Source organism: Lissotriton helveticus, chromosome 3_1 (genome assembly GCF_964261635.1).
Source record: "Lissotriton helveticus chromosome 3_1, aLisHel1.1, whole genome shotgun sequence".
Lineage (NCBI taxonomy): Eukaryota > Metazoa > Chordata > Amphibia > Caudata > Salamandridae > Lissotriton > Lissotriton helveticus.
In genome coordinates, this window is record NC_136061.1 from 672,981,402 (window position 1) to 673,125,580 (window position 144,179).

The 144,179-nt window shown below is 45.8% G+C and overlaps 1 protein-coding gene across 2 annotated transcripts; it reads left to right on the forward strand.

Annotated features, from left to right (window-relative positions):
* Positions 1–12,949: 12,949 nt before the first annotated feature.
* LYPLA2 (lysophospholipase 2) lies at positions 12,950–118,367 on the forward strand. 2 transcript variants are annotated; one of them, XM_078680811.1, is made up of 10 exons: positions 12,950–13,098; positions 30,793–30,896; positions 31,793–31,824; positions 35,056–35,121; positions 44,602–44,649; positions 45,788–45,858; positions 71,751–71,824; positions 72,154–72,255; positions 72,914–73,090; positions 110,520–118,367. In XM_078680811.1, the coding sequence occupies exons 2-10, from the start codon at positions 30,819–30,821 to the stop codon at positions 110,571–110,573; spliced, it is 702 nt and encodes a 233-aa protein (XP_078536937.1). In that variant the 5' UTR covers positions 12,950–13,098; positions 30,793–30,818; the 3' UTR covers positions 110,574–118,367. The 2 variants fall into 2 exon arrangements, with proteins under 2 accessions (XP_078536937.1, XP_078536936.1); XM_078680810.1 differs by having other exon boundaries at positions 12,982–13,139.
* The last annotated feature ends 25,812 nt before the right edge of the window (positions 118,368–144,179 follow it).

Here is a 144,179-nt window from a genome sequence, read left to right on the forward strand (position 1 = left end):
CTGTAGGTCAAGGCGTCCCTCAAGGTTCTATCCTGGCACCCACCTTGTTTAATCTCTAACTGGAACCACTGGGGAACCTCCTAAGCAAATCTGGGATCCATTACCATCTTTATTACCATTTTTATGCGGATGACACTCAAATCTACCTCAAGGTGTCTCCATTCACAACTGGTTGTTAGCCTACCAACTCATTCTAAATCCTGCCAAAACTGAATTCCTCCTCCTTTCTACTTCTCTCTCACCTCATCCCATTCAATCGTGGATGGATCAGCTGAACTTATTCAACAACAAACCCATCATTGTCGACAGCGCAAAATCCCTAGGTGTCATACTTGACAAAAGACTCAACCTAATCTCCCACATCAACTCTATTGCCAAGAACGCACTATACCAGTTGCGCCTTCTGTGGGGGATCCGTCGTTTTTTCCAGGAGAAAGACTTAAAAACGTTGGTACAATCGCTGGTTCTCTCAAGACTGGATTATTGCAATTCTCTTCTGACGGGCATACCTAAATCTCACCTCTCCACTCTCAAATCCATCATCCATTCAGCAGGTCACTTCATTACAGGGTCTAAACGAAGTGACCACATCACTCCTATCCTGTGCTCTCTTCGATGGCTTCCGAACGAGGCAAGATCTATCTACAAAACTGCCTGCATCACGCATAAAGCCTTGCACACGTCCTCCCCTCGTAACCTGGCAAACAAACTGAAATTGTTTGGAGGCTTGCGACCCTCGCGCAATGCAGGAAAGCTTCTGCTTGACCCCCCCCCCCCCGTCTTCAAAAGGGAAAGATCGATGGCACAATCCTTCTCAGGCAATGCGGTGAGAATCTGGAACTCACTTCCCCCATTTCTCGGTGCCACCTCCTCTACCCGGATCTTCAAAGCTGATCTCAAATCGCTCCTCTTTCAAAGACACTTTCAGAACTAATACTTTCATGCTCAGGCCCCTCTTTTTTTCCTGTACTTTCCTCACTCTTGCACGCTTTGTTGGTTTTTGTGTCTATGTAACCTTCATTTTTAGTCTTCTGTTTTTCTTTGTAATGTTTTATTGTGTTTCCACTGTTCTCTTGTAACGTAACTGACTCTATTGTACAGTGCTCTGACACCTTTGGGTAATGTCCGCGCTTTATAAAAATGCACTAAGTAAATAAATAAAAACATATGGATTGTGTGGAAGAAAAGAACCGTATAATTATATTGGTGTAGGTGAAAGGTCAGGGGAGAGTTTAAAATTTGCTAACATTCGTGCCAAGAATTTTCAATTCTATTAAGGACAGGAGGCGAGGATTATGCTTATCTCAATTTCTTTACTGAACACAGCAGCCAATCAAAACACAGTAAAGAAAGCAAACCACTACATTACCCATAAACCCTGGGTAACCATAGAGTACATAGATAGTATATAAAGAGTCATAGAGGTCCCAACTTCCTCTTTCTTTGTCCAGAACCATATATGAAGAACAACGGAAGTCCAACAATCCATTAAGAACGTCCCACGGAGAAGTCATCATCCGGATGAAGGGACAAAGGAACCTCCCATAGCCACAGGAACAACAGTAGACCAACGAAAAGTAGAAACTCGCAACACATCTCATTTAAGGTCGGAGCCTGGAGGAAATAAAAAACAGAGCCGTAAAGGCCATTCCAAAAGGAAGGAGTGCAAAGTTCAAAGCAGGGCGGGAAAAAAGTCATAGAATTATTAACATAACAGTATAGCAAAAATGCATACATCAATACAAAAAGACTGTAAATAAGGGTGGGATAATCCTCGCGTCCTGTCCTTAATAGAATTGAAAATTCTTGGCACGAAAGTTAGCAAATTTTAAATTCTATGTCAGGACGGAGGCTTGTTCAAAGCTTATCCACCACAACAGAAGCAACATCAACAATAGGTTTGAAATAAAACGTTTTAAATACAGATTCCAAAGACCAATCAGCGGCCTTCATGATATCCTGGAGGCCAACACCCAAGGAAAAAGCCTTAGAAGCCATGGCTCCCCGAGCAGAATGGGCAGAATGGGCCCCAAATACGGAAACGTCAATGCCCGCTTCTAACATGAGCCAGCGCACCCAACGTGCCAAGGTAGCGGGAGAGACAGGCTTAAAAGGCTTTTGCAAAGCTATAAGCAGTTGATCCTGCAAATCATTTCGAAAAGGTGCAGTACTCGCCTCGTAATCCTTAATGCATTGTACCACACACAGCTTCGGATTGTGTGGAAAAGAAGGATAAGACACAGAAGACGTGTTACATTTAGTACGCGAGAAATGGAAATGAAACACCTTCCGGCGAGAAAGTGCGTCCGGCAAGATCCAGTGCACGAAAATCTGACACGCGCTTGCATGACAAGAGGCGTAGCAACATCGTCAATTTGGCCGACAATTGCTTACGAGACAGCAATGAATTAGCAGGACAGGAATTCAAGAAACGTAAAACCACAGAAACATCCCATAATGTGACATACTTAGGGCAAGGAGGTTTTACCATCCGAATGCCTCTGAGTAATTTGGAAACCAAAGGATGCTCCCCAATGGGTTTACTATCCACAGGAACGTGACCAGCAGAAATAGCAGAACGAAAGTTATTTACTGTTCTGTATGCCAAACCAGAAGAAGCAAGAGAAGCAAGAACTAAAGTGACATCTGCAGAAGAGAGATCCACTGACCGTTGAGTACACCAATCACACCACCGTTTCCAAGCTGACGCATAACGTTTGTATGTGTTGGGGGTCCAAGCTTCACCGATAAATCGGGCAGCGTCTGAAGAAAGGCCTGAGACTTGCCAGCGTCCCCCGAAATCCGCCACGCCACAAGACGGAGATGTCCCGAAAGAATGAGAGGGTGGGGCTGCAGAAGAGGATCCAGCAACAGGTTCCACCTGTTGGGGAGAAGGAGCAGCGGAGAGCAACTCATCTCCAGAAGAACTGGAAACCACGCCTGAGCCCTCCAAAGAGGAGTGATGAAAATGACGTCCGAGAGAAAACGCCTCGTGCGGGCCAGAACCCTGGGAATCATCATGAAGGGAGGAAACGCATAGCACAGGAGAGGCGGCCAAGACTGGAGAAAGGCATCCGTGGCGAGAGCCTCCGGATCCGGACGCCAGCTGTAAAACAGGGGAATCTGTCTGTTCAGGCGAGAGGCAAAGAGATCCAAGTGGCATTGGCCCCAAGTCCGGGCCAATGTCCGAAACACCCGAGGGTGAAGACGCCAGTCGCTGTAATCCCGCAGATGGCGAGAGTTCCAATCCGCAATACGATTGTCGCGACCAGGAAGATACTCGGCAATATTCGTGTTCTGGCGTTGCAAGCATAGATGCCAAAAGTCCTTCGCGATCTCCGACAGGAGTTTGGATTTTGTGCCCCCGAGCTTGTTGACATACCTCACCGCTGAGATGTTGTCCATGCGGAGGAAAATGCAACAGTTTGTCGCCTGAGGGGAAAGACACCGGATCGCGAAAGAGCCCGCAAGAAGCTCTAGACAATTGATGTGGAGGGATAATTCCTCCTGGGACCAACGGCCCCCCGTCGTCAGAGAACCGCACCGGGCTCCCCATCCCCAAAGACTCGCATCTGACTCGATAACCACGTCTGGAGTCTTCCCGAACAGCGCACGACCGTTCCAAGACTCCATGTGGTCCAGCCACCATAACATCTCCCAGCGAGCATCCTCAGAAAGAGGGATGAGATCGGAGTAACGAAGGCCCTTTTGAAGATGCCTGATCTTGAGGCATTGAAGAGCGCGATAATGCAAGGGACCCGGAAATATGGCTTGGATTGAAGAGGACAAGAGACCCACGATCCGAGCCACTGACCGCAAAGAGACCACCTGTTTGGACAAGACCATGCGCAACTCTCGTTTGATCGCTCTGATCTTCTGACCGGGAAGAAGGAGCTGACAGGCTACCGAATCGATGCGGAACCCGAGAAAGTCCATCTTCTGCAAGGGTTGAAAGTCTGACTTCAGAGGATTGACAAGAAACCCCAGAGATTGTAAGAGTTCTATGGACCATTGTAAATAAAGTTGCAGAAGAAGAGGGCAATGAGCCATCAAAAGAATGTCATTGAGATAGACAATCAAACGGACTCCACGGGCCCGCAAAGATTCCATTACTGGCCGCATGAGCTTCGTAAAGCACCATGGAGCGGAAGAAAGACCGAAAGGGAGGACAGTGTACTCAAACCATTTCCCTAACCACTGAAACTGAAGGAAGCGACGGTGAGGAACATAGATCGGCACAGACAGGTAGGCGTCCTTCAGGTCCAATCGGACCATCCAGTCCCCTTCTTGAAGTAGATCGCGAAGAAGATGGATAGCCTCCATCTTGAAATGACGGTAAACAACTCCGCCGTTGAAATCTTTGAGGTTGAGGACCAGATGGGAACCTCCCCCTTTTTTCTCCACTAGAAAAATGTTGCTGACGAAGCCGTCGGGATGACGGGAAGAAGGAATGATGGCTCCTTTCGCCAGAAGAGATTCGACTTCCTCGGAGATGAAGTCCTGATCTAGTTGGGAAAAAACAAGGGGTAACGGAAGGCGGTGTTGGAGAGGGCGTTCGTAGAACTCTAGTTTGAAACCTTGCACCGTCTCCAACACCCAGGCATCGCTGGAGATTAGCCGCCAATGTGGGGAAAATATTTCAGTCTGCCCCCCAAAACAACCTCGGAAGCCAGAATCAAGCTCACCTGAGTTGGAGGAATCTTGACGTCCTCCTTGGGCACCTCCGTAGCCTCCCTTGCTGTAGTTGTTTCTGCCTTTGCGAGAAGGATAGAATCTGGTTTTGCCAGAGCCATAGTTGTCCTGCCCGCCTCCACTCTGGGACTGACCACCTCGTTTGGTAGGCTGATTACCTCCACGGCCGGACGAACGTCCCCTTCGTCTGGCCCGTCCGAAAACCGGACGGAAGGCACGACGCAGATTGGACTGCGCCTTGTCAAGGGCACTGAACGTTGCAACAAAGTTAGTTAATTCTTTCAGAAAGGGAGGACCAAAGAGAAACCCTTGCGCCAAGGGACCCGATTCGGAAGGGGTGAGATCCGTCAACTTAGGGTCCAACTTCATCAGAATGGAGCGGCGTCGCTCGCAGGACAGGGCACAATTTGCATTGCCCAGAATGCAGATGGCCCTCTGAGACCATCCCACTAATTCATCGGGATCAATCATTGAGCTAGAATTTTTTGCACAATACGCCAAGTCCAAAATCTTGGTCAAAGGACCCAAAATATCCAATAACTTGTCCTGGCAGGACCTCCATGATCTGTCCAGACCTTTTTTCGGGTCTTTGGCATACTTGCGCATGTAGGTAACCATAGTTGGATCAACTTCGGGAGTATCCGCTAACTTGTCTGCAAGATCCGGTCGGGGACACTCAGAGCGCAACCGTGCACGAATATCCTTATCAAAAGGTCGACGAATGTGTGATTGCACATATTCTGCTACCTCAGGAGAGGGAAGCCAGGCTGAAGAATTTGGATGAATAATGTCACCTGGGTCAAAGGTCAACACCTGAGGAATTGAAGGGGCATCTACGAAATGTTCCTTGCGAGCCTTCTTCTTGGGAGGCGGAACCACAGGATCTGAAGAAGTGTCAGTGGAAGAAGAATCATCAGTCATGGGGGAAACTTGGTGCGTCTGAAAAGACGAAGAAGATCTTTTAGAAGTCTTGGAAGTGGACAGATTCTTGGCCAATTTTACAAAATCCGCCTTATGAGGATTCTTAGGTGACTTTTTGGAACGTCCTGATGTAGGTAGCCAGCCCTGCTGAGTGGCATATTCAGCCAAATGCCGTTTTAGAGGGGCTATAGCCTGGTACAAGGCTTGATGCATATATTCAGCACCCTCCGAGCCTGCGGGCTCAACCTCAGCGTAATAATAAGCCTCTTCATCCTCCTAGTATTCAGTAATTTTGACCTTTAATAAAGGTAGTATGCCCAAAGAGGAGAAGGAAAATATTGACACCCAAAGGGCAATGCAGGGGGAGTGTACACCCCAAAGCAAGCCAAAAGTAACAGGAACAAACCTGTCAAAACTGTTTAAAATGTGGAGGGAGGGCTTGCTGTCACACTCTAGGCAGAGCCTATTCCACAATTTTACAACCCCAGTTCTATTTTAAACTAGGGCGTGAGGGGCCTAACGACAGGCAGGAGAGCAAACGCTGAAAGCCCATTAACTTATCTGCCAGACGGAGATTTTCTCGAGCGCTCAAAAGTCCTGTCAAAATTTCTCACAGGGACTAAAAGCGCAGTACCACCGTCGGCTGCTAAGGCAAAACAACCGGTGTACTGCGCATGCGCCGAGCGAGCCTGCCGAAAATGGGAGAAGGACGCGCGTCTCTCAGCCCCGCTCCCCCTCCACAGGAAGAACCACAGGCGCAGCAAGCAAGCCTGCAACTGGGGAGTGAGCACACGCCCCCGAGCCACGCCGAGAAGCGGCGAAGTTTAATACGGTAATTGAAGCAAAGCGCAGATAGCAACAGCGCGAACACGGGAACCGGAAAGGTTCTAATTTGCATATAACGACAGCGCAACAGGCAAATAACAAAGCACGCTTAATATTAACAATAGTAAAAGCACAAATAGCAATAGTTAAGAAAAGAGCCCTTAACTGGCTGCGGAGCAGCAAAGAAAGAGGAAGTTGGGACCTCTGACTCTTTATATACTATCTATGTACTCTATGGTTACCCAGGGTTTATGGGTAATGTAGTTTTTTGCTTTCTTTACTGCGTTTTGATTGGCTGCTGTGTTCAGTAAAGAAATTGAGATAAGCATAATCGGAGCCTCCGTCCTGACATAGAATTACACTGTCAGCACAGACGTTAAACTCCACCTAGGTTAATGACGGCCCTCCTCTCACCTGTGCTGTTGCTGCGAAAAACACCATAAATTACCTAGTTATCTAAGATGCTTTAATAACATTACAATTCCCTGGAATTCAATCTCAGCCTGCTGGGTAAATAAGGAAAATGATCACAGCCGTGTGGAAGGTTAGCACTTTTTTTGTGGGAGAACACTACTTCTGCTCAATTCAAAATTTGCAAACATACGTGACAAGAATTTTCAATTCTATTAAGGACAAGGAGGCGAGGATTATGCTTTCTCATTTCTTTAATGAAATGCTCAGCAGCCAATAAAAAATAACCAAAAACTACATTTCCCATGAACATTAGGGAATGACCATAGAGATTACAGTATAAAGGGCCCCAACATTAGTCCTTCTTCTTTCTTTGTTGTGGAAACAGGTCAAGGTCAAAATACAATCCAATGTAGAGTAATAATAACAACTCCAAACACGCCGCAGAAATCCAAAGGATCCGGAAGTAGGCAGTAGAGGAACTCTGGATCCGTGAACCAGGAGAATGATGAACTTCAGGAGGAAGTCGGCAAACTCTACTTCGGGTCTGAACCTGAAAAGAGATATAGAGCCGTAACATCCAGACAATGCAAAAGAGTCAAAAGTAATCCAGGGGGGGGGAAAGAACAAGGAACAAAAGATTTGCAATAACATCAAAATAGATTGCAGAATATAACAATGCAAATACAATGGGTGGGATAATCCTCGCCTCCTTGTCCTTAATAGAATTGAAAATTCTTGTCACGTATGTTTGCAAATTTTGAATTCTATGTCAGGACAGGAGGCTCCGATTATGCTTGTTTAAAGCTGTTCCACCACCACAGAAGCAACACTATCAATTGGCTTGTAATAAAACGTTTTGAAAACGGAATCAGAAGACCAATCTGCGGCCTTCATAATGTCAAAAAGAGTAACCCCCATGGAAAAAGCTTTAGAAGCCATTGCTCCACGGGCAGAATGTGCACCAAACACAGATACATCAATGCCCGCTTCGGACATAAGCCAACGCACCCAGCGCGCCAGAGTAGCTGGAGTGACAGGGCGAAATGGTTTCTGTAGGGCAATTAACAATTGACCTTGCATGTCTGAACGTAAAGAAGCAGTACTCACCTCATAATCTTTCAGGCACTGCACAACACAAAGATTGGGATGTGCGGGAAAAAACGGATAAGTAATGAGAGTAGTATTACACTTAGTCCGTCTGGAAAGGCGAAAAGAAACACCTCCAGGCGTGAAACTGTGACCCGCAAGATCTAAAGCGCGGACATCCGATACACGTTTACAAGATAGAAGACATAGCAACATGGTCAACTTAGCGGACAATTGTTTACGGGACAAGAACGAATTGGAGGGCCAGGCTTCCAAGAACCGCAGGACAATGGAAACGTCCCATAGAGAGACATACTTAGAAGTGGGAGGTTTCGAGATACGAATACCTTTAAGCAATTTAGAAATGAAGGGGTGTTCCCCAGCCGGTTTGCCATCAATTTGGACGTGGCCAGCTGAAATTGCGGAACGAAAATTATTGACCGTCCTATAAGCCAGACCTGAAGAAGGCAGAGACGCCAGAAAATTAATGATCATACAGACATCCGCTGAAACGGGATCAACTTCCCGTTGAGCACACCAATCGCACCACCGCTTCCAAGCACCTTTGTATCGCTTGTGAGTATTGGGAGACCATGCTTCACTAATGAATTTGGAAGCGTCGCTAGAAATGCCCGAGATCGTCCAGCGATCCCCGAGATTCGCCACGCCAGCAACTGGAGAGAGCCTGACAGAATCAGGGGATGCGGATCTTCTAGAGGATCCAACAAAAGATTCCACTTCTGGGGAAGAAGGAGAGGTGGCTCGCAACACATTTCCAGGAGAACCGGGAACCACGCTTGAGCCCTCCAGAACGGAGCAATCAGAATCAGATCCGCTCGAAACCGTTTGGTGTAAGCCAGAACCCTGGGAAGCATCATGGATGGGGGAAACGCATAGCACAGAGTCGACGGCCAATGCTGAAGAAAAGCATCCGTGGCTAGAGCTAGCGGATCCGGTCTCCAACTGTAAAACATCGGTAGTTGGGTGTTGAGGCGAGAGGCAAACAGGTCTATGCGACACTGACCCCAACGCCGAAGAAGGGAACGGAACACTCGAGGATGAAGTCTCCAGTCGCTGAAATCCCGAAGATGTCTGGAGTCCCAATCCGCAACTTGATTGTTGCAACCCGGAAGATACTCTGCAATAACAGTGATCCTCTGCTGCAGACAAAAATGCCAAAAATCCTTGGCTATCTCCGCGAACACCTTGGACCGAGTCCCACCCAGCTTGTTGACATATCGGACTGCGGACACGTTGTCCATCCGGAGAAGAATGCAGCAACTGGTCTGACGTGGAGAGAAAAACTTGATCACAAATGAACCCGCTAGGAGTTCCAGACAATTTATGTGGAGTGACAACTCCTGAGGGGACCAACGACCTCCCGTCGAGACAGGTCCGCAACGGGCTCCCCAACCCCATTGACTCGCATCGGATTCTATCACCAGTTCCGGCGACGCCCCAAATATGGCTCGACCATTCCAGGCCTCCATGTGGTCCAGCCACCACTGCATCTCCCACTTCACTTCCTCCGACAGAGGAATTTGATCGGAGTACCCGAGACCTTTCCGGAGATGCTGAATCTTCAGACGCTGCATTGCTCGGTAATGGAGGGGACCTGGAAAGATCGCCTGAATTGAAGATGCTAACAGACCGACCACACGTGCCAACGATCTCAGTGACACAGTCTGTCTGGAAATAATAGACGTCAATTCCCTCTTGATGTAACAAATCTTTTGTCTGGGCAAGAGGAGCTGGCAAGAGACGGAGTCTATCTGAAAACCCAGGAAATCTATAGACTGAGTGGGAGTCAAAACTGATTTCGGAATATTGATCAGAAACCCGAGAGATTGCAAAAGACCGATGGACCACTGCAGATGTAGCAGAAGCCGTTTCGGACAATCCGCCATAAGGAGAATATCGTCCAAATAAATAATCAGTCTGACACCCCGAGCTCGCAGATGTTCCACAACTGGTCTCAGTAGTTTCGTGAAGCACCATGGTGCCGACGAAAGGCCGAACGGGAGAACTTGATATTCGTACCAAACTCCTCGCCATTGAAACTGAAGAAACCGCCGATGAGGCTTGAAGATCGGTATCGACAGATACGCGTCTTTGAGATCCAGGCGAACCATCCAGTCCCCCTCGCGCAGGAGATCCCGCAAGAGATGGATGCCCTCCATTTTGAAGTGCCGGTAAACCACCCCACCGTTGAAGTCTTTCAGGTTGAGAACTAGACGAGATCCGCCTCCTTTCTTCTCGACCAGAAAGACTGAGCTGGCAAACCCCGTCGGATGACGGACGGTTGGAAGAATTGCCCCTTTTTGGAGAAGTACATTTATTTCCTCGGAGAGGCAAGCTTGATCTTGAAGGGAAAAACTTAAACAAGGGGGAGGACGGATCTGATGCACAGGGTGATAGAACTCGATCTTGAAACCTTGTACCGTTTCTAGCACCCATGCATCGTTGGAGATCATGCACCAGTTTTCGAGAAAAAACTGTATCCGACCCCCCAACATCACATCGCAAGCATGAATCAGGCTCACCTGCTGAGTTTGAGTCCTGGTAGTGTCCTTGTTGTCCTCCGGATCGACCTTTTCCATATTGGCCCTTCCCCTTGCGGGAAGGATAGAAGTTTGCTCTGGTGGAGTATCCTGAGTCATGTGCTCCACCACGATGAGAGGGGTTACCTCGGTTGGACTGTTGAGCGGAGCCACGGCCGAACGAGCGTCCACGACCTCGTCCGGCCTTGGCAAAAACCGGACGCATAGCCCGGCGCAAGGACGCTTGCGCTTTGTCAATGCCACTGAACGTTGAAACAAACTTAGTGAGTTCCTTCAGGAAAGGCTGCCCAAATAAGAGACCCTGTGCGTCAGGACCAGACTCCGATGTTGCCAGCTCGGACAGCTTCAGATCCAATTTCAAAAGAATCGACCTGCGTCGTTCAGCAGACACAGCGCAATTGGCATTACCCAACTGGCAGAGTGCTCTTTGCGCCCATTCGATCAACTCGTCCGGGTCCACAAGAGCTGAGGCTTCCTTTGCGCGAAAGCCTAGATCAAGGATTTTAGTAAGAGGCCCAAGCATGTCCAACATCTTGTCCTGACAAGACCGCCACGAACGGTCAAGGCCCTTTTTCGGGTCCTTAGCATATTTCTTCAAATATGTGACCATCATAGGGTCGACCTCCGGTGTCTCAGCCAAATGGTCAGCGAGGTCGGGCCTCGGACATTCCGAGCGGAGGCGCGCACGGATCGAAGCCTCAAAAGGATGCCGAATATGAGCCTGAATGTAGGCAGCTACAGCAGGCGAAGGCAACCATGAAGACGAATTTGGATGTAAAATGTCCGCCGGCTCAAATGTGAGCACCGAAGGACGGTCTGGAGCGTCCACAAAATGCTCTTTACGGACACGCTTTTTTGGCGGGGGAGATGCATGGTCCAAAGACGTGGAAGAGTGAACATTGTCCGAATCAGTATCGGGAGGAGCTGAAGCACTGGAAGGCGCAGCCGCCAATGTCTTGGCCAGTCTCTGGAAGTCTGATTTATGGGGATTAACTGGTGACTTCGTGGATTTTTTAGAAGGAGGCAGCCAACCCTGTTGTTGCGCATACATGGTTAAATGACGCTTTAGAGGATTAATTGCACGTACCAGTGCTTTATTAACCGACTGCTGGACGCCTTTGTCCAATTCCTCAACCAAATGGTGCTCCATAGAGCCTTCTTCCTCATCCCCATAATAGTAGTCATCATCTACGTCATAATAATCTGCCATTGTACACAAATACAAAATTCAGAGCCCACTAGATGACCACAAGAATATGGAGTGTGAAAACACAAGTCAAGGGGGGAGTGTGAAACCCCACAGCAGGCTTAGAAAAAAGAGCAGGCCTAAACCTGTACTCAAACCAATTCAAATGTGGAGGGAGCAAAAGCCTGCGCAGACCAAAAAACACTCTAGGCAGAGCCTATGCATAAAATGTTACAACCGGTGGCCTTTCCTGAGCACCGGCGTCAATAGGGTTGAAAGTTCAGAAGCTGTGGGCGTGAGCGCGCAAAGAACGTCCCTTCACTCAACCGGCGTGTGGAGAAACCCCAATGCCGGAAATAATGCAGCGCGCATGCGCGAACTGCCGCTCGTGAACTCCGGCTCGAGAGCGCTCGCGCTCCCCTCGCGAGCCGGCAACCCAACTCCCGCTCCACCAAAGTCAACCGGGCACAAACGGCCAGGCGCAGGGAGGCGAACACACGCTCCCAAGGGACACGCCGCAACGGACGAAGAACCGCCCCAATAAGTAACCGGCAAAGCCGAAAACGGAGCGGCAAGCATGCACAAAACACCGCGCGTCAGAAAGACAAAGCAGCGGAATACAAAGGCAAGTGCAAGTCACAACAATATCACATAAAAGTCAGCAATATGTACTAGAGAAAAGATAAATAGACTTAACTGGCTGCGGAGCAGCAAAGAAAGAGGAAGAAGGACTAATGTTGGGGCCCTTTATACTGTAATCTCTATGGTCATTCCCTAATGTTCATGGGAAATGTAGTTTTTGGTTATTTTTTATTGGCTGCTGAGCATTTCAGAAATGAGAAAGCATAATCCGAGCCTCCTGTCCTGACATAGAATTCATACATGTACTACACATTTTCAACATGTGTGCGAACAGCCAAAGCCTCTCTCCTGGTGGTTCTCACATATTTGTCTTCCGACAGCTGCGCTGTCAAGTTAGACCATGAACCTAGAAACAAGACAACCACTTTTGATAGTGAACCAAAATAAACTTTCTCTACTGTAAATTGCTACCATGAATATCAGTGCTTGTTGCTCGTTTAAAATTGAATCTTCGCCCAACACGAAAAATGTGAGGACTATCTGGGTAATATATTTTTTATCGCTTACACTGTGGGACATGAAATAAATTCGGAAGTAAACACAGAAGGCGGACTAGAAGCATCCCCTGTAGAACTTCAGCAGTTGACATAGAAGAAGGACAGCGGAGTCCCCCTTCTATGTCCATTGTTCTTTCCCGTCTTTGGGCTCTCGTTCATAGACGTGAGCTCCGAGACCCATACCCATGACGTTACTATAGGAACCGGCGCAACCTCCGCGTGACCCAGACGTAAGCGGAAGTTCCGCTGCGTTAGAGGGCTGTGGAGAGAGGAGGTGAGAGAAAGGAGAGAAGAGGAGATAGAAGGCGAGAGGAGGTAAGAGAAAGGGATTTTCAGAAAGGGTGGGCAGCTGTGTCTGAAAGCGGAAGATGGGGGGTGGGGTCTGAGAGAAGGGGAGTATAGGGTGCAAGAACAGAGGAAATGAAAGAAGAGGAAGAATAATGGGTTAGGGACCGAAAAAGAGAAGGTTGGTGAAAGACACATAGAGGAGACGAGGGTCTGCGAGAAGGGAGAGATTGGACTATATTTAGAAAGTCCAAAAGTAAAAAAAAGGTTTCGGGCGGGGGTGGGGGGTTACCTATGAAAGGAGACGAAAGAACGGAGAGGAATAGTAGGGGTGGGAGAGAAATGGGGAGCATGAGGTCCTGTGTGGGGTGGAGTGAAATAGATGAATTACAAAGTACGGCTGGAAATTAAAACTCAAAGAGGGGGAGAGAAGAAAATCAGGAGACGTAATAGGGGATAAAGGAGCTGGTGGGGAAGAGCACATAGTAAGGGTTTGATAAAGTTAAATGGCTTCTCTTGGGGATTGTAGCGACACATGCTTCCGGTTAGTCCCTAATATTTTGTAAGAAGCTTGGTGTTGCTTCGTCTCCTCTTTTGGTAACTATGAAGAATAGAACTCCCAGCATGTCAAGCTCGTTTTAATCCTGCAAAGGGAGCAATAGCCACCTCCATGTTTAGTCTAATGCGGGGGTAATTGTTGTATCTTGTTGCTGTTCTCCCTCTGTCACGTGGTAGCCGTTTCCCTCATTTTTTTTACTTATAGATTGAATGCATTAGACAAGTAATTCTCTTTCTTAACTACTACAATAAAATAATTTATTATGGTGCATTGGTTACTTGTAAAGTGCTTAATGCTGCCACCACAAAGCAAATGGAGGGGGCAAGCAAATGTGGGCCAAGAAGAGAGCAAATGAAGGGAGAGTCTTATGAATAGGAAAAGCAGTCCCAGAATGCTTACACAACAGCAGCTGACCGAGCAATAGCTCATGTTCGAAAGTCAACCTTTGGAGTCTGGTTGCTGACAGGATGGAAGCAGCAGAATAGGTAAGCCATGGATCGGTGTTTAGAAAGAGAGAGTGAAGGCAGCCCAGATGCATATCTCTCTGTCGGAACATGAGCACCAGAGAATTACAAATCAGAGATAGTCTGTTTGATTGAAGATGGGCACAAAAGATCCAAAGGGCTTAGAAGGGTTTCTTTGACTGCACTGTGACACTCGGAATGATCACCCAAGTGGCTGAGAGCAATTCAGGCATCCCATTACCACTTTTATTGGTTTCTTAGTCGGTCCATAAACAGTAGGTATAAGCCCTAATTAGGATCCCCGAGCTTACCGTGCCGAAGGACTGAAGCCTCGCTGATGCGGCCCAACATTGCCAAAAGTTACCTGGGTTGCTTGGGTTTTTTGCTCAAAGAGGATTTCACCTAAAAAGGTAGACTAGACCTTCCATTTTATTGTAATTTGCATATAGTTGGCCCCGGTTTGTAATCAATACCTTGTAGACATCCCTTAATGCACACAACCAATTTATATTCCATAATTCATTCATCAGATTTCAGACAGCACCCTGCACCCCACCCCCCTAAGCATAGCACAACATTGTTCCTATCTCCCCTCCCAATAGTCATACAGCACATATGAAACAGAAACCTCTCACCATCACCTGTACAGTACCACTCTAGAGACTTGTTGTTGGTAAGGCACTGCAAAATAACAATACTGACGGGCACCACACCAGCATACACCATAGAAACGCAGAGATAGCACAAACCTAATACACCCTTACATAAGCAGCATTTTATAACAATACATTGCAGTAGATGTTGCTGCATATGCAGCGAACACCATTTTTGAGCCAATCAGCAGCAATCAAAACCCAATAAAGAGAAAGTGCTTTGAAACCCACACACAGCTAAAACACCATTCCATTAATATACTTTATTTCGGTCGAATAGACTGTAAAAGTGCATGTGCAATAAACTTAGAAACATTAAAACAATCCTAGGAATATGGACTGAACAATTGGTAAGTATACAAAGTTAAAGTGTATCACAAAGTTCACAGTGCGTTGGCCCTTAGCAGTCCATAGCTTGTTGCATCGTTAACCCCCCATACGCGACATCACCAGCCCTCTGTTTCCCACCAGCAACCAGCTAAATAAATGTTTGCCCCCTTTTTAATACCAAATATAAGCAAAGTCACTACACACATCAACATTTAAAAGTCAATTGTAGACTAGATTAGCTTTGAAAGATTTAAAAAGAATAACATTTAAAACCACTTGGAGGAGAAAAAGGAAAAGCAATGCATCAGCATAGGGCTGTTGGGTGGACTACAAAAACAACCTGCACGCCCACCACATAGAGGTTAAAAATCTCTACACTGCATATACAATTGGCATGTAAGTGTCATATTTCAGGATCCTAAATACATCTTCACAGTTCTCGGACCCTATATTTTTGCACAATTGGATTAGCCAACGCTGCCTGGCTATCTTGTATCCCAGGCAAAAGAAAAAGACATATATCTGACTCTACCTCACAATTACAGGCAGGACACCCTAAAGGGGTGGCGCCAGACCATTTATTTTGGAAAATGCGCGCAGCGAGAGGGTCCCAAGTCTAAATTGGATATATAATTTCCTAGCAAGAGCTGGTTGGATATCATCTAAGAAAGCCTCTAATGTGTACTGGTCTTTAATTCTCATAATGTTAGCTGTTAATTATCCAGTTAATGAGCTCTCCTGTAATTCAGCAAGTTAGCCCACCCTAAAGCACTGTAGTAATTCAGATCTTGAGATTAAAGGGTACATTTACTCAGTATTACTCCATACGTTCGATTGACCCAACATACATAATGTATCCTTAACATAAACAAACCATGCTATTTTACCTGCACCTGGAAGTCTCAGAACCTCCTTTAACTCTGACCTATAAGCAGCCAGTTCTGGGGTAGCCCACAGACAATGCCAAAAAGTTAGAGATCTCAGATCAATCTCGTCTGCGATTGGTCTGAATCCTAGGTCCAGGCGTAGGGGAGTGAGTGGAGTGCTGGGGAGGAAGGCCAAGTATTTGCCTCATGAAGTTGTTATCCATCTTATTCAAATTTCTTAGAAAGCAGTGCCCCCAAGTTCTGCCCTATACATTGCAGCACACCTTGCTTGCACTTTATAGATCTCAACTATTGGCCCAGCTGGTTTGTGGAAGGAGTTCTATATAACTTTGCCAGCCCTACGTTGTCCGTGCTAGCTTAAGACTTGCTTTAGCCATTTGTGGACCCCATTCCAGATTTTCTATTAAGGTAACACCTAAGTGGTCAAACCTCTCAAGCATGATGCGATTCAAACAGGGATTAGATCGTGTCATACTGGCTGGATTGAATACCCGGAGGTCAATCAATATGAAGTGCATAAACTGTCCAAAAAATACAGTGTTTTATTGGGGAGCAATCACAAAGTCCATATGGAAATGATACAACGTGACCATCAATTGATTCCCATCAGATACCCATCCTGTGCCGCCCTACATCATTTGGGATCCTTCAACCAAGGGTTGTGAGATGTAACCACAATCAAACTGAGTGATATGCCACCCAATCAAACAGACAGGATCTACAATTGAGGGATTACTGTAAATTGCATCAGGAAGGTAAATGACTAGCAGTGCAACAGAAAATAAGTGAAATAATGGTGCTTAGAACGTGAGTGATATAAAATGGGTTATGAAAGTGGAAAAATATGATTTAATAGTATCCTATCCATACCCAATGCTAAAAGAACAGTGCAAGGTAGTGTTATACAAATAGCTACCCAGATGGTAAAAAGGTCAACATGTTTCTGCGGTAACGTGGAGTCTCGAGATCTCCGCCTGCTTCATCAGGACCTATATTTATTGCTACTGCTTCAGTGTTTAAGAATTGGAATATATGAAAAAAGTGTCACCTGAAATTCGCCAGTACAGAAGATCCAGATCATCACAGTGGCAAAGCAGGGCAAAAAATAAAATAAAATAAAATGCAATGAAACACCTTAACATTTGCGACAGTTTGCAAACCACATAGTTTATGTGTAAAATTATAAATAGCTAATAATTTTATTAGTCAATGGGTCTCAAGTTAGTAGACCTAATCGATTGAGTGCCATTTTTATAGCAAAAAATGTTTAAACAGAATTGTATTTTGAAACGAACAAAATAGCTTCACTCACCCAAATTATGGGTAATGTATACCCCACCTCACCTGGCTACAGCGCAGGTATAGACGGAGCACCGCTCTGGGGAGAGGAGGGGAGAGAGGAAACAAATAGAGGAAAGATATAAAACTGTTATCAGTGCATCAATTTCATGTAAAGAAAGCCGATCGTACTTTATGGGGTAATGTGTTTAATCTCATTTATCCATTAGCTACAGCAGTAGCCTATTCATCACTCCTGAAACATCGTCGTTAATGAGATAATCCACTAGCTACACACCATGACTAGTCAGCGAAGAAATGGAGGCTCTGGAATTGACTAGTCATTTCATTCGTCACAAGTATATGATTGCCCCGGTGTAACTCGTGTTGTATTGTAAGCTACACTGATCATGTCGGGCAGACCGCCAACAGAGTTAGAGCTGATAATAGTCATGCAAGGTCTAAAACGGAATGAAAAGCGGAACGCATTTCACGCGTTCTAAGTTTAGCAACAATTTGCCAAGGCCCCACCATCCTGCTTACCTGTCCGTCGGTACTCCGGACATCCGTTTTTTCAGCTATTATCAGCTCTAACTCTGTTGGCGGTCTGCCAACATATACTTGTGACGAATGAAATGACTAGTCAATTCCAGAGCCTCCATTTCTTCGCTGACTAGTCATGGTTTGTAGCTAGTGGATTATCTCATTAACGACGATGTTTCAGGAGTGATGAATAGGCTACTGCTGTAGCTAATGGATAAATGAGATTAAACACATTACCCCTGAAAGTACGATCGGCTTTCTTTACATGAAATTGATGCACTGATAACAGTTTTATATCTTTCCTCTATTTGTTTCCTCTCTCCCCTCCTCTCCCCAGAGCGGTGCTCCGTCTATACCTGCGCTGTAGCCAGGTGAGGTGGGGTATACATTCCCCATAATTTGGGTGAGTGAAGCTATTTTGTTCGTTTCAAAATACAATTCTGTTTAAACATTTTTTGCTATAAAAATGGTACTCAATCTATTAGGTCTACTAACTTGAGACCCATTGACTAATAAAATTATTAGCTATTTATAATTTTACACATAAAGTATGTGGTTTGCAAACTGTCGCAAATGTTAAGGTGTTTCATTGCATTTTATTTTATTTTTTGCCCTGCTTTGCCACTGTGATCTGGATCTTCTGTACTGGCGAATTTCAGGTGACACTTTTTTCATATATTCCAATTCTTAAACACTGAAGCAGTAGCAATAAATATAGGTCCTGATGAAGCAGGCGGAGATCTCGAGACTCCACGTTACCGCAGAAACATGTTGACCTTTTTACCATCTGGGTAGCTATTTGTATAACACTACCTTGCACTGTTCTTTTAGCATTGGGTATGGATAGGATACTATTAAATCATATTTTTCCACTTTCATAACCCATTTTATATCACTCACGTTCTAAGCACCATTATTTCACTTATTTTCTGTTGCACTGCTAGTCATTTACCTTCCTGATGCAATTTACAGTAATCCCTCAATTGTAGATCCTGTCTGTTTGATTGGGTGGCATATCACTCAGTTTGATTGTGGTTACATCTCACAACCCTTGGTTGAAGGATCCCAAATGATGTAGGGCGGCACAGGATGGGTATCTGATGGGAATCAATTGATGGTCACGTTGTATCATTTCCATATGGACTTTGTGATTGCTCCCCAATAAAACACTGTATTTTTTGGACAGTTTATGCACTTCATATTGATTGACCTCCTGATATCTTTTGTTCTTTCATTGCTCTAGGGGATAATATCAGTGGATGGTCATAAAATATTTCCCCTTGACCTTCTTTGTTGTTTACTTGGATTGAATACCCTACATTTTGTCTTCTGTATGTTGATCTCCAGCCCCCTGTTATTACAGAAGGAATTGAAACTATTGAGGATCCTCTGGATACCCATGGGTGGCTTCGAAAGCAAAAGGGTGTCATCAGCAAACATCATTGCGGGCACTTTTCTATCTGCTAGCTTCGGGGCATCATTATCCTTCACCACTATAAGTTGATCGACCAATGAATTGATAAATAAGCAAACAGGGTAGGTGCAAGCACGCACCCCTGCTGTACTCCTTCATTAACTGGGAGGGGAGAGGTAAGTGCACCATGTTTTCCATACCTAATTTGCTCATAGTTGCCTTCATGCAGTCTCATAAGCATGCACAAAAGATCGGTAGGGACCCCCAGATAACTAAGTACAGCCAATAATTTGTCCCTGGGTACCAGGTCGAACGCCGTTTTTAGGTCCACAAATATTAGATAGAGACTGCCAACATCTAATGTCACTGTTTTCCAATATAAGAGTTGAAGTCTATATATTTGGTCGATGGTGGAGATGTTTTTTTTTTCTAAATCCGGCTTGATACGGGCTCAAGATTTCATGATCATCCATCCATACCTGAAGACAATCCAGTAGTACCCGTGCAAATTATTTCTGGGTTACATCGATCAAACTGATGGGTCTGTAGTTTGTGGGCAAAAGTGGATAACCCTTTTTAAATACAGGGAACATTTCTGCACCAGCCCAGGTTTCAAAGATGGCCGTCCCATGCAAAATAGCATTAAATAGTACCCATAGATAGGGTCCCCGTAATTTCGGGTTCCCCTGGAAAAGGTCCCTTAGGATCTTATCAAGCCCTGGTGCTTTACCGGGGGATAACTTGCGTATGGCAATTGCTATTTCGATCAAGGTCATCTCGGGTGCCTCTTCATAAGCATCTCTACGGTGGTTGTTGCTGTTTCATCGTTGAAGCCCATTGTTTCCATGGTGGTATATAAAGCCTGAAAATGTATCTTCCATGCGTCTGCAGCTATATTTGGCTCTGTGGCTGGTTCCCTTCACTACCGCCTATACTGACTATACTCCAGAACGTCTTCATATCATTATTTGATAGGGCAGTTTTTAGTGCATCCAATCTATCCAATTCCCAGGTCATTTTTGCTTGGTAGATGCTATCTCTATACAGTACACTACTTTGCTTGATTTGGCACCTATCCTTGGATTTGATGGCATAGAGGAGGCAGACCCGGACGCTGAGATCAGACCCGGGACCAGGGTTCAATTCCCGACGCGGCAGAGTCTTGAGCCCAAAATGTCCACGGACTCGGTAATTCTCGCTTCGGTGCCTACTCGAATCACAGGTTCACACTCTGCAACTCTGGGCAATAGCTTGCTTAATCTCCACTACGGCCCCCTGCGGCGGGATGCCTGGCTTTCACCTTGGGGATACCCAGTAGGGGCTATCTCACAGGGAAAAACCAGGACGGGTTCCCAATGCAAAGCGCTTTGAGACCTGGCGGTGATATTGCGCTATATAAAAACCTATCCATCCATCCATCCATGGCATCTATCGGGGCCTGCTTAGCCAATCGACAACTGCCATCAAACCAGGATCGATTGGAAATAATGTTTTACCCAGTTTAGATGTCAATACTACATGGAGCTCTGCAACTCTATTTGGAGTGAATAGAATGCCATCTAAAATTATGATGTTTCCCATTTCCATTAGGGTCAAGGTAGTGGAGTATAGGGAGGCCAGCTTATCAGGGACCTGTTGGATTACCGCCCACCTTATTCTGCTCCTATTATTGGAAAGTATTAGTCTGATCATCTAGCGGAGTGCTGGGAGCCAAAGGGTTCCCCATGTCCGGCAACTCCAGGTCCATGGTCATAGCATTGTGATCGCAGTCGAGTCGAGGCAAGTCAGCGAAATCAACAACCCTATGCCATGAGTAGACCTTAATGAAAGTAATCCAGATCTTAGAAGAAAAGCTGAGTGACATGCACTGGAAATCATTAGAGATTTCAACTGCTCAACCGTGCAACCCAAGTGTGTACCCACCCATATACAAAGGCCCCCAGGTGGTCTGCCCCTTCCTTCCGAAGTGGCAGGTACATTGAATGACACAAACCCCATCTGCAATGCATCTTCCCATGCCCATGTTTCCTGGAACATACATACATCATATTGGTCCACAAAAAGCTCCCAATTGGGGCAGTTAAGCTTGTTTTTCAGGCCAGCAACATTCCAGGATAGAACCCTCGGCTTTCTTGTTCAGCTTCATGGGTATGGGTTTTGAGAGGTTGAATTTCTCTCATATGGGCACATGGGTGCTTCTCTGCAAGTCTTAGTGGGGCTCCTTCCCACAATGTGGTGTTACTTGAGGGTATGGAGCTTGAGTCTACTGTTATTCCTAGTACGTTAGTCAAGACTCGTGTTGCAGGGGAGCGTGCAAAAGGGACCGGTGTGTTACCAGCTTGGGGCAGTCACGTAACTAGTGACTCTTCCTATAGACCTTCGATAAACTTAATCTTCTGGTTTGATTCTAATTGTTGCTTCTCTGTTTCTACCCCTGGCCCATAATGGGTAATCTGACTACACTGGCCACCTCTGTTCTCATCTATCTCCCTAGGGACCCACGGGCTGTTAATCACCTGGGCTGGATTTTGTATCATTGTTTGCAAATCTACTTCTTCCAGAACCCCAAATCTATTTGCTACAGGGATATTAAATAGCAAAGGTCTGGGAGGTTGATGCCATTGGCCCTGAATCCGTTGGTAAAGACCACATGCCTAGCTCGGAGTTGTTATGGGCCCTAGATAACATTTACCGGGAGTATAAAAATGGTCCAGCGAAAAGGATCTGTTCACTGTGGCTAATTCCTGGCTGCAATGGTTCTTGCTTAGTAGCCTACAGACGGTCAGTGTGGCTTTAAAATTGATAACTACACAGTCCCCTTGCATGTCTTTTTGTCTGATGCCCACCCAGCTGACTCTGCGGACCATGAGGATTTCCCCTGCCCTATCATAGGCGAGCTGTCTGTGCCTCGCCATCCAGAACAAACATTTGTTCCTTAGATCAAGTTGGGTTTCCCTCTGGCCACTTTTAATTTCAGGTACACCTGTCAGTATAATTACATATGGAGATGGAGTGTGAGGTAGGTTTATGGTAGATAGACGTTCCCTTTCATCCCTACACTCTGTGCCTCCCTCACCCGACACCCTTCTCTGCTCAGCATCGCCCATATGTGGATAAGCTGTTTTTGTTTATACCCCTCTTGTGTTGGACTGGTTCTTTACTCCTAGCCTCACAATTAGTACACTTATAGCCCGGTATGGTGGTGGAGTCTTGGGCATACATTGAAGCTGGCCTTTATATAGATGTCATACTAGAATTATCTGTCTTGCAACTGAAATAGTTTCTCACTATGGCCTGGGTGTGGCTTTAACTGTTATTTCCTGCTCTGCTTTCCCACAGTGTCGCCAGTTTATCTATGCGTTTAACCAGAGGGGCAAGCTCTTCCCTCAAGATGGATCTAAGTTGGCCCTGTAGGTCCATCAGGTTCATCACCCAGACTGGGTATTCCATGTCCGTTCATGTGCTTGCAATATTTCCTGAGTTCAAGTCCGGATCGTCCAAGTTCTCTGTGCTTATGGGAGACCCATCATTGATTTTCTTTCTTTTTGACCCTACCCTGGTTACTTGTTTACGATTTCTGTTCTTGGGTATGTTGGTTGCCTCATCCCCTTCTGTGATTACTTTGGGTACAGCTCCTTCCTCGTTACATACAACTTGTGGAGATAACAGGGGAGTGGTTACCCTAACTGTGGTAGCTGATGCAGTTGGGGGGGGGAGGGGGTTAGTGACAAGCATCTTTCAGTGAGCTCTATTTCTGTGGCTACTCCACATATAGCCCTTTGTAACATCCTGTTAATTGAGGTTGGTGGTATGGAGGATGAGGAAGGTACCTGGGACAGAGCTTGTGGTTTACCAGGGCAGGTCTGTTTTCCCATTGTTGTTGCTTAGATGGTAAATGTAAATGTAATTTGTACTTGTAAAGCGCACTAATACCCATGGGTGTCCTGGCGCTGTAACGCATACCGCTGTGGAACCCTTCCTGGCTTTTCCCTGTGAAATGTCCACTCCTGGGCACCCCCAAGGTGCCCAGGCATCCCAGCGCTGTTGGGGCCGTTGTGGAGATTAAGCAAGCTATTGCCCAGAGTTGCAGAGTGGAACCCATGATTAGAATAGGCACAGAGGCGAGAATTATCAGGTCCGAGGAAATTGAGCCCAAGACCCGCCGAGGCGGGAATTGAACCCTGGTCCCGCGCCAGACCTCTGCATCAGGGTCTGCCGCTCTAACCATTGAGCCACAATTCTCCACAATGCAGACCCCCGCCACCCCCAAAAAGCTAACCCACTAACACTCCAGCTACTTAGAGAGGGAAATAGAAGAACAGAGGCAAGGCACACTGCTGGATGCGAATGGTTGAATACAAAATAAGACATTTTAGGACCAGTGGTCGTGCTTTACTAATCGGGATCGAGGACCTCTGCTTCAATTTCTACCCGCCACAGTCCTTGATGGTTTAGATCTTTAAGCTGGATGGGATTAAAAGCTGAAATGAGGACTGTACAGCATGCTTCACCAAGACAAAAGCCAAGAGGGGGGGGCCTGTGCTCTGACGAGGGCAGACCGGCCTGCCCTGGGCCCAGGTGCATCCTGCGCAGCAGGACCACGCATCCGCTTTTATGCGCCTCCTGGCGCGTTGAAGTGGTGGAGCCTGGGGGCTGTGGTCTCCTGCTTCAAGCGGTGAGAGGAGCTAGAGCTGCAAAGGTTCTTGTCACAACTCTTTCTTCTCAAGCTCACCCGCAGACATTCCTTTCCAACGAACCCACTCCAAACAGTAGGACACCAGAGAGTACTGTAGTAGATGAACGACTTGAGCACCACATAGATCCTGTAAAATAGTGCTTGCTTTATTTTCACAATAACACACAATTTTGAAACGTAACTCTTAACAAATTTATACAAGCCTTAAACAACAAAACGCCAATAAACTATCAAGCAGTTTCCTCCTGCTCAATCGATTCCTAGATCCGCACAAAAGGATTCCCAGGTTGGAAATGTGCTGAGATTCCATAACAGTGGTGATTGTCCCTTTTACAAGTAAAATAACATTACGTAACTTAATCTCACAAACAGGCTAAATAATGATGAAATAAATTGCGGCCCAAAGTGATTACAAGTAACTGACATGAATTCAAGAAATCAGTCCATCACTTTAGTTTGCTAAGTCCTGTGTAGGAGGCGCTAAGCCCAAATGTGGGTCCCACGCTTACTGTGGTGAATGAGTCGTGCTGCACCTTGCTGGTGAGGTTCAAAAAGTCTGAAAACAGTGTGAGTTGCTTGTGTATCCGTTCAGAGGTGCATGGCCTAACAGTTTGTGGTGGACTGTTGCTTTTGGAGAAGGGCCAAGATTCATTTGCATATGGTTGGTCCTTCTCCGTAATGGCACCAACAAGCTATGTGATGCTGTCCAGGGTGACTTCCAGTTTCTGACGTTAATTCAAGTGTTTCAACCATCACCGTTTTATATGCTAAGTGAATAAACCTAAGTAGGAGGGTTTATGCCCATAAATGACTCAAATGTATTGTTCTATGTATCTCACTCACGAGGCTGAACAAGCCAAAATGAGTCATAGGTGCTTGTGTTCCCAGTTAGAATGGACACACATTTGTAATTTGAACTCGAATGTCCCTTCTTGGGTTGGGCCAAGCCTTAATTGCATATGGGTGATCCATGTGCGCATAGCCACGAATGAGCGGGGGGGTGGGGGGGGAGAAGATAGTCTAGGAAGCGACCCAGGGTGATTATCGATGGCTGAGATTAATTCAAGCACTTCTTCCTCACTTTTTGTGCACAAGACCTTAGCCAGCCTCCTCTTCATTTACCAAGGTTAAGGGGTATGTGCCAGGAGTTACAACTCTGGCTGATAGGTACTTCTCTTCTTCATTTTTATTAAGCCCTTTGAATTCTGGGTGTTTGTCAGGATGCAGAAGTCCAAGCTTTGACACAAACAGTTGAAGGTGACTTGGATTAGGCCACCAAAGTAGAGGACCCCACTGTACTTTAACTGAACAGTTGCTGTGGTGAAGTTCTATTCTCTTGGCCTTACTAGAGCATGGCCTGGCATTTGGGCATGTGGTAGGTAACGGCTTGCAACCCTGTGTCTGTTTTGCCATGGAATTTTTTAGGACTCAGTGAGACTGGACCCAAAAAAGAGCAAAAAAAGTAAGTGTTGGTAAAGGAAATAGGCCTCACCTTCAGCAGAGGTATTAGCTTTACTAATGATGTTTGCCACTTTCTTGCAGCATTGGCCAAAAAAAGAGGGGAACAACTGTCATGTGTGCGTTCCATGAAGCTATGCTGGCCGAGACGAATGCTGTATAGTTGCTTATGTGGACGTTCATACAATACCGTATGACCTCAGTTTATTTTAAACATACTATTCCGAGATGGTGGGTACCAATCTTGACACAGTAAATTGATTACAGTTCCATCATGGCTGATTCTAATCTTGGATCTGTAAAAATGCATATTTAAAAAGAGCGGTCTAGCAGCAAATTGCAGCTCCTGGGCCTCCAAAGAATTAAAAACTATACTAAAAAAAAAATGAATGTGATTGAGGGACGGGAGCCACAGAGGAGCGACTGACGATGAAATGTCAAGGGTCATGGAAGACTGGGTGGGGCGGGCAAGCAATGGAAGATTTTGAGGCGAGGGAATTAAAAATGAAGCAAAAAGCCAGGACGGAAAGCAACAGACGAGAGATGGGAAGTGAGTTGGGGTGGGTGGAGGGAGGAGGTTAAGAGGGAGCCACATGGAGTGCGCATGGGTGGGTATTTGGAAGGGAAGCAGCAAATAAGATGTGCTCAAAGAGAGGGGCAAAACAAGAAAGGAAACTGAAGCCATCGAATAATAATCCAGCAAATGAAATTGCCAAGAAGGTCAACCAGTTTTAAGCCATGTTCTTACCCAAAGCCAAGTCTAAATATTGGTATTATTCAAAATATTTATTTTCAACAACACAAAGCTTGAAGGAAGGCACGGTTTAAAAAATCGAGGGAAAATTCCCTCTCCGTTTATCCACCTAGGAGCTGGGGGCAAAAAATCATATGTATATATTTCCAATTCAGGAAAGAGCTGAGGAGACACTTCTTTTAAGAACTCTAAATCACATTGAAGTAATCCTATTTCGCTACTTATAACCTAGTTACACCTTCAATCACTCATTGAGTGTATATTTTTTGCCATTGGCCATGTACAATGCTCTGCTGCTTTCCAGTTTTATTAGCGCTATACAAATGTTATTTGTAAGATTGCCCGTTTTTCACTGTCAATGGAAAGTTTCAGTGGAGACTCCAAACATTATACTAATTGCATCACAGTTTGATTTGTGATGTTAAGTGTACAGTTAAATTAATTACAGTGTATAATATACCCATCTTTGCTTTGCCATAAAATTCAGAAGCATTCACGTTGGTAATTGTCTGGTTTAATACGACCCAATATGGTTTAATTGCTGTGCAAATTGGTGTCAAATATTGAAATCTGGCTGAGAGATTCATAGGGCTCAAATTAGAACTCTTTCAAAGGCAGCCAAGGTTAACCTGTTTTTTGTTTCGACAATTAGTTGCTATCTAGCAAAATGTTCATTTTGGCGCTTAGACTTTTCAGAAATCTTACTGCATTCCTAAATAAGCTAAAACCGTTATTTTGGGGCTTTTAAAACCTCACCTTCCTGATCGTGCAAGCTGGAATACAACCCGCCCATTTCTTACCATTGGTTGGCTTTATTATTAATCTCAATTGCAATACTTATTCCTCGTCGGCTTCTCTTATCAGTTTCCCGCCTCCAAAATACTGTTAACATTCGCTTTGCTTGAACTATATTTTCCTAAAGTTTTGCCTTTTACTCTTGCATATTTATATAACAGTTTATCACTAGGAGAGATTAAGTGATTTGCATAGAAACACAGGATGTTGTGTGGTGCCAAGACTCAAGTAGGGATCCTCAGCTCTCGAATCAACAGCTCTGTCTCCTGCGCCACATCCTCTTCACTCCCGTTTTATCTGTCAGAGAGCTCCTTCCGTCTCCTGGATGATGATTGATGAAACGGCTCTTTATTCATTACATAGGCTAAACCGGTGCATTACCTATGTTGGTTATCCCCCCCCCACCTCACCCATCTCACATAAAGGGATTGGTTAAAAGAAAAAAGGGTTTCCGACTCCATGAGTGTGCATGTGTTTTCCAGCTCCCTCCCTTGTGTGCTTCCAACCTAAATGCCGGTGTACTGTGTTCCTCTTTCATCTTTGCTGCTTGTGCTCTCTCGTGTACTTCTCCCCCACCCCTGTGCTCTTTGATATTCTCTCACTCGCATACTAATCCTCCTGTTCCCCATGTTACTCTCACGCTTGTGTTCTTCTCCTTCCGTGCCCATGTTGTGTTTTCTCCATCATGTGCTTCTCTCACCATCTCCACTTTGCTGTATCTCTTGTGTGCCACTTTTCCTCTCCTCTTCCCCACCTTCTCCCCCAACCACTTCTTATGTTCGTCCACCCAGCGGTCCCTGTTATTAATTTTGCGCATTCATGCAAGCCTTTTTAAACATTTTGATTTTATTTTTCGATCCAAGTGGCGTCCAACTTCCATGCAGACTAATCAAACTTATTTTCACTTTATTTTTTTTCTTGAATAGTCAAAAGCCTTTCACCGCCTGCTTAAAAATGAAGTAAACCAGTTTGCCAAATTTAGACATGGTTACCGTTGCACCCCTTTCCAAATGCATAACCTATATGCATTTTTTAACCATTGTGAGACAGTTAGCCAGCATGTAATTAATAATAGAGGCCCTAATCTATATACAATTTTGTATATTGTAGTAAATAATTAGTCCAATTTATGTAAGGATACGGTTTCTGTAGGTAAATTAGGAAAATGTACAAACTGTATCCATGTTTGGAATGTGGTACATTCCTGCCCTAAGCATTTTTGTACAGGACAGCCATGGCTTTGCAAATTTCACTGCTCTTCCTGAATATGAGGCAACAATAAACTTGTATTCTAAAATTGTTACTGCATTTCCCAAATCATAAAGTAATTTCCTTTAGTCACCTAAAGGACAAATGCTAAAGCAAGACTTCTTTTACACTTGTCAGGGCATCTTCTTAGACTCGGGTCTCACTTAGGCTAATCATGTGTCTTAGTTGGTTTACAAGAAGTCCGCCGCTTAAATATCTAAAAGAGAATAGAATGATTGACCAGGGGAATGTGAAATAATGCAACGAGGAAGGGTGGAACTATCACGCGGAGTAATGTAATGTTGCATGGTGAAGGGCAGTAGTGATGTTTGACTGGGTGGGTAGTGGTTATGGTGTATATTTCTGTAGGTAGTGTCTATTTTAACCAGCCTATGTCCATTTCTGCAATAGGTTTATAACTCAACATTGAGATTTTGTCCTGCTACACCGATTGAATGCAGATTGCTAGTTCTTGTCAAACAAATTACCAAATTAGAGGAAGGTCAACAATGGGTGGCATAAATATACAACGCATAGCTGTGTTGGGGCAGATTTTGGTTAGTTTGTAGACACTGTGATGATACAGGGTGGTGGAATTATGGATAACGGTGATGGTGTGGACAGTGATAGGTTGCAGACTGGTGGTTGAGTAACTGGTGGATGTATGGACTCTGGTGGTACATGGGCAGTTGTTGGTTTATTGGATATAAGGAGCCGTGCTTTGTTACAGATGTGGTGGGGTTTGTGGGGGAGTTCTGGTAAAGTGTGATGTTCTTATAGATCATTCTGCTTGGTGATGGCCTGTGCGTATTTTGGGTATTGGCAGGAACGGGGGTACCATGTGGTGGTCTTTTGAGTATTGTTGTTTTATAAAATTATAATACTGCTTTGTTAGTCACAGAAATTGTTACATTCTACATTTTCTCTTAATCCGCCCATGGACCATCAACAAGAATTAAATTGCAATATATACGTGATGCACCAGGGTTTACTCACCCAATCCTTACTTATGCTCACAGTCCGCGTGCAGTAATAACAGTATAAAGAATCATACAGAATGAGGAAACAAAAGCCCTATAACATTGCACAGCAGTGACTGGTGACGGATTTCGCTCTAAACATTGAGGTTACCAAACCATTAATTATCCATTTTGCAGGACCGGGTGACCGCCCATCATTCAGGGGTTATTTGAACGGTGTAGGAGGGGGCCCCACTGCTTAGCAATATCTGACTCTCCTGAGCAGGGGTGTCTGGACTATCCCACATCTCTGCATGTGGCAAAGAGGTGTTTGGTTGTGTTCTTTGTGTATTATCATTTCCGGCTCTAGTTGCGAGTCTGGCATTCTCAGCATGTATTGTACTGTAGTGTAATTGCATTTAGACAGCGCTTACTTCCTCTGACGAGGCGTTGAAGCGCTTTTTTGGCGAGTAGCATGCTACTCTGGAACCCATAAAGGATTAGTGGTGAATTAGCATAGTGAAATATGAAATTTGAGACGTGGACATGTTAGTTTATTTTGATTGAAAAGGATAGTGGAGGGATAGAAGAGTGAAGGATTTAGACTTTTTTTGTGTTTTGTTTTGGAGGTCATAGCAGTAGTTCGGAGGAGGCTTGGGATGAGTAAAAAGGGATGTGGAGGGGAAGATTTTAGAAAGGCTTGTATTGGGGGATCGGTATAGTAAAAGAGGTGTCAGATGATGCAAGGAGGGGTAGAGTAGGTGAGTCTAGAAAGGGGTATTTTGGGGATCATAGTAGTGGTGTGGGGTTTGGGATAAATGAGAGAGTGGGTGTAGAGGATATATTGATAGAGGTATAGTATGAGAAATAGGGTAGTGCAAGAGTAGTAGAAAGAAGATTGAGATGAGTCAGAAAGTAGTAGTAGAAGATATTTTGAGAGCGGTCTAGGGTGAGAAATAGGGTAGGGCATTGGATATGCTGAATTAAAAGAAAGTAATACATATATAGATCCATAAGTACATGGAAAGTATGTAGATGCATAAAGGAGGCAAGTATATGTAGATTAGAGATATTGATAGAAGTATAGGATGAGAAATATGGTAGTGCATTGAATGTGCTATTTTAGGAGAAAAGTAATTTATAGATCCAAGTACATGGAAGGTATATATATGCATAAAGGAAGTAATAGGTCTATAGATTAAAGATGAGATAAACTCTGGTTTTCAAGTGTTGTAGCTAAAAATGTATTTTATTTATTTTTTGGCAACATATTTATTCAACACGTTTATACAAGCAAGTTTGCGTATGGTGCTTATGTGTCCCCAGTACTCTAAATTATTTTCATACAACTTTCTTCCGCCACTCCCACATGTTTGAAAGCCATGTATTGAATTCTTTTGAGCATTGTTAGAAGTGCGGGTGTTCATGTTCAGGGCAGTTACGGGTGTACAGGGGTAAAAGTCTTTAGTTTTTGGGCAATTAGTAGAGTTTGGTAATAGTTTGTAACCTTTCCAGTGATGGTGTTGTGGGCAGATGTGGAGGGGTAGGATGGTGATGTTGAGAGCGGAAGTGGAAGTCTAGCAAGGTGTTGCTCATAAATCGCAGCTCAAAGTTCTGCTGAATGTATATACATTTTTTTTGGCAGGTACCACGTGTCAACCCCCTCATTGTATGTGCGGTAACAACATGTCTGTGCCTCTCCTCGCCGATGCGGTCACTGTCTCTGGCACAGAGCGGGAAACAGCAGCAGTAAGTTTGGCTCTTAGCTTCTGTAGATGTTCATGACTGTCAGAACTTCAGCAAACCGTTCTACAGACTGGTGGGGTGGGTTGGGGGGGGGGAGTATTCAGATATGCATTGAATGTTTTTGATGTATGCTGATCTGGGAAGACCGATGGACTGTAGCCTAAAACAGATAAACAATTTAAGTGGCTTCAAAATGGTGGCAGCCTTGTCACTGTACTGGCCTGCAAGTCCAATGGGAAGTTTCATTTTGGACATAGTACCACAGCTTTGTTTACCTCGTCTCCCAGTGTGATACAGCGAAGAGGCAGCCTAAATGGGGAAAAACTTTGCTGCACGTATGATTAAACAAGTGGAACTGCAGACCATTGGGTGAAATATTATATTGAATATACTGCGAGGTGAAGTACAGTGGACATCCAGTCTTGTTGACAGTAGCCTAGATGTGTATATTGGGTGACATTGGTTCTCACGTGCTGCACAACCTCTCTATAATGTGATTCTTGCTCATTTCCTTTTAAGTAGACTGTATAAAGGTGGCATTTGTTCTCCTTCTGTATGACTACTGGATTTATTGAGTACTATGTTATGCATTTCTGAACCCTCTACTGTGACAGGTCTATCCAGTTTAGTTGGAAATCTACTACTGGTCCAAACCTGAAAGTAATACAACTATGTTTCATTGGGGCAAGAACACTTCTTGTAACTCTGATTGGGGGAAGGCTGGCTGCCATTCACTAGGTGGGACAACAAATTTTGTCTGTGTACAGAATGTTTGCCTCATGGAAGCAATGCATCTTAAACAAAATTAGTGATTATGCACACCTGTATCATCCCCACCAACTTTGGCTTTGAATACTTCACTCTTCTCAGTATATTTGTTTTGCTTCTTTAATCACCAGGTAATATTCTTACATGGATTGGGCGACACCGGGTAAGTGTTTGATATATATATTTTTATATGTTCTCTAAACAATGAGACTTTTTCAATCTTCTGTGCTGAGAACACTGGATGCATTCACAAGACTTCTCCTTAACCCATTGGATAGAGTTATGCTCTATATGTTTAAACAAAATACTGTTAAAATAATTTGGTCTACTGTGCTGTGTATCTTTGTACCCTATGCTTCTTTTTCAGTCACCTTTGTGACTTTCATAGAGCTGCCACTGTGTTAAGCACCTGTTGTCAAAATTTCTGCATTGAAATGAAGGGTATTTAATCTGAATGTATTCCATCAACAGTGGCAGTTGAATTCCTTTTTCAATGTTGCTTATTGTGATTTATAGTTGTTTTCCTGGTTCTTCAAAGTTCTGAATGAGTGTCTAGAACCTCATTTGTACTGAGGACATGTGGAAGTCTTTTGAATATTGAGAAAAGTACAGTCATGAGCAATCGAAACAAAGCATCGTCCACTGACATAATACATCATCTCCTAAAATCAAGAATCACATGGTGCGCTGTCATCTAAAACTAAGGAGTGATATGCAGCACTGTTTGAAACTAAGAAGTGTTGTCATGGATATAAGTTATATAATCACGAAACTGACATCTGTGCATCAGATTTGTGAATATGGGCTAAGCTGGGCTAACACAAGCATATTAGGACACTCTGCAGCTTTTAGTGTTTGGGCACTGACAATAGTTTAGCCAGCAGATGATCTCCGTAGCTCTGTCGATGTTATACAGGGGTGTAGAATTTTATAACAAATTTACATGACTAACAGAAGGCATGTTTCAGAAATCTATTTGTCTCCTAAAAAAGAAATCCTATAGTTTCTTTTAGTGCCATGCAGTGACAAATTATGGCAGTGCCCTCATTATACCAGAGGTTTGATTATCTCTGATGAAAACTGGGATCATATTATATATAACAGGGTTCGGATTCTAGTAAGGCTTTGAATTTGTCATCTTTCTGCATATCTACATATAGTGACTGGAAGTAGGCGAGAAACTGTTGTTTCATGGTTGAATGCAGCAGATAATTGATATGGAGGGCTTTGTTACATTTTAAGACAACCCCCCCTTTCTATTCATCAGGTGGAGAGCAGGCACCTTGAATGGGCAGTAACTTCCCAAGTAGAGGAAATTGTCCATGCCATGGGATGTAATTGCCTTTAATAGAAGGCCCACTGTGCTTGTTGGAAAGAGGTTGAGCCTAACTTGATAGGTAGAAAGCTGCCATCTCAAGAAATCTCTTTCGTGGGTGCTTAGAGAAGAACACTTGATACTTGAAGGCGCTAACCATCTGGAATTGAATATCTTTAGCATCTTCAGATGTAAAGATGGTGCTTTGTTACTGTGTGAACAGGGCCATGATTTGTAGAGGCACATTCTGCCCTTTTGTGATTGTGGTATAAGAGGAAGTACAGTCAAGGTATTTTTAGAAGGATTGTGTTTTACATTCGGTTTGAAGACCAGGAATGTCTACCAAGCAGAGTAATAGTACATTCTATAAGGGATAAATTACTACTTCAGCACCCATCAGTAACACAGCTCTCAAAGCTAACTATAAAGTACTATTTGTAACTTCCTCTGTATGATTCGCAGGTATGTTGGCTAAGAGAAGTCCAAAAGGAGTTGACTATTCTAAATAATAATACCATAGACAAGTTGTTTCTCTTCTGTCCCAGTCTAATCCCTGCTTTGTATTATGTTCTAAAAGTATGTCAATCTAGAATATATGAAAAATAGAGAATTAGTAACTCACCTGCTGTCATTCACATTTTCCATAGCATATGATTCAACACTCCTAAAATCTGTTAAAGTGTCACTGGGAAAACAGTGTCAATTTGTGATTCATGGAATTTTAAGTGGCCCCTGAAGACTGAATGTAGAGTACTCGTCCTTCATGGACTGTACAAATGTTAGTCGAGTGTCGGAATGACTACATAAGTAAAACCTCTAAAGTGAAAAAATAAATCAGGTGGTCATCAGGTAGGTGCTGGGGAATAATTAACCATTATTTACAAAATGAAAAGCACCAAATGTATTAAAAAACTTAAATTAAGCACCTTGACTAACCAGCGCATCCCATGAACTAAAGCAAAACCATGTCCTATCCAGGAAACTTCTACAATATACAAATCTGCAAGGGTCGGGGGTGGACACCGTCGTGCCAGCAGTATGCAAAGAATGAGCAGTATGCATAGTAGAAGCTCCAGTATCCCATGGCATTGGAGACACAGATTGCCATGGATGCCTATCATAGGCTAGTGGTAAGGTTCTTTAAGAAAGGAACACGGTCAGGAAGAGGTAACGCACGCGAGGCACATTCACGTTCTCTCTTACATAACAGAAAAACATACACACTCCACACACAACATCTTTTGCTGTAGATTTCACTGAAGCACACCTGGGGCTGTATTACAGAAGTGCCCGGGAGTGCAACAGGTGTTCGCACCCATTTTGTGCGTCACCATGGCACTTTGATATTACAGAAGTGGCTGCAGCTGCTTATGTGGCCCTTTCTGTAATACAGATAGTGCTGGTGCACATAAAGCGACAGCGCTATTACTATGCCGTGTTCCCTCATTTGCATGGGGGCGTGGCCCCAAGCAAATGGGGTCATCCCCTTGCCTCCGCCTTATTATAGACACAACACAGGCACAGAGGCAACTGAGCATCAGAAGGCACACTGACAGTTCACCAACTTAAAAGTGGCACACTGTCAGTGTGCACCCTGATGGCAGCTCTCTTGAAGGGGGTTTGATGGGACCCCTCCCCCCGAGGCATCCCATTGCATCCAGTTGTAGTCACTCTGCACCCGCCTGCAAAGTAATCTCTCTCCCTTCTTTAAAGTGCATGTTGATGCCGCCCGCACAGTGAAACATGGAGTGACTGCTTCAAATTTGCTCCATTTTTCATTTAAATGAGAATTTGGGTACTTCTGTGATGATATGGCTGGAGAACCAGTAAAGTGGTCTTCTTCTTTGCCTTCATCAAGCTCCTGGATCTTTTAAAGCCATTTTTAAAGGAGAGAGGAGCATCACATGATATAACTTGGCATCAATGGGCAGGCATGAGTACTTTGTACGGCTCTTATTTTTAAGGTCTTATGCTTCTCTCTTTTCTGTCAAGTCCCTGGTCTTCTGTCCTTCACTGATTTTAGGATTTTCTATGTCAATGTTACCAGACAGTGTTGTGAATTGATCTTTTTCTCCTCAGGCACGGCTGGGCTGAAGCAATGTCTGCAATTCGACTGCCCTATGTGAAGTATATATGTCCTCATGCGTAAGTATGTCTCTGACACCAAATATGAGCTTGAGTGCTGCCCATAAACAAAGTGGAATCCACTCAAGGTGGTGGTGATCCTCAAAGTGATGGGGAGACACACAGTGTTGTTTAAATGCCCCTCACACACCAACAGGCCCCTTGGTGTCATGCTTCATCATCGGGGCCTTCGCACCCCTCTACGGGATGCGGCGTGCTACGACTCGCGGATACGCAGGAGCACTTTGAAGTGAACTATGTGTGGGGGTGTGTGTATATAGATGTGAGTGAGGTGAGGTGAAAAAAGTGAAAGGTTAAAAAATACCTGGCACGTGGGAAGAAAAATTATTTAATTTAATCCCCGGCTGGTATTACTAAAAGAAGTGCAGGGCGTGGTTAGATAGATACGAGTTAAGGTATCAAAAACCACTAGTAGAGTGTCAACATGTTTCGGAGGTCACAGCCTCCTTCTTCAGGACAAGGGTTGTGCACTTACCCTCCCCTTACTCACATGCAAAATGTAAAAGTGTATTAAAAAATTAACAAAATTACCACAATGTGTAATATTCCTAACAGTGTTTTATAGTGTTAGCGAATGCAGTTGCGCCCAGTTGGCGAAGAACCTGTGGAAAGAAATGCATAGATAAATACATGCATATGTCACAGACAGGTCACTGGAGAAGAAGAAACCTTCTCTGAGTGTCACCAGGTCAACCAAAAATAATGGGACCCTGTGAGGAAAAGAAAAAACACACAAGTGGACATACCAGTACTGAAACACACACATATATACAAAACACAGAATTACTCTCTGCTCTGATGGAAAGAGAGCACTTGATAAAAAGGAGAAAGTCTTACTTAGAGTTCTACAGTATAAGACCTCATGAGCCTAAGCGTGTATTGGGGATCACTCCTTCCTGCTCAGGAAAAACCTAGAAATAAACTAGGTTCAGTTGGAAAAAAAGGCAAAATATTCAATCTACCAGACTACAGGGAAATGCTACTCCTTTGTCACCCATAGACTCACGGTTACTGCATTGGCAAATCGCCTGCCTTCCCTCAACGCGGCTCCGATGAAGTGAGCCTGTGTAGCGTCAGGGCCCTTATATATACTGTCCCTCATAGTAATTGGCGATGGTAAATTGGTTAATTGGAATCGGTGTATGCCCAAATTCGGAACAAGGAATCACAGCAGGTCCGGTGTTGCGCTCACGGTGAACGCTATTGGCGCGCATGCGCACAACACCCTGTCTCATGCGCATGCGCGGCACAGCTGTGGGAGCCCCTTCCCATCTTTATTTTCACTTTTGGGCGTACCTAGACACACATACAAAAACACGTGAGTTCCATAAAACCTTCCTGCTCTCCTCACCTCACCTAAGTAAGACTTTCTCCTTTTTATCAAGTGCTCTCTTTCCATCAGAGCAGAGAGTAATTCTGTGTTTTGTATATATGTGTGTGTTTCAGTACTGGTATGTCCACTTGTGTGTTTTTTCTTTTCCTCACAGGGTCCCATTATTTTTGGTTGACCTGGTGACACTCAGAGAAGGTTTCTTCTTCTCCAGTGACCTGTCTGTGACATATGCATGTATTTATCTATGCATTTCTTTCCACAGGTTCTTCGCCAACTGGGCGCAACTGCATTCGCTAACACTATAAAACACTGTTAGGAATATTACACATTGTGGTAATTTTGTTAATTTTTTAATACACTTTTACATTTTGCATGTGAGTAAGGGGAGGGTAAGTGCACAACCCTTGTCCTGAAGAAGGAGGCTGTGACCTCCGAAACATGTTGACACTCTACTAGTGGTTTTTGATACCTTAACTCGTATCTATCTAACCACGCCCTGCACTTCTTTTAGTAATACCAGCCGGGGATTAAATTAAATAATTTTTCTTCCCACGTGCCAGGTATTTTTTAACCTTTCACTTTTTTCACCTCACCTCACTCACATCTATATACACACACCCCCACACATAGTTCACTTCAAAGTGCTCCTGCGTATCCGCGAGTCGTAGCACGCCGCATCCCGTAGAGGGGTGCGAAGGCCCCGATGATGAAGCATGACACCAAGGGGCCTGTTGGTGTGTGAGGGGCATTTAAACAACACTGTGTGTCTCCCCATCACTTTGAGGATCACCACCACCTTGAGTGGATTCCACTTTGTTTATGTATACGTTCAGGGAGACTGAATCCACTGACTCTCTCTCTCCCCCCTTCTGTTATATTTCGTGTATTGACAGCGCACAGCTGTATATATAAGGGCCCTGACGCTACACAGGCTCACTTCATCGGAGCCGCGTTGAGGGAAGGCAGGCGATTTGCCAATGCAGTAACCGTGAGTCTATGGGTGACAAAGGAGTAGCATTTCCCTGTAGTCTGGTAGATTGAATATTTTGCCTTTTTTTCCAACTGAACCTAGTTTATTTCTAGGTTTTTCCTGAGCAGGAAGGAGTGATCCCCAATACACGCTTAGGCTCATGAGGTCTTATACTGTAGAACTCTAAGTAAGACTTTCTCCTTTTTATCAAGTGCTCTCTTTCCATCAGAGCAGAGAGTAATTCTGTGTTTTGTATATATGTGTGTGTTTCAGTACTGGTATGTCCACTTGTGTGTTTTTTCTTTTCCTCACAGGGTCCCATTATTTTTGGTTGACCTGGTGACACTCAGAGAAGGTTTCTTCTTCTCCAGTGACCTGTCTGTGACATATGCATGTATTTATCTATGCATTTCTTTCCACAGGTTCTTCGCCAACTGGGCGCAACTGCATTCGCTAACACTATAAAACACTGTTAGGAATATTACACATTGTGGTAATTTTGTTAATTTTTTAATACACTTTTACATTTTGCATGTGAGTAAGGGGAGGGTAAGTGCACAACCCTTGTCCTGAAGAAGGAGGCTGTGACCTCCGAAACATGTTGACACTCTACTAGTGGTTTTTGATACCTTAACTCGTATCTATCTAACCACGCCCTGCACTTCTTTTAGTAATACCAGCCGGGGATTAAATTAAATAATTTTTCTTCCCACGTGCCAGGTATTTTTTAACCTTTCACTTTTTTCACCTCACCTCACTCACATCTATATACACACACCCCCACACATAGTTCACTTCAAAGTGCTCCTGCGTATCCGCGAGTCGTAGCACGCCGCATCCCGTAGAGGGGTGCGAAGGCCCCGATGATGAAGCATGACACCAAGGGGCCTGTTGGTGTGTGAGGGGCATTTAAACAACACTGTGTGTCTCCCCATCACTTTGAGGATCACCACCACCTTGAGTGGATTCCACTTTGTTTATGTATACGTTCAGGGAGACTGAATCCACTGACTCTCTCTCTCCCCCCTTCTGTTATATTTCTTGAGTGCTGCCCTCCATTTCAATTTACTGAGCCATATCCTTTCTTAGCAACAGTTTTGTTTTTTTACATACTGCATCCACAAGTTCTCCGTCTGCTGCCTATTCATAGATACTGCACTTTTGATCAACTATATGTTGTTTTACTCACTGTGGCAGGTGGATCTGCAGCTGCTGCCCCTAGCAATGATTACTTTGCACACTGATTCTAGTTTTCTAGCAGCTGGCCTCTCGGAGATGCTCTGCTCTCAGTATCTGTTAGGACAGTGAAAGACATTCCCAAGGCACAATGTGCATGATCCTATCAAAAACTATTTCAGTGTTGCAGGGCTCGACAAATCTAAAAAATCTTACTTGACCTGCAGGTCGAGTGAGTAGACTTTTCTACTCGACCTAACAGCAATGCACTCGACCCACAAATTGATCGCATATGAATTTATTTCAAAAAATGTGGGCCTAAACTTACTTTTTTGGGGGAAACAGGGGGTGAATCAGCAGTTACACAATCTGCACAATCCGCACCTTAGAGGTGATGGTGACACTTTCTCACGAGCAAAATCAAGCAATGAAGGTGAGGGAAACATACAAATATTCACAAATTACAGCATAGTACATTCCCACAATGTTCTAATGCAACTTGCATAAATTAAGCAGTATTATTATAAACTCTGGGAAGACATTTAATTTCCTTTGTACCTTCAGATAACTGACAAAAGTACAGACGTTTAAGTGCAAGTATATAAACCCTACGCTGCAACACAAACAGCCAAACCAACCTCTCCACATGCGCTTCATCCAGGAAAAGCGAACCTTTTTTAAACAGTTTGTATGGGCACAGCATGCACTGTAAACAAATTGCACAGACTAATGCAACAACCCAAAAAGGAAAATCCTTAATAATTAAGCATGCCCTGTGAACGATGCAGAATGATGTGCATCAGAGAAAAAGCGTCCCTCATTGGCATTGGACATGACCACATGCAAAATAAGGCAAGAGTCACCCTGGGTAGAATGTGCCAGAGGAGGAACCATCTAAAGAAATCAGCAGGACTCCAAGTTATCTATATTATTTTTGGGGAAAAAATTAAGTCTCTAGTAAGTCAAGAGCAAGGGTCTCAAACATTTTCTATAATAAGAGCTGCTGAAATATTATCCCACGCACTAATATTTCTTGTGATGTAACAGTTACTATATCAGTCAAGATTACATAATAGTGGCCCCCTCATGCAAGATTTTGTTAGCAGTGATCAACTCAGTGAATCGGGCAGGGTAGCCAGCACAATTGTAAATAAAAAAGGCTTAACAAATTTGGAACATCTGCAACGCCACTGGCCCCAGGGTAATGAGTAATAAATCGCCACAAAGCTGTATTATTTCACTCGTTAGATATAAATATAGCTGGAAAATATCTATCCCATGAGTTCAGAAAATGCACACATTTGTATCTTCACTACATGCTTTCCAGTTCTAGATATTAATTCAACCTAGCAAAACCTTTAATTGACACAATGATTACAATCAATTTGTGATTGATGTACAACTGAAAAGAAATGAATTCTTGGTCTGACTAACTACTTGCACAGCAGGTACCCACAAATCTAAGAGGAGTCTACCAGGGCACCGGAATTCGCTTACATATTAAATAACACAGATCGTATGTGTAAAATCAACTGAAACATATTACAGCAAACAGATATTGGGTCTTAACCAACTGGGTAAATATTCAGAGGTCTTTATTGTGCACTCTTGGAAGAAAGATAATGTTGATTATGGTAATAAACCTGTCGCACAAAGGTTTAGATGGTAAACATTTGTGGATAGAGCCTCTGCTGCTGGAAAAAGCGCTTTGCCATAATTACTGTGCAGCCCAAGCATCGTGAAGAGATTAGGAAATAGTAAAAACGCACAGGCAAAATGCAGCATGAGAAACCAAAACGCTTTCAAGAAGAACAAATAAAAAGTCGGTCAAAATGCACGACGTTCCGTTAAACAGAGGGGGGTTCTTATCGGGTTGAGGGAGATGAATATGTAAGAGCGCCTAGTCTGCATTAGTTCCAACTCTCGTGCCTTTCAATGTCACAGTGTTCAGACAGAGGATCATTATTAAATGGCAGTGTTCCGAAGGACTCTATCTGTGTCGCATTAGTCAGAGAAACATTACTCCTAGGTATTATGAGTCAGCGGTCTGATCTGATTCCACAGCACAGCGTTTCGATGGACATTACTCCATAGCACTATATTATTTCTTTATGGCGCAATCTTTGTATTTGTATTTTCTGAGAAGTGTTCGTTACAGCAGCATTCCACCTCGGATTGTATTCTCTTCGAGTAGTATGCCTAGCGCAGCCCCTTTATACTGTACCTTAATTAAGGATACCGAATGGTAACGATTGAGCGCGTAACCACTAGGGAGAACACAATAGGTCCCCATCACTATCACATAGCACCCTTGCCCCTCGAATTGAGTCACTTAGCCGAATAGAGCACATTCTAGTTACATGAGTATATGATGCACGTGAATCAAAACAATGTACGTTTAATCTCAGTTCCCCACACTATTTACATGAGTATATCAATTCATGAGCGTATTCAACTGCCCTAAGTTCTCAAAATCAGATAAATATATGAACCTCGTGGCATTCGCTATTCAATAGCTGTTGTGGTGCATGCTGGACCTAATAATTAAGGAGCAACAGGCGGAAAATAAACTATGCGCAAATGGGTAACATTTCAGTGTGTTTTAGTCTGCTGTTAATGGGCTTCAAAATGTGAAGTAGAGTTACGGGGGAGGAAAGTAAGGTATGGGGGGAAGTTGTGGTGGCGAAGGAAACCGAGAAATGTATAACGGAGCAGCGTGGACTTTCATGATTCAAGAAGGCATTAGGGAGAGGTTGGGTTACAGGTATAGAAAGTTTTGGTGCACCTCTGCAAGTCAAGTCAAATCGCCCTGCACTCCGTCCCGACTCAGGACTCCACCGAAGAGAGCACGTGGTGGCGTGCTACGTCACTGCTGCTCTTTAAGCAGCACAGAGCTGGGGCAGGCCAGGGCCGTCATTGGTTGCTCTTTCGCGCGCTACCAGATTGACGGCCCTGGGACCCACAGAAACAATAGGCAGCGCACCACACCACCACCACTAAGTTAGGTGGTGCATGCATGCTGCCCCCTAAAGCCTTCACCGCGCACCGCACCACCACCACTATGCTAGGTGGTGCGTGCACTCGTTGCCGTCGTCGTATCATGCTGCCCCCTAGAGCCTTCACATGCTACTGCACCACTGCCAGATAGCACTCGCCAGGCCGGTCAAGTAGGCCTTGAAACCGACTCGCCCTTCGGGAAAATCACTCGAATTTGCGAGCGGTCGAGTACATTTGTCGACCCCTGTGGTGGTGACTATTTTGATAAGTGCAGCTATCGGGAAGAGTCTCCCTTTCAGGTGGCAGTTGGTGATCGGGTTACATGGTTGTAATATAGTTACCAGTTGTAATGTGTCAAAGAGCATTGAAGTACAAGGGAGGCCACGTAGTGATAACACATTTTGCGAAAAAAAGGTTGTGCACCTCAGGAGGTACAATGTTCTCCTGAACTCTCTTGAGATCTCACTCATGTTTTCACAAATTAATCGGATAATGGTGTCATCATTTGTTAGTACAAGATGGAGAATTGCATGTTTGATGGTAATTCCACATGTATTATTTTCTGCTACTATTGGAAGTTATTCAAAAGGGGGTGGTGATGGACAGAGTATCTGAATTAAGCAGAACACTCCTACCCAGTCAAAAGATCAGGGCTTGATCCATCACCGTTTTTTAGCTCACTGCACCATCCCAGTTCTGAACCTGGCTATATGCAAATTAGTCTGACCCTGGCCCAGTGCATCATGGGAACAGGGCAGACCAAACTACCAAGCCAATTCTTTACTGGAAAGGAAACAAGCTTCCAGGGACCGGTTTCTGGCATTACAGCCGTCTTCGGCCCGGCTTGCTTGAATCCTGATGGTGCAGTGAGCAAGGGACTCACATCTGAGCATACCCTTCCACACTTGTGGTGGCCAAAACGATTCAAAAGGGGGTGGTGATGGACAGAGTATCTGAATTAAGCAGAACACTCCTACCCAGTCAAAAGATCAGGGCTTGATCCATCACCGTTTTTTAGCTCACTGCACCATCCCAGTTCAGAACCTGGCAATATGCAAATTAGTCTGACCCTGGCTTGAGCTAAATAACAGTGATGGATCAAGCCCTGATCTTTGGACTGGGTAAGAGTGGTCTGCTTAATTCAGACACTCTGTTCATCACCACCCCCTTTTCTGAATCGTTTTTGGCCACTATAGGTGTAGCAGGGTATACTCAGACATGAGTCCCTTGCTCACTGCTCCATCAGGATTCAAGCAAGCCGGGCCGATGAGGCTGAAATGCCAGAAACCGGTCCCCGGTAGCTTGTATCCTTTCTGGTGAAGAATTGGCTTGGTAGTTTGGTCTGCCCTGTTCCCATGATGCACTGGGCCAGGTACAGACTAATTTGCATATAGCCAGGTTCTGAGCTGGGATGGGGCAGTGAGCTAAATAACAGTGATGGATCAAGCCCTGATCTTTGGACTGGGTAAGAGTGGTCTGCTTAATTCAGACACTCTGTTCATCACCACCCCCTTTTCTGAATCACTATTGGAAGTTAGCATTTCCATTATTGGATTTAGCCTGAAGTTTACGTTCTTTGCTGCTTTTAAATCTGCCCTTCGTATTTTGTTTGGGGGCTGACTGGAGTGCTGTTTTGGGGAAAGTCCGAGGTTCCTGGGGCAGGACACCAACTTTCCTCTTTTCAAGAAAAATCTAAACACCTAGCTCTTCCAATAGACCCTTTTTCATTTTCTTTTCATGGCATGTTCTGATAAATTGGATCTTTGCCAGGACACCTGTCTCTGGGATGCCATGCACTTTACAAATATTTTAACATAACACTTGGAGAGTGGCATCATGAGGAAGAGGTAACGAGTACATGTGATAATCTTCCAAGTCTGGAGTTTCCCTTTTATTTTTTACATGCATTACTCTGACTTTATATGTTCTCTTGGTGCACTGAAGGACCCCATAGACTGTGGTGTTTGTTTGTTCTTTGGGTAGGGCCTTTATGCTCCTATGCAATATCCACACATATATCCTTTAATGCTGTATCTTAAGTGAACGCCATCTAGTATCCCCCTTATGGCTTAATGGTGCCTTCATGTGTGTGTTCCTGTGTGGACTCTATTAAATTTTCTTTTGGCTTAACTTTTCCCCAGTTTAGGTCGGCATCCCTCTGCCCCTGTTTAGATTCCATGTAAATCCCGTTTGATGATTTTACCTACATTTCTTGGATGCTGACTTCCCTTACTTCTGAGTGGGCTCCTTATAATACCCACCCTTGTGGCCCCTTCTGGTGCATCAGTGGTATTTCCAACCAAGATGCATTCCTTCCTAAAGACTGTAAATATATGTGTGCATGAAGATCTGCAATAACCCACACATATGTGCAGGGATAGTCACAGTACAATGCCACACGGACGTCACCCAACATGCCCATATAGGCCATTCATTTTGAAGGAAACCTAGCATTTAAATAAAAATCTGAGTGTTGACGCCTTTGCAGTGGATATGAATTGCTAAATAATTAGTACAAAACAACTATCTACTTGCATAATCATTCAGAAGGTGCTTTGGGCCTAACCGTGAATAAGAAAATGCAATGCAGTGTGTTTAGTTTCATTGCGCAAAGGTTCATTTCCCAATTAATGTCTGTTGTAGGTAAGAGGTCCAGATGTAGCCAGGTAGTAAGTTATAACAAGGCGGTTTATTAAGTCCAGTTACAGATGATGAAGATGGTAAGTAAGATAGCTGATAGCACCACCAGGAGCAGCCTCCCTGCTGTTCAGCCTGCACACTCCAACTGGCACATCACCAAGCACCCATGCATTCCAACACATCAAAAAGCATTTCAAAACTCCTCCTGGCTGAGCAGTAGGGAAGATGTAACTAAGGGAAAGAAGAGGCGACAAGTCACAACAGTGTCTATTACTTATACACAAATCCTACGAATCAGCCCTCCCTTGAATTGCTGTGAATCTACTATCCTTTCCCTATTTTGACGTAATTTCCTCTTTTATAGACCGAGAATTCCAGTGACACTCAATATGAAGATGGTGATGCCGTCCTGGTCAGTGTTGAGTCATTGTTTTATTTTCCGTTAACATGTGAAATGATTCATCGCATGCATATGGATGGTGTTTCTGTTCAGTCTGTTTTTGTAGTGATAATTGATGTACACGTGTCCACACACAAGTGCGGACACTAATCGGTCTGCTTGGAGCCATAACCAGATTTGTGACTAATATTCTCCGAGGGTAATCTGTACAGAATTTGAGGCACTCTACTACAACTCTGGCTCACCTAGTTCTCTGTATGACCCTTCAATGGTTGTGGCTCTCCACTCACTGCCTTGCTACCCAGGCCTGTTATTCTTGTTGTTGATGTTTGTGATTCTGCCATCCTTCATCCCGGTGCTATTTACAGCGGTGGCAGGTTACAGTCTTTTTTCACCCATCTCCTCATTAACACTTGGTTGGAATCCAGGCATACAACTTAGTCTTCCACACTAAATGTGACAGACTGAAGACTTGACCTTAGGGCTTCTATCTAAGCTATTGTGTGAAGCAAATATTCTGTGAAAAACAACAGGGCATTGTGTAAAGCAGAGACTGCCGAAAATATTCAATTTAATGTTAGGATTTTTTTGTTGCACGTGCTTTGTCATGTAAGATGTGTTTGTGACTACATTGATTCCTAATGCTCCTGTGTCACTTTGTGACAGATTAAGTGAACCTTCCTTACCCTTGATACCCTAACCATCCACTATTTGCCTTCCCTCAACCCTATAAATGTCAGCTCTTCATGCGGGTGTTGAAAGGCAAATGCTCAACCAAAGGAGTACGTCTTGCACCATGTCCAGAAGTGCCAGACACTACCTAGCCCCAGACTTTTGTGTATTTGGTCTCTGATGTCCAGTCATATTGTCTAAGACAGAAGAATGGACCACAGAAGAAATGAGGTATCAAAGATGTAAAGGACTTCTCTGCTCAGATTTTGCTTTACAACGGTCCGTTTTTCCCCGCATTTGGTTGGTGAGGCTAGAATGTTCTTTTTTGTTGTTGCAGGGAATAGTATATATCTGCAGAGGTTTTCGAACATGCAGATGATTGTTAATCCCCTTCAGTGTTGCACCATGTCTTGAATTTCAATGGAAATGATGTAAGAATGTTTCTGAATCTGAGTGTTTCTTTTCATATTTCTGCCAGGTTTGACCTGATGGGCTTGAGTCCCGATGCCCCTGAAGATGAGGCTGGAATAAAAAAAGCATCCGAAAGCAGTAAGAAACATTCATTCACAAAGCCTGCAAGTCTGTCTTACATTGTATCCATGAGCTCAAAAGAAATTCATGTATTTAACACACAGAGTTTTCAAAGGCTGGAGCCATTATTGCATGCATGTGAAATTGTAGAGTATAAAATGACGGTAGGAACTATATTATCCTTTGTATTAGCAATAGTTAATGGAACGTCAAAGGCCTAGTGTAACTATCATTAATATGCCGAAGCCCAGTATGACTAAGTACTGCTCACAACAAACAGCTAAAAGTGTCTGTTGCCAGACACTAAAAATCATGCCACCCCTCTCAGGTCCCTCCTACAGCAGTCTATTTACAAATTATTGTTGGGTACATTAGTCAAAATATTTCAGTTAAACTGATACTACAGCTAATGATTTGAGAATCAGCAGTAGTGTTCTGGGGGTCGCACCTCAAAAAATGTACAAGTGGACTTGGAAACCGAATGTATGGTAAAAACCTCTGTGTATATCGGACAGTTAGCAAGATTCTACTGGTGTCACTTAGGGTAAGGTGTACCCTACTACCTTGGGTGCACAGATACACAGGGACCAAAACCAGTCGTTCTGAGATACGTTACAGCGTTATTATACCCCGGCACACTAAGCGTTAAATATATAACCGTGTATAACCTTGATAAGTTAGTGTCATACAACTCGAGATTCAATTTTTTAAAGGAATACAACGGAGATGAGTATGTACAAAAGTTCCTTTTCTTTTATTTATGCAAGTATTCTCATTGTGCATATAACAATTCCCGTCAGGACTGTGTGTACCCCTATTTCGAAACAATTATAATTACAGAGATATTGAAAGAAATCGTTGCACTACAAGGTCCTGATCAGTATGCACGAAAAAACAGCCGACACGTGTTTCGTCACATCCAGTGACTTCCTCAAGGCTCTCCGAAAATGTTTCAATAGTCGTAGTGATAACCGACCATATCCCTTCATATACTAATACAGGACTTGTTTGTGGCATCCAAATCCAACAGTTTATTGTATATAGTGCCCATAGGATTTTCACTTGTTGGACAGGGAAAATCCAGGAATTTACGTTCAAATGCAGCTACCAATAGACCTGCTACAAATGCTAGGATAAATCGGATCACAATACACAATCTAATTGTATTCCTTATTTTATTCTTCAGTGATATTAGCATGCATCCCGATACATTGTCAATGATATGGTAATCCCAAAAGAGCAATCATCCGGCCCATGATTAGGTGCCAGGGAATCCGTATATCCCCCCAAATATATACATGAAATAGCAACAATGTATCAAAGCCGAACTGTGCTGTAATGAGCCCCTTACATGTAAGTCCGCCGTCCCTAGCCGTGTGCTCTCTATCCCGTAGTCCGCAAAATAAGTCACTAGATGTGACGAAACACGTGTCGCTGTGATCGAGGCATGTGGGCTGCTGAATTCATATCTGTGCAGAGATCGCCGCCTAGTGTTTGGTCCGGATGATTGCACATTGTTGTCCTGGAAGAGTCTTCGAAGTATCCCGAGATAGGTGGCTCCTCCCTTGGACCACAGTGCGCATGGGCATCCTCTCCATCCTCAGATTGTTTTTTTCCGCCATTGGGTTCGGATGTACTTTCCAGCACTCCAAGTTCGGAATCAACAAAAACTTTTCTAAAGGCCAAAAGGCCTTCGGATCCGTCTGTATTGTGAAGCGCTCGTTACGGATACACTTTTTGAACATCTGTTGCACTCCGGTCGTCGAATCGGGCCATGAGGCCTTCTCGACGCCACGTGGACCGACCGTCGATGGAACGAAGTCCATTCAAATACTGCCCGCAGTGCAACTCAAAAGTTCCCGCACACAGATAAGCATCCAGTGTGCAACAAATACCTATCTCCAGATCACAATGAAGATAGTTGCCTAGTCTGCGCCCAGTTCCGGTCGAAGAAGACTATCCGGAATCGAAGGGCGGCGAGGCAAAACATGCAGAGGTCGGCACCAGAGCCCGAAAATATCTTCGACGATGAGGAAGACCTAGGTAGCGCCAAAGACTTGGATCAAGACGAAGAACAATACTCAAGAGGAGGAACAAATCGTCGATCACGAGGAATACGATCAAGATATCGTAGCTGTCGAAGACGACTCCGATGACGACGAGGGGCGAACCGTGAGTACACCGCCCCATATAGACACTACGCCAATATTAGAGACTCCAGTCGAGGCATCGCCAACAGGCCTTAGCCAAGATCAATATTCTGGTTCTATAGCCCCGCCGTACCGCCCGGCTAAGAACATTCAAAAAGAGCCTTCTGAGACACGACATACGACACCGGTTCCATCTAAACTGAAACTCGTCGACAATACCGTCTTCGGACCGAACGTCGTCGAACCGATGGTGATTAAGCCCAAGGGCGTCGACCCGAAGGCCACAGTTCCAATACACCCTTCAAAGACCGTCGAGTCGACCTCGAAGTCAAAACCCGTCGAGTCAACCTCGAGGCCAAAACACGTCGAATCGACACCCAAACAAAAGCATGTCGACTCGACCCCCAAAACAAAGCACGTCAAATCGAACAAATCAGGCTCAACTATCGACAAAGGGGAAAAAAACGGTAGACGAAAGCAAAAGGCCGACGCCCAAAACAAACGTCAAACCGAAAGTGAAACCTAAGGTGGACCAAAGCAAAACGGTTAAACCGAAGCCCATCGATCCAAGAAGGGGCATCGAGCCAAAACCGCAGGCTCCTGAGACCCCTCTACTGCCTAAAAACACTGCCGAACCGACCAAACCGCTCGGTCCGAAAAAGGTGGTGAAGCCTGCAAAAGACGTCCAACCGACAACAGCTGTCGAAAAACCTCAAAAACCGATCCAACCACCAAAAGCAGTCGAACCCATTAAAGGCATCGACCCGAAAAAAGTCAATCCAAAGGCAACGGCACCAAGGCCAAAAACTGTGGAAGAAGAGATTATCCATCCAGACCCCTCCACAGAAGACCAGTCAAAACTATATATTGACCCAAAAACTGGTAAAGTGACTGTTTACACAAAAAAGAAAAGACCTCTGCCTACTGAAGACTTTTCTAGAATTCCACTAAAAGAAAAGAGGGACTGTGCTACCTCTCCTATACTTTTTGAGCCTCTCACTCCAGCTATGCCTACCACTCCACATGCCCCAGGCTCACCTGCACGCTCGGACTACAACCCTGATGAAGATCAGGATGCAGATGTGGGGTTTGGTTATCCACAAAACCCATATGGAGACCCCAACTCACAGCCGTGGGGTGTGGGAGGTGAACCAGACTCTGAAGGGACTCTACCCATTACAGACCCTGCAGTATACCCAACCAAGCCATCACCCACAGAAGATACAGTGGCCTTTAACCCTCTACTAGACAGAGCAGCAAACTACCATAATGTAGATATGCATTCTGATGCTATTGAAGAAGACTTTCTCTTTGATACATTAACAACATCGGAAAGACATGTAAAAACACTCCCCATGTTGAAGGGCGTCTTAAAGCACGCAAGTGACATTTTTAAGGACACTGCTAAGGCACAGGTCATAAACCCTAGCATTGAAAAGAAATATAGGGCTGCACCTATAGATCCTACATACATTAGGGGACAACTACCCCTAGACTCCCTAGTGGTATCCAACGCACGAAAGCGTGCAAATTCACAGACTACTGGAGAGGCTGTTCCTCCAGACAAGGAGTCAAAGATCTTTGAAGCATCAGGCAAGAGAGTAGCAGCTCAGGCAGCAAACTCGTGGAGAATAGCCAATACACAGGCCTTGCTGGCCAGATATGACAGGGCACACTATGACAGTTTAGAGGAAATTCTCCAACACTTACCTGATCCTTACAAAAATCAGGCAGATGAACTTATACAAGAGGGAAAGCTCATCACAAATGCCTCAATTAAATGTGCCCTAGACGCGGCAGACACAGCTGCCAGATCCATCAACACAAGCGTGCTGCTGCGGCGACACGCATGGCTTCGCATATCAGTCTTTAAGAATGAAGTCCAAACCACTATTCTTAATCAGCCCATAAACCCAGACTTTTTGTTTGGTCCAGCAGTTGACTCAATTCTGGACAAAATGAAACAAGATGCTGAAACTGCGAAGTCCATGGGAGCTCTCCAGTCCCAACAACACCGGGGCTCCTTTCGTCGCTCCAGTTATAGAGGAGGAGCGTGAAGTAATAAATCACAGCAATCCTCCACCTATAAAAGTAACACGCAATCCACATACAACAAGAACACAAACAGGGGTGGATACAGAGGAAATAATACCAAGGGAAGAGGTCGTGGAGGCAATGCAAATAGATCCTCCACTAACACCAAACAGTGACTTATTGGCACTACCCCCAGACCATATAACACCGGTCGGGGGAAGACTGCAACAATTTCTGCCAGTCTGGTTAAATATCACTACAGACAAGTGGGTCAGGCAGATTATCCAACATGGCTATTGCCTAGAACTCACCTCCACACCACCCAACATACCACCCGTGCACCGTCCAATGTCACAGGAACATATAACGCTACTACAGCAAGAGGTCATCAGTATGCTGCAAAAGGGGGCCATAGAACCAGTCCCACTACAACATCAAGGAACAGGAGTGTTCGAGGCATATGGGCTGCAGATGGTACATTTATGAATAGATCGCCATCTGGTGTTGGGCTCGGATGATTGCACTTTGTTTTTCTTCTGGAGAAGTCTTTGTCGTCATAGGTGACTCCTCCTCTCGGTGTTAGTGCGCATGGGCATCGGCTCCATCCTTAGATTGTTTTTTTCCGCCATCGGGTTCGGATGAGGATCGAAGCGCTCCGGACCGACTTCAACAAAGAAGGTTATAACCGGCGCGTATTCCTTTCCAAATCGACGGTATCGTTATCGAACGCGACTGCACCCCATACCGACGCGATTCGAAGGACGAAGACTACGAGAAACTCGACGTAGTCCAGCCCGGGGTCCATGGAAAGGACTCCATTCAAAAAATGTCCAACGTGTGGTGCTAAGTTCCCACACAAGGACCTACACGAAGTGTGCAACCTCTGCTTGTCCCCTGAACACGAATCCAGGGACTGTGAGGCCTGTGCAGCATTCTCGTCAAAGTCGACGATTAGAAACCGTCGAGCCCGAAGACACGAGGTATCGAGAATGCAGTCACAAGCAATCCCGGAGCTGTTCGAGGACCAGCAACCAGAAGAGGAGGAAGAAGAGGCCGACGAGGCGGGGTCAGAAGCGGACGTGTCCGACGTCGAGGAATTCGACGTCCAGCAAACCGTGAGTGACGACGTCCCTTTACCGAAAAACAAACCCCGCACGGTGTCGACCCCGCCCTCGAGCCCGGTCAGACAACCGAAAAAAGTTTCCAACGCCCCGCCTTCGAGCCCGGCAACGAAACAGAAACCGAAACACTCGGTCCCCCATCATAGTGGTTCCGGTTCCGATAAACCAACCACATCGACACCGAAGCACCAAGTAAAGGAAAGCTCGAAGTCGAAGCAGTCCATGTCGACACCGAAGCACGCTTCGGCGCCGAAAACACCCTCGACACAAGGGACATCTTCGATACCGAAGAAGTCGGATCCGAACAAAAATTCGGCACCGAAAATACAAATGGACATTTCAAAGAAAAGACACCTTTCGGAACCGAAAACTGCGGTACCGACACAGGAACACGGAACGGATCCTAAACAAAAGACTTTGTTTATTGACCCAAAGACTGGCAAGGTAGTCACAGAGCTACCTAAAAAGAGGAAACATGAACATTTGGACGACAAGGCTCATCCAAAGAAGAGAACAATGGGGACGAATACAACTCCTCCCCCTTCTCCCAAACCTCACACACCATCTCCGCCTATTCCTCACAATAGGCCAGATATTCCTCCCACACGTCCATCTACACCTACAACAGATGGAGAAAGTGACACAGGGGAGGGGGGACACCCTGGGGATGATGAGGACACAATCCCAGAGGAGGCAGACCCATGGGAGGAGTATAATGTGGGATCAGGTAATGATACCGACCTTGAGTCATATCCCTCAAAACCTTCACCTCCTGATGACAATACTGGGTTTGCACAACTCATTACTAGAGCAGCAACATTTCATAAGGTAGACCTACATACAGAACCTCTAGTACAGGACTTCTTATTAGAGACACTACCTACTGCACAAAGAACATCAGGAACACTACCAATGCTAAAAGGCCTTCTCAGTCATACATCAGAGATATTCAAAGACCCAGTGAGGGCTAGGGTATTGAACCCAAGAATTGATAAAAAATATAGGGCAGCTCCAAAAGACCCAATATACATTAAGGGACAAATTCCTCTAGACTCACTAGTGGTCACAAACGCTCGCAAGAGAGCAAACTCTTTATCTACGGGAGAAGCGCCACCTCCTGACAAGGAGTCTAAACTAATAGATGCCTCTGGCAAGAGAGTAGCATCTCAAGCGGCAAACAGTTGGCGCATAGCTAATACGCAAGCACTACTTGCAAGGTATGACAGAGCGCATTATGATGAGTTAGAAACACTCATCAAACATCTCCCTAAAGAACATCAAAAGAGAGCTGATCAACTTATACAAGAAGGGAAGTTAATTACTAACACTTCAATAAAGTGCGCCCTAGACGCGGCAGAAACTGCGGCAAGGTCGACAAATACAAGCATCATGCTAAGGAGACATGCATGGCTCAGAGTGTCAGGATTCAAACAAGAGGTACAAACCTCGTTACTTAATCAACCTTTTGATGGGAAAACACTTTTTGGCACAGGGACAGATGAGGCCCTAGAAAAAATGAAAAAAGATACAGAAACGGCTAAATCAATGGGAGCATTGCAGCAGCCGACACAAAGAGGTTCCTTTCGTAGATCCACCTATAGAGGAGGATCCAAAAGTACAGGTACAAACCAACAGCAAACCTCTTTTACACCTACATCACCCAGAGGTAATTCTAGAGGTGGATACAGGGGTAACAACAACAAGGGTAGAGGTCGCGGAAACAACAACAACCGCAACTCTCCAACCCCAAAACAGTGACTTCATAGAGCTTCCCCCAGACCATATAACACCGGTAGGGGGACGCCTATCACAGTTCCTACCTGTCTGGGAAAACATCACATCAGACAAGTGGGTAAGACAAATTATCCAACATGGTTATTGCCTAGAACTCACAGCTACCCCACCAAACATCCCCCCCAAACAGCGTCCAATGAAACAAGATCACCTGACACTGTTAAAACAGGAAGTAATATCACTGCTAGAAAAGCATGCCATAGAGAAGGTTCCACAGCACCAACAGGGAACAGGAGTATACTCACTATACTTCCTAATCCCCAAAAAGGATGGGTCTCTAAGGCCAATACTGGACCTAAGACCTCTCAACGCATACATAAATTCGGAACATTTCCACATGGTCACGCTCCAACAAGTACTTCCTTTACTGAAGAAAGGGGACTTTCTTTCTACACTGGATCTAAAAGACGCTTACTTTCATATCCCTATTCACAAATCCCACAGGAAATACCTCAGGTTTGTGGTAGAAGGACAACACTATCAGTTCAAAGTCCTCCCATTTGGTGTCACGACGGCACCAAGAGTGTTCACAAAGTGCCTGGCAGTGGTAGCAGCTCACCTAAGAAGACAACAAATTCATGTCTTCCCATACTTGGACGACTGGCTAATAAAAGCCAGGTCGCAAGAGGAGTGTCTGCAACACACACAAAGGACAATTCAGCTACTACACCAGCTAGGGTTCACGGTGAACTACACAAAGTCACACCTACAACCAAACAAAGTTCAACAATATCTGGGGGCTACCATAGACACAGAAAAAGCCAAAGTGTACCCCAACGCAATAAGAGTCCAAGCAATGCTTACAATCATTCAGAGATTTCAGCCACAACACTCACTAACAGCAAGAGTGTTCATGCAGCTACTAGGCATGTCATCCTGCATACTGCTAATACCATATGCAAAACTACAAATGCGTCCGCTACAAGAATGCTTAGCGACACAGTGGAATCAGGCTCAAGGACAGATTACGGATCTGGTGTTGGTAGACGACCGCACACACCGCTCTCTGAAGTGGTGGAACAGAACAAACATTACCAAGGGGCGGTCGTTCCTAGAGCCAATTCCACAGGTGACAATAACAGCAGACGCATCGCTCACCGGATGGGGAGCACATATGGACAAATACACAGTACAAGGAAGGTGGAGTGTGCAGGAAAAAACACTGCACATCAACTATCTAGAACTACTGGCAGTGTTTCTAGCATTGAAAGCCTTTCAGATACATGTTATCCACAAAGCAGTCCTGATCAGAACAGACAACATGACAGCCATGTATTATATTCAAAAACAGGGGGGGACGCACTCTCTCCAATTATCCAGACTGGCACAGGAGATTTGGAGATGGGCCATTCCTCAAAACATCTATCTGTTAGCCGAACACCTACCAGGAGTTCAAAACCAGATAGCAGACATCTTAAGCAGACAGTCGGAACAAATACACGAATGGGAACTGCACCAACAAATACTGCAGCCATTCTTCCAAAGATGGGGACAACCAGAGATAGACCTATTTGCCACTCATCAGAACGCAAAATGCCAAAGCTTCGCGTCCAGGTACCCACATCACCTGTCGCAGGGCAATGCGTTATGGATAAATTGGTCCAACAAATTTGCATACGCTTTTCCCCCTCTCCCACTAATCCCATTAGTGGTCAGGAAACTGCAACAACATTCAATGACAATGATACTAGTAGCACCCACGTGGGCAAGACAGCCGTGGTTCACCACGCTCCTGCAACTCTCACAAGTGCCACATCAAAAGCTACGAATTCTACCCATGCACCTTACACAGAACCATGGAGAGATAATGCACCCAGATCCAACTCAATTGAACTTAGCGATCTGGCTCCTGAAATCCTAGAATTTGGGTACTTAGATCTCCCCCCAAATTGCATGGAAATAATTAAACAAGCGAGACGTCCAACCACCAGAGCATGCTATGCAGCTAAGTGGAAGAGGTTTGCTATACACTGCACTAATAACAATATCAACCCTCTAGACGTATCAACAAGGGAGATTATTTGCTACTTGTTACACTTACAGCAATGTAATCTAGCGTACACATCTATCCGAGTACATCTAGCAGCTATAGCAGCATACCTACAAAACAGGCAGCGCATATCACTGTTCAGAGTACCAGCGATAAAAGCATTCATGGAAGGTCTTAAAAGAGTCATTCCACCAAGATTACCACCTACCCCAGTCTGGAACCTCAACGTAGTACTCACCAGACTAATGGGGCCACCCTTCGAACCTATGCATAGGTGCGAAATACAATTCCTTACATGGAAGGTGGCATTCCTTATAGCCATTACCTCACTCAGAAGAGTAAGCGAGTTACAGGCATTAACAATACAAGAACCATTCCTACAGATACACCAGAATAAAGTGGTTCTTAGAACAAACCCAAGGTTCTTACCTAAAGTAATTTCAGCATTCCACATCAATCAGCCAGTGGAATTACCAGTCTTCTTTCCAAAGCCACAGACGGTGGCAGAAAGGGCTCTACATACACTAGATGTTAAAAGAGCCATTTCATACTACATAGAAAGAACACAAGGTTTCAGGAAAACTAAACAACTATTTGTAGCATTTTCCCCAACACATAAGGGCAATCCTATCTCTAAAGCAGGCATCGCAAGATGGATTGTAAGATGCATACAAATATGTTACATTAAAGCAAAGAGAACATTAACTGTTCCTCCTAGAGCTCATTCCACAAGAAAACTAGGAGCATCTATGGCATTCTTAGGGAACATTCCCCTAGATGACATATGTAGAGCAGCAACTTGGTCTACACCACATACATTCACAAAGCACTACTGTGTTGATGTACAGGCTGCACAACAAGCCAGAGTGGGCCAAGCTGTATTAAAAACTCTATTTCAGACAGTTGCGACAGACACTGGTGACCACCGCTAGGGAGGTAACTGCTGTACAATCTATTCATAAATGTACCATCTGCAGCCCATATGCCTCGAACGGAATATGCTACTTACCAGTATGCATCTGTTCTTGGCATAGAGGGCTGCAGAGTGGTACATGCCCTCCCTGCCTCCCCGGAAACCTGTGTCTGTCCCAACATTATCTTATTTAGATACATTTACATGGGCATATCTTTGTGTACTACACTACACTACTCCATCTAACCCTACTATGGCAAAACAATCTAAGGATGGAGCCGATGCCCATGCGCACTAACACCGAGAGGAGGAGTCACCTATGACGACAAAGACTTCTCCAGAAGAAAAACAAAGTGCAATCATCCGAGCCCAACACCAGATGGCGATCTATTCATAAATGTACCACTCTGCAGCCCTCTATGCCAAGAACAGATGCATACTGGTAAGTAGCATATTCCATACTCCCTATACTTCCTTATTCCAAAGAATGACGGGTCTCTCAGACCAATATTTGACCTCAGGCCCCTCAACCTGTACATTTTGTCGGAGCATTTTCATATGCTCACTCTCCAGCAAGTCTTGCCATTGCTTCGCCAGGGAGACTTCCTAGCAACTCAAGACCTCAAGGACGCATACTTTCATATTCCAATACACCCTGCTCACAGAAAGTATCTAAGGTTCACCATTCAAGGACCGCACTACCAGTTCAAAGTCCTACCATTTGGTGTCACAACAGCTCCATGAGTGTTCACCAAATGCCTAGCTACAGTGGTGGCACATCACAGGAGGCAACACATCCATGTGTACCCATACCTGGACGATAGGCTAATACACGCGCCATCAGCCCAGGAATGTGCCAACCACATGTCAAAGACCATCCATCTCCTGCACAGTTTAGGCTTCTCACTAAACTACCCAAAATCACATCTGCAACCCTCCCACGTCCAACAGTACCTGGGAGCAACAATAGATACACTGGCAGCAAAAGCATATCCCAATGCAGCACGGATCAATGGAATGCAAACATTGATCCAAAGGTTCAGACCCAACACTCATTGCCAGCTCGAGTGTTTATGCAACTAATAGGCATGATGGCCTCGTGCATATTCATAGTCCCTCATGCCAGGCTACATATGCGTCCGCTCCAAGAGTGCCTAGCAAGGCAGTGGAACCAGGCTCAGGGGCGATTACAAGACCTAGTGTTGGTGACCAGTCGGGCATACGACTCTCTGCATTGGTGGAATCCACAAAACCTTTGCAAAGGACGACTGTTCCAAGAGCCTGTCCCACAAATAGTGTTAACCACGGACGCATCCCTACTAGGATGGGGAGCCCATGTCCTACATTACACAGTACAGGGACTCTGGACTGTACAACAAAAGAAACTGCACATCAACCTTCTGAAGTTGATGGCGATCTTTTCAGCCCTAAAAGCATTCAAGACACACTTATGCAACAAAGCTGTGTTGATCCGGACGGACAACATGACCGCTATGTATTACATTCAAAAACGGGGAGGAACACACTCACCACAGCTGTCGCACTTAGCTCAAGCAATGTGGAAATGGGCCATTCAGAAGAACATGTTTCTCATGGCAGAGCACCTCCCAGGCAAGGACAATCAGGTAGCCGACCTACTCAATGGGAAATTCACCCCAAAGTGCTCCAACCATTCTTCCGGAAGTGGGGACACCCGGAGATAGATCTGTTTGCCACAAGCGAAAACGCAAACTGCCAGTACTTTGCCGCCAGGTTCCCACATCCGCAGTCGCAGGGCAATGCGATATGGATGAACTGGTCAGGCAAATTTGCGTACGCTTTTCCCCCAGCTCCATTAATACCGCTGGTGGCACGCAAAATGCGCCAACACACACTAACGCTGATCCTAGTTGCTCCCACATGGGCGAGGCAACCATGGTACACAACGTTCCTAGAGCTGTCAGTGGTGCCTCATCAAAGACTGCGACTCACACCCAATCTTCTAACTCGGAGCCATGGAGAAATCCAACACCCAGACCCGCAACAGCTGAACCTGGCGATCTGGCTCCTGAAATCCTAGAGTTTGGATACCTAAACTTGCCCCCAGACTGCATGAATATTATCAAAGAGGCAAGAAAACCCACTACCAGAGCATGTTATGCAGCTAAGTGGAAACGTTTCGTCATTTACTGTAGTAACAACAATATTAACCCACTTGATGCTTCTACTTAAAACATCGTTTGCTATCTCTTGCACCTACAACGTTGCAATTTAGCCTATTCATCCATCAGGATACATTTAGCTGCGTTAGCAGCATATCTTCAAAACAGGCAACACCTTTCACTATTTAGGGTGCCAGCAATTAAAGCGGTTGTGGAAGGACTTAAACGCGTAATCCCTCCAAGACACCCACCTTCACCAGTCTGGAATCTGAACATTGTTTTAACCAGACTTATGGGACCACCTTTTGAACCACTACACTCATGCGAACTACAATTTCTTACTTGGAAAGTGGCCTTCCTTATTGCCATTACTTCACTTCGAAGAGTTAGCGAGCTGCAAGCTCTAACTATTCAAGAGCCATTCATTCAAGTACATGCAAATAGAGTAGTTCTCAGAACAAACCCTAAATTCACGCCAAAGGTGGTATCCCATTTCCATATAAATCAAACCATAGAACTGCCAGTGTTCTTTCAAAACCCACAGACAGTAGCTGAAAGGGCCTTGCATACTCTAGATGTCAAGAGAGCTCTGCTATACTATATAGATAGAACTAAGGCATTTCGAAAAACAAAACAGTTGTTTGTTGCTTTCTCACCGCAACACAAAGGCAACCCTATTTCCAAACCAGGTATAGCCAGATGGATCGTTAAGTGCATCCAAATATGTTATTTAAAAGCAAAACGCACCTTAACAGTTCCCCCTAGGGCGCATTCCACACGCAAGCTAGGGGCATCCATGGCTTTCCTAGGTAATATTCCCTTACATGAAATTTGTAGAGCAGCCACATGGTCAACCACATATACGTTTACCAAACACTATTGTGTAGATGTACATTCAAAACAGCAAGCTGCTGTAAGACAGGCTGTTCTCAAAACTCTTTTCCAGACTGCTGCAGCTGACACAGGTAGCCTCCGCTAGGGGAGATACTGCTATACATTCTATGCACAGATATGAATTCAGCAGCCCACATGTCTCGAACGGAATATGCTACTTACCAGTATGCATCTGTTCTTGGCATGTAGGGCTGCTGACATTCATATCGCCCACCCGCCTCCTCGGTGCCTGTCGCAGCTGCAGCACTCGCTCTTTGCATGGACATCTCTTACTGGAGGAGCCACCTATCTCGTGATACTTCGAAGACTCTTCCAGGACAACAATGTGCAATCATCCGGACCCAACACTAGGCGGCTATCTATGCACAGATATGAATGTCAGCAGCCCTACATGCCAAGAACAGGTGCATATTGGTAAGTAGCATATTCCTTTTCGTGCATACTGATCAGGATCAGTATGAACGAAATGAGTATCAGTGCCGGGGTATAATAACGCTACTACAGCAAATGCGTAGGATGGTTAGCATAGCGGCTTGGTGCTTGGAGCAGTCACAGACATGGTAGTCTGCTGACCCCCTGCAGGCCATCATCCCTATGATGGCTGTGATTCCCAATGGGTCACAAATTGCGACCTCCCTGATAAATGTTCCTGAGGTATGTTGATTTTCACCCACTAGCAATCGCTAAATGAAACCCAATGAGTTTTACATTAGGAATAGCAATTTCATAATTGCGATTCGCAGGAAATCGCAATTAGTTAGTTGCTATTCCTAATATTGATATATCTGGCCCCTTGTTAACCCTCTAGAATCAGACGATAGGGATGTAATTTCTTGTCCCACGTTTTTTGGTAGAGGCTGCAGAGCTGTTATTGCTTTTATATTATCCAGAAGTTTGGTGGATCAGCTTAATGGAAGAGAGGTACTAGGGAAAAACGTGGGTGATCATAACCCTCGGACCATTATTTTAATGATCCCAGACGCTCATTTGCACCAACTTCTAAGGAAAATTTGCATCTAAAAGACCAAAGACAAAAGGCTCAGATTAGTTTTGAGGCTACCTCATCTAGTTTTTTTTTAGGACAAGTCTGAAATAGTATGAACCCTTTCAACACGTCTAGCCTTTGATGACAATATTGTCATGTGTTCTACAGATTTTAACCCCATCCGCGCTAAGCGTTTTACCGCTGTGCGCTAAAGATTCGCAATTACGGCGTCACATGACGAGCTCAGCTCGTCATGAGCGTACAACAGGCGTACCTCATGACGAGCTGAGCTCGTCATGAGCGTGGAAGGGGTTAATCAGTTGATTAAAAGATCTGTCTCTAACCCAACACAACAATCAAATAAAAAAGGAACCACCCTGCCACTGATAGCTGGAAGCGGAATATCTCACTATTGTCTGGGACAAATGTTCCCAAAATGACCAAGCCACAAATATATATAATATAAATGAACTAATGCATACATTTATAAATATTTAATACAAAATTCTCCAAATACATTTGAATTCCATAAGTAAACCCTTTCAATAAATACAAAATAACCAGAACTAATACTCAATAGATAACCCGTATATCAAATCACTCAAACCATACTCAAACTATCACCTGCCACACAATGTTCTATATCTTCTTTGATATCCACACTACACATACAGAAACAGAGTTAGAAAAAACAGAAGCAAGAGACAATACATCAGGATATTAAAGAGTAGATTAATATTTCATGTTTTTCATTATTAGCTGGGCTCACTGTTATTACTTATATATTCATATAGAACTAATCAAGCTAATCCATGTACCTGGAACAATCACTGCTTAATCAAATATTGTGTAATTTAACATAAGCTGCTCAATCAGAGGTTGCCATCCTGGTGCTCCTGTGGTAACCTGCACTGACGCATGTTTCGGTGACCACCCAAAAATGGGTTACACCTTCATCAGTGCACTTGTGCAAGCTGTTCCAAACTTCACAGTGGAATGGAGCACGGGGACAAAAAGGAGGCAATCTCACATATCTGTCCAACAAGTATAGAGGAAAGACCCTAGCTGTTAGCGGGATGAACACTAGCCCATGGGTACACCTACATGAAGGTGCCCAAATCTCAGGACAGAATACTATGTTCCTGAACCAATAAGGATAAATATATTTTTCAGTGATCATGTTGCTATAGACACCAGTCTTGACAATAAAAATAATCAAGGGTTAAAGCAGAACATCACAGGGGAATAACCTCACAGACGTCCTGATAAAACGTGCCACGTTTGGCCAATGCAGCATCCGGGGTTAGGCCATCTCTAAACCAACGCATGCTTCAGATGCAAGTACCTCTAGACAGTAAGACTCCGTCTGTTCTGTAGGGAACAGACTTCTTCATGTAGCTCTTTCCAAGAAGTCCAGGGATTAAGGTGGATGCGGCATTATATCGAGCCACTTTAAATTTAAGGCAAGCTGAGATTTTTTTTTTAAAGTATGGTAATCTGTAATGGCTTTTACCATAAATATTCTAAATTGTTTTGGCACACTGTAATCTTTATTTAGTCGAATAACACATATCTTTAGTATGGGAACCCATGTTTCTGCTGATTATTGGCTGATGCGCTTCCAAAGCATGTACTTCTTAGGAGACTAATCGCACAAGTGTTAGCTCTAAAGTTGAAGCTATTGAAATATAATTTAATCATCGGGATGTTGTTCTTGCGTTGATGTTAAGCCCGCCTGGCTTGCTTCCTGGTACAGATGGTGAACCTATGGAACTATTTAAGTTAAATATCCCTTTCTGGGCTCATAGTTTACTAAAGTGTTGAACAGTATCAGTAAAGCACCCTGCCACTGATAGCTGGAAGCGCAATATCTCACTATTGTCTGGGACAAATGTTCCCAAAATGACACTTTTGCGAGGATTAACATTTAAGTTGTTACAGCATGTCCAGTGGTCAAGAAGTGGTGGAAAATTACCTATAATGCCTGTCTACACTTGCTTTTTAGGTCTCGCTGGCGTTGCAGGGCGAAGCCCTGCCGCCAACGAGACTTATAGCCGCCTTGCTCCCTGCCAAGGGAGTCAGAGCAGTGAGCGAGCAGCTCCAGACCTGTGCACGAGCCGACTCAGGTCCGTGAACGCGCGGGAACGTCAACGTGCACGTTCACGCGCGTCACGCTCCTGTCCTCCTGCGTCTCTTCCGAGGCGCGCTCCAGGCCGACTTGTGGTGTGCGTGTTCCAGCGTTAGGTAAGTGAGGGGTGGGGGTTTGTTTGCTTGTTAAGAAGGTTTCAACTGATTAGATGGGGGAGGAGGGGTGTTTGCATTTTGGGCTCTGTCGATCTGGTCCCGGTGCTTCCATATTTTTGTAAAACTTCCTCAAGTTGGGGGGGATGGATCTGCGCCAGAGCAGGTTTAGTGAAAGTTTTCTGGGTTGCCTAACTGGGGGCGGGACGTAGTTGCTTTTGGTACTCTGCAGCAGGAGGCCTGGGCTTCTTGCGGTCAGGTTTGGTGTAGCGCAGCCATCGTGCATTTCTGGTGCGTGTGGTAAAGGAAGTGTGAGAAATGGGAGCTGTGGCTGGTTCTGCGCTCTCCGGGAGGAGGTGGGCATGCATTGGTACCGAGATGATGGGAGTTGTGACAGTGCCAGGGTGTGCTGACCTGACCCGATTGTGCCCTGGTGCGCGAGCAGTCCTGCTTCAGTGCAGCTCCATTAACTGGGAATCTACTCAGGCAGCAGATGGCACAGAAAGCAGCCGTGAGAGGCTCTTGAAAGAAATCACATTCGGCTTTACAATATTTTCACAGCTTTCAATTTTTCTGCGTTTCGCTACCGTTCTAGTGGCGCCTACTGGATTAATTTACTTTTTTAGAGTACTGCACATCATTCTAAGCACCTTTTCCTCCTTATTTTTTAGGTAGTTTGAATTTGAACCGTATAGTAGGTGGAGTTTTCACAAGATATAGTAGGTGGAATTTTCACGAGAGTTGTAAATGGCTTTTTAACATCTCACAAATACTTGAAGCTGTGTGGAGAGGATTTAAAAGGGTAAGCGAGAAGCTGGTCTCCTGCAGAGAAGGCAGCTGAGGCAACAAAAAGCACCCTTATAAATGTTCTCAAACAAGCAGCAGAGCTACTCTGAAGTTGAGGCATTTACCCTCCCATCTGGAAAGGTTGCCCTTGGCTCGCGCTTTCAATAGAATCAGTTTGTGTTGTCTGCTGGTCATGCCCAGGAATTGCATCTATTTTGTAGTTAAGAAATATGTATAGAAATAATATTGGCTTCAAAGTGGTGAATTGGTGAAAAGTCTCTTTTCAGCGTAGTTGCATGCCATACAATACATTCATGAACAGCCCTTTGCAACCTATACACAATCTTAATATTGGCCTAGACAGTTGGTTCGCAAGGTAGCTAAAGTCCATATCCTGGACCAACAGCATGTTGATTAAACAAACTTGACGAGTGTCCCAAATAACAGCCTGTAAATGCTGAGGCCCTCACATATTATGGCATGACTTTAAAATTCCAGCTGGGAACCAAACCCTGGCTAATTTCCATGGTCCACAAGTGTGTAGTTTTAGTCTAGTGCTTGCCTCCTTTTCTCCCCTACATCGTTTGTCACTACGGTCTAAGCTTTGCCCCTTTGCTTGAAACAGCTTCCGTGTTTGGGTTGATGGTATTTTCATATTTAGTCTTCCTCTTTCCTTCTCTGATCTTCATCTGTTTCTTCAGATGACCAGTTGGCTGTTTTCCTGAGGGTCAAATTATTTTTTTGAAGAAGCAGTACTACCAATTTCTGTTGGTGTTTAGGGTTTTTGGCTCTATGGTTTCTGCTGGACTGTAAGTCTTCATAAACTCAGTCCAAACTTCAATTTTGACATTTAAGTATAGGACCTTCTGTTTACTCCCTGTTGACATTTGAAGAGCGTTCCTCTCTAGTATGTGGGTACTTTAGTTCCGTGGCTCGTGATTGAAATAATGCATCATTTTGGGCTGTTTTCTAGGCCATTTCAAACTTTGGGGGGTCCTGCTGTTTTGCTACGTAGCAGCAGTCTCTAGGACTGGCTTCGGTGCTCAAGACCTGTCCATGCTTTAGCCCTCTGCCTTAATGTAACTGCTGACCATTGCAAATGAATACTTCAGTTTATTACTTGTCTGATAAACACTTGCTCGGAGCCTTTCGTTACAACTTTTTTTAGTGAAGTGATTATGCAGCAGAAAGCTCCACAAATGCAAGTAAAAGAACTGAAATAGGATGAACATTTAAAAAATATGAGAAATAGGATGTGGTTCAACGAAGGTGACCAAGTTCTATGGCCAAAGTCACAAGTAGGCCTGCTGCCAGACTGCATACTTGTGAGGTTCTTTCGTGAATGCTAGGTTGAATTAAACAGTTTGGACAATGAAATTAGATATGAATTGGAGCTTCAGCTAGTCCAGGTAAAAATGCATAATTTCTAGCACTGATTAGCAGGATCATCTGAAAAGTTTCTTGTGGTGGTTCTTGGGTTTCTTACACTGCCTTCTACATTTCAGATGTTCTCAAGTCTGTTCCATTTTTAATTTACGTGCATCGTTTGTTGAATGCTGTCCATGGTTTTAGGCAAGTTAACCTTTTCAGTTTTGTTCCTTGTTACAATTTATTTTAAGTTCATCCTTTGTAACCTTCTACAATGCAGTTACGTGAAAATTACTTTGTTTCATGCACTGCTGTTTAATCCTGAGGTTTTATTGGTGAGATTGTTTTAGTCCTATGGGCGTAGCATTTCATTTTCCAGGAATTTTCTTGACATCTGTGTCAGTTTGTCTAAATTTAACAATGGTCATTTAGTAGTCTGATGGTGGACAAATCAGTTGTGCATGTCATGGAGACTGGAGCAGAAAAAGATTAATGTAGCCAAAGAAGTACAGTAAAAGGATTATGTAATCTCTTCAAGTACAGGTCGTCATTCCTAGTTCTGGTTGTTACCAGTCATCTTGTAGGGTCTGATAGGAAGAGCTGGCATTCAGCGTTCCTGTGAGGAGCCTAGACTCTGTAGGCATCAGCTATAAAGGAAGAAGAACCCCTGGGTCACTTATTAGTCCTTTTACATGCAGTCCGAGACGCCTGCTTTTGCCATTGCCTTTCTTTATTTTTTCCATGCGTTTTTTCGTGGTAAAATGGGTTAATGATCTTCTCTGCCCATCCCTTCACCTCCCATACAAGCATTTTGCCTTTATAATCATGCGGGGTGGTTGGGATGCTGTTGGAGTTCTTGAAACGGGGTGTCTTGCCTCTGTGTTGGTCTTGAGGTAGCAGAGTACCCAGGCGGCCCTTCTTCCTGGATTGTGCGAGACCAGGTGCTAATACGGACTTGCACAAATAGTCAGTGTCTGTCTTCCTTTCACCCTGCGGACTGCCCATGTACTGCCTTGGTTGTCTGTAGCACTGCAATAGACCGGTCAGCTCACTGCATGTTGAGTTCACATGGATCCCGTCATTGTGCACAGAATTCTCTCCAGCATATCCAACACTGTCTGCTGGACTTCACCGTTGATCCTTACATTTTCAAGGCCTGAGGCATGGTCTTTTTCACACCCCAAACCCATGTTGCTTGTGATTAGGGCTCCCCTATTGGTAACCAGAGGTGGCCTCAGAAAAGCAAGATGTCAAAGTTGAAATTTCCTGGTCCTTATGCAATCTTTTAGTTTTCTCTATACTAGCTGGTTGAGCACCCCTGGGCTCTTGAGGAGAACAGGAATTATTTTACAGTACCGTAGGCCCATATCTGACTTATTTAGAGAAACGTTTATGTGCCTGTAATATCCTTTATTTACAATTGATTTCCAGTCCATTTTTTGTGTTTTGAACTGTGCTTACAATGGTTCTATTCAATAAATCACAAAGTGAGGGGCCCCCCGATGTCGGATGTGAGGCAGATCTGCGGGGGAGAGAACAGTAAATTACATAAAGGAAGAAGTGGATCTGCCCCGTATTTGATCAGGTATAGGCTCAGTTAGAGTCCAATTTTTTTTTTAAAGTCACCCATTTTGGCGCTCACCAATACATCAAGGCCATATGCAATTTAGACAGAGGCATTTTTATAGAAAATATATCATTTTTATTTTTATTTGCTTCATATATTCTTTTATGTATACCACAATTTTACAAAATAATTTTTTGAAAAATTTCACGATAATAGGGTAAAAAACATATATATATCTACAACCCATCAACCTTCCAAAATTCAAGCTGCAACAAATTCATACATCGCAAACAATCATACTCATACAAGGCTCATTCATACATTCTACTCAGATAAAATTTGGCATAGATTGCTCTGAGAACATCCAGAATATTCCTCTCGGCCATGGGCCGGGGATAGATGGTAGTGTGTTCAGGGTGGGTGGTTTCAACGCCGACGCGCGTTTCGGTGCCAGGCCCCAATTTAGACCGCACCTTCGTCAGGGCAGGGAAGGGGAAGGAGGGGTTGTACTCAAAAATAGGATACATTTCTCTGTTATCCAGGCACTCTGTAGAAAAAACACATCTTTTTTTAGTATAGTGTTTTACCCCCATTTCAAACAACATTAGGTATATTCAGTGCTGATCGCATAGTAGCTAATCACATTAAAGAATTCACAAGTATGAGAGACATTCATTAGTTATTCCTAGTTATTCTCATCATTTTCCTTTGTACACAGTTTTTAGTATGTCGGTACATCGGGGAGCTAGTCCCATCGGGCTTTGATACAGTGATAGTCATACATTTGGGGCATTGGTGAGCTCGAGAAATGGGTGACAAAACGTGATAGGGCTATATGGCAAACAATTAATAATAAGCATTCAAAATCCATGCAGTGGACCCTCACACACACGCTGGTTCATCTGTAGCATTGTTTTAGTACAGTACGTTTTTGCACATATGAGCATTCATTCATTCGTCTATCTTGTATATGTAAAAATATACACACTTACACAATCCGTCACCGGAGACCGAATTTTTAGGATACTGAGTCTTTAGGCATGTTTCTGGGCCCCATTGCACATCACGTTATTTGAAAGAGGGCACTATCAGGCATTCAAGAATACATCCGCGTATAGCATACTGTTCAGGCAGGTTTCTGAACTCCAAAGCATTTAAGTCTATAAGATTAAAGCGTTTCATGGCATTCAAATGTACCTCAGCGTATAGTTTGCTGTAGGAGAGTAAGGACCAATCTCTTTCAATGGATGGCACGTAGTAGGCGCCTTCCTGGGGTCCTATGAAAAGGGTGAATATCAGAAACCTGCCTGAACAGTATGCTATACGCGGATGTATTCTTGAATGCCTGATAGTGCCCTCTTTCAAATAACGTGATGTGCAATGGGGCCCAGAAACATGCCTAAAGACTCAGTATCCTAAAAATTCGGTCTCTGGTGACTGATTGCGTAAGTGTGTATATTTTTACATATACAAGATAGACGAATGAATGAATGCTCATATGTGCAAAAACTTACTGTACTAAAACAATGCTACAGATGAACCAGCGTGTGTGTGAGGGTCCACTGCATGGATTTTGAATGCTTATTATTAATTGTTTGCCATATAGCCCTATCACGTTTTGTCACCCATTTCTCGAGCTCACCAATGCCCCCAATGTATGACTCTATCACTGTATCAAAGCCCGATGGGACTAGCTCCCCGATGTACCGACATACTAAAAACTGTGTAAAAAGGAAAATGATGAGAATAACTAGGAATAACTAATGAATGTCTCTCATACTTGTGAATTCTTTAATGTGATTAGCTACTATGCGATCAGCACTGAATATACCTAATGTTGTTTGAAATGGGGGTAAAACACTATACTAAAAAAAAGATGTTTTTTCTACAGAGTGCCTGGATAACAGAGAAATTTGCCCTGCCGAAGGTGCGGTCTAAATTGGGGCCTGGCACCGAAACGCGCGTCGGCGTTGAAACCACCCACCCTGAACACACTACCATCTATCCCCGGCCCATGGCCGAGAGGAATATTCTGGATGTTCTCAGAGCAATCTATGCCAAATTTTATCTGAGTAGAATGTATGAATGAGCCTTGTATGAGTATGATTGTTTGCGATGTATGAATTTGTTGCAGCTTGAATTTTGGAAGGTTGATGGGTTGTAGATATATATATGTTTTTTACCCTATTATCGTGACATTTTTCAAAAAATGATTTTGTAGAATTGTGGTATACATAAAAGAATATATGAAGCAAATAAAAATAAAAATGATATATTTTCTATAAAAATGCCTCTGTCTAAATTGCATATGGCCTTGATGTATTGGTGAGCGCCAAAATGGGTGACTTTAAAAAAAAATTTGGACTCTAACTGAGCCTATACCTGATCAAATACGGGGCAGATCCACTTCTTCCTTTATGTAATTTAATGGTTCTAGGCAAGCCATACTGGTAGCTAGTGGTGCAGTTAATTTCCAGCAACGTGCCTTCTCTCAGGATATATAGAAAGCAACACCTCGTATGCATTTTAACTTAACAGAAGGTGTAATGCTTCCTTATGGCTTTTAGGTCTCGCCTACGAAGCGCGCATGCTCTGCATAGGAGGACCTTTAGCCGTCGTTCTGCTCTTTTTCGAAGCACATACTCTTGCTTGTGGTGACATCCACCTTGTGTGAGCGCGCAAGGGCGCGCCACAAGCACAAGTATGTGCTTCAAAAAAGAGCAGACTGCGCACGCACCACTCCTGGGCCAGAAAACACATTATTGCAGCATGCCACTGCGCAAGCGGGGCGTTTCCAAGCCATATGTTTATTTTACTTAGTTCTGTTTCTTTTTGCAGCCCCTCTCCTTCTACATATCTGGTCTGTGTCCTTTCAAACAACCCCCATTATCTCTCGGCCCCTAGCTACCACCTATCCCGTCCAAACTGTCATCTTCTGTTACTAAATGCAACGTTGTCCCCTCCCCTGAGTGCAGCCAAAAACATTTACCAGGTCTGGAGTCAGCCTGCCCCTTTTATCAGAATGCTCGTCACTACTCCCATATTCACACACCCGCTCCTAGGAACATCCCAGCGGTAGCCAGGTTTTAGGTTTTGTTCTCTCTCTCCCAAAAACGAACACGAAAGTACCTCCAGGAAACAGTGGATAGATATTTTAACTATGCAGCCAAAATAAAATTAACCTTAGTTTTCCCCCTCACAGCCTATGTGCTTGTGAACTGATTTTTTTCTGTGTCGCGTAGTATCATGCATAGCGTAACAACCTGTCTGTTTCTTTGCTATGTACCCGGCGTTCGAAGTGCGTTAAAGTACGGGGACTGCTTTTAGGGAACTTCTCGGCTTTCTCCTTCTTTCTCCTTCTCTCCCCGTGTGCTCCCCCCAACCTCTGTGATCTGTTTCGCATGTACTTTTCCCTTGTTCCCTCGCAGTCTGTTGTTTTCACCCTAGTGTGCTTTTCCTCCCGTTCCTTATGTCACTGTGCTGTTTCTCGCACTCGTGTGTTCTTACCCACCACCAAAACTTTTGTAAAACCAATGAAACAGGCATGAGGAAGCAAAATGAAGTGTTCAATATCGCACACTCCATCAAATCACAAATCTAGGTTGCAGTTTCGAAATTAAAACGTGAGAACAATGAATTGAAACAATATTAAAAATGTGGGTTTTGTTACTTTTTATTTCTAAATTAAGACCTAATGCCCAAATGAACAAGCATTTGCAATGCAATACGTCTTGCATTTAGGCAAGTTTGAGCTATTAACATTGCAAATAACAATGCCTTTTATTTTTGTTTTCGTTTTTAGAACATAAATAAGTCAGTCATTTACAATAGCTGAAACTCGCATAAATGCGAGACCTATTGCATTGCAAATGCTTGTTAAAGAGTTACAATCATACAAAATGAATCTGCTTAAACAGTGTCATCATAAAAGTGTTAAAATAAGTGTGAACAAGGTAGATAATTTTCAAACATAAGTAATGGCACCAGAGAAAGAGGGAAATGCGGGAAGAGGGTGTTGTGAATATTTGTAATCTGTTGAGGGTGGGTTTAATCCTGCCCAGTGGTGTTGAAAGGTGTAAGGGTATGAAACCTTGCCAAAAGAATCAATGTCTACGACAGTGGTATTGAAGACTGCAGATGTTATTGTTAGTTGTCATTTATAGTTCACAACCCGATCCTCCATTGTATGGCATTGCAGCAGACTCAGTAATCCAGGGATAGCTTTATACATTTTTCTGAGGTTTCGTCGGACTGAAATTTGATTTGTAGAGATGGGGATCGAAGTTCTGTGCTTGTCTGGTGAATATGACAACCCTCGTGAGTTGTGTGTTTGATGGGGTTGGGACATCTCATTCCCTGCACATGCACATTTCCCAGTAGATGTTTAGGTAGCTTGTGGAAGCATGTGCTATTGAGCACCCTAGTGACCAGTTAGTTGCATATTTGGGGAGTGATAGGTGCATGTTCAGGTTCTATACATTCTGCTGTAAGAAAGTTGTACCTAGTAATATAAGGCCTCAAATGCTGTTGCCTTCATCTTGCATCAAAGATGGAGGTAAAGACAGACCCTCACTCTCTGCCTTGTACAGTCCTGAAAATTGTGTGTACAGGATATAGCAATTTGGTTGTTTGGGGAAAAACATCTGTACCATTATAACACTGGGTTTACAGAGCTTGGCTGGATATGGCTAGTTTGTAATTGTCTAAAGTTTGGTATATCAGATAGGCCTACTTGCTGTTTCTTCAGTAAACTGATTACGACATACTTTTTGAGTTTTCAGCCTTTTTGAGTTTGCAGCCTGGCTTTTGATCAACTTTACTTATTTGTTCATTTCAGACCTTTTTGTATTGAATGATCAGTGAAGCTCTTGTCCTATTCACCGAGGGAATTTAAGAGGTTATAGAAAAAAAATTGGTTCTTGCTTCCTTTTTTTCCAGAAGCAAGTTTCTTTCGAAATGCAATAGATTTACATTATTTGTATAGCATTGTGTCGGGAAGTGACAGATGGGTTTTCCTGTTTGCTCGTGGGATACCAATGTTGTTCTGTAACATCCCCCATAAGAGGAGCAGTTGTTCATTTAGTACTATAGAATGTGGAAGAAGCTGATAATTGGCAGCTGAAGCTGACCTTGATCTCATGACTTTAAAGTTGTACCTAATTATTAAATTGGAGCTGATGCATTCCTTCTAGGAAAGTTAACTTGAAAATTGTGTTTGAATGATGGATAACTGTTGGAACAGACTTTGAATGTGGTTTTCCTGCACGTTGGGTGGCTTATGCCAGGCACTGGATTTCAGAAGTTCACATCATATAGGAGGAGAGCACTTTTATGTCAATTATTCAATGCCAGTATTACAGATTCGAAATTGGCACCATACCAGAAAAAGAGGTAGCATAATAATTTTTGGGAAGAAGGACGGCTGTGGCTGACAGAAGCAGACATCAGAAATGTTTCAGGTAGTCTTGGTGGGCTAGAAAACATAAGAAACAGTCCGCTCCAGACAGATTTTTGTTCCAGTTGCTTTGGAAGCCTGGGGAGAGCTGGTTATTTATTTTACATCAATAAGATAACTGTTTCTCGTCAGGTTCTGGAGCCACAGTTACTCCTAGATAGTTCCTTCATGGTTGCAGTGGTAGAGATGCTTAGATTCATTAGTCTAATGGCCACACATCAGAGGTCTACAAATGAAGTAACTTCAGGCACTTGGGGAGGAAGAAATACCTCACTTCACTTTTCGGCATCTAAGCTATTAGACTCCAAGCAACACTTGTCCATTTTGGAATGAGTCCTTCACAGGTACCTATCGCATACACCTTCCTTGAATTATATAATGATGTATTTTCACTTATGCCTGAAGACTCCCATTGTGTAACTATATACCAGAGATCATGCATGAATCTATTTTTCTTTTTTTTTATTGCAGTCAAAGCGATTATTGAGCATGAGGTGAAGAATGGAATCCCAGCCAATCGCATTATACTAGGAGGATTTTCACAGGTAAGAGCAATGTGGTGTAACTGTCCCTCTCTCCCCTGCCAAACCCCACCCCCAACTCCCTCACATCTTGGAGTTATTTCAGAGAATGTCCCCCAAACCCCTAATGTAATGCTTTTTAAGTTATCATGTGAACATCACTTAAAATTGAATCATACCTCTGGGACTCAACTGAAAGCATGCGAAAAACATCTTGCCTTCACTCAAATTGGGATATGGTGAGAGGAACCAATACTTAGGGTTGGTTCGGCATGTGTTCCCTTCAACACATTATTTTATGTGCAGAATACTTTGTCTTTTCCTTATATTTTTATTCTTTTCTTGTATTATAGGGCGGGGCTCTTTCAATGTACACCGCTCTCACCTGCCCACACAAGCTTTGCGCAGTTGTAGGGCTCAGCTGCTGGCTGCCTCTTCACCAAACATTTCCTCAGGTAAGCGATCCTTCTTGCCTTTAGATGGGCAAGCAAATTTTGTGTGGTACTGGAGCATAGACAGGTCAGCAGCCCCATTAAAAATGGGTGCAAGTGAGAGAAGAAGGGTTTGTGGAATGGGATATGAAATGAAGAAGTAGGAAGAAAGTGTGGTGTCCTAAAAAGAAAAAAAAATTAGCAAAACTAATGCCTCTGGGTATGCTGTGTGTGAAGAGCTCTGCAGAGAGTTACAGGGGCAGCCACCTTCAGTGGAAGTCCACTGGGAAAGTAGCTACCAGGGCTGTGATCCTTCAATGTGTGAAGCGGCTTCTGCTGCTGACAGATTTACACTGCTTTTGTGTGCAGTAAAGAACTACTTTTCCTCATCACCAAGCCCATAATGTAGAGTCGTTTGCACAGTTTAGCTGTCCATGTAATGTTGTGGACCTAATATTGATCACATTGGTTCTTGCAGTAGACCGCATACGTGGTTTGTAGATGGATTTAAAAAAATTTGTAGATTGTGTCTCAAGGTTCATCCATCTAGAGCTGTAGACATGCTGCTGTTTGCCCCGGAGATGATCAACTGTGGGGCCTTGGAGTAAGCTTCAGCGTGCACAGCACATTCTACACCTGTACAGTTGGGTTGTTGACATTTCTGTGGTCATCTTTTCTTTAGGCTGCTGGCAGTGGTGTGAACAAGGACATTCCCATCCTGCAGTGTCACGGAGAGATGGACCCAATGATTCCAGTTCGCTTTGGAGCCCTAACTTCTGAAAAGCTCAAGTGTGTTGTAAATCCCTCGAAAGTGCAGTTTAAAACCTACCCTGGATTGATGCACAGCTCTTGTACCCAGGTCAGTGAAAGTTCGCACAAGCACATGAAGTACAGAGCACAGCTGTCTTGTGAATGCTGCATTGTTTCAGAACGTCACTGGACCTATATACAACAACTAAGTAAACAAAAAAGGAGCTCAGAGTGTACTACATGATAAATATGTCAGGCAGGCTAATGCATATCTATCTCCTACATGCTGCAAAGGCTCTGTTTGGCAGGAATGAGTATACTGACCTCTTGTATGCTACAGTTTGTCGATATCGAGCAGCAGCACATCGCTCTTTTGCATGCCGCTAAGCTTCTGTGTCAGGCACAATTGAGCGTTTGTCTGGTGCATGCAGTTGGGGTTCCCTGGAGGCATTTAGAGCACACCTATGTCCTGAAGGTTGTATGAGATCCATGTGAGGCAGTGTGTATTGTTACAAAGTGCTCTGCCCTACCCCTTTCTTGGTTTGTTCACCACCACAACCTTTTATTTTTGTTGCATGGTTTTAGGATAACACCTGCATTGGGAATAGTATGTGTGCAGATGCATATAACAGCATAGGTTCTCATGAAGTTTCTAGGTTCTTTTGATGTGCAAATGCCCATGTTTGTTGGTGCTGCATTGGCCCACACAGTGATTGAATATATAGTCATCTGTGTCGTCAGTGGTGCTGACTTGTGGATACTCGTTGGATGCTTAGATATATAAATTGCATTTATGTAGCGCTTACTATCCATGACGAGACATTGAAGCTCTTTTCCGTGAGTAGCACTCTACTTCGGAATTCAAAGTTGATTTAGTCGTGGATTAGTATAGGGAAATATAAGTAATTAATTTGAGCAGTGGACATGCAAGTTAGTTAGTAGGATTGAATAGGATAAAGGAGGGATAGAAGGAGAGTCTAGAAAGTGTTATTTAGGAGATCATAAGATCATAGTAGTAAAATGAGGTTTGGGATGACTCAAACGAGGGATAGAGGAGGGAAGGGTCTAGAAAGGTTTATTAGGGAGGGCATAGTAGTAGAGGACATATTGAAACAAGGATAGGATGAGACAGAGTAGTGAATTGAAAGTTATTTTTTCTACTGTAGGAGTAAAGTAATAAATATATAGATACATACCTACATAGAAAGGTATACATATTTATGGAAAGTAATAAAGAGGTATAAAGTTCTATTATATAAAGACCCATTTGTGCATGTATGGATAAATAATTAGACACTCCGACTCTCAAGTGTTGCTGTGCATAAAGCTAATTTATTTGTGTTTATTACATTTCATTATTTATTTGATATTTTCCGCAATATTTCAATAGTTTTCAATAGTGAAGCACCTATAGATACAATTGTTATGATCTTATTGGCACATTGTGGTAGATTAAATAAAAACAGAGACCCATAACTATATCGTCAAATAACGTGTAAACGAAGCAGTGACCTATATACATGTTAAGAATAGAATCATATATATATTTATGTATATATATCTATACAGTGCTTTGTAGTTGAAAATAAACCTTTCAGCAACGAATTCCACTTGTTGCCCGTGAATGCTTCAAGGATATTGACGGTTTTGTACATAATATCTATATGTATGTATGTATGTATGCGTGTGTGTGTGTATATATATATATATATATATATATATATATATATATATATATCCCAACATTTGCCTCCTGAAGGAGAGCCTCTCACAGGTACTTTTCATATGCTATCCTTATTGACGGACGAAAGTTGAGTCCAAAACAACAGCTGCGCTGAATAAAAAAAAAAGTCCTGCCCCCATGCAGACTTTTAGTCGCTCGCAAGTGCACCCACCCAGCCCTAATACACTAAATCCTGCCTGGGAGGTGGTCGCACCTCCCTGTGACAGGATACCTATTGTTCTGTCTTCCCCTGCTCGAGCTCAGGTCAGCAGTAGAAAATGCGTCTCTGATCGGAAGCAGCCAGTTTGTGCTGTCCGGAACTAGAAGGCTGGTACCAGGAACACTGAGAGCTTAACGAAGGGCTCTCCTGTTGGGTGGATTCATACCTCCCACACTGGTTACCGGTGTGGGGGATGATTCCAACATGTTTGACACCAAACACAATAGGGTTTATTGCAGCCGTTTTCGAGATGGTCATCGTGCCGTCATGTAATGCCCCTCTATATTAGTATATGGCTGCTTTACTGACAACTCAGGAGAATGGACTCAGTAGGCTGCAGGGGTGCCCTGCTCATACAGGGGCACCCTCTCACTTAGAACCAAGCACCCTGCCTTCAGGGTTGTGAAGGCCTGCTATAGGGGTGACTTATAGGTTTTAAGAGCAGTGACCCTTAAATATAGTAAACCTATATCTTTAATAAGTGGCGCGTACACCAACCTCCACAGGCTGCAATGGCAGACCTGTAGTTCCAGTTTGCATGGTCTCTCGTGGGTGGCATAATGCATGCTCCAGCCCATGGGAGATCTCTGGGGTACCTATGCCCTGGGTACATGTGTACCCTATACTAGGGACTGATCAGGGTACCCCAGTATCCAATCTGGGATGGTACCTAGGTACTAACTTAACAGTTTAGGGAGATAGCAGATAGACTGGGGTCCTGATTAGCAGGATCCCAGTCAGACTAGTCAAAAACCAGCATAGCTCCAGGCAAAAAGGGGGGTATACATGCAGAAGGATCCTACCTTCCTACAGTGACTAAGCGCCCCCATAGGGGCCAGGGACCTCCCCTTCTAATAAAGGATAGTCGCTCAATGTTAGTGAAGCTGTACCACAATGGTTGCAGCACAACAAATCCGCCTAAAAGAGAAGGAGACAAAATGTGGACATGCAAAATCGACAATGTTAAAAATGTAAATCAGTATCCACCGTGAGCACACACAATAGGTCATTTGGAGAATACACTCAAAAGTAATAGGTTGTGCCTGTACTGTACGAAGTCAGGTGACAATTATTAGGAAAACAAACAAATGTGGTCGGATGAGCGCTCCTATTTGGAACCACTCAATCAGCACAGAAAGGTACCAACAAACATTGTCAGGGGCTCACTCAACTGGCTAAATTAACATGGCATGCTCGCCATCAGTCATACTCACGTGGTGTATCGTAGAGCATGTTGTAGTGCAGTCACAACTTACCCCAAGGTGAGCGGAACAGTGCTTCTTAGGCACAATGGAGGGTCCCAGACGGACTTAGGGGCACCTTGATTCGGGGGGAGAAGCACAGTGACCAAGGCCATCGTTTAAAAGAGACCTACATGGTTCCAAAGAAATAAATGGCTAAGCAAGTGGTAATTAGTAACAACTCCCAGTGAGTGAATTTGCATTATTTTGCCATGTTATTAAGGATCCAGAGGTCCATGATTGTAACCAATGGTGACCAAGTGCAACGAGGCATGGCATGTTCGTTATTATCAATCAAAGTTCCTAAGCCCTGATCGCGAATGTTGGTGTCTGGATGATTTACTCCGTAGTGTAGCCTAGTGCCACTATGGTTTTTTAATGTTGTTGCCATGAGTGTTGGCCTAGAGACGCGGTTTCAAAATACCAAAGTACCATCTGCTTTTCAAATACGTCAGCCTTGTGTGCTCCGGGTCGCTTAGGTTAGTGAAACCATCCGCATGATGCTCTTTTGTAGTGTACCTGCCTAGGTGCCCAACATAAAGTGCTCTACCCCAGACTACGTAAAATCGGAAGGGAGCTTGTTCCCGTAGGTGATGCCCCACACTGAGGTGGATACAAAGGGTTGCATCAACATCTTTATTAAAATTATATCAAGTAAAGTGAGGGCCATCTGTGTATCGGGTGGCTAGGGTTCTGCAAACCATTACCGTGATGCTCTATGACAGTTAACATGTAGCAGGATAGAAGTAGCCCCCAGCCCCGTACTTCGCGGATTTGAAGCGAGGTTGTTCCATTTAGCGGGATATCGCGCTGTGGTGTGGGGATAGTGAGCGTAAAATAGCGAACAGGGTGACATGACTTATTCCAGGTTTATGCGTAACTGAACCCGAAGCTTTAAACAGAGTGCCTAGACTCTGCTGTGAAAAAGGAGGTGATGGGGCACTTATTTGGAAGGTGTAGAGGACACTGCCGGCAACCTACTCGCCTCCAAAGTCCTGGAACGTCAAGCCAGGGCAGCAATGGCCATCAAATAGGACCGATCGATTGTACGCGTCTCTGGTGGTGCAGAGTCCCTGTCTACATTTGTGCATGTGGCTAATACGGCAGCCATTATTTGATGGTTAGTCGACCCGAGGAAAACCTGGGGCATAAGGGCCAAGTACAACTGTAGAGCAGCAATGTGTGAGGGCTAACCTTCAAAGGAGAGACTATTGTTACTCATTGTATGAATGGGAATTGGTGGTGAGGCTTGTTAAAAGGTAGGTCAGCCTCAATAGAGTATTGTTCAGCTCGGCGGGCCATATTGGGGGAGTTAGTTCCATAGACACTGGGAGTAATGTGATGTTAATCGGTGGGGGCGGAAAGAAGGAAAGGGGTAGCCTAAGTGGCAACTACGAATCACAGGTGGAAAATATCCTGTGCAAGACAATATAGGCGGAAATAATGTAGGGTACTGCAAAAAGCAAGTGTTGGAGCACTGACCCTGGCTGATGAACCTCTCGATGTCCTAACTGCGGAACACCTAAGGTTCCACCTAAGAATAGTCTCAAGTTTGTGCAAGGAAAATGGGCTCAAAGGAAGGGTATTGTAGTATGCACGCACTAATAAGGAATTGTAATAGCTCATGGCACATGAATGCAAGTGGGAAAGGAATAGGGTAGTGTGAAAAGTCAGTCAGATAGTTACATGTTCAGTTTGTGCTTTGGGATCTCATTGTTAATGCCATCTCTTTGCGTGGACAGGTGGAAAATCCACTATTGTTCTATCTCGAAGAGTTTCTTCTTTTGCCAAGATGTGTTAGTTTCTAACACCGTCCACTTTATGGGCCCGATTCACAGAACTAACTTAAGACAAAATCCTCAACTTTCTACCAATTTGGTATTCACAGAAGGCACTTACTCATTTTGGTAATATCGAAAGTCTTGAAGTTAGGATTTTTCTCAGTTTAGGAGTCCTAAAGTTAGGAGTCCTATCTTTACTACTCCTAAACCGAGAAAAATCCTAACTTTAAGACTTTTGGTATTCACAGAAGGCATTTAGGAGTCCTAAAGTTAGGACTCCTAACTTCTGTGAATACCAAAATGAGTAGTGCCTTCTGTGAATACCAAAATGGTAGTAAGTTTAGGATTTTGTCTTAAGTTAGTTCTGTGAATCGGGCACTATGTCATTGGGAGTGTGACGATAGTTGATGAAATGTGCACTCCTTTTGGTAGTTTTTCTTTTACGCCGGATATTGCTCCGGTGTTCAATTACCCGGGTCTTGACTGCTCGTGTGGTCATACCAGTGTATCTCAGGGAGCATGGACATTCTATAAGGTATATGCAATTATTGGTTTTGTAATTTGTGTGTGCGCATTGGGTCCAGATCTGGTTAACATTCAGTGACACTGATTTAGAGGGTTTTGTCAAATGACACATTCCACACTGGATACAGGGATAATGTCCTGTGATAGGTGTCCTATTCCATAGTGTTCTTTGTGATGGTGTGTACTTGGTTGGAAGGCGAGTGTGGACCAACATATCACAGAAGTTATTTGTGCACTTGAAGGCAAAGCGTGGCATCGGATTTTTAAGATCTCACAATCGCACAGTCCACCAGTGTTTCCATATCACATTCTGTATCCTGTTTGAGTTAGGGGTGAACGTCCTCACACAGGTACCTCTTCTTTGGTCCTAGGTTCCAGCAGAGCCTTTCTGTTGTTGTTTCTAGCCCTCTCAAGATTTTTTAGTCACAAGTGCGGGCTGCTAAGTTCTTTCTCAGTAGTTCGGCTTCTTTATCAAAGGTATAAATGGAGCTGCAATTCCTGAGCAGACATAGAAATTGGCCATATGGAAGATTATCCCGGAGTGCCTTGGTGATGAATTTCGTAGCACAGTAAGTTGTTACAATTCGTTTTTTTTTTTTATGTGTTCGTCGAGAGATGGCCATTACTTAACCGGATGGTAAGGTCTAAAAAGTTAATCTTTTGATCCGAGACTGTGCGTGTGAGCCTCGGAAATGGGTTGAGTGAATTGATCCATTCATAAAAGGCGTTGCAGGTCTCCTCTTCTCCCTTCCAGAAAATAATGATATTGTCCATGTAACGACGCCATGTCATAATGTTGGTCAAATATGGGTTGTTGTAGGTGTGGATGCGTTCAAACTCATAGAATCACTATGGCTTCCCCTTTGTCAGCCGGTTTTATGATTATAGAATCATCATCATCATCAGTCAGTAGCTTGATGGCTTTTCTTTTCTCTACAAGAGCCAAGGCTGCCACCACTGCGTTTGGCCTTGTTTTCCTAGTCCTGTACATCTGCCAGGCAGCAATATGGGCCTCCCTGCACACATTCACCAAGCACTATTGGAAGGACAGTGGTGTCCGTCATGACAGGCATTTAGTCTGTTCGGTCCTGCATAGAATTGGTTTCACAGTCTAACCTCTGGGGAGTTATTCCTTGGTATCTACTCTAAGGTTCATCTGATAGAGGCCTCAAGCTGCAGAATCCTTACAAGTTACTTACCTTCGGTAACACCTTATCTGGTAGAGATTGTCTAGCTGCAGATTCCTTACTGACCCTCCCATCCTTTCTGCTCTGTGAATCAATTACTGTGTAGGGAACACCCTATTAAGGGCCTGTGTTCGTCACACCGCTGGTCAGTGCTCATTGTAGCTCCACTCTCCTAGCTTGGAAAAGCACAAAAGTAACTGACTTAAGCATGCCGAGGAAGTGCCTATATATAGGCACCGTGCACATCACTTCTGGTGCTGACGACGCCACACTGAACCGCATGATGCCACCTTCTGGGGCACAAGGGTACTGCTTGAAATTCGTCCAGATCCAGTCTGACGCCTGGGTAATATTCTAAGGTAAAGAATCTGCGGCTAGATAGTCTCTAATAGATAAGGTGTTACCGAAGAGAAGTAACTTGTTCTTTTACACAGCTCAGATGATTTCTTGAAGTCTTTGACCTGCTGCATGTGTGAAGAGCTCAACACCCTGGATTTAAGCAGTACACCATCCATTCGATGTATATAATAGTTTCTCCTGACTGTTTCCGCTCACAATGCCACAACACGGTCAGTCTGAATAATGCTAGATTTATGGCAAGAGAATATACAAGTGTTCACGCTATGGGTGGAGTTAAATTGATTTAACGGAAGATAATGTTCGAGGCATATGAGCTGCAGATTACACACTGTGCATAGATGGCCACCTAGGGTTGGGCCCGGATGTTTGCAGTTTGTTTTGTTGTAGAAAAGTCTTTAGAATTCACGGGATAGGTGACTCCTCCTTTCGATGATACTGTGCATGGGCATCGGCTCCATCCCCAGATTGTTTTTTTCCGCCACCGGGCTCGGTTGTGTTTCCAGCGCTCCGTGTTTGAACCGATTTCCCTCAGCGCGCAATCCTCACCAACTTACAGAAAATAAGTTGTGAACGCTTTTCCAGTCTAGGCTATTCTTCAACACCGATACTTCGATTGCGGTCGTCGTCGGCGGCCTTCGGGCCTAACTAGGCCTAAACTTCAGCTCATGGAAAGGACGCCATTCAAGAGGTGTCCTCTATGTCGGTCGAAGTTTCCCCACACCGACCTTCATGAAGTGTGTAACCTTGGCCTCTCCCCGGAGCACGAGGCCAAAGACTGTTCCTCTTGTGCCTCTTTCCGCTCCAAAAAGACTATCTGGGACCGAAGAGCGAGGAGAACAATGGCTCGATCTTCGACTTCCATTCCGGACGACATCTTTGAAGAAGGCGTCAAGGTCCCAGAACAACACAACATTGACAGTGATCCCGAGGCAGAAGACTCCGAAGTCGAGGACATCACTCCAGCGCAGTGGGTCGTAAGTAAGACTGTCGACCCCGACCCTTCCTCGACACCCAAAGAAGGCCCCGGTCACGCCCTCGCCCTCGGGCTTCGGTGCACACCGACACACTGCTTCTACTGCCCCACCTTCGGGCCCGGCTAAGAAGCCAATTAAGCCTTCAGGCGACTCTGGCTCGAGTCGGCCTTCACACGGTGCCGGCGCACATTTACCGGCACGAAAAAGATAACTGCACCGGCTACGCCGACATCCAAACCATCGGCGCCGAAACATACCACTACTCCTTCAACACCGAAACCCAGGTCGGAACCAAGCAAACCCACTTCGGATTAAAAAAAAAACACCGGAACCGAAAAAACCATTGGATCCAAAAACCATACCGGAACCAAAAAAATCATCGGAACTGAAAAAAGCTTCGGCGCTGAAAAAGACTCCTGCTTCCCCAGTAAAAGACATTGTCAAGAAACCAAAACAAACCGCTTCGGTGCCGAAACCTTCCTCCGCACCAAAAGATCGACCTCCTGCAGAGGATTTACCTTATCCAGACCCTGCTCAAAAGACTAGCTAAAGATCTAATCATGGACAGTTAATTTTGGCTTAAAAAAAGCGACCACTGGGCACACCAGCTCCAGCTCCGCATACAAAGGAGGACATGGCTAACTCTCCCTTAAGACTGCCTTTCCCTTCTCTTTCACCTGTACCATCACCACATCCTCCCATACCACACCATTCCCCAGCATCCTCTATCATACCAGACGATGACAACTGGGATGATACCTCAGATGATATGGGGGGGTAATATACCTGATCCAGACACTCCTACAGGATCACCTGACCCGTGGTATGATTATACCACCCCAGATGTCCCAAATGTCCCTCAGGATGACTTATACCCCTCAAGGCCTTCCCCACCAGAAGACACTGGGGTTTAATCAATTAATCCACAGAGCTGCACAATATCATGGGGTAGACATACATACAGACCCTGTAGAGGAAGACTTCCTAATATATACCTTTGATAATGAGCAAAGGTCCTCATCCATTTTACCAATGCTTAAAGCAGTGATTAAGCATGCTCCTGAAGTCTTTAAGGACCCAGTCAGAACTCTGGTCATTAACCCTCGTATAGAGAAAAAATATAAAGCTGCCCCCTCAGACCCAGCATATATTAAAGGTCCAGTACCACTAGACTCACTTGTAGTTTCCAATGCACGCAAGAGAGCAAACTCACAAACATCAGGTGAAGCTCCACCACCAGATAAGGAGTCTAAGCTACTTGACGCATCAGGGAAAAGAACAGCATCTCAAGCAGCAAACATGGGGCGTATCGCCAATACACCGGCATTATTAGCCAGATACGACAGGGACATTATGATGAGTTAGAATCATAATGAGGCACCTCCCTGACAAATACAAGGATAGAGCAAATGAGCTTATCCAAGAGGGGGAAAAACATCACAAACACCTCTATTCGGTGTGCACTTGATGCAGCAGAGACTGCCTTTAGGGCAGTTAACACCAGCGTTTTACTATGCAGACATGCCTGGCTACGCATATCCGGGTTCAAACCTGAAGTACAAAGTGCCATACTTAATCTACCCTTGGATGAGCAACACCTATTTGGACCTAACGTAGATGTATCACTTGGAAAAATGATACAGACACCACCAAATCTATGGGAGCCCTGTAATCGCAGGCTCCCAGACATTCATTTCGTCGCTCATCCTATAGAGGTGCCACCAGGGGATACTCTTCAGACACAGCTTCTACCTCGTACAAAGCCCCTACACAGTCCACTTACAACAAAGGCTACCAAAGGGGTGGTTACAGGGGCAACAATAATAAAGGCAAAGGTAAAAATAACAACTCCCGCTCTGCCTCTACCCCTGCCCAATGACTCCCTTCCCCTGTCCCATTCCACTCCTGTCGGGGGAAGACTTCAACAATACCTGCCAGCATGGGAAAACATCACATTAGACAGGTGGGTGCTACAAATAATTCAATCAGGTTACTGTCTGGAACGAACATCCACCCCACAAACATACCACCCAAGCAGCATCCAATGTCACAGGAAGATCCAACACTGCTCAGACAGGAGGTAATATCCCTCCTGCAGAAAAACGCAATAGAAATAGTTCCAGAGCATCACAAAAACAAATGAGTATACTCCCTATATTTCCTAATACCAAAAAAGGACGGATCTCTAAGACCAATCCTAGACCTCTAAACATTTACATACAGTCGGATCATTTCCAAATGGTCACACTCCAACAAGTCCTTCCACGTCCGGTACTAAACGACTTCCTTGTCACTCTAGATCTCAAGGACGCCTACTTCCATATTCCCATCCACAGAGCGCACAGAAAATATCTCAGATTTGTGCTAGACGGGCAGCACTACCAGTTCAAAGTCATCCCATTCGGAGTCACAACAGCTCCAAGGGTGTTCACCAAATGCCTAGCAGTAGTAGCAGCACACTTAAGACAACATATTTATGTCTTCCCATATCTAGACGACTGGCTCATAAAAACCAGCTCATACAGCAAGTGTGTACAACACACTCACGCTACTATTCAACTGCTTCACGACTTAGGATTCACAGTAAATCACACCAAATCGCATCTGCAACCCTCGCACATACAACAGTATCTCGGCGCTACAATAAACACCCACCTAACACTAGCTTATCCCTCTCCAGCCAGGATAACAAGTGTACAAACTCTCCTAACAAAATTCAAACTGCAACACTCGCTACCAGCTCGAGTGTTCATGCAGCTCATAGGAATGATGGCATCTTTCATATTTGTAGTACCTCACGCAAGAGTGCAAATGCGTCCACTTCAAGAGTGCCTAGCATGTCAATGGAACCAGGCTCAAGGTCAACTGATAGACCTAGTGTTGGTAGACGGTCGGACTCATCGTTCTCTGCAATGGTGGAACACCAAAAACCTTTCTAAAGGGTGACCGTTTCTAGACCCAGTTCCTCAAATAGTTATGACAGCGGACGCATCGCTCTCCGGATGGGGAGCTCACCTACTGCATCACACCATGCAATGCAGGCGGACACCGCAACAAAAGCTACGACACATCAACCACTTAAAGTTGCTAGCTGTGCTTCTATCCCTAAAAGAATTTCAAACTCAAGTGTCCTGCAAAGCTGTCTTAGTCCGCACAGACAATATGACAGCCATGTATTACTTAAACAAACAGGGGGAACACACTCTCTGGAGCTCTCTGTTAGCACCGCAGATATGGAGATGGGCTATACCACTAAAGATCTTCCTTTTAGCCCAACACGTCCCAGGAGTACAAAACACTATGGCAGATCTGCTAAGTCGATAAACACAGCAGATCCACAAGTGGGAACTTCATTCACAAGTTCTTCATCCGTTCTTTCAAACGTGGGGACAACCTCAGATAGACCTCTTTGCCACCCACGAAAACGCGAAATGCCCAAACTTTGCCGCCAGATACCCACACCCATTGTCCAAAGGCATTGCGATATGGATGAACTGGTCAAAAACTATTTGCGTACGCTTTTCCTCCTCTCCCACTACTTCCGTTAGTGGTACGCAAACTACAGCAACATTCCCGGAAACTCATTCTAATCGCTCCAACTTGGGCCAGACAACCGTGGTACACCACGCTGTTGCAAATGTCTGTAGTACCACACCAAAAACTAAACCTATCTCCACGCCTAATAACACAGAACCATGGAGAGATCAGACACCCGGACCCAGCTCAGCTCAACCTAGCGATCTGGCTCCTGAGGTCAAGGAGTTTAGTTACCTCAACCTTCCTCTATCCTGTGACTTCCAAAGACTTTTCTACAACAAAACAAACTGCAAACATCCGGGCCCAACACTAGGTGGCCATCTATGCACAGTGTGTAACTCTGCAGCTCTATATGCCGAGAACAGATGCATACTGGTAAGTAGCATTTTCCTGGATGGAGGTTCGATCCCTGGTACTAGAAGGACAAAGTGATAGTAAACGAACTACGCCAGGCCACAGAACTATATTTCAAGGAGAATGATAACACTGTAGGGTCATTCACTGTTCTGTCAGAGTTAAAGAAAGCAGTAATAAAAGGACAGGCTATTTCAGTTCTAGTGTGGCAAAAAAAGGAGAAAAATTGCTGATGCTGACCCTATCAAGAAATTCTTCAGATTTAGGGGACATATGTACAAAATAAAGATGAGAGATTAGGGCATTTATTAAAATTAAAACTGCAGGACTATCAAGTTGTGGCAATGAAAAAAACATGTAATCGTTTCTTGACCACACCAAAGAATCTCTATGAAGTAGGAAATACAACCCGCAAATTGTTAGCCAGGATTGGAATAAGAGAGAGGAGCAATTATTCAATACATGAACATTTAGACATGGGCAGTAATAATATCAAGGGTAACCTAAGAGATGTGAAGCATAAGCAAAATATTACCGACCACTTGATATGCCTTACATGGACCTGAGTACAAGCTTACTCCGTCTGCTGATGGAGCTGTTTAAAGGCATGGGAAGTAGACTATTAACGAGAAACCAATTGGAACGTGATTCCGCACTCCTTTATTGAATTAGGTGTCAGTAATGTACATTACTGACACCTAATTCAATAAAGGAGTGGGGAATCACGTTCCAATTGGATTTTTGTTATTTCTCTCTGAGCAAAACGATTCACGCACCACAAACGACCGTCATTCAGCATGCAATTCGCGGAAATTGCACATACTACCGAACAAAGGGCAGACACCCTAGTTTTCACAGAGGAGGATACTAGCCGTATTTATTCCTTGATTGAAGAAACAGAGGAAATATGTGCAGGTATAGGTTCCAAAGAGTCCACAATCAAACTACTGTACATATCCAAACGAATAGTCAATCAAAAATTACACGCGAGCACACTAATAAAGTACCACAAAACGCAAAGGATTCCACGAGGATTAAGGATATCTTTAAAATTGACCCTATGTAAAAATAATGCGAGGTTCACGGAGCGCTGGCACGCTATATTGAACAAGTGTTCACTTGATTTGATTTTACTGATAATTGAAGAGTTGGCTAAATTAATAGAGGACCTAGTAAAAGAAGTGAATCCAACAAAAGACGATCTGTTAAAGATAACAACCAAAGAAGAATGGGATTAAGTCTTAGAAGACACAAATAAAAAACTGGATGAATATACAAAAGAGATAAATGACAGGAAGTTGCGCAAATCCAAAAGGGATACTACCGATTACCTTTTAGGTGAAGTATATTCGTGGGCGGAAATTTACGCAAAAAGACGTCAACAAAAACCAAATGCATCAACCAGTGAAACCTCCTCAGATGGTTCAGAATACAAAAGACCAACTTTTGAAAGAAGACCAAGAACAGGTCAAACAACTCAAAAACAAATTGGAAAAGGTACCACCCAAGAAACAATTAATACAGAAGTACCAACAACATTACAAACCCCAGTTTCTTTTTTAGAAACAGGCCCTGGACCTATGGTAGAACCTGGAGGAGCAAAAATACAAACAAGCACAGAAACGGTGGCTCAAAACACCAGGAGTCAGAAACCCTCGTCATAAACATCTCACAATACAAAATGAGTGATATTGAATTGAAGACACTTCAAAAAGGATCATCATATGTACCAACATACCACTCAAATCAACTGGAAACCAAAATATGTTTGTATAAATTTCTAAGATCATTGAGACTAAGACACTTTTTCAGTAATGTCATTGAACCAGGACCCACTGTAGGGAAAGATAACACCTTAATGGGACTCCGATCCAAAAGTAAATTCATGGCCCCTGTCAGCCACAAGGTCCTTGATGCTTTTGAGAAAGTGGGAACAATGGAAATGGAAGGGATTTTCAAACGCCCTAGACCAAAGCACACCAACTTGTCTTCAAAAGAAAGAAGCACACTACAAAACCTGGCCAATAATTCCCGGGTCACAATCAGACAAGCGGATAAGGGGGGTGCATTAGTTGTGATGGACACAACGTTCTATGAACAGTGTAGATACCCATGTCAACGATACCAATACATACACAGTCATGACCTCAGACCCAACGAAAGAATTCATCAAAATCCTGAACACCACAATTGAAACAGCCATGAACTTAGGAACCATCGGTCTGAAAGAGAGAGAGTACTTAACGAAGGCCAATCCGAATATATATATAAATTCATAAGAACGCAACAACACCACCCTTACGACCCATTGTATCAACAATTGGATCAATACATGAACCCGTGGGGAAATATATCGATAGACACTTGCAAAACATTGTTTAAAATAGCAGCACTTACATAAAGGACACAACTCATTTTCTAAATATACTTGAAGACGAAAAAGACAAATTTACCAGTGACATGCTTATGGCAAGCATAGATGTGAAGTCGTTATACACTTCTATACCCCATGATTTGGGTATATCAGCGGTAGAAAGTTTTTTAGTCAATGAGGACAAACCTGAAAATTTGAAAGTGTTTATAATGGATTTGTTGCATTTCACGTTGTATCACAGCTATTTTAAGTGGAAAGACAAATTTTATATACAGGCCTCTGGTACATCTATGGGCAATTGCGCAGCTCCCAGCTACGCGAACACCTTTATGCACAGGTTTGAGATTGACCACATACTCAACAACGAACAATGGCAGGAGAATTTAATTACCTATAAGAGATACATCAACAATATTTTTGTTATGGAAAGGGAATCAAGATAGCCTAGAACAGGCTCTAAAGAACTTAAACCAGGCTAATGAAAGGATTCAGTTCACCTTCACTATCAGCAAAAAAGAATTATCGTTTTTGGATGTACTGATAAACAACAACGATGGAGTGATCACTACTAGCGTATTTTCCAAACCAACTGACGGAAACAATTTACTGAACTACAACCGCTTCCATCAAAACTCACTCAAACATCATTTACCATTTTCTCAGTTGCTGAGAATAAAAAGAATAGCATCAACCGATGAACTGTATCAGAAACACAAAAGGGAAACATTGGACAAATTTAAGAAGCGAGGATATCCTGACACCATCCTGGAATCAGCTGCGGAAAGAGCAGACCAACTCCAAAGAAGACACTTACTTACACAAAAAACCAAAGAAGAGGAACAGAGAATGGTATTTGTGTCAAAGTTTTCCACAAGAAGTGGAGAAATCAAAAGAAGTATCAAAAATCATTGGCCACTTTTAACCCTTGAGGATGATTTCAAAGGAATTTTCAGGAAACCTCCCATCTTTGCCTATGAAAGAACGAAAAACGTGAAAGAACTGATTAGACAAACATCTGAACAAACGGTAATGACCTACAAAGGCACTTTACCCTGCCACAATTGTGGCAACTGCTCAGCAATAATAAAAAGCAACATCATCAATCACCCTACAAAAGGAACACCCATAAAGTTGAAAGTGACAGGCACATGCGATTCAAGTAACTTAATTTATATGTTAAGATGCCCGTGCGGGATGTCATACGTGGGTAAAACCCAACGCAAACTAAAAACCAGAATAATCGAACATAAAAGCAACATTCGATTAAATAACCAAAAATCACCTATTGCTATGCATTTTAACGAAGCAAATCATAATGTGAGTCAACTTCGATTTTGCATTTTGGAAAATGTGCCAATTTTGCCAGGAAGAGATAATAACAGCCATCTCTTAAGGAGAGAAACATTTTGGATAAACTTTCTCAACACGATGAATCCATCTGGACTCAATGAACAATTAGATTTTAATTGCTTCTCATAAATCTGTTTTTTAGAATTTTGATTATCAAGCTTGATGTAAGTACGCACGTGAATTGTCACAATCATGTTGCTATTACATATGACCCAATGTACTGTACGTACTTTACTTGATTTGTTTTGATTGCCTATAAGTTGGATATGAATTAACATCACAGTATGTATCATAGAAGTCACTTTAGACCCCCAACAAACATTTACACCAGGAGCACTGTTCGTTTAAAACTGCATTCCGATCTCACATTTTTCTGACAGAATGTGATTTTTTTTTAAGTCGACCACCGCAACCGAGTCCCTCGTTTACCTTTAGTACACCCAAGCACAACCAGGACGCTAGTCCCTCGTTTCTTTTTGTACCTCCGGCATTTAACACGATGCGTTTTCCGGTCACATGATCGGAGCTTGTAAACAGCTTAACAAACCCGCGGGAAGCGGGCTATCGGAAAGACGAGAATATACCGATATACATCTACGGACAACCACAGGTAAAACGCTGTTCTAGCGTCATTCGACTCTGTTATACAGATCGTTGTTGAGCTCAACTCGTACTAAAAGTTCATGAACCTTGACGGTTATTTATTGGTTTTTTAGATCGTGGTTTCACATTTTCTTCATCGTTTTGAAAACCCATGACAATCGCGCAAAGGTTAGTTTCACCATCCCCATCAAGCAAGTTTTTAGGATAACAGGGATATAAGGTCTTTATTACATTTCACCATACATCAGCTGGTTACACGACAGGAAAATGGGTTATAAGGCAAAGGTTGCATTTAACAATACATTCTGACACATGGAATGCAGGGTCTAAAACTATGTGAAAACTATGCATATGAAATTGTAGCAAGAGTGAATGTATACCAGTTTACTAAACTACTACATATTAACTGTTTCAGACAAGGAATCCCCTGAAGAAGGGCTTTGTGCTTGAAGAAGGGCTTTGTGCTTGAAATGCATTGGGAACTAAAAATGCATGAAAATTTGTATGAAAACAATACAAGATACAGAAAGTATGACTATTGAAAATACTGAAAATACCTGAAAATAAAATTTCATGAAGTAAACAAACTAAAGTGGATTTATTACTTAAGGAAAATTGAAAGGAGTGCGAGGCAGGGGTGATTCTTGATTGTCAGGAACCACACAGGCTACACAAGTAGACTTAACTCATTTACTCCAGATATTTAGGACTGCAAAGGCGGCAGAAGGAGTACTATGGTGTGACCTCCACTTTGCAACTATCGTAGTAGTACAAATACCTGGTAAACCCACAAACCAATGTTCCTCCTCTAGGCCAGTATTATTGAATGCTGAAACCAAGATAAAAAGGATGAATGGGCCATTAGTACACCCTGACCAATCTGGCTTTATGTCTAGTAGGAATATAAGGCTAAATCTCGGTCTGTTCTATGGATGTGTACATAGTGAACACAGAGGGAGAAAGCGGGAAAGAGACTGGATCCTTCTATGAGTCTTAGATGCAGCTCCTAATAATTTCTATTGTACCCAATACCAAACTATTAGTATTAGATATTTTGAATTAAGTGGTGCTGCCAAAGTGTCTGCAAATTTTTGGCAGGCTAGTTCTTATGACTGCGAGACAAAATATAGCCAGACTTTTATTATCTCCAAATTCAAGAATTGGGAAAAGAATATAGGCTGATGTATGGTTGCGGAAAGCACATCAATGAAATGAGAATACATCAATAAAATGAGAACAAATATTGTTACCCTGGAAAGATTTTAGTAGTCAACTGTGAAGTTGACATTATGGGGAAATAAACCCTGGACTGCAATTGTCATGGAATTTAAACTTCTACCAGCTACAGGAAATATACTGGAATTTTGTAGGAATCCGGTGACATTGATTTGGTAATGTCAGCTGCACCTGTAAATTGTTTCAATCTTTACGCACTTGGAGTAAAAATATGTTAATAAATCAGTGTGAGTGGAGCTTGCACCAGAACGGCAATAGGCGAGTGACTCTGCTTCTTTTTCAACCGTGATGAGAAAGCAAGATGTCCTGGTAGCCAAGCCTCCTCCAGACAAAACCGAGTGAGGGGCAGCTGCAGGAAGACAAGACAAGCCCCTAATCCTGTCTACAGCATAGATCTGAGGTGTCTAATATGCCGACTGCAGCCAAGGTTTACCGTGACCTCTTCCTTAAGATATTGCCTTAAGATGCCAGCCCTTTGCTACACAGGCCCTGCATGTTGCCACAAAGACAGCAGCAGCCAGTTGGAGTGGTTTGGGACACCCCACAGCTAAGCATGCTCAACCGTAACAGCAGCATAGCATGCGTGGGGGCACCCCACTATAATGCTTAACTTAAATCAGTGACCTTGGGCACACCCATGGAAAGCACCAGAGACCATAGACAACATAGGGCCAAGGCATATTGAGGACCATTGAGAAAGCATTGAGAGCCGGGCCACTTACAAGGATAAAACCCTAATTCCTTAGCTATACCCCATTTTAACAGAGGACATCCACAAAATGGTCAAAGAAAAAGAATGACACCTACAGTGTCAGAATCGATAATCTTCTAGATTTAAAAAACAGGTGCGTATACCCATAGTTACCAATTTCCTTTCTCAACATCAAAATCCTCACGGAAATTGCAACAACCCGCCTAAACACAATGATTCGAATCCTTATACATTCTAATCAATCTGGCTTTTTTTACAGGATGAGAGAAGGCAGCAACAACATCAGAAAATGCCCTAAGTCTTCTCTTTAGCTGCAAAAAGGGGGAAGAAGTGTGGCTGTGATCTCCCTGGATTGTGGAAAAGCTTTCAACAGGGTAATTTGGGCTTCATAGACAAGTGGTTCTCAACCTTTTGACTTCAGGGGACCTACACTCAACCATTACTGGAACCCGGGCACCCCCACTTAGTCATTACTGGAAGCAGGGGACTCAGCCTAAGCATACACATTTTATTTAATTTATAATTAAATATTACTAAAATGATTAATAATTTTAATAGAGAGGTTGGAGCTTTAGGCCACTCATCACCCATTCTATATTCTGTTTAATGCACCTGCACTGCTCCCATGCTGCATTGCTAACCTCAGATTAATTGTCTGTATTGAAGTGAAAACATATGAGCAGGGCACCTGAGTCTACATTAAGACTGCAGGTCAACACATCCTGGCGATGTTTCAAAAACATGAGGAGATTATGTTTGACGATTGTGATTGAAAAAGTGTCTCTTCAGAGCCCAATATATTCTGGACTGAAGAGTTTTCAGTGAACAAATAACACCTTGCTCTTTGAGCCTGTGGCAAGTTGGTGAGTGGGGGGTGAACTGATATTCTGGCCGTATACCCTGCGCTTGGTGCGACTGCTGCCTGAGAGTCCAGGGGGGAGCGCTTTGGCCTGCATATGTAGAAGCCAGATTGCTAAAACGGATACATAAAGCATAAAAATCCAGTTCAGTTCTCTCCACGACCCCAACCACAAAATCACACCATGGGGAAAGATAGGTCAGCCAGCTGGAACTCGGGTAGACATAGGGATGCGGTGAGCCACAAGGAGCTACCTGAACACCTGACTGTATGAGGACACTGGAAATGAAGACGTTTTTGGTTTCATTAAAGTCTAATTTGAAGGAAGCTAAACTCCCAAGTTAGTTCAATGACCGAAATCACTCGGCGACTTGAAGCCAATATGGAGGATGTGGAGGGTGAGTCTCGTCGTAACAGTTTGCTTTGTGGGGTTTCCAAAACTTGCTGAGGGTGCGACTCCCAAGACATTTTTTGACTTATGGATGAAATATACCCTGAAGAATGACGGTCTGTCTCCTTTGTTCATAATTGAAGGTATTCAAAGCACTTCCCCTGCCTCCTGGAGCCTCCCCAAGAGCTATAATTGCCAGAATCATGAATTATTCGGATAGGCACATCATCCAACAGAGTGCCACACACATTGGCGACTGTAAGTAATCCAGGAAAATTCTAATGGCTTAATCCTCTTATTTCAATCAGTCTAGAACAAGAGGAAATCATTAGTAGATGTGAAACAGAGCGCAGTGAACTTGCAGTACATGTTATTTCAGGCAGAATGGCATGTGATACATCGAAGTCGTTCACATTTCTTCACATCTCTGAAAGATTTGTGGGACTAGTTGGAGGTTTGTAACCAACGTCCTGCTTGAGCATGATCTGGCTGGTTTGTGGATCCACGAGGAGGGTGCTGACTCAACATGAGGGAGGAGAGGAGCAGAATACGGGATCACGCTCTACAATATCTCTGAAGCTACAATAGTGGTGGTGGAGGATGGTAATTTGGCAATTGGACATTCCTCTGGTGCTCTTGTACCAGGTCATGAAATAGAGAGTATAACTGAAAGGGACTTGGAAAATGCCCCCTCCCTGAATGGGGAACGGAATGGACAAGCTATCCTGGTACTATGTATGGTTTACCTTGTGGGGAGTTGCTGTTGACTGCCTGCACTGTACCCCCTCTCACTACCTATTCACTAAGCATTAACAGTAAACCTAGTTCATTGTTAATTTTCCATGACATACTTTGCAGGCTACTAGAGATCTTGCAGATGGAGTAAAAGGGGTGACAGAGGTTGTTGGTTAATATTGATTTATTCTGAGAAGCAGGGTTTGAATTAGGTTTTTGTTAGCTTTGTAGAGTTCTTAAGTACCATCTCAAAGAGCGATAAATAGAGACCAAATGGCATACATTAGAATGTCGCCTTTTTCTATAGGGAGCCACAAATCAATCAATCACGACATTTTTAGAGCGCACTACTCACCCGTAGGGTCTCAAGGCGCTGGGGGGGGGGGGTGCCGTTACTGCTCGAACAGCCAGGTCTTGAGCTTCTTCCTGAAGGCGAGGTGGTCTTGGGTCAGGCGCAGGTCAGTCGGGAGGGAGTTCCAGGTCTTGGCGGCCAGGTGGGAGAAGGACCTTCTTTTTAGTTGAACTCCTTTTGGAGACAGAAATGAGCCAGTCATTATTATGGGCACCAGTGCTAAATGTATTGCTTGTAATGTCCATGGCTTTTATTGCTATAGATAAAGATATGGACTGCATATATTTTAAAATGATAGTTAATCATTATACCGTTTGTCCTGGAAACACACTTGATGGAGGAGGTGAAGAGGTGTGGCGCTGCGGCCAGGGCGACTGACACTGGAATCTGGGGCTCGCACCGGCGGCAGGTCAGCCCAGCACCATGTGACTCTGGGCAATAACTTGCTTAATCTTCCCAACGGCCCCCAGCGCCGGGATGCCTTCGGGTAGTTGTTCGCGCTTTACAATTACCGGATTTACATTTTTACATTTACACGGATCAAGACGTGGCTTTGTTTTGGAAAAAATTGAGAGGTCGGATGTTCTGTCTAACATATTAATCATATGCGCATTGGAGCGCTAGTTCAGGACCAGTTAGAGATCAATACAGCGTTCCAACGTTACTACTCTGTTTTATATGGCCCGCACGCGCCGCTCTTGGAACAAGACTTTGAGGCATTCTTCTCTGACATATGTGTTCCTCGATTGAGCGAGGCACAAAGTGCGGACCTCTCGAAACCCATCACACTGACGGAAGTTAGACAGGCCATTAAGGCTTTACCGAGAAACAACGCACCTGGGACCGATGGGCTACCGGCGGAATTCTATCTGACGTACATAGACCTGCTGGCCCCCCGCTTACACGCGCTGTACGGAGAGGCCCTGGAAGGAGATGCCCTGCCGGGAACGACGCTACAGGCTCTGATAGTGTCTCTCCTAAAACCTGGGAGAGACGCTTTACAATTGGAGAATTACAGACCCCTGTCGCTATTAAATACAGATTATAAGATACTCCGTAAACTGCTGGCAACGCGTTTATCCCACTATATCCCGGACATAATACATCCCGACCAATGCGGATTTGTGCCAGGCAGGAGCACTGCCCTGAACCTCAGGCGACTCCACCAACTGATGTCGCCAGATGTTGCGGGGACGGACACCGAGGGTTGCATATCACTGGACCTTAGACAGGCCTTTTATTCACTCAGGTGGGACTACATGTTTGCGGCAATGGCAAAATTTGGGATCCCACCGGAATTCATAGCATGGGTGTCCCTACTTTACCGAGGACCCACGGCGCGAGTTAGGACCAATAAATGTAGATCGGGCCAGATTGAGATAGCGAAGGGCCGAGACAGGGGTGCCCGCTGTCACCATTATTATTTATCATTGCCCTGGAGCCTTTAATGATAAAAGTGCGAACACTCGCAGCCACGGCTGGGATTGCCAGACTTGGAACCCACCATGTCATCTCGGCGTATGCGGACGATATATTGTTATTTTTAAGTGATATCAACAGCCCACTACATCCGCTGCCGATGATCTTTAGCGAGACTTCAACGGGCTCTCGGGCCTCATGGTCAATGAAGCGAAATCGTATGGGTTTGGGTTCCATAGACCTATGGCAGGGTCGCATATCCAGTTTGCGCCCTACCGTTTCCAGGTGGCGCCCACGACCTTCAAATATTTAGGCATCCAGGTATACCGACGACCACAGGACCTGTTAGAGGGCAATTTAGGCAAGGCCCTGTCCACGTTGAAGACTCGGGTACAATTCTGGAACACCCTGCCCCTGTCGGTGGCTGGCAAAGTTGCGATTTCCAAAATGGTGGTGCTGCCAAGGCTGATCTATTTTTTTATGAACTTGCCAATCCTGGTGCCCTTACCCTTCTTCAAAACCCTAAACACGCTCTTGACTGAATGGGTGTGGGGGAAGGGCAGACTGGGTATAAGCCTGGCCAAGCTGCAGCTGCCCATGGACAGAGGCGGCCTGGGCCTGCCTGACCTGATTGCATATGGATATGCATGCCAACTCCAGTGGCTGGCATACTGGCTGGCGGGCCGCAATCTCCAAGAATTGAACATGACGGAGACTGACAGAAGTAGGGGGGAAATACACCGGTTGCTGCTCCCGAAGGCCAGGGTGCCCGAGTCGGCCCGCCCCTACTTAAATTAGCAATAACGCACTGGAAGAAGGCGGTCAGATATGCGAACAGGCACTCATCCTACGCACCCTCGATACCGTTGCTGGGCATCCTACTGGGAACTGGCACGTTAACGGAACGCAAACTGCGGACCTGGAGCGATGCTGGAGTTCTGCAAATAGGGGACTTCTTCTCAGAAGGCAGGCTCCTAACGAACGCAGACTTTACCCGACTACACCAGGCACCGAGGGCATTATTTATTCAACATGCGCAAGTCACACATTACATAACCACACACTGGACGAGGGACGGAACGGAGCTGGATACGAATGCGCTGATTACTCTGCAATACCTTATGGGGGCGGGTGGACATCTAACAAAGTGGCTGACTCAGGGAATCAGAAACGGCAGAGCGCTCTCGCTGCAACCTCTTAGGCTACGCTGGGAGGGCGATGTGGGAAGAGCTCTCAACAACAAGGAGTGGGAAAACATACTGAAACTGCCGAAGAAAGTATTGCGCAATCCCAAGTTCAAATTCCTCCAGCTCATGGTTATACATAGGGCTTACTTGACCCCTCACAGGCTGCATGCAGTGTTCCCTGATGCGGCTGACACCTGCCCCAGATGTCATCAGACGGATGTGGGCCTCCTACACATGTTTTGGGACTGCCCTAAACTGGGACATTATTGGTGGACGATTCACCGGATTCTGAATGGGATAGCACCAGACAGGCCTTACTCATCCGCATTATACGGCATGTTAGGTCTAGGCTACAAGGAGAGGAAAAGGAGTGTGGCTACTAGATTTGTGGATCTGGCGCTGCTGTTGGCGAAAAGAGCGGTGGCGATGAAGTGGAAATCGACTAGGCCTCCGGAGGTAGAGACTTGGAGCGGGGAGGTGTTAAGATGGGGCAAGGCAGAAGGGCAGGAATTGCACAGGGAGGAGCGCAGAGGGCTTAGAAAGACTCCCATTTCGTTAGACTGGAATATGCTGTTAATGGAGTTAGTAATAGGTTATGATGGGTATCAGTACCCACCTAATCGCGCACTGTTCACGTGGTGCACCGCACCTTCTTTGTTTAATGTATTTATCACCTCTTTAAATGAATTTGTTTAACGTTTGTTAACACATTTGCTTTTAATCATAATTTGCAACCATATTTTTTCTTTGTGTTATTCATAACAATATTCATTTATGTACTTTGTTACACAAAATAACTTGTTAACTTTGATACATTTCAGCATTATACATTTTATCGTTCATTCTTATGAAGCCCAATGCATTTCGGCAACTATTATTGCCTTCATCAGGGGCAATTCTGTGAGCATCTACTGTGTGACGGTATATCTTTACGAATGTCCGTTCAACTGAGTGCTCTCGTAATCTGTGTTGCGGTTATCTTGGCTTCACTAATATTCTTGCTCTGATGTTAGTTAACTCCCTCCTTCGACCGAAAAAACCGCTGCCCTTTGCTTGATTCCGTGTTACCTCCGTGGCATACGCGAGATGATTGAATAAAAATATTATTTAAAATATCGGAGTGCTCTCCACGAACCCCATTTACCAGAGTTAATGGAGTTAGAGCAGGGCATTACAGACCACGTTGAATAGCTACACTCACGGGGAACCGGAGTGGGAGGGGACATGGCCTGTCGCACAGTTACCCGCGCAGCCGAGGACATGCACGAGTGCTGGGTTTGTTGGGTTGGATGCACTTGGAACGAGCTGCAGACCTTGATGACATTGTATGTTGTTTGATTATATGTTGTAGCGGAAGCCGAGTAACACGTTGGACAACCATCATGGACAATAAGACCGAGATAGTGCCAGTATAGACCTATGTTGTGTGACATAGAAGTGCTGTGGAGGGAGGATGGGGGGGAGTTACGAGTTATGTCCGTTCAAAAGGAAATGGAAATGTTGTTATATAATGTCATGATCACCGTCACTGAGATATGAAGACTGTTTATTTTAATATGTTTAGTACTGGTGACTTGCTGCGAACAATAAAGATATTTTAAAAAAACAACAACATATTAATCGTATGCCAGAGGGATGCTTATCTAGGTCGCCCCGGGTGTCATGTTTCAGCAAAAATACACTAGAGCTGAAGTGGAGGAGAGTCATGTCCTGGTGTACGGACTACTGGATGGGGTGGGAATCTACCTACTGAATAATTATGCACCTAACCGAGATGATAAATTATATTTTTGATCTGTTTGACACATTTTCACCAGTTGTGGATGTCCTGCTTATTTGGGGGAGTAATTATAATTGTTCTTTAGACGATAGCCTGGACAGACACCCACTCAAAACCTGGAAGGAGCTGCTTGCGAAGATTATGAGAAATCTAGGGAGCATTGATATATGGCCAGGATAGCACCCTAACACTAAAGAGTATTTGTATCATGCATTAGTACATGATACATACAGTAGGTTAGACCGCATTTTGGTTGAGTTGTTTGGTGACCAGGGTTGAAATGGCACACTACCTGTTTTGATTCCTCTCGGACTATACTCCGCTCTCAATTAAGTATAGTTTGACACCAAAGCGTGCTAGTGTACCCACATGGTTCTTGTCGGACAAGTTACTTACATTCTGTAACGCCTTAACTGTAGAAACGTAGTCTAGCGGCAGATTCCTTACCTATGAACTTCCAGGTGTCCGGCTGGATCCGGAACATTTTTCTTAGCAGTACCCCTGCGTGCTGGTAGATGGCATCGGTCGACTCCGTGTTACCTCAGAGTCGTCCGCATCGTCAACATAACCGCCACTCCGGCGCGTTGACGTCCGTACTATTCATGGCTTTCCACACCAGAAGCGCGGAGCCATGAAGTGACTGACCATGGTGTGATAAAAAGAACAACTAGGGCACTGAAGGGGAACAGCCCTGACACTAAAAACAATTCTGCAGTCTGGGGAGGATGGTTGGTCGGTAAAGAATCTGCAGCTATACTATGTCTCTACCAGACAAGGCGGTATAGAAGGTAAGTAACTTGCCCATCTGATAGACATCTAGCCGCAGATTCCTTACCTTTGAACAGATACCCAAACAAGAACTACCCTGGAGGTGGGACTGACCAGAAAGTCCTGTAAGACAGAGTGGCCAAACAGGCCGTCGCTGCGAACCTGAGAATCCAGGCAATAGTGTCTGGCTAACGTGTGCAGAAATGCCCACGTGGATATCAGCAATTGGCACACCACGCCGGAGGGCTGTGGGGCCTGCCTTCACCCTTGTGGAATGCACCCGAAGGCCTTCCGAAGGCTACTACTTCTCCAAGGCGTAACATATTTTATAATACAGAGGATAACCCAGCGTGAGATAGTCCTCTTTTAAACAGCACGCCGCTTCTTTGCTCCTACGTACTCTATAAAGAGTTGATCATCCACCCAGAACTCTTTGGTGCAATCAAAGTAGAATGGTAACACCCTTTTTTGGGTCCAGATGGTGGAGATGCTCCTCTTCTTTAGAAGGATACTGATGTGAATAGATAGTTGGCTGAGTAACAGACTATCCAGACGGAAGGGTGTTCCAACCTTGGGCAAAAAAGATACCCTAGTACCTCTTTGTCCAGAAATACGGTCAAGTTAGGAGACAGAGGTAATGGCCACCAAAAAGGCTGTTTTGAGTCAGCAATTGTAGAGAGCAGTTGTGCTGTGGCTCAAATGGTGCACACATCAAGAAACGGTGGCATAATTAAAGAAGGGGGAAACAAGTGGGTTAACCCCTCAAAAATCTCTGCAGCAGAGGGGATTTAAAAAGTCCAGGCTGATCTGGCAGCCGAAGAAAAGCTGAGAGGGCCGAAAGGTAGCCCTTCAGAGTGCCCAGAGCAGAGCCTGCGGGTCCAAGGAAAGGATGAACAGGAGAACTTCTAACAGAGGCAGGTATGGGGTCAATGGACCGTTCTGTACAATATTTAAAAAAATTGTTCCATCGGCAGGCCTATACCAATTTCGTGGAGGGATGTCTGGCTGCCAGAATAACTTTGCAAACTTCGGGAGGAAGGTCAAATCCTGTCATCTGTCGCCGTTTAATCTCCACGCAAGAAAGCGGAGAGTGGAGAGAAGATCCTCCCGAAGGGGCAGCCTGATCGGAATATAGATGCTCATTGCCAGAAGCTCGGGATACCAGACTCCCTGCGCCCAGCCCGGAGCCACAAGAACAACTTGCGCCCAGTCGCTTCTGATCTTCTTGAGCACTTTGGGCAGGAGTGGTATGAGCTCAAAGGCATACAGGAGGTCTTAGCTCCGCTCATGGCAAAAAGCCTCACCAAGTGAGTCGCCTTGGAAACTCCAACACGCAAAACTGCTGACATTGTGCATTCTCTTCGGAGGTGAACAGATCTAACCAAGGCACTCCCCACTGCTGAAAGAGACCATGTACCACCTCCGGATGGAGACGCCACTAGTAATCCCCAAGGCACTGTCTGCTGAGTGTGTCTGCTCTGGCATTGAGAGCCAGCCAGATGTTGAACCACCAGGGAAATGCCCTGTTGTTTCGAGCCAAGTCCAGAGGCGCAGGGCCTCTTGTCAGAGAGTCCACAACCCCACACCGCCCTGCTTGTTGTAATACCACATGCCGGTAGAGTTGTCGGTGAACACCTGAACCAGCCTTCCTTTGATGGACGGTAAAAAGGCATTCAGTGCTAATCGTATTGCTCGAAGCGCTAATAAGTAGGTATGGAGCCTGGCTTCCACCAGAGACTAGAGTGCTCTGTTCTCCACCTCCCCCAGATGGCCTCCCCATCCAAGAAGAGGCACATCTGTCACTACAGTGAGATCTGGGTGAGGAAGGAGAGGGGTCTGCCTCTGTCCCAATCGCGGTTCATCACCTCCAACTGCAGGTCTTTCGCAGTGCCCTCCAATATCTGTACCAAGTCGGTGAGATTTCCCCGATGCTGTGCCCAGTGGAATGTCCGGTCCCATTGCCCAGCCCACCTGTGCCATCTAGCATGGTCCACTCGCAGGAGGCCATGAGGCCCAACAGTCATTTTCACTGAAATCCAGGATGTAGGCTGAAACATCGGTATCATAGCCTGAATATCCTGGAGTCGCTGTTCGTGAGGACAGGCCTGAAACTGCACTGTGTACAGAACTACTCTGATGAAAGGGAGTGTTTAAGAGGGAATCAGGTGTGACTTTGTTACGTTGATGGTGAACCCCAGCTAATGCAGGAGGGTCACTGTAATCTGGAGGTCAGAGAAGACTGCTTAGGACAGGCCCGCCTTTAAAAACCAGTCGTTGAGATAGGGAAGACTAGAGCCCCTGATCTACGCAGTTGGGCTGCCATCTCCGCCATCACCTTGGTGAACACTCGATGGGCACTAGTGAGGGCGAAAGGGAGCACGGCAAACTGAAAATGATCATGGCCTACCGTGAACCGCAGGTAAGCGACGATGGGCAGCGAGGGTGGGAATATGAACATACTTGTCCTGCTAGTCCAGCGCTACCATCCAGTCTTCTGGGTCCAGGGCAAACAGGACCAGAGCATCTTGAACTACTTTTTGAGGAAGTAGTTTAGGGCTCGGAGGCTGAGGATAGGACGAAGGCCTCCATCGTTCTTTCTGACCTGAAAATCGTGGGAATAACAACCGCAGCCTATTTCTGGACTGAGAACCCTCTCTATAGCTCCCTTTGCCAAGAGACTTTTGACTTCCTCATGGAGTAGGGCAATGTGATCCTCCATCTGCTAATGGTAAACTGGCGGCATGGATGGAGGGGCAGTCTCGAAAGGGAGGGAGTAGCCCATTCGGAATATTTGCAACACCCACCTGTCCGAGGTGATGTTCCACAGATGGAGATGTTGACAAATTCTGCCACCAACTAGGTGTGAATGATCCTGGGGGATCGGACTAGGAGGGTTTTGCAGTGGAGGAGGGGATTGTGGCTTGGCTTGACTACTGGCCTCTCGATCCTCGGGGTCGGGGTGAACTGCGTCCATGGGCCTGCAGAGGTTGCTGAACTTACAGGCCCTCTGGCTGGAATAGGTTTGGCACAGTTGGGTAGCCCCTTCCGGTGTCATGAAAGGAGCGAAAAGCAGACACAGACAGGATTTTGTGGTGAGGCCCAAGGACTTGGTCGAAGCCCGCTAGTCCATAAAACGCTCAAGTGCTACATCTGCTTTGTCTCCGAAGAGATGGGAACCATTAAAAAGGCAAGTCCGTAAGATTAGCCTGGCGGCATATGGCCACTGTTGTGGAGATCGCTCTACCCAGTGAGTCTGTTGTATCCAAGCCACATCGGAATGGCGAACAGCGCTGCATCTCTCCTGGCTGACATAGGTTGGGAGAGCAGAATCCAGTCCTCCTCAGAGAATCTGGGCAGCATCTGCGCAACCATGTCCCATATCGAATGAAAATAACAGCCCGAAAGGCTTACTGTGCTCACCGACCACAATGATAGACTGGCGGAAGAGATTTTTTTTCCCCAAAGATTTCCAGTCTCTTGAATTCCCTGTTCAGGGGTGCGGAAGGGAGCGAGCCACGGGAAGTGGAAGCTTGAACCAACAAGCTGTTGTGGGGTGATGTGGGTGGTGATGAAAGCTGGATTTCCCGGTGCAGGGCGATGGCAGCGGGCAATTGTTCTGTTCACAGGAGCCCCTGAGCTGGGCTTGTACCAGGTGCACAGAAGAACGTTCGTCAAGGCCTCATTGGAAGGCAGCAAGGGTTCTGTCAAGAAGTTAGTCTTGACTGCCACCATAGGGAGCTGCAGGTCCAAGACCTCTGCAGCACTACACACCACCATAGCAAATTATGCCCCCTTCTCCGTAGCCAGGTTAGATGGAGACAGAATGCCAGAAGCTGAGGAGGTGTCCAAGCCACTTGCATCACCCAGTTCCTCATACCAGTCCATGTATTGAGGTTGCGGGATTTCTAAGGGATCCTGCTCCCCCTCCCAATCCTCCTCATCTATTCCTAACCCTTCAGAACAGGGCAGGTTGAACGCCATGAAGCCATACAGCTCTGCCAACGCTGATCTCGGCGTCGGTGGACGACTGACCGGCTCAGTGTCGTCTGGAATGAGGATCGTGGAGGTGACGCAGAGGACCGCAGCTGACGTGGCACTGGGGAAGTTTGCTGAGGAGGTGCAACTGGTGCCAGTCCAGACCCAGGAACGGGTGCAGTAGAAGGCCGTGCTGCCGGGGCCAGAGCCGAAGGCGCGGAACCCACAGGTACTCCTCTGTCATTTGAGCCTGCAGGGCCCAAAGTCTTGTTGGCAGGGTCAGGATACCCAAATATGGTGCACATGGCGTCCTGTAACTCCTTAAGCTGGGCGGGGATCCCTCCCAGAAAGGAAGCTAAACGAGCGAGCCAACCCAGGCACCGGCTCAATGCGGCCTCTAACACAGAGGTTCCTCCGTCTCGTTGCGCAACGACTTGGAAGAAGAGGACTTTGATCCTCTGGAGCGGTCTGCAGAACTTCCTCTCGACCGAGATCGAGGCCAAGATCGGCCCAGCGACCTCCGAGGCGCTGTGCCACAAATAGCTTTAGGGACCGCTCCCATCAAGCATTGAGCGCCATGACCTGGCAATCTGAGCACGACTTTGTGTTGTGGCAGTGCTCCAGAGACATATCAAGTGGGGGTCCGTGACGGACATGGCACGGTGACTGGCGCCGCACTGCTTGCACCCCAAGGTCTTCTTACTAGACATCCCTAGCACACCAAAATGAGTGAACAAAAAGTGAAAAAAAAGTCTGTCAAAAAATAACGGGGTAAGCTCTCTTGGACCGGTCTGCGCTGGCTTGTGCAGAAATAAAAGAACTGATATCAGCGCGCCAGAGTAGAGATTATATTGACTGTGAACGTCACGACGATCACGCCACTGATGTCATGCAGAGCCGACAGACGCCATCAACCGGCGCGCAGGTGTACTGCTAAGAAAAATCTCCCGGATCCAGCCTGACACCTGGAAGTTCAAACGTAAGGAATCTGTATCTAAATGTCTCTATCAGATAATGGAGACCTTTAAAAGACCCTGGATTTCTATTGGGGATTGGTTCTACATTTAGTTCCTATTTAGAAAATAACGGTGGTGGGTGGGAATCCACTGTTACTAGAGCGACTGAGGGCGATGCTCTGAAAGTGGTTCTCTGGGAGCACGCTATATGGAATCAAACCGTTGCAACATAACCTAGTATGGGTTGAAATAGTTTACTCAACTCTAAACACATAGACCAGATGATGTGCCTAGATGGTAGAGGCATAGCTTAGTTCGGTAAGACTGAGACGCCTTGGATAGACTCGCCTACAGAGACTTTAGACAACGGTTACATAAAAAAGGTGATAGGCCAGATAAAATGTTAGCATGGCTACTGAGGAGAGAGTTCCCATCCTCTGCTACATTGTCTTTGGATTGCCCTGATAAGAGAATAGCGACCCAGGTAGCAATAAGCTCCACGTTTGCACAATACCTGACCACAGTGTACAAAAAGCATCCCACTTCTTTGGAAGAACAAATACCAGCTTCTTGAATGACTTCCAGACCCCATTGTTTACTCTTGAGCAAGCTGCAGCATCGGAACAAAACCATACTAAAGAACAAATCATGGTGGCGCTTAGGGGTATGCTGGCAGGGAAGAAAGACTCCAGGTTCAGATGGTTTACCCCCCAGAGTTTTATTGTAAATTTCAGGGGGTTCTTGGTAGAGAGAAGAAGGCGCTAAATTGTCAGATGCTCCTGAGAGTAGCTCTGGTTCAAATGGTGTTGAAAGTATATAGCGATCGCCGTATGCTGAAGTCTTCTAGAACCTTGTCTGTGATTCATGTACTTGTGAAGATATTATCCAGAACCTTAACCAACATGCTCATACACGTGATTGCTGAGTTGACCCATCAAAAGCAATGCAGCTTTATTCTTGACAGAAACACTCCGATGAATATACAGAAATGACACCATGTTATAAATATGTCCGAGCGTCGCAGCTAGAAGTTGCTCTAGTGGCATTAGATATAGCTAAAGCCTTTACACATTAGAGTAAGAAAGTGTGCATATGGTATGGCAGAAGATGGGATTTGGCCCAAAGGTTAGGCGTTGGATTAAACTACTTTATACTGACCCTGTGTCTAGAATGAAATCGGTGGGGCGGTGGTGAAGTTGGTGGGGCTTAGTATATGATAGCTGGAATATTGAGAGAGGCCCGAGATTGTGATGTCCACTCTCACTGCTATTGCTTGCTCTTGCAGTGGAGCCCCTTGCGGTCCGTCTATGTAAACACATGATGGCTGAGGAATATAGGTGAAGAGCACAGCCCATATTGTGTTCATACGTGTTTGACACTTTAATATATATGTCTCACCCAGTGGAAGCAATTCCTATTTTTTTGAGTGAGCTACAAAACTTTGGCTGACTTTCAGGCTTACACCCTATTACTAATAAGACTGTATTGTTCTCATTGGCAGTATATGCATGTATCTCTTCAAGAACTGCCACAAGTGAGCTAAAAATGAGAACGATCAATTTTGATGTTTGGGGATGCAAATAGCGCACACCAAACGCACAATACTTCTATAATATAGACAGGGTCATTTGAGGGTTAACAACATCTGTTGGGTTTTGGAACACTATTGCAGTTGCGGTGATGGACAGGATGGCATTGGCAAATATGGTCCTCCTCTTTAGTTGTCAAAATACTTTACAGAATTCAGTCTGTTCTATTCCCTGATCAACTTTCAAGGAACTCAGTTGGCTATTAACCTCATTGGTTTGGGCAGGAAAACTAAGCAGGGTGATAATGGAGCACGTGAAAACAGACAAAATGGAGGGAGAGCTAAGCATTCTGGATATGGAGCTCCATTTCCTAACCACACAACTACATCATGCTTTATCTTCGTGTAGTGGAGATGAGAACTGGGAGGAAGACCTTCTTAAAGAACTGTTGAAATTGATATGCTTGCTCGATGCTGAGGAAAAGTCAATCCGCCAAACTCCTGATTGTATATAAAGTTGCAACGTTGTGGAATGTTGCAGACAAAAGAGTTCTCGGGAAGGGGGGAGGGGCTCTATTCACAAGCACATCAGAAATATGGTCTCAATCTCTCTCTCTCTCTCGCAGCGGAGAGGATGTCTTTAACTTAGAGATCTAAATCCGGAGGAGTCATTCATAACATTTGAAGAGGCGTGTGAGACATTCAGGTGTTGCGAGGGACAGTTCTTGCAATTTGCTAAGATAACCCACATTGTCAGGGAGATGGACCGAGTTCACCTTGGTCTAGTGTCTGAAACATTAGAGATGTTGCTAGATGGCTCAATTGCCGCTCCTTACCCATGCACAAAAAGAACATCTACGATCTTCTAACTGACGAACAGCCTGACGCCCTATTCCTCACAGAGACCTGGCTTCATGAAAGCTCTGCCCCTGACATCGCCGAAGCTCTACCACCCAATTATGCTATCGTCAGGAAAGACAGACCAATTAAAATCGGGGGTGGCATAGCAATAATCTTTAAAAACACTCTACAATGCAAATTTGAGCCTCTAAACTTCCCTGAGAGGTTGCCCTCTTCAAACTTTCTCTGCACCCTAATTTCACCTTCTCAGGCTTGTTAGTTTACCGACCATCTGGTCCTTTGAACTCGTGGGTTCTATCGTTCCCTAATTTAACAGCCCCTTTCCTCATGAACTCTGAATGCTTCTCAATCCTAGGTGACCTAAATTTACATCTAGAGGACCCACTTAACTCTACGAGCAGCAATCTTATAGCTGATCTAGCTGCTATGAATATCATGCTCTGTAACTCAGGACCCACTAACCGAGCCGGACATCTCCTTGACCCGATATTTTCCAACCTTCCCTATATCCACTGCACTCCCGCACTTCCTCTGCACTGGTCGGACCACTTCTTATCCAAATTCAGTTTCGCCCCCCCTATTGCCCCTTCCCTCCCCTGCTCAACCCTTAATATCTACAAAAGAGATTGGAAAAAATTAGATATAAACACCCTTAATCAGGCCCTAGACTTATATCCTCCGTCAGCTTTTTCCAATACGGATACAACTCTAGGAGATATAGAAACTTTATCAGGAAAGATTGACGATTGGCTCGCTGGTGCCATTAACACCTGTCTTCCCCTTTCACAGAAAAAACGGAATGACCATAGAATTCCAGCTCCCTGGTTCGGCGAACCGTTAAAAGCTGTAAAATCCAAATGTAAGCGCCTAGAACGGAGTTGGAGGAAAGACTATTCCCCGGAATCCAGGGATGCCTACAAAAAAGAATTAAAACAATATCACAAATTATGCACTATTGCTAGGGCTAGCTTTGTCTCAAAAACTATCTCTAAGGCCACTAAGCAATCCAAAACTCTCTTTGGTCTGGTCAAAGAACTGGCTGGCTCCGAGATCACAGCCAAACCGCCTCCTCTGAATAACAACCAGTGCGAAGAGCTCGCCCAATTCTTCACAAAAAAAATCGAAACTATTTACCAGGATATAGCCAACTCTCATTCAAACATGACCCAGCACTCAGACAACCACTTCTAATACCACAACCTGCCCCGCAACGTTTGACCCTCCTTGCACTAACGTGTACCTGGATTCATGGCCACTTCTCAACTTTGACTCCATGATTAATATATTCGGTAAATTAAAATCTGGTTCACCCAAAGACCCACTCCCCATCCCAATACTAAAACAACTTGACAAATCCCCTTTTTTCCATGATTTGTAAAACTCTTCACCTTTCCCTGCAAGATTCAACTGTCCCGGCTAGTTGGAAACACGCCATGGTGACACCTCTCCTGAAAAAGCCTACGGCAGACCCAAGCGACCTATCCAACTATCGCCCTATTTCTCTTCTGCCAGCCTTTTCTAAGATCCTTGAGGCACATTCATTCCCATCTCGCTCAGTTCATCGAATCCAATTACATTCTTCATCCCTCGCAATTCGGCTTCAGAACTGGTTTCTCCACTGAAACAACACTACTGGGAGTTACGGAGAATCTGCGCCACCATCTTGACAGAGGAGACACAGCTGCGCTTATACTACTCGACCTCAGCGCAGCTTTCGACACTATCTCACATACCATACTCACAAAGACATTAACCTCACTGGGCATCTGCGGCCCAGCACTGAACTGGCTCTCCTCTTTCCTTACACACGCACGTTTCAAATCTTTTCTAACACGGCAAATTCTAATATTCATGCTTCATCCTATGGCGTTCCCCAGGGCTCTGTGCTCAGCCCCCTACTTTTTAATCTGTATGTCAGACCGTTGGCCCATATCGCTGAACAAGCAGGTCTTACCCTATTCACATACGCTGATGACTCCCAGATCACATTCTCCCTTTCAAACACTGGTCCTGGCTCCACATCCCTCCTGCAGTCAGGCTTAGGGAAAATTGCCACCTGGATGAACAACAATCTCCTTAAATTGAATGGTGGTAAGACCGAAGTCCTGATTCTGGGTCAAAGACGAGACCTATGGAGTTCTAGACATTGGCCTGCCGAGATGGGCACCCTCCCTCTCCCATCAGACCATGTACGCAATTTGGGTTTTACCATTGATAACGCCTTGACCATGCAAGGTCTCCGCCACCTGCTTTACAATCTTGTGGTGGCTCAGGAAAATCATCTGGATGCTGCCAAGCGACACCCAAAAATCTGTGGTCCATGCCCTTATACCTTCCCGACTGGACTACGGAAATGTCCTCTACCTAGGTGCTAACAAGGCATTGACAAGACGACTGCAGTTGGTACAAAACGCCGCTGCAAGACTACTGTGCAAAATTCCCAAAACAGCCCACATCTCCGGTCACCTCCGAGAATTACATTGGCTCAGGGTAAAGAGTCGTATTAAATTCAAAACCCTGAGCTACATGTTTAAAATCAAATCGGGCTCAGCTCCACTATACCTACAATCCCTTGTTCGTCCCTACACTCCTTCTCGCCACCTCCGGTCCTCATCCCAAGGTAACTTTAATGTACCTAGAATCAAACTCGCTAGGATGGGCGGCAGATCTTTTTCATACCTAGGTCCCACACGCTGGAACTCTCTCCCCCTGGATATCCGCAAAGAAACGAGTTACATCCGCTTTCGCAGAGCCCTTAAGACTTGGCTTTTCAACCAATAACGTTGTTCACTGTATTAAACATTATGTTACCAAGCAATTTGCCCGTCCAGCGCCGGGAAACCTGTTTTGGGTAGCTGCCGCGCTTCATAAGCTTAATAAATAAATACATTAAATAAATAAATGGCGGATGTGGCTGAAAACTGGTGTATCGACTTAATAAAGCTCTGAATAGAAAGAGAGCGAAAAGTCCTATGAATGCTCGATTGCTATGAGAAGTCGATCTGCAAGAGCCCCTCTGGTATGTGGCCTGTGCTGTAGTCCAAATGATTGCTAGTAACGCTAGAGTTAAATTGTCTCATTTTAATGTCTTGCATCAGTTACTTAACCACTCAGACTTCACAAAATATTTGCAGACAGAACTCACAAGTGCCCAAATATAGAAATGATTGAGCTGCATTCCTCCATATGTTCTGGGAATGTAGGCATGTCAGAAATTACTGAGAGGAGGTTGTTACGAAATGGAATAGAGAGACATTGATTGACATAACTTCTGTAGTGAAGCACTTCATCTTGGTGCTCATGCCCATACCTAAAACAAAAGTAAAATGCATACAATGTTGTCATGCTGGGGTTGATATTGGGAAAATGGCACATGCCTATCAATTGACTGTCATTAAGAGTGCCTACAGTCTATGCCTGGCTGAAAGATATGACCGGCATTGGCCGAGGAATGTAGACTGAGAGGTCAGCGCTGATGATAAAGTCCTGGAAGGGATTGCGTGGTGGGCAGACATGGTAAATTGATTAACTACAGGGTTGGAATAGACGGAAACAATTATAGCATGGACTCTGGCAACTCTAAGAAATAACAGGCAACATACAAATGTTTTACCTTTTATTGATGTATCGACCCGGGACGCCATACATATATGCGAGCTTCCTATGAACAAATGTATGTTGCGTTGGAGTTTCTGCACAGAAATGCAATTATTGGATGAGTATTAATCGGTCTTTGGCTTGCAAATCTTGTACCGTCATGTAAGAGGGCAACCTAAAGTAAATAGATTTGTCAGTGTGCTATCGTGCTCTTGTCAAGATGTTCACAAGTATTGTGTTGTACTTTATTAACCTTTTACTAAAATAAAGATTTAACGAAAAAAGATGTGATAGACAACTTGAGGAGTAGAAAATAGTGGTAGGCAGAGACTAAAGTCCAAGGCAGTGGGGAATTCTGTATTTTCAGACAACAAAGGTGGAGCAGACCATGGAGGTGATGCAGACCATGTCCTTTTGTGAAGGAGTAGATGTAGCCCTCTTCTCGAGAGGCTGTCTCAAGGCAAGGCACACCATGTAAGGGCAGACCATTTCCGAACAAAGGTGGGAGAACACCTCAAGGTAAAGGAATAGGGAAGATACCCTCTTCTTGAGGCATATGTGTGAGAGAAGGTAGCATCCTGAGTTATAAGACTTGGAGGAAAATAATCTCTATTCACACGATGTGGAGTTATAACCGGTCTAAAGATACTAGAAATTGGAGTTAGGTGTGAGAGGTGTCCCGCATTGTCAAGTAGATTAGTTGTTAGACAAGGTTCAGGAAGTAGGACAAACTACATTTTGTGCCACAGGAGTTAGAGGGGCATTATGCTTTTAGGTGCCGGAGGTAAAGGCTGATGGCATCTAGAGGGACTTGTAACGAGTTCAAACGGCACCACTGGGTTCAGCAGTTGAGGAAGACAGCTTATCAGTGCACAGGCAAGACGACTGACAGTGTAGTAGCATATTAGTAAAGCGTCTTGTATATTTTATGATGCCATTTTTTTGTTTTACAGGAAATGGATGCTGTGAAAGATTTCATAGAGAAGCTTCTTCCCAGAGTCTTTTAGAAGTACTTGGACTGTATCAAGGAGAAAAGTGGTTGCAGCCTCTGACCTCTTAACCGGAACCTGAAATCTGCAAAAGGAAGCCATGCCAACCAACCTCAACTCTGTTTTTGTTTCCTGCATCCTTCCTGATTCTCACGTCTGTCCTTAACCTGGGGAACATGTATGAAACCTCATGTCTGTTCTCCACCCCGGTCTGGTACACGTGTGGATCTTCATGGGTGTCCTCCATATCTGCCGGCTCGTGTATGTGAATATTTCTGCCTTTCCTTTTCCTTGGCCCTGCATATTACGTGCTTGAATGCTGCACTTTTTTTTTCTTCAATGTTGAACATACTCTGGTGATGAGAGCTGTGCTCATCCGCCTACATCTGCCTCTTGCTGGACTCATGTGAAAGGAGAGGGGTCCTTATTTGGGGTAAGGGTTAGGCGGCTGTGGTCATCCGCCTACATCTGCCTCCTGCTGCACTCTTGCTAAAGGAGTGGGGGTTTTCATTTGGGGTAAGGGGTATGCGGACAGGGACAAGGTTGTCTATGATCAGTGCACATCTCTACCTCTGGGTGTGGTCTGAAGGGTTTTGGTTAGGATTGGCCGCTGCTTTCCAGTCCACGCTGAAGGAGCAATGTGGCTGTCCGCCCCATCTTTTACCTGATGACCTCTGTGATGTGTGTAGAATTTTGGGATTGCTATGGCAAGTGGCCCCTCGGTGCTCTGCGACCGTGGTGATCCACACCTTCCTTCTTCCTCGTAGTCTCTGGGGCAGCATTGTGGTTCCCTGCCTCCTTTTTCTCATGCTGTTCTCCAAGGGAGGGAAGATGCTGTGGCATATTTCTTTCTGGCTCCTGTGCTATTTTAAGGGATAAGAGTGCTTTTGTCACTTATGGTGTTCAGCCACTTATGTATTCCAGTGTACCTTGAGAATGAGCCATGTAGTGCTCCGGTTACCCCAGCTCCCTCTTCGTAGTGGGAATGCCATGATGATGTATGATAATTAACTCTTCTCTGCCTCCTTCTGTTGACGCATGGCACTACTTTGTTGATCTGTCACTTCTGCTCCTTGTGTATTCTGGAGTACTAACATCAGTTCAGTTTTCCAAAATCTTACTTTTCATGATCACTGATAATTTACACTATAACTATTGAGTATTTACACAGATTCTGTCTTTTTAATGCAACAGTATTTTGCTATTCACTACCGGGGCCAGGTAGACCACCATCTTTTTTTATGTGCACATTTACAGGGAGGCACACATCCTCCCTGTCTGCTGCAGATGCCAAGACTTGGGCTTAGTATATGATCGTTATGGAATATTGAGAGGGGCATGAGTCAGTGATGTCCCCTCTCACTTCTCTTGTTTGCCCTAGCGGGGGCATCACTTGCGGTCTGCCTATGTAAACACATGATGGACTTCGGAATAAAGGTGGGGAGCACAACCCATGTTGTGTCCATGTACGTGGACAGCACTTCAATATATATGTCTGACCCTGTCATTATTCTCATCAGCCTTTTATAGGCTAATGGATCTGTGGCACCATAATCTTACTCATACTTCTGTAGCAGCACATAGTAGCCCATAGCACTTTACTGCACCTCCCATGGTATTGTTTTGGTCTGTCTGCTGCTCTGTTAAAGGACTTGCTCAGCTGGGGACTTGTTCTGCAGCAGCTCTGATGGACCACTGTTCCTTCTGTGGCATTTTCAATGTGACCTGGGCCTGTCCAGCAGCAGCTGCAATGTAACTGTGGCTTGCACATCTCGTGCTTTGTTAATACATTTTATAGAGCGTGCGATTACCATAAGGCATCTTGGCGCTAGTGTCATTTTAACGAGAAGTTTTAAATGATCAGATAACAGACCCTGGGGGTTTGTAGTCAACTGGAGAAGAGTTGTTGAAGTATGTTGCCGAAGAGATATTTCAATTCCTTCCTAAATTTCAATAGGTTGGGCTAATCTGAGTAGTTCATCTAGGACCCATGCTTACTCTGTGGCAACTTCGGTGCAACCAGGGTTCGCTCTGCATCCAATATTATGCCAGTGGTGTTTGGTTGTAGGCTTCTGGCATGATATTGGGGCTCACTGAGTAGCAGCACCCACGCTAATGTGAATTGCTCTATAAAACATCTAGGAAGCATTGCTTACCTTGTGGCAACTCACATGGAGCCTGGGTTTGCTTTGGGTAGCTTCTACGGTAATGAGCCTGGCTGTGTGGCAACTCTTATTGCATTGGAGTGCTTTGCAAATCTTCTCGTGGTATTGAAATGGCTCTCTTTTGGTGGGATCATGTTGCAACGGCATCCTCGGCATGCTGTATCTCCATGAAGCCACCACCCATCTATTCTTGGCTCCCTCTCTTACAACTGGAATGGCTCACTCAATGTTATCTTTCTCTTTTCAGCAACCCGCGCCCCTCCAACCCAAGAGCTTTGCCTAACCCTTTGACTGTTCACATACATCTTAGATTTAGTCTGCAGGAGGTGACAAGGAATGCAGACTTGGTTAATGGTAGCCATCATAACATTGAGACTCATTGCGCTACAGCTCTTGCTGATGCCAGTGCTCATTCTGCAGGAGCCACAGTGCTTGCTCTCGCCGCTGGAGCTCAAATTGAACTACACAGCAGTCCCCAAGGAGTCAGGACTCTGGGGCATCTGTGGCCTCACTGCAGCATTTTCACTTTTGCTACAATTTCTTGACTCATTCTACAAGCGAAGTTTTAGCTAAATGTCCGCATGTCAAAATTCCTCAAAATATAACTTTCCCGGAAAGGGCATTTGCCAGTAATCCAGAAAGGGCTTTTCTCTCACGACTGTACTGTAAACTCTCGATGTCTCCCTCTACTCCTGACAAAGGCATCAACTACTGTATTACTGTTGTATTTTATCTACTTGTGCCACATATGCATTCTTTTGTCTTGCGCCAGGCTTCTATTGCTGCAATGGTCACAGCTGTTTTCAGTGTTGGAGGATATCGCCCCCTTCAGCCTCACACTCCTGTCTTCTTTTGATGCATTGGGCATTCCTTCCTCCAGCTGCACAGAGCAAGAGGCATGTCTCTCTCTTGCTCTGTCAAACTGCACAGTTAACAACTCCCTCCGAATGTCCTGTGCACACCTGCCTGTTTCAAGGCTTCCTTCTATTGTTCGTGGCATAGCTCTTTCCAGCTGCATATGGTATGACTTCTGTAAACTCACACCATTTGCACAGGTTCAGGTTCTTAATAACCATTTCAATGCTGCTGATCTTGTAGGCATTTTTGAGATTGAGAATCTTAATTTGTTTCTTTAAGTTATTATTTCTACTTTCTAAAGGCTTAAGAATGCCTAGAATTTTCAGTCGTGTCTCTGTGGTGAGACTTGGGATCCCCGTTGAATTCTGACAATTTCCCTGACATGATGCTGCATTGATGAGCCCCCCAGTGCAGCCACTTTTTCAGATGCTGCTACACACATTTTATGGGCGCCTGACCTCCTCATTCATGCCTCAATGTCCAAGTCGTAGTTTATAGTATTAAAAAATGTTTTAAATTTTTTAATATGTATGTATTTCTGCTGTTGACTGCTATATTGAGTGGAGGTTATTCATGATTGGTGGTTCAAAAACAATTAGACCAGATTCTAAATTACCTTCCAGCATGTCAAGGAGTTTGTGGGAATGTAAAACAAATTTGCTACAAGATATTTTTTCCATGTCTCGTCCCCAATCATTCCTGTTCCAAGCTCTGCTTCATTAGCGATGCAGTTCAGTGATATCAGGCAGGATTTATCCTAAGTTGCATCACAGGTTCTCTCTCGTCTCTTGTTCTCTCGCTCCTCTCCCCCGCCCTCCTTAGACCGAATCTACCTTGAGTTGTAGTTCATCATCGTTGGTTGTGTCTCTTCTGTAGATCCTTCTGTCCCGGACTACAGTGCCCTGCCCCTGATAGTGGTATGGGAACTGGGTTCGTGCAAAAAATGCACTGGTTGTAGTCTTGAAAGACATTTAGCAATGTTTCTTTCTTTGCTCAAGGTGAGCTTGCCTATTTTAATATTTGAACTTTGAGCTGTGGGGTTCTCCTTTTATATCATGTATTCCTGTTGGAATTGTTTGATTAAATGGGGAGACTTGCCTCGCCTTGATGTTTTCATTTTCAAGGGTTACGTTTACACAGCCTTTTTGCAGCTAATCCCGAATTATGGTATTAACACTTCAGTCAAGGGTCAGGGCCCACCAGCTATCAATTGGAGAAGGTGGTGCTGTACTCTTGGGGTAATAAGATACACGTAAGAGTTTTTTTACAGCGAAAATGTATTTCTCTTAAGATTTAAGATTACAATCTAAACAACGGGTCGGATGAGTCAGAAATAATTTTTTTACATAAAGGAGAGTACGGCCTGGCACTGTACAATGATAATGGTTAACTCCAGCAGTGCAAGAGCACTTATGAAGTTTAACTCTTTCATGGCCTTTTAAAGGGTTTGCAGGGTTTCAGAATTCATAACCATTTTTGTGACTTTCTTCAGGGAAACAGATTTTTGAATGAAAATATCAAATACAAGATACCACAGTAAATGTGGTGAAGATGTTGCCTGCAAGTATGTGTTTCTGAAACTAATGGTGGTACCGGTAGATTTATTTGGCAGTTAATTCTCAGTATTCTTAAGTAGTCTTCGTTTGTACTGGTTTGATTCTTTTGTTGAAGAAAATTCTTCAACTTATATATGGAAGGGGTGGTGAGATCAATTTTACTTATATGAGCTTAGGGAGAATTTATGCACAACGTACTACCTGTTTCAGTCAGAAAAGATATCAGAAACCAATCGTTCTTAATGGCAAAAGTTGTGTCCTGGCTCATGACCTAGAACGACAGTGCAGTAGGATGAGCTGCAACTCCAGGAGTCTGAGTCGTTGTTCTGCCAAATATGGACTCTTCCATGACTAACAGTAAGTCCTTGAAGGATCTACTGCTGGTTCATGGTACAGCGGTATGATCTGACATGACGTGAACCACTTGTTGTTATCAGAGTCACTTCTCATGCATGTCACACACTCAGAGGAGAGTCCTCTGGTGTCTCATCAGTTTATTCAATGTTGACTTTTAAGGCTTTGTTTTCATAACAGTAACCCTTGTACACTGAGGCTCACAAGATAGTCCCTACAGTAATCAAATCATAATGCATACTGTGCCATGCCTTTATATATGCAGTCATTACCATGTCTACCTTGCCTTTTCACGCCAAAAGGACCCAGAGTATAGGAGCTCAAATTGCACCATTGTTTGGTATCTGACTGCCATATGTTGGTGTGCATTGTCTTAACGTGTCACATATGCTTTGGTATTGGGCAGAAGCATAGCTTTTTTTTCCCTCAGGAGCACACAGACCAATTCCCCATGGAATAATGTAAAGAATATTCCTTATTTACCTGTAAGTTAATTCAGTTGCATTTTTCCATATCACTTGTTCTTCAGTATCCATTGCATTTGTGATTAGTATAATTCTTAGGCTATAAATGATCTCCAGTGCATTTTGCAGTATTAATCCTCCTCCTTGGATAGCCCTGTAATAAATATAATCTCTTTTGCAATGTGTGTTTTAGCAATGCCTTTTCAGATGGCAGAGACAGCTGAACTGCATGAAGAATTTTGCTTCTGCACTCTTATGAGTAATTATTAGAAAAAGAATGCCTACTAAAGTGCAATCCCTGAAGGAGTTGAGTGTTTTGAAGTGTATTGCCGATGATTTATGGTCCAAGTATTATAGCAATCACAAAGGAAAAGTATATTGAACAGTAGTTCAGATGAAAAAATACATTGAATGATGTAACATGTGGAACAATCTAAAAAAGGTGTTACTGGCAAATGTGCAAAATTAATTGCACTAGAATGTTAAAAACTTTAAAAGAAAAACTTTTAGATCTGGCTGGAAATCGGTTGGTAGCATTCCAGAAGGAAATTAGTTAGCCTTTTTTCCCCTCACAGTTATGCTGAGCAGCCAGAGGGGTACCTGCCGTAAGCTGCATTGGATACACATTATTGAAATAACAAAAAAATAACTTTGGAACAAGGCATGTAGAATCTCTGTGCATTACTAGGAGCGATACCTGGAGCCCCAGTGCTTACCTCAATGCTGGGAGCTACTGTTCATCTGGAAGCAATGTCCAGTGCAGAGTGTTTCAGAGCAATGTATTGTGCAAGCCGCAGACTCAGAATTTCCAGGAGGTGTACTCCATTCTTGGTGTTCCTGTTTGCCATACACCACATGGTGCATGGTAATTTTTGCTTTTCATTCATGCTATGCACCGCAGACCTGCTGTGAACTGGACACAAATACCTCTGTACTCTTGAGTTTCTTGCATGCTGCTGGCCTTAGAGGGGCCCCTTTGCAGGGACAGTAATTGTAGTTTCTTTGTAAGATGCATAATAAGACACCTTCAGTACACGCTAAGTAACAGCGTGTCCTCCATCAACCTGTGTCCCTTATGATGTTTTATAAAGCGGCCAAAGGGGCCTGCAGTACACTAATTTCAGAGACTTTAACAGCCCACATTTCTTTCCCTTACCAATGAGCTAGAACAGATGTGTACAAGGTTTGTCTGTTGCACCTATTACTGTCATGCTTTACTATTTACTGTAACCTTAATGCTGCAAGAGGGCCCTGGTGGGTCTTTCCGGTGACCCTTGTTTGCAACACTAAGTTTCACTAAGGGTGTTTTCATTGAAATATGGCAATTAATCCTGACTGATGTTTTATTTAGATGACAATAAAACTGCTAATCCTGAACACCAAGGAGTTTAACACCTTCTGACTGATGGATAGACAGCTATGGAAATTGTATTACATGATGTTAATTCCTCTTATGTCTGTACACTGTTAACGTCTGGTAGCTGTATAGCCTCATTAGTATTCAGCCTTAGTCAGCATTTGGTGGACTGCAATTGATTATGCCCACCGTAAGTAGTGAGTGACCGCTGAACCTCCCTGATGTCAGCCCACCACCATTACAAAAAAAAGCAATAATGTTCTGGGTCTGGTATGCACAAGCAGTGTTTGAGCTCTTTTGAGGTGTGTAAATCTGGAGTTTTGTCTTGCTAGGAGCATCACCCTAGAGCTGTAATGCAGCATTCCCCAAAGTCTTTGCAGGGTAAATCTTATTGTTATGATATTGACATCCTGTGAATCGGTGTGTTCCTCCTAAACACCATCAGCCATACCGTGGACTGTTGCGCTTGTTCCCTTGATATGTATATTTTGATTTTACTGATTTAGAGCATTCCACACAGCTGTTGGGTGCATGCAAAAAGACAGGCTGTAGACCGAGACATCCGGGAAGAGAGTCGGCAGGAATCTCTAGAATTACATGACAGTGGAGGCAGCCAAGTGGGCACAGATCTTGGTCAGTGATCATATGCGTAAGGGGATTGGAGGAAGGTAGGTGGAAGGGGCAAGAGAACTTGTGTTGTACACATTCCTGTGGGATGGCAGTGTACATGCATTTCTCAAGACTAAAGCCTTGTGTACACAGATTATTTTGCGGTATTGGTTAGAGCGCACAGATCTGAGGGCGGTAGCCATGTGAGTACTTATGTAAGGGTGACAGCTGTATATGCCTACAGGAAGGGTGATGTGTGTGTACAAATCTGACTGGGGTGGTATATACATGATGTATGGCTGTGTAGGCACATAACAGCTATCAGCAGAGAGTTTGTGCTGATTGCAGTTAAGCAAGTACTGTCACCCATTCCTGAGTTCCTCTACTTTCTTTTGTCTTCCCTTTACAACATGTTTTTGTTTAGTCCAATTAAAGAAATTCTCAACCTGTGTCGTGTTTGTGTTACCTTCATGGATCCAAGATCAGTTGCTCTGTATTTGTGTTCTACAAGAACACTTCTTTTTAGTTATTTCCAGAAGTGGTATATCATGCATGCGAGTGTTTCCAACTTGGTTGTGTTTTTTTATCATCAATAGGTCCACATGCTTTGAAAATCCCTGGAACTGCCAAAAGGTTTAAGAAAAACTCGGTCAGCAATGGATTATATGGTGCTTTTGTAATCCGTACTTCTGTAGTAGGGGATCTCTGTGTATAGTCATAATCTAGTGAATAGTCCCGCCCATGTGCGTGGACCCCGGAGCAATCAAAAATAATCTCTTACAGTGTCGAAAAAATGCAGAACTGCACAGACACTTAAGAGAGAATTTAAAGACAGATAATGCAGCCTAAAAAGGCTACACTGTCCAGTACTTCAACTAGAAATTCCACCACAAAATCCACAAAACAGCAAAGCCTGTACAGATTTCCCTTGCTTTAACAGCAAAAACCCTCTGGAATGATAGAGAGAAGAACCTGGACAGACAAGCCCCATAGGCTGCCATTATGTGGCTCAGAACAGGATACTGTGCCTTTAAGAGAACTTTCCAGAACTTCACAGTATCCCAGAATGCACTGCAGGTCCCAGTTACTTTCAGTTCTTTTTTCCGGCTCCTGCAAGCAGGACCCTGGAGCATTAAACTCTCCCTTTTCAAGGGTTTATTGGTGTTTTTCACTTTCAATTCGATTTGAGTGCTTCTAAAGTACTTTTGTGCTGTTTCTTCTTGGTTTTTTGCTCCCTTTTGATGTCAAATATGCCTGCATTATTTGACAAATGCCCGGAGTGCTCCAGGAAGAAGACTCCCATGAGGTGTGTATCCTCTGCCTTTCCTCTTCCCACATCCCTGAGGAGTGTGGGATTTGTCAAGGCTTTTCTGGCAGGACCCTGAAGGAAAGACAGAAGATCAGGCTTCAGGGACTTGAGGAAAGAAGGCTGAAGGCGCAAGGTGGGTCTGGAGGGGCTTCTTCTGCCCATGCTGAGGCCTCTGGGGGGCTCCCCAGGGGCAGAAAGTCCAGCAAACGTCACCATTCTCAGTCTGGGTCGGTGGCACTGACCACGACGTCGAGAGGGATGACCACGGCCTTCTCCCCCTCTCCCCAGGGCTCTGGGTCGAGGAAGCGGCGACGGTCGGCATCGAGGGAGTTGCACAGGCCGCCGTCGAATCCTTTGACGGTTTCGTCGTCGTCGTCGTCTTCGGCGTCGACGTCGAGTGATTGGCGTCGACGGGCCCGGCGTCGGTGCTCGCTGTCAAGGCGACACCGCCGTTCGCTGTCGACGGAGAGGGAGCGATCGTCGTCGAGGGGATCCTCGTCGTCGAGGCCGCCGTCGAGGCGGAAGAAGTCGCCGTCGAGGCGGAAGAGATCGCCGTCGAGGCGGAAGAGATCGCCGTTGAGGCGGAAGGTGTCGCCGTCGAGGCGCAAGAGGTCGACGTCGAGGCCCAAGAGGTTGCCGTCGAGGCGCAAGACGTCATCGTCGAGACGCAAGAGGTCGTCGTCGAGGTGGACAGGATAGACGTTGAGGCATGGAAGGCGGTCGGCGCCGAGGCATGGAAGACGGTCGACGCCGAAGGGGCGCTCGAAGTCGAGGGGCCTACGCTCGCCGTCTGGTCACCGTTCTTCGACGTCGAGGGATCGTGATGAGAGGCCTGGGGCTGTGGGGGGCTCCCCACAGTCCCGATCTGGAAAAGGAGGCGGGTCACCGGGATCGGTGTACTCCGAGGTGTATACCCTGAAGAAGACTGTTACACCTCCGCCTCCGTTGCCGAGGGGTCCCCCTCCGAGGGCTCCGACCCCTCCTCCGTTGCCTCCTCTGCCTCCGCTTCCAACGGAACCGCGGCCTCATGTGCCGGACAAGCCGCCCCCGGTTCCACCGAGGTCGGTCTCGTTGCCCAGGCTTCCGACCCCTCCCAGAGGGACTCCTAAACCTCAGGACCCGTCCAAGCCCAAGACGCCCGCCTCGAGGAAGCCGGCAGAGCGTCCTAGACCTAGGAGATCGCGGTCGCGCTCCGGACGGAGAGGAAGATCGAGGAGTAGACACAGGTCTTCCACTAGATCTAGGCATCGCCATAGGAGGCACAGATCGATGTCCCGTAAGGCTTCCTCCAGGACTCGCTCCTATTCGCCTACCTTATCGGACTCACCGGAGACTAGGGTGTCTCCGGTAGACGTCATCGGCACGTTCCAGGAGGTTCTCCTGAGGGGGACTGCGAAGTTGGGTATCACGGTGACGGTTCCTACACCTACGACGTCCGTGATATTCGAGACTCTTCACAAGAAGCACCTGTCTCGCCCTCTGCTGCCGCTGGTGCCAGGACTGGTCGAGCCTGCGGAGGAGCTGTTCCTTACACCTGCAGTGGTGAAGGCTGCTCCCTCCAGACTTCTGAAGAAGTATAGGGCACCGGATTCGGACCCGGCTTTCCTGCGGAGGGACCCAGTGCCCGATTCCGTGATAGTGACGGCGGCCAGGAAGTTGCATGCTACCTCCCCGTCCTCCACCGTGCCTCCGGATAAAGAGAGCCGCTGGATTGATTCGGCTGGAAGGAAGGCTTGTGGGACTTCTTCCACTACTATGAAGGCCTCCAGCGAGTCGGCATTGCTGGGGCGGTACGGCCGTGCGCTGTGGGACTCCCTGGAACAGTTTGCGGACCTTCTACCACGCGACAGGAGGGAGGACTTCCAAGAAATTGTCAAGGAAGGGATGCTGGTTTCGAACCAGGCCATCAGCGCTGCTGCGGATATCGCACTGTTGGCTGCACATGGCTACTGTCACGGGGTCAACCAGCGCCGCCATGCTTGGCTCAGGCTTACGTCACTGAAGCCTGAGGCGCAACAGCGGGTGGCCAATCTGCCTTTTTCCGGTGAGACGCTTTTCGGAAAACATGCCGACGATGAAATGGCGCGCATGAAGGCTGAGGCTGAGACCCTGACGGCTGTGGGCCTGGAGAAGCCCAAAGACAAGAAACCCTACCGCCCGTTCCAACGGCGGTTCGGTTCGCAGGGGAAAGGACGAGGACAATTTTCGGGACTACAGCAGCAGCAACAACAGCAGCAGTTCCGGAGACCCTTTCCAAAACGCCAGAGGGGTAGAGGTGGACAGCAGTCCTCTACCGTGAACAAAGGCCCGGCCGGGTCTCGACCCTGAGCGGTTACTTCCCCTTCATCCGTTACCCGCTCCGGTGGGGGGAAGCGTTCAATTTTTTCTGTCAGAGTGGAGAAAAATTACTCAGGACAAGTGGGTGCTGAATATTGTTTGCAATGGATACAGTCTTCGGTTCACCAGCCCTCCTCCATCGATTCCGCCGGTCAGCTCGCAGTATCAACTGTGCGAGCTCCAGGCGGAGGCCGATATCCTTCCATGTGCCCATTGCACACAAACTCAGGAAGTTCCTGCGATTTCAAGTCGGCACCAATCACTATCAGTACACGGTACTTCCGTTCGGGCTGAAGTCGGCGCCCAGGACTTTCTCGAAGTGCATAGCAGTGGTAGCGGCACACCTGCGGAAGAACAAGGCAGTTTGTCTACCCGTACCTGGACGATTGGTTGATCAAGGCCTCCTCCTTCTCGGCAGCTCGAGCGCACTTCCAGAAGACGTGCGTTCTCTTGAACAAGCTGGGGTTGCACATCAACATGTCCAAGTCTGTCCCGACTCCGGTCCAGTGCATTCAGTACTTGGGAGCCTCCATCAATACGCTGTCAGCAAGCGTGTCTCCTTCGGAGGAGCGATGATTATCACTCCTTCGGAAGGCTCAGGCTCTCATGACCACTCCATCTACGACAGTGCGGAAGGTGTCTTCTTTACTGGGATCGATGGCATCTTGCATCTTCCTGACGCCACATGCGCGGCTGCCCATGAGACCGCTGCAGGAGTGCTTGGAGGATCAGTGGGACCAGAGAAGAGGATCTTGGGACGACAAGATACGACTGTCTCTGCATGCTCTTCAGTCTCTGAAGTGGTGGTGTTCAGCGGAGAATCTCCTGAGAGGGGTTCCCTTCCACAAGGACATTCCCACACAGACTATCGTGACGGATGCTTCTCTCCAGGGATGGGGAGCGCACTCCGGAGATTTACAGATTCAAGGGACGTGGTCCCCGACGGAGTCCACGTACCACGTCAATTTCCTGGAACTCAGAGCTGTTCACCTGGCACTGAAGGCTTTTCACCCGTCCTTCCAGACCAACTCTCTGCTTGTACAGACGGACAATACGACCACGATGTATTACCTCAACAAGCCGGGGTGGCTCGAGATCCCGCACTCTGTCGCAGGAGGCGCAGGCGATCTGGCACTGGCTTCTGGCCCGAGGACTGACGATAACGGCCACACATCTGCCAGGTGTGCAGAATGTTCAGGCAGACGAGCTGAGCAGACTGATTCAGGAGAACCACGAATGGGTCATAAACGACGAAGTACTAGGAGAAGTCTTCGCAAGGTGGGGAACTCCAGACGTAGATCTGTTCGCCACCGCCGAAAAGAGCAAATGCTGAGACTTTGCCTCCAGGTACTACCAGCCGGGGACGCTGGGGAACGCGTTATGGATCAACTGGTTGAACAGCTTTCTGTACACTTTTCCACCCATTCCCCTGATTCCGACGGTTCTCATCAAGCTGTCCCAGTCCAGGGCGCGGATGATTCTGATTGCCCCGGAATGGCCCAGACAGTGGTGGTTCACGGACCTGCTTCACCGGTCTCTCCTTCCTCACATGAAGCTGCCGTGCAGGCCGGACCTTCTCACGAAGTTCGGGGGGCGGATGTTGCACCCCAACCTCTCGTCTTTGGCCGCATGGCTCCTGAGATAGTGCAATATGGCCATCTGAATCTCCCAGAGGATTGCATGGACATACTGAAGGAGGCTAAGCGACCTTCCACTAGGACTTCTTATGCTTACAAGTGGAAGAGGTTTTGCATCTGGTGCAAGTCCAAGAACTATGACCCTACGACATGCAAGGAGGATGTCATCCTTCCATATCTACTACATCTGGCGCAGTCTGCCTTAATGTCCATTCCATTAAGGTTCATCTGGCTGCTTTGACTGCCTACAGGAAATGCCCTTCACAGACTTCCTTCTTCCAGATCCCTGTGATCAAAGATTTTTTGGAAGGCTTGAAGAAAGTATTCCCTCCTGTCAGGCTTCCTTCGCCTTCATGGGAATTGAACGTGGTGCTGTCCAGATTGATGAAGGAGCCGTTTGAACCTATTCATAAGGCTTCGTTGCAGCACCTGTCCTGGAAGGCGCCGTTCCTCGTGGCCATTACATCGGCCCACAGGGTGAGTGAAATTCAGGCGTTGTGTTGCCAAGAACCTTATACTGTATTTCATGCTGCTAAGGTTGTTATGCGTACTCACCCTAAATTTCTTCCCAAGGTTATTTCTGATTTTCATGTCAACCAGACTATAACTTTGCCTAAGTTTTTTCAGAATCCTTCATCTCCAGCGGAAAGGTCTTTACATTCCCTGGATGTTAGGAGGGTGTTGAAATTTTATCTGGATAAAACCAAAGATATTCGTAGGTCAGACCAATTGTTTGTTAATTATGGATCAGTCAGGACGGGTTTTGCTACCTCTAAACAGTCCATCTCGAGGTGGATTGTGTCCTGCATACAATTGTGTTACTACAAAGCTAATAGGACCTTAGGGGGAAAACCTAAGGCTCATTCCACCAGGGGCAAAGCTGCCACGACAGCTTTGCTTCGTAATGTTCCCATTGCAGAGATCTGCAAAGCGGCCACTTGGAAGTCGGTCCATACCTTTGCTAAGCATTACTGCCTGGACACTGATGCCAGGGCAGACGCTCAGGTTGGGCAGGCTTCGCTGCGAAATCTGTTCGCACAATAGTGGTGTTATTTCTGTTTTCTCCACCGCCGCTTGGTGTGGGGATGGGCTTGCCATTCTATTCACTAGATTATGACTATACACAGAGATCCCCTACTACAGAAGGAGTAGTTTCTGTCCTGTAACTCCAGTTCTGTAGTAGGGGTATCTCTATTATAGTCATAAGCGCCCGCCCTCCTCCCCGGTGGAGAGAGTTATTCATGTAAGGAATGCTACAGGTCTGGCGTGTTACGCCTTCAAAAAGAACTGAAAGTAACTGGGACCTGCAGTGCATTCTGGGATACTGTGAAGTTCTGGAAAGTTCTCTTAAAGGCACAGTATCCTGTTCTGAGCCACATAATGGCAGCCTATGGGGCTTGTCTGTCCAGGTTCTTCTCTCTATCATTCCAGAGGGTTTTTGCTGTTAAAGCAAGGGAAATCTGTACAGGCGTTGCTGTTTTGTGGATTTTGTGGTGGAATTTCTAGTTGAAGTACTGGACAGTGTAGCCTTTTTAGGCTGCATTATCTGTCTTTAAATTCTCTCTTAAGTGTCTGTGCAGTTCTGCATTTTTTCGACACCTTAAGAGATTATTTTTGATTGCTCCGGGGTCCACGCACATGGGCGGGACTATTCACTAGATTATGACTATAACAGAGATACCCCTATTACAGAACTGGAGTTACAGGACAGAAACTACTCCTTCTTAATGGATGGGTAATTTTCGGACTGGATCTGAAAACATATTTCAGCAACTGATGGTGTTGAACGACTTATGAGAGAATAGGCTGAGCAGGCTCAGGATATGACGTCAGGATAGCACATAGAATGCTGATGGCATCTCCTCTTCGTTTTCCAAGTCTTTACACACAAATACAAGAAATCAGCCAAAACTTCATTTTCTTTCCTATTTGAGTGTTTTCCAAATCTAGTAGAGGTTCTTCAGGAGAATTTTCCTACAAAGGCAGATTCTACTGGGCAGATTCAAGCTTTCCAAAAGGCTATGATTGCCATTTTCAATCCTCCTAACGCTGGTCCTGACTCTGGACCCTTTAAGGTGGCAACATGCTTGTTGACCAACTCTGCTTTGAAGTCTGTTGACTCTGGCCCCAGCTTCAGTTCCAGTTTGTGGTACTTCACAGCTGTTTTCTCCATCACCTGCTGCCAGCTCAGTTGCGCTGAGGACGCTACTGGCAGTGTCATTTCTGGGTTCTGCACTGACTGCAACAAATTCTCATATAAACAGGCCTGCACCTTCAGACCCACTCTTTTCCTTTTTTTTTTATTTAAAGCTTGCGCTCCCAGTGTGTCATGGGTTAGGTCTCTTGATGTAGGGGATAAGCTAGACGTTATTCCCATGATTCATCCAGTTAGTCTTGACACTCTGGGCATGTCTTAAAAAACATTGCTAACCTCCCTCTTCCCCCCTCCAGCTCAAGTCTCCTCAAATGCTAAAACATCATATTAATTAATACATTCTAATCAATCATTTGAGATAATGTACAAGTTAATACCTGCAATATTCCAACTAAAGATCAATAAGTTACCCAGTGTGCCATTCGGAAAAACATAGCTAGAATTGTTATACTTCATTGCTAAAACCGTATTTCACAACGGGAATCCGTCCAGACTGTTAAAATGAAGCCCAAAATCCCATAGAGCATATGTCTAAATGCTCAAGGTTATCCAAGACCTGGAATCAATTATACAGCAGTAGATGAAAACCATGTGACCGGACTGTAAAAACGTTGGTTGGATTTGTTAAACAATACAGCAGAGTGATGGAACAAAAACCAATGACAGTACCTTGATTGCGTAAAGACTCTTTGTCTCATTCACTTGTTGACACAACCTACGTCTTCTTAGAGTTGATCACAACACAATCGCCAGGTAAAGACTTAACGGTGGGGCCCGACCCAGACAACTTTTCTGACAAGTAAAATATGATCAATGTTAACAGCACTGAAACTTAAATGATTAGATAAACAATACAAAACCTTTTTAGGTCTCGACCTCTGCGAATGCGCTTGCGCATTGCAGATGTCGAGATCTATAGAAGTTGAAACAAACTCTTTGAACAAGTGGATTCCATGCATTGAAGCATGATGCTTCGCCAGCGCGCGCTTGGCCTCACTCACACCCCATCCCCATATGCTCTTTCCCTCCCACTCGCTTGCTTCCCTGCCCCCCCCCCAGGCTCTTGAAGCGCGACGCTTCACCAGCGCTTCCCTCCCACTCGCTCACTCCCCTGCTCCCCCGCCCCCCATCGGACTTGTTTTCATTTCGTGCCGTTCTCCATCAATCGTCAAACACTGATCTACCTTCCTGTCAGCATTTCACAGCCTTTGTGAACATCTACGAGATACTGGTAATATTAGCTGGTGACTTCAGCATTCACTTGGACAAAGTTCATTTGCTCACAAAAGACCTCCTTTTACTAATCGGATCCTTCAGCTTCACCCAGCATTCCAAAGGTCTGCGAGACCCGCCTGCACATTAAACATCATCTGCCTCCTCGTAAGACTGCAGAGGAATCCACATTAAACACCATCTGGCGCCTCTAAAGACTTCAGAGGAATCCGTCTCATAATGGCCCCTGCCCCTCCCCCACTACAGAGCGCGTCTCACGGCCATGCTTTCACTTTCACGGCCGCGAGGCCGTGTCTTTCATGTTCTTTTCCTGTTGTGCGTCCTTGCTCTTATGCCTTGCTCTTATTCTTTCGTCTTTTCTACCCAGTTCACTTTTCACTTTCTCATCCCTTTTACGATTTCCCCCCTTTAGTTTGGTGCACTCGACCCTACCCATCAGCTACCAGAGCTTTGCAACGGCTTTCCGTCTGTTTCACGGCGCATACATTTCCTTTTGCCTCCCTCCTTCACACCCCAGCTGCTTTGCCACCCCCTCCCTTTCTGCTGGCATTCACCCCTCCCTTCTCGCCCAGTTTTTGCAGCGCCCGCAGTTACATCTAAGCACCATGTTTAAATATGAAGAGGCATGATTCAGACTTTTTTTTTCCTTCACAGGCGAGGCACTTGGGTTTATGTGTGCGTGTCACAGATTCAAATCAAGGAAGTGCCGTCGCAGCCATTTAACCTTTCGAGGTCAGTTAAAGCAACGCCACACGTTTAGTCGACAATAGTTACGTTTGTAATGAGAACAAGGAATCTGCCAAATTTTCTGCAGCACGCTAAGTTAAAAACACATGTATTATTTTTTTACGTGGTTGCTTTTCTGTCCGGTTCTTTGCATTTCTAATTTTATAACTAGTTGCCAATTTTGTCTGATGCCGACCAAACCGAACATCACCACGGGCTGCTTCTAGTGGGAGAGTTGTGGTTGTTCAGAGCTCCCTTCCCGTTACGCTCGTTCCATGGTCGCTTACACGGATCCCGCTCAGTCTGTCCCGGGCCTCGTACAGATAGAGCGAGTAGAGGGACTTACATCCTGCAGGCAATCACCGTGGGGACGGCCCGTGACATTGGCGAAGTGCGCCACCCGCAAACGTGTTATCCGCAGGCCCATTGTATTACATGGCCAGACCCGCCAGTACACCCCAGCCCCGCTCGAAAAAGCTGTCTGCGAGTTTGGCGCTGCACTGTAACCTATTGAAGTTCACATCTGTTCCAAGTTTATAATGCGCTAAGTTTGAAGGTTGTCATTTACTTTGTCAATTATTTTATTCACTTTAGGATGACAAGTAGTTATTTTTATCGATTTTAAGCACGTCTAATATATTTTGTCCTACTAATAGGGAGTGCATTTATTTTTGTGTTTCTACATCATTGCTGTACCAAATGTGCAATTTTATTTTACATTGATATTTTATCAGGGTCCTTTGCATGTATTGCCTTAATGCTTCATAATTTCAAAAAGGGGGTGGTGATGTCCATCACCACCCCCTTTTTGAAATGAATGCTTCATAAAGCATTAAATATCGAACACAACATACTCTTGTTGACCTTTACACCAGCAATGGGTACTTATTATTTATAGATCACAATTCCCACCCACGCAAGCTTGCAATCTTAGTCCTGCATTGCCTTTTGATTTATTAGTATGGTGTGGGATGAATAATCCAGACTGAATGCTGAGAGTCCTTCTGACGAAAGGGACTAGTGTAGGAAAACGTATGAGGAATATAAAGTGTGTCTGATAAGACTTTCGGCCAACCTATGACGTGAGAGCGTATTTTTTTTTCTTCACTGGACGCAGTGTCATCTTTAGAGTGTTTGCATTTTTTGGGGGGTCATTTTCAATAATTGGGCAGCCCTCACAACCTCTGCAGGCTGCAGCACACAAAGGCGCTAGCTCAATTCCGTTTGCAGCCAGTGCTCCTGCTCAACACCCACCTTCGTCACTTTGAGTCTCGCAGCTTGGCCATGGACGAGGGGGAGGAGCAAAAGGAAGGATCTGTGAACTGCCCCAGCCCCCAATATAATAACTCTACATGGGGGGAGAAAAGTTGTGTCTTTGTTTAAATAGCGCTTCTGTTTTCAGTTGATCCTCGTTAATTGCTTGTTTAACTCCTTGTTCTCTTCTGCTGTGCTGATCTGCTGCTCTCTTCCACATACATCCTTCTGTAACCGCACGCACACATACATACAACCACGCACACACATACAACAAGACACACAACCACACCACACACAACCACACACACAAACACACATCACCACACACAACCACACACCACCACAACCACACACAGCCACACATACAACCCCACACACACAACCACACATACAACCCCACACACAACCACACACACAACCACACATACAACCCCACACACAACCACACACGCCACACACACATCTATTGCCCTCACTCTATCGATCGCCCTCACTCTATCGATCGATCGCCCTCACTCTATCGCCCTCACTCTATCTATCGCCCTCACTCTATCTATCACCCTCACTCTATTTTTATTTATTTTTTATTTACATCTTAAATAATGGCGGTCAAGCATCTAGTCCTGTGCGGCTTGTTTTTAATTTCTCACGCTCTGTTTGTGATCTCCCGCCTCCCTCTCTCTCCACCTCCCGCCCTTCCCTCCTAGTATTTACCACCCAGGACGAATGTTATCTCCGACGGTGCCAGTAGCCCTCCCTCGGGAAACTGAGCCCCAGGCCCAACCCTTCACAACCCCCCCCACATACACAACCCCCCCCACACACACAACCCCCCCCACACAACCCCCCCCACACACACAACCGAAACACACACACAACCCCACACACACACAGGCAACCCCCCACATACAACCCCACAAACACACAACCCCCCCCACACACACAACCCCACAACAACAACCCCCCACACACACCCACAACCCCCCACACACACAACCCCACGCACAACCACACACATGCAAAACCACACACAACCCCTCACACACAACCCCTCACACACACAACCCCTCACACACACAACCCCTCACACACACAGCCCCTCACACACACAGCCCCTCACACACAGCCCCTCACACACACAACCCCTCACACACACAACCCCTCACACACAACCCCTCACACACACAACCCCTCACACACACAACCCCTCACACACACAACCCCTCACACACACAACCCCTCACGCACAACCCCTCACGCACAACCCCTCACGCACAACCACACACGCGCACAACCACATGCACGCACAACCACACGCACGCACAACCACACGCACGCACAACCACACGCACGCACAACCACACGCACCCCCACCACACCCCCCCACCACACACCCCCCACCACACACCCCCCCACACACCCCCCACACACCCACCCCACACACACCCCACACACACACCCCACACACACCCCACACACACACCCCACACACACCCCACACACAACCACACGCCCATACAAACGCACACATACCCACACACGCCCACACACCCCACACACACAACCCCACACACACAACCCCACACACCCCACACACACCCCCCACACACACACCCCACACACACACACACCCCACACACACACACACCCCACACACACACACACCCCCCACACACACACACAACCCCACACACACACACAACCCCACACACACAACCCCACACACACACAACCCCACACACACACAACCCCACACACACACAACCCCACACACGCCCACACAACCACATGCCCATACAAACACACATAACCGCACACACACGCCCACACAACTGCCCACACAACCGCACACACAACCCCCTACCCACAACCCCCTACCCACAACCCCCTACCCACACCCCCGCCTCCCTCTCTCTCCACCCCCGCCCTTCCCTCCTAGTATTTACCCCCCAGGACGAATGTTATCTCCGACGGTGCCAGTAGCCCTCCCTCGGGAAACTGAGCCCCTTATCTGAGCCGCAGGCCCAACCCTTCACAACCCCCCCACACACACAACCCCCCCACACAACCCCCCCCACACACACACACAACCCCCCCACACACACACAGGCAACCCCCCACATACAACCCCACAAACACACAACCCCACAACCCCCCACACACACCCACAACCCCCACACACCCAACCCCCCACACACCCAACCCCCCACACACCCAACCCCCCACACACCCAACCCCCCACACACCCAACCCCCCACACACCCAACCCCCACACACACAACCCCCCACACAACCCCCCCACACACACAACCGAAACACACACACAACCCCACACACACACACAACCCCACACACACACACACAGGCAACCCCCCACATACAACCCCACAAACACACAACCCCCCCACACACACAACCCCACAACAACAACCCCCCACACACACCCACAACCCCTCACACCCACAACCCCTCACACACACAACCCCTCACGCACACAACCCCTCACACACACAACCCCTCACACACACAACCCCTCACACACACAACCCCTCACACACACAACCCCTCACACACAACCCCTCACACACAACCCCTCACACACAACCCCTCACACACAACCCCTCACGCACACAACCCCTCACGCACACAACCCCTCACGCGCACAACCCCTCACGCACAACCCCTCACGCACAACCCCTCACGCACAACGACACACACGCACAACCACACGCACAACCACACACACCCCACACACACCCCACACACCCCCACACACACACCCCCCACCACACACCCCCCACCACACACACCCCCCACACACATACACCCCACACACACCCACACACAACCACACGCCCATACAAACACACACATACCCACACACGCCCACACACACACACCCCACACACACACCCCACACACACAACCCCACACACCCCACACACACAACCCCACACACCCCACACACACCCCACACACCCCACACACACACACCCCACACACACACACCCCACACACACACACCCCACACACACACACCCCACACACACACACCCCCCACACACACACCCCCCACACACACACACCCCACACACACACCCCACACACACACCCCACACACACACCCCACACACACCCCACACACACACCCCACACACACACCCCACACACACACACCCCACACACACAACCCCACACACACACAACCCCACACACACACAACCCCACACACACACAACCCCACACACACACAACCCCACACACACACAACCCCACACACACACAACCCCACACACACACAACCCCACACACACAACCCCACACACTCAACCCCACACACACACGCCCACACAACCACACGCCCATACAAACACACATAACCGCACACACACGCCCACACAACCGCACACACAACCGCACACACAACCCCCTACCCACAACCCCCTACCCACAACCCCCTACCCACAACCCCCTACCCACAACCCCCTACCCACACCCCCGCCTCCCTCTCTCTCCACCCCCCGCCCTTCCCTCCTAGTATTTACCCCCCAGGACGAATGTTATCTCCGATGGTGCCAGTAGCCCTCCCTCGGGAAACTGAGCCCCTTATCTGAGCCGCAGGCCCAACCCTTCACAACCCCCCCCACACACACAACCCCCCCACACAACCCCCCCACACACACACACACAACCCCCCACACACACACAGGCAACTCCCCACATACAACCCCACAAACACACAACCCCACAACCACAACCCCCCCCACACACCCACAACCCCCCACACACCCAACCCCCCACACCCAACCCCCACACACCCAACCCCCCACACACCCAACCCCCCACACACCCAACCCCCCACACACCCAACCCCCCCCACACACACAACCCCACACACAAACGCACAACCACACACATGCAAAACCCCACACACAACCCCCCACACACCCAACCCCCACACACCCAACCCCCACACACCCAACCCCCACACACACAACCCCACACACAAACGCACAACCACACACATGCAAAACCCCACACACAACCCCTCACACACACAACCCCTCACACACACAACCCCTCACACACACAACCCCTCACACACACAACCCCTCACACACACAACCCCTCACACACAACACCCCCTCACACACAACACCACACACACAACCACACACCAGAATAGCAAAGCATAGCATAGCAAAACAAAACATAGCATAGCATACCAAAACATAGTATAGCATAACAAAACATAGCATGACAAAACATAGCATAACAAAACACAACAAAACATAGCATAGCATCGCAAAACATAGCATAGCATCGCATCGCATAGCATAACATAACACAACATAGCATAGCATAACAAAACGTAGCATTGCATAAAAAAATATTGCATAACCTAGCATAACAAAACCTAGCATAACGAAGCATAGCATAGCAAAATCCAACAAAACAGCTTAGCATAAAAACCACAACAAAACATAGCAGAACAAAACATAGCATAACATAACCTAGCAAAACAGAGCATAGCCAAACAAAGAATAGCATAACAAAGAATAGCATATCATATCGCAACAAAACAGTGTAGCATAGCACAACAACCTAGCACAGCGTGACATAGAATAGCATAACAAAACAGCATAACAAAACATAGCTTAACAAAACAGCTTAACAAAACAGCATAACAAAACATAGCATAACAAAGCATAGCATATCAACAAAACAGCGTAGCATAGCACAGCGTAACAAAACATAGCATAACAACACAAAACAAAACCTAGCAAAGCATAGCATGGCATATAACACAACACAACAAAACAGCACAGGATAGCATAACAAAGCATAGCATAGCATAACAAACCAGCATAACAAAACACAACAAAACAGCATAGCATAACCAAGCACAGCATAGCAAAGCACAGCATAACGAAACAAAACAGCATAACATAAAACATAGCATAACAAAACACAACATAGCATAACAAAACATAGCATAACAAAACAGCATAGCATAACAAAACATAGCATAACAACTATCGCCATCACTGTCTATCTATCGCCATCACTATCTATTGCCCTCACTCTATCTATCTTTCTCCCTCACTCTATCGCATCACCACAGCATCACTCAGGGGCACCACAACATCACTATGCGCTACCACAGCATCACTGAACGCCACAGCATCACTCGTCGCCACCACAACATCACTCAGCGCCACAGCATCACTCAGCGCCACCACAGCATCAATCTGTACAACCATTCAACAACAACTGGTTCAAATATGTTCTCTCAATGTTTCAAGCTTTATTACAAATGTCACAAAAATATGTTAATATTTCACTTCTGTTCTAGGATTTTCGTCACAATAAAATACACTGAACATAATCTTCACAAAAGTTATTTACAAAAGTTTAAGCTGTTGCCATTATAAATTACAATAACTTTTATTTAAGTATTCATTCTTAAAAAAAATTAAAGCCATTGTTATTTGTAATATCAATACATTGAAGTCACGTACATACAAATGCTATAGGTGTCACATTTGTGAAAGTTGTAACTATTGGCATTGTAAATGACAAAGCTATTAATTTCGGTATTTGACAATTTTTTTATTTGTGTTGGTTTTGCAATTACAATACCAATAGCCCTAACTTTCCTAATGCGAGACCTATTGCATTGCAAATGCTTGTTTTGAGTTCCAGAGTTGTGCAGTTGTATGTGCGCTGACCTTCACATCACCAACCAATAGGATTCACAATCAATACAGCCACTTTAGAGGTTGTAAATGTCAGTCTGAGGGCCACTGGTGGTTTTCAATGCAACTCCATTAGCTCCCACTTTGGCCATTGATGGTCCATGATGGAGGATTTGGACTTGATGCTACTTCAGCAGGCTGTGTGTTTTGGTGCAAAACAAAGTGAAGAGTCAACATGGCACCCATCCCTGTGTGCCATGCCTACAACCCACTGCCCTGGCATAGATCAGTCACCCCCTCTAGCTGGGTGGCCTATACCTGTGATGAGGGTACAGGTGCATGAGCCTTGTACCCCTACAGTGTCTAAGTCCATTCTTAGACATTGTAAGTGCAATGCTGCCATTAAGAGTATATGGTGCTGGGAGTTTGTCATTATGAACTCCACAGCACCATATGACTACACTGAATACTGAAGTTTGGTATCCAACGTCTCAACACATTAAACCCACACTGATGCTAGTGTGGGATTTAAGGAACAATGCACTCGGAAGGTGTCTTAGAGATGCCCCCTGAAAAACGACCAGCCTCTTGTGGGTTCCCTGACTGGTACACACCAGCCTGCCACCACGAGACATGTTTCTGAACCCCTAGGGTGGGAGCCTTTGCTCTCTGAGCCCAGAAACAAAGCCTTTCTGGGGCAGAGGTGTTCACATCTCCCTCAGCCCAGAAAGCGCCATCTGTGGCACGGGAGCTTCAAAAGCCTGTCAGCCTTTGTTATGCGACCCCCAGCCTCTCCTGCTGTCAGGACCAGGCCCCTTCCTGTCTCCCTTCCTTTTCGGCAGGAAGACAGGTGGGAAAAACTAACCAGCCCAGGAGGTGTGCCCACCTCTGCCAACCCGACCCCTCAGGTGGGGGAGGCGAGGTGAAGCCCACTCTTCAGTGCTTGCCATATTGTCGATGGCAGGCACTCCCCAATCAGGATTAGGGATTGTGCTCACTCCCTCACGTGGGGTGAGCACACCAAGGGTGTAGTCACCTTAAGTTCAGTAGCCCATTGGCTACTGACCTCTGGACCCCTAAAACGCCTCCTAAATACAGTATTGTATACAGCCCTGAACCAAGAACTGAGATTCCCGCAGCCTAAGAAGAAAAAGGACCAAAGAAGACGCCCAGCAGAGGAGACTGCAGAGAACAACTAACTGGGCCACAGCCCTACCAGCAAGTCTGCAGTTTCCAGTGATCCTGCGTCAAAAATCATCATGTCCTGCTGCCTGCGACCTCCAGAACCCCTGGGAGGACTGACTGCCTTCAACAAAGACCGGATCTCCTGTGAACAGCAGCTCTGTTCAGAAGAAATAGCAAAGAAAGACTCCGAGCCTGCTGAGGAAAAAGAAACCCCACACCTGGAACCACCACTGCACCCTCGCCGACGGTCCGAGTTCGGGTAGCCCACCGGTCCCAGCGAGGTCCCCAGCGCTCCGAGTTAGAGTCCACCGTGGGTTGACCCCTCCAGGACTTCCCGACTGGCTCAGTAAGGTGAAATTCGACCTCATAAGACACCCCTGCATCCTGCCGCCCTACGCCCTGGAGAAAAGAACCCGAGGTGCACCTACATCCCAAGCCCTTCAACTTACCTGCACAGCGTTTGGTTCCTCCCGGAAGTCTTCTTGGACCGGGCCTGCAGCTAAAAACCAAAACCGAAAATCCCCATTGAAAACAGGGCACCCAACGCCAAAACAGCACCCTGCACCCAGCCTCCCTTGTGCCGCTATGGCTGCACTTTGTGTGCCAAACCACGATCCCCCTCTACCCTCAGCCTAACACCAGGAGCTTGGCTCCCACACCTTGTGGCCTGCTCGCCAGCAGCCGCCAACCGGAAGCCCCCTATCGGATAACATTGGGCCTCAATACTCTGCACCCGGCCGCCCTAGTGCCGCTGAGGGTGTAACAAAGTGCATCATTGACCCTGGGGGACCCCTGAGTCTAACCCGAGAACACCAACTCCCACAAAAAAGATCTTACTTTTAAACGATAACACTATGTTCCTCCATGTGATAACATTGACTGTTTTTCTGTGAGTTGGAGTGGAGTTGGAAAACCTAAAGAAAGTCTTTAAAATTGTACTAACAAACTCATTTATGTACCTGTTTACAGGATATGTCCCAGTGCAGTATCCAGGCATACTGCACAGTGTAAGTGTTAGAATTGGGGGTCTCTAGGTGGCACAGGTAGGTACTGGTGACAAATAGGGACCCTCTCCTCTAGTCAGAGTAAGGGGGAATTACACTCCTTAAATAACCCCTGCTCACCCTCTAGGTAGTGTGGCGCGAGCAGTCCAGACTTATTTCAGAGGCGTAAGTTAAGCATTTGTGACCACATACAGTAACCCAGTGACAACACTACAAATGGACACCACACAAGGTTTTATATCAAAAATAAGTATGCTGTATATAGAGTTGCCACAAGACCAATAATTGTCAAAAAGAACCCACAATACTATTATCTTTCAAGAGTTCTGGTTTAAAAGGCTTAAATCAAGATTCTATGCGAGTCGGTAGCCTGGACGGGCTACAGCGTTGTTGAAAATAGTCTAGAGTCTAGCAAATCCAGCTTACCGCGTTGGGCCCACTCAAGTGTCAAAAGACTCTATCACAGTACCTTTTACTTGAGGCGGCTGGTACGGATGTGTGAGCCGGTTCCGGTTCTGCGGTGCAGAAAGGAAGCGTTGCAGGACGCTTGTCCCTCGATGCGGTGCAGGTAACGACCCGTTGACCGAGTCAGTGGATCCAAGGCTTGCATTGCAGGGCGAGACGGTGCTTCGATGCGGTGCTTCCAGCTTGCGGTGCGGCGAACGAGCCGGAGTTCGGGAGCTGGCGTCGATCAGTCCGGACAGCGGTGCGAGTCTGGGGGTGCGTTGCGAAGCGTGCGAGGCGGTGCCCAACTCCGTTGCTGTCACCGGACTCTAAGTCAGCAGCAGTGACCACGTCTGTCAGACCAGTCCGATTCGGTGTAGCGAGGCGTTGCACGTCACGGTGTCCTTCCAGTCACGGTGCAGGCTGCGGCTCGTTGACTGAGTCGGTGAGCGCAGAGCTTGCGTTGTTCGAGGCGGGTGTTGCTTGGTGCGGTGCCTACAGGACACCGGGCCGGTCGTGAGAGTCGGTCACAGCTCCCTGCCTCTGTAGCCACTTGTTTCCAGCAGCAATTCACAAAGACTGGTGAAGTCCACTGGTCCTGGGACTTCGGTCAGGGGGCAAGCTCTCTTCCAAGCCCTTGGAGATCTTTGCACAAGTTGAAAGAAAAGTCCACAAAGTTCTTTCTCCTCCCTTTGGCAGCTAGGCAACCACTGCAGGCCAATTCCCCAAGCAGCACTTCAGCTGGGGAATAGTCTCTCCTCAGTTTCTTCAGGTTCCTTCTCCTCAGCAAAGGTTTCGTCTTGTAAGTCCAGAAGTGATCTAATTTCATGGGATCAGGGTCCCAATACTTATACCCCAAAATCCTTTGTTCTCTGAGGGGAGAGGGGCCTGAGCCCAGTTCAAGCCAGTTCTGAAGCACTCTTTACCAGACTTCTCCTTTCCTTTCACAGCGCAGGGCAGGCACATCAGACGCCCCACAGGAGGTGGAGCCAGCATTGTGGAAGGCAAGTAGAGTCCTGGAGCACTTTGTTGACAGTCTTCCTCCTCTTCTTTCAGTGTGCAGGGCAGAGGCATCAGACACACCACAGGTGGTGGAGCCAGCATTGTATAGGCAAGGCCCAGCCCTACTCAGGTCCCAGGTGCAACTCCTCCCTCCCATCCAGATGCAGATCTGCCTATTCACCACCGGGCAGCCCCAGCCTGTCTCCTGGAATTCCCCAGTCCTGTCCTGTCACACACAAACCCAGACAAGGAATACACAACCTTGCAGAGGCAGGCTCAAATGGTTAGGCAAGCAAATACCTACTTTCTAAAAGTGGTATTGGCAAACACAGAATATTAAAATAAACTTCACTAAAATATGTATTTTATTATTCTGAGTCCAGGCATACTAAACTCGAATTTCTACCATGTTCTCTGAGTCTGATCGGATTATAAACATGTAACAATCCAGCAGCTCATTCTGGCCCATGGAAAACGGGTAGCCCTGCAATAGTGGAAAACAAAAATGGCTGTAATTCATTAGGACATGCCACACACGTCGGGGCTTGTCCTACCTTATACTTACAATGCACCCTGCCCTTGGGCCTACCATAGGGGTGACTAATATGAAGTCAAGGGAAGGTGTAGGGACTGGCAAGTGGGTGCACTTGCCCAGTCAGCATGACTGTACTAGACTGCACGCAGGCTCTGCAATGGCAGACCTTAGACACGTTGTACAAGGCCATTTCTGTGGGTGGCACAACCAGTGCTGCAAGCCCACTAGTAGCATTTAGAATTACACGCCCAGGGCACACTGTGCACTGTACTAGGGTCTGACAAGTAAACCAAACATCCAATCATGCAACCACTCATCAATTTACAGTAGGCAGCACTCTCACTGTGGCACTGGACAGCATTGGCACAGTGCTTAAAGCATCTAACACCAGAAAAGACACATGAGGCAACAGCAAAAATGAAAGGGATACCCACGCCAATGGTGCCAGGTCTCACATGTGTGCCCTTCAGCTGAAATGTGGGGAGAACTACCCTACCTCCTGGGAGTTCTCATCACTAAGGCAGGAAAATCTGGACAGACCATCAGCGTTGGCGTGTTCTGTACCAGGGCGGTGTTCCACTGTAAAGTCCATACCCTGTAGGGAAATGGACCATCTCAACAGCTTTGGATTCTTACCCCTCATCTGCATCAACCATCTGAGGGGCCTGTGGTCTGTCTGAACCCGTAAGTGAGTCCCAAACAGGTATGGTCTCAGCATCTTCAGTGCCCAGACCACAGCAAATGCCTCACGCTCAATAGCACTCCACCTCTGTTCCCGTGGAAGTAACCTCCTACTGATGAAGGCTACAGGTTGATCTAGGCCCTCTTCATTCATCTGTGACAAAACAGCCCCCACACCATGCTCTGAAGTTTCTGTTTGAAAGATGAACTCTTTGGAGAAGTTGGGTGCCAGGAGCACGGGCGCCGTGCACATGGCAGCTTTCAGGGCCTCAAAAGCTTTTCTGACAATTGTCAGACCAAATCAATTTCTTGGGCTGCTTCCTGAAAGTCAGCTCTGTCAAGGGTGCAACAATGTTGCCATACCCCTTGACAAACCTCCTGTAGTACCCGTTGAGTCCTAAAAAGGCCCTCCCCTCTGTCTGGGTTTTGGGGGATTCCCAAGCCAGGATGGTTTCAATCTTGTGTTGTAGGGGCGCCACCTGGCCGCTTACAACTTGGTGTCCCAAGTACACCACAGAACCCTGCCCGATCTGGCACATACTCGCGTTGATCATGAGGCCTGCCTTCCGCAGTGCCAAGAACACTTCCCAGAGGTGGCGCAGATGTTCTTCCCAAGTGACACTGAACAATGCAATGTTATCCAGGTAGGCGGCACTGAACGCATCCAGTCCAACCAACACCTGGTTGACCAGCCTCTGAAAGGTGGCAGGGGCATTCTTCTTCCCAAAGGGCATAACCCGGAACTGGAAATGCCCATCTGGTGTGGAGAATGCTGACCTCTCCTTTGCCCCATCAGTGAAGGCGATCTACCAGTACCCAGACGTCAAGTCAAACGTGCTGAGGTACCGTGCAGCCCCTAACCGATCAATGAGCTCATCAGCTCTGGGGATGGGGTGCGCTTCGGTCTTCATGACCGAATTGAGCCCTCGGTAGTCCACACCAAACCAGAGTTCGGGTGTGGTACCCGGCGCCGCAGCCTTTGGGACCAAGACCACTGGGCTGGCCCAAGGACTGCTGGAGGACTCGAACACCCCTAGTGCAAGAATCTTTATAACCTCCTCTTTGATGCAAGCCATTATCCCATCGGTTACCCTGTAAGACTTGTGCTTCACAGGTAAGCTGTCTCCTGTATTCACATCATGGACGCACCAATCTGTGATACTAGGAACCAGGGAGAACAGATCAGAAAACTGTCCCAGCAACTGGCGGCAGTCATTCTGTTGCTCAGGAGTCAGGGTGGCAGAGAGGTTAACACCATCCACTGACCTGGCCACCAGGAGGTCAGGAAGAGGCTCAGTCTCCTCCTCCATTCCAGCATCTATCGCCAAGAGCATGCCCACTTCAGACCTCTCTAAGTTGGGCTTAAGGTGGTTGACATGCAGGACCCTCAAGGGGTTCCTGGGAGAACGCAAGATCACCAAGTAGGTAACTGGACTCTTGCGCTCCACAACCTCAAATGGTCCGGTCCACTTATCTTGGAGCGCACAAGGCTCCACTGGGGCCAAGACCCACACTTTCTGACCAGGTTGAAGGCCAGCATGTAGCTATATACATCCTGGGGAGGTTTCCTCGGAGATTGCTCCCAGCCTTCCTTGACCAGACTCAGAGGTCCTCTGATCAGGTGTCCATAGAGCAGCTCAAAGGGACTGAACCCTAGAGATTTCTGTGGCACCTCCCGGTATGCAAACAACAGGCATGGTAAGAGGACGTCCCACTTACGCCTCATGGGTTCCTCAAGACCCATAATCATGCCCTTCAGGGTTCGGTTGAACCTTTCAACCAACCCATTTCCTTGGGGGTGGTAAGAAGTGGTGAACTTGTAAGTTACAATGGGGTGTAGGTCCTGCACTGGTAGAGTTGATCTGTATTGTCTGGTGGACCGTGCTCCTGGGAATCACTCCCCACTCGAGAGTGTGCATGAACACTGAAGTAGCAGTCCTAAGATGCCTTAGGCTGTCTCCCTGGGCACAGGTGAAGGGTGCTGTATATCCAGCTAGGTTCATCCAAAATATCAATTCACTCTTTGTTTAGGGTATTTAAAACTAACCACACAGCCATAACCTGTACTATTCGCTCATGTAACACTGGTTCATTTAATAAACCACAGTTAGCAGCGATTTTGAGCATGATAGAGAATGCTGCTTCATTAAATAAATAAATCACCATACGGGGAGCATATAGCATGAGACGGGGTAAAAAAACCTGGAACACATTTAACCGATTTGCACTCGAGTCAGACCCTAAACGCATGGTGGTAGATATAACCTCGGCGATTCACAGTGGTCAGAACAAACATGCAGCATTCAACTTTTCTTTGTAGATATTCCCCCGACGAAGGCTTATAAAGCCGAAATGCATTGGGAAGTAAGTTAATAACCAAGAATGCACATGTGGAAATATTGCATTATGGGAATTGAAGTATTTACAAATATTTGGATGAAAAAGATGTGAATAAAAACATTTGCAACAAGCAAAACGAAGAGTGAATTGATATTTTGGATAAACCTAGCTGGATATACAGCACCCTTCACCTGTACCCAGGGAGACAGCCTAAGGCATCTTAGAACTTGTAAGCTACCCCACACTCCTGCAACAGGGACTTCGTGTACTTAGAAATGAAGTTGGTTCCCCGGTCAGACACAACCTCTCGAGGGAATCCTACTCGTGAGAAAATTCCCATCAGTGCTCGTCCCACCACAGGGGCCGTCTCTGTTCTCAGAGGTATGGCTTCCGGGTACTGGGTGGCATGGTCCACCAAGACCAGGATGAACCTGTTGCCCATGGCTGTCTTGAGGGGCAATCTGTAGACTCGCCGGACTTGCCTGTTGGGTCCCGCACTTCTCGCCAGCCCCTGCCCAGCCTGCAGCCGCTCTCCCTCCCGCCGCCGCACCTTCAGCCTACAGCGGCCGCCGAGTGGAGGGGAGACAGGCAAAGGCAAACTACAATACCCAGCCTGCACAGCGGCAGGAAACAGGAAGCGGTCACCGCCCGCAAACACAGCGCCAGGAGGCACTTAAACTCCACACAGTTTCGGTGGAGTGGGGGCAATCTGTAGACTCACCGGACTTGCCTGTTGGGTCCCGCATTTCTCGCCAGCACCTGCCCAGCCTGCAGCCGCTCTCCCTCCCGCCGCCGCACTTCCAGCCTACAGCGGCCGCCGAGTGGAGGGGAGACAGGCAAAGGCAAACTACAATACCCAGCCTGCACAGCGGCAGGAAACAGGAAGCGGTCACCGCCCGCAAACACAGCGCCAGGAGGCACTTAAACTCCACACAGTTTCGGTGGAGTGGGGGCAATCTGTAGACTCGCCGGACTTGCCTGTTGGGTCCCGCACTTCTCGCCAGCACCTGCCCAGCCTGCAGCCGCTCTCCCTCCCGCCGCCGCACCTCCAGCCTACAGCAGCCGCCGAGTGGAGGGGAGACAGGCAAAGGCAAACTACAATACCCAGCCTGCACAGCGGCAGGAAACAGGAAGCGGTCACCGCCCGCAAACACAGCGCCAGGAGGCACTTAAACTCCACACAGTTTCGGTGGAGTGGGGGCAATCTGTAGACTCGCCGGACTTGCCTGTTGGGTCCCGCACTTCTCGCCAGCACCTGCCCAGCCTGCAGCCGCTCTCCCTCCCACCGCCGCACCTCCAGCCTACAGCAGCCGCCGAGTGGAGGGGAGACAGGCAAAGGCAAACTACAATACCCAGCCTGCACAGCGGCAGGAAACAGGAAGCGGTCACCGCCCGCAAACACAGCGCCAGGAGGCACTTAAACTCCACACAGTTTCGGTGGAGTGGGGGCAATCTGTAGACTCGCCGGACTTGCCTGTTGGGTCCCGCACTTCTCACCAGCACCTGCCCAGCCTGCAGCCGCTCTCCCTCCCGCCGCCGCACCTCCAGCCTACAGCAGCCGCCGAGTGGAGAAGAGACAGGCAAAGGCAAACTACAATACCCAGCCTGCACAGCGGCAGGAAACAGGAAGCGGTCACCGCCCGCAAACACAGCGCCAGGAGGCACTTAAACTCCACACAGTTTCGGTGGAGTGGGGGCAATCTGTAGACTCGCCGGACTTGCCTGTTGGGTCCCGCACTTCTCGCCAGCACCTGCCCAGCCTGCAGCCGCTCTCCCTCCCGCCGCCGCACCTCCAGCCTACAGCAGCCGCCGAGTGGAGGGGAGACAGGCAAAGGCAAACTACAATACCCAGCCTGCACAGCGGCAGGAAACAGGAAGCGGTCACCGCCCGCAAACACAGCGCCAGGAGGCACTTAAACTCCACACAGTTTCGGTGGAGTGGGGGCAATCTGTAGACTCGCCGGACTTGCCTGTTGGGTCCCGCACTTCTCGCCAGCACCTGCCCAGCCTGCAGCCGTTCTCCCTCCCGCCGCCGCACCTCTAGCCTACAGCAGCCGCCGAGTGGAGGGGAGACAGGCAAAGGCAAACTACAATACCCAGCCTGCACAGCGGCAGGAAACAGGAAGCGGTCACCGCCCGCAAACACAGCACCAGGAGGCACTTAAACTCCACACAGTTCCCGCGTCGCGGGACCGCGCGCGGACCAGCGCCGGGCTAAGCCCGGGCAAAGGGCGGGCCCTCTGTGGCCCTCAGAGGCACGAGGAGGACGGGGTAACCTCCCTAACATTATTCCCGTAAGGTACTTTCTTGTTTAAATCCTGTCTACGTGCCTGGGCAATCACAGTCACATTCATTCTGAGGACTATTGTTACTGACATTTCTGTTCCACATCTTAGTTGGGACTACCTGCATGCTGATTCTCAGCCATTTTACTTTGCGTACTGAGTGGTAACCCATTACTCCTCCTAGTTTGTTGTCCTTCGTATCTGCTCTGTTCATTCTTACCGTCTTGTCCAACAAACGTTAGCTCATATTGTGTTTGGACTAGTATATGCTATTCCCATTATGTCCCCAAGGGGCAGTCGCAGTAAAACAGCTGCCGCGGGGGGTGGACCAGTAATTGGCCCTATCGATAATTTCATCACTAAGGCCAATGATGCTATAAACCAGGGTATTTCTCTTTTAGAACGCAGGGTCTCACAAGATCTGGCCCATGC

Excerpts from the sequence above, each read along its gene's own strand:
- LYPLA2 (XM_078680811.1), top strand. The coding sequence starts at position 30,819 with ATGTGCGGTAACAACATGTCTGTGCCTCTCCTCGCCGATGCGGTCACT. Across the intron at positions 31,825-35,055 it reads CATGGATTGGGCGACACCGG|GCACGGCTGGGCTGAAGCAA; the intron begins GTAAGTGTTTGA and ends TTTTCTCCTCAG. Across the intron at positions 72,256-72,913 it reads TTCACCAAACATTTCCTCAG|GCTGCTGGCAGTGGTGTGAA; the intron begins GTAAGCGATCCT and ends TCTTTTCTTTAG.